The sequence below is a fragment of the Chelon labrosus genome (assembly GCF_963514085.1).
Source record: "Chelon labrosus genome assembly, chromosome: 6".
In the NCBI taxonomy this organism is placed as follows: Eukaryota; Metazoa; Chordata; class Actinopteri; order Mugiliformes; family Mugilidae; genus Chelon; species Chelon labrosus.
Window position 1 is genome coordinate 14,878,581 of NC_140342.1, and position 144,179 is coordinate 15,022,759.

General features: G+C 42.5%; 1 protein-coding gene across 1 annotated transcript; it reads right to left on the minus strand.

The window, feature by feature from the left end:
- Window positions 1-33,072: 33,072 nt before the first annotated feature.
- cdh2 (cadherin 2, type 1, N-cadherin (neuronal)) lies at window positions 33,073-89,337 on the minus strand. Its single transcript, XM_084546046.1, has 17 exons — window positions 89,193-89,337; window positions 88,993-89,081; window positions 87,322-87,430; window positions 54,285-54,496; window positions 50,800-50,967; window positions 49,054-49,209; window positions 47,498-47,642; window positions 47,027-47,199; window positions 45,818-45,955; window positions 45,138-45,323; window positions 44,432-44,685; window positions 43,721-43,863; window positions 42,433-42,666; window positions 41,337-41,570; window positions 40,941-41,080; window positions 37,188-37,352; window positions 33,073-34,539 (listed from the first exon to the last, which is right to left on the minus strand). The coding sequence occupies exons 2-17, from the start codon at window positions 89,053-89,055 to the stop codon at window positions 34,333-34,335; spliced, it is 2,727 nt and encodes a 908-aa protein (XP_084402172.1). The 5' UTR covers window positions 89,056-89,081; window positions 89,193-89,337; the 3' UTR covers window positions 33,073-34,332.
- Between the last annotated feature and the right edge of the window lie 54,842 nt (window positions 89,338-144,179).

Here is a 144,179-nt window from a genome sequence, read left to right on the forward strand (position 1 = left end):
AGTCTCTCAAGGTTGAAATTCTTAAACAGTTAAGGCACAGTACATAAACCGTTGGTTGTGGTCAGTGTACACAGTGGTTGGAGATGAGCTATAGACCCAACATGTACTTCAAAATGCTGGAGAGCAAGAACCAATGCTAGCGTCTCTTACTCAGTGGTACAGGAGTACAACTGGTACTCTGTGAAGCACACACAGGGTGATCCACGCCATCCACATCCTCCTGCAAGAGGACAGCTCCAGCCCCATCAGCCCTGGCATCAACTTCAAGCTTTAAACGCCTAGTGAGGTGTGCATAACATAAGAGTGACTTGACACTTTGAAACGCATTGTGACATTCAGGGCTCTGGGACTGAGGACCTGTTCACACCTTGCATTAAGATCCGATCTGAGCTATCTGATCGCAAGTGACCAGCTTTAGGTGTGTGTGTTCAGACCTTGCATTTACATGCGTCTCCCAAATGTGTCCCCAGATCCCCTCCTGTATGCAAATAAACCCTGACATCATCTGGGATGCAGTAGAATATTTTAACAGCGTCTGTCTCTAATGGATCTCCACCACTGCTCCAGAACTGAGAACAGCACTGTTGCGTGACTTTAGCACACACGTTATTATTTATTGATCTCCCCCATGACGTTAGTTAGACCTGCACAAAACTCAGATTATAACTCCAGTCCTGGAAGTTTCCATATTCGCCGTAATCTCCAGTAATAAGGGTATATCAAAACATGTGTCTCAGATGGGTTTGCATACCAATGCAGTCTTTTCGTATCGGATCGCCCAGATCGGTTGTTGATCTGATCTTGATACAAAGTCTGAACAGGCCCTGAGTAAGCTAGTGAGAGGGTTGGCTAAAGAGCGTGCACAATGCACTCACAAAACTGACAAAGTCTAGAATACTTTTCATCTGAGACTTCTTATCTAATAGGAATTTCTCTTTTAACACTATAAGTGGACCTCGAAGAGTGTTTCCAAACACCAACTCTGCTGGGATAAACCCTAGGGATTCCTGCGTAGCTTCCGGATTGCGAGTGGCAGCACGCATAAGAGTAAGTAAGAGCTGATTACCCCTCTTCCTCTGTACGAGGCAAAGGACCAACACAAATCAATAATCACATGCTCAAAAGGCTTTCCTATGGCAGGACCAGGATGGAGTGGAGCAGGAGGGCCGGGCTGATTAGGTTTACCGGCCACCCGGCATAGTTCAAACATCCATTTTTAATTCAGGCCAAAAGAAGTGCGTAAGGATCAGTTTATATTTGTTCCTTATGCCGAGACCACCACAGATTTTCATGAGCTAGACTTACAATGTGACTGTGATAAACTGAAGGAACTACTGTTACTGGTAAACAGTGCTCCAATCCGAGCTACCTGATGTAACCGATCGCCACCAATCAAACAAACTTCCCTTTTACCTAAGCTCAACATCTGACTGGGACTCTCTTTAAGGCCTCTAAATACCTTTAAATATACTTTACCAACAACTAGATCTCAGCCGCCTATTGCAAAGCCAACACTACGCATTCGAAACCTGCAAAGAGTCTATTTCAGCTTTACGGAAATTTGGTACCAGGGAAATGTGCTTGGTACTACCCTGTCTGTAACAGACTCTGACTGCATCGGCAACACGATCAGCTTCAACTCCAACAACTTACCTGGAACCAAGCATTTTATCTTTGCTGAAGATGTGAGACACCAAAATAGACTGCCTTTTGCAACAACTCATTTTTGCGACACTGATCCGGTTAATCAAAAGAGGAATTGGGCAAAAACTCCTCAAGATCGCACTGTGCCATGTCGGCGAAGAAGAGCAATCAGTTGCAGCTGCACACTCAACTTGCTAATCACCAAATAACCTATCTCAGTTTTTATATTTGCTAAAATATCCTGAACCTGGGTGAAATTATCCCACTCTTATCCTGGATATCTCAGATGAGCACCCATTAATATTACGACCCAGCTCTGCAAGGGGAAGAAGGAAGCGACATGAAACGAGTTTTTAATGGTTTTAGTGAAGGTTTTATTGTTTTTCGGTGATCGAGTGAAATAAACAGAAAGCACAGCGTTACGGTTGGACGAAAGGGGGTTGTTGAATCAATGAAATTAGCAAAACAAAAGCAAACACATAGACAAGATGCACGCAGTTAAATATACAAATACTGGGCAAACTGTGTGGCAGAGTGACAATTAAATAGGGTGCCTGGGCAAGGCGAGGCCTCTACTTGGATGGCACACCAATCAGTCCGAGCCGCAGATAGGACCCAGAGCCAATCACAGGCAACCATCGAAGGGGCGCACCGATGCGTAGCCAATTGCAGATGAGGGACGGCACAGGAACATCTGCATACATGAGAGCTGACACAGAACATCACGTCAAGGGCAGTAACGGCAGGGGCCATGACAGACTCCATAGGGAAAGCCATGAGCTATCGGTGCGGAATCAAACTGCCAAAGTTTAAGAAAATCCCATTTATATGACCTCCTCCCCCCCTTCACTTCTGCGAAGAATTTGACAATTTCTTTGCAGTGCAAGGCCATCAAGCAATCTCTTCCACCGTCTACTCAATCCAAACAACAGCTTGAGTGAATTTATCAGCTTTAATCGGACGCGGCAAGGTCAACACACAATGAGGAACAGCTACTATCTCTGGGAGGATCTGCAGAAATATTTGCCAATGCCAAGAGGCAAAAAAAAAAAAAAAAAAAGACATCACAACTTTAAACAGCGTGTCAAGAGCTTTAAATGCAGCTCACTCTGAAATGGAATTTAAAAAAAATAAATCCGTATATTTTTATTGCGTCTAACATGTTTGTGGCCGTTTAATGTTTAGTGAAGCTGCACCATGTTCTTGTTTTTACCTAGATATTTTTAGCCCTGTGATAAAGTAGTGTAAACCTGAGGGTGCACACTACTCTGTCTCTTGGCCAGGCTATATCCAGCCCTGCTGAGTCTCCACACAGGATAGACTGGTGCAGACTATTGATGACTGGCTGGATGCAATGGAGTCTCCCTGCTATCTGGTATGAGAAATACAGGCTATATGTTCACAGTAGCCACTCCCAAACATAATTTTAATCTATATAACATTGCTCATCTGTGAAAAAGACGATTCTCATACACACATTCTTGAATATTTCTTGCACATTTTGTAACGTGCATGAAATAATCCCCGTCTGAGGTTGTTGGGAGGATTTGCAGAGCTAGATTTTCATTACACTGTGTAACAGACTGTTCCTGTGCGTATGACAATAAACTCCTGTGTTATCAAATGTTTGCTATGAAAGATGTGAAAGTAGACTCACTTTGAGTTGGCTTTTGTGAGAGCGCAGAGTGCTGTAAAAGCAGAAATTAGCAGCCGAGACATCGCCTGGGAACAAATCTACAGTCTATATAGTCTGTTAACCAGTGTCGGCAGCCTTGCAGGTTAATGATTCCACCAAGAGTGCAAACATAGCAACAGCGCCGAGACACGTATTAGCTCCGGGCCGGCACTGGCTTGGTGAAGTGAAGTGTGCTTGGTGAAGAGTAGAGGTGATCCCTGGCATCTCAGGAAAGAACCAACTGGTAGCCGTATTGATCTGAAATTGCCACACCGTGAAGGGTAAAACTCTCTTCTTGCTTGAAGTGCATCTTGAGGAACGATATAAAAAGGCACGAGCGAACCAAGCTGAGGAAGGCCAAAAAATAGCAGTGTCAAGAAAAGTGCAAACACCATCATTCCTCCTCAAAGAACAGCTATTTCTTCCAGAAAGGCGCATCGGAAGTGTCAAGTTTGGACTCTTAGCGGGCGCATTTTCTTATGAAAGACCAACATGAATAGTATCAGCAAGTGCTGGAGAAGTCTTAGCGACTGAATGCAGCGCAACAACCTGTATCCTTAAACAGATTCCCCAGAAACCAGAGCCACTGCTACAGCAAAAGGGTGCTTTGGATGTATATTTCAGTCATGTGGGGAGTGTGCCCCTGCATTTTAAGATGCCTGAGTGAACTGCCTTGCAGGCTTCTCAGCTTATCCAGTGTGGAAAAAAAGCCACCTTTGCTGTTGCTATAGGCGTATTTATTTCCCACGAGTCACTGTTAGTTAGCTTTTTGCAGTTCAATATTCGAATTACACACCTGTAAAGTAAAGCTGTGATCTAGATGATGCTTAATTTATTTAAGATTTAGCCACTTTATCCACAGGAAGCTTGAAATGTTTTTGGTTTATTTCACTTTTATAGTATATTGCACACAGAGCGCAAACATGCTATTAAACGTTCAGGTATTTGGACTTTGGACCATTTATCAAGGACAGATTTGACATCATCAAAGGTTTGTGAAAACAGGAGAATAAAATGCTATAATCAGCACAATTATGTGTCCGGTGCTACAGGAGGCAGCGTTAGAGCGAAGGAGGGAACCAGTACACAACATCCTCATTAAATGCTGTGACTCAGGCTGCAAACAATAAGTCCTTTGATTAGACTAGAGGGGAGGACAAAGGCAATCCAAAAAACCTGCCTCACCACTATGATTAATACTCCAGGAGCTCAGGCTTTTTTATTTATTTTTTTATTTTGATGGTATCAGATAATTCCTGTCATAGCGGATTCCAAAATAAGTAAATCAATGAAGCTGAAGCTAAAATACAAAACCACTGCAGAGTGGCGTTGGGCAACATGGGAGGGAAGAGACTACCCTTGAAGATGAAACAGTTCTCAACAACAATGGACACTTGACTTTGTGGGATGTGCAGGCGGTCTGCTTACAATGTCAAATTCAATGAGCAATCTTGTGTTGTTTCGGCATACGCTACAAGGACCTTCCCACAATTCCTGGCTTTACCCTGTCCGTGTTGGCCGTTCAACCTCTGACCCGCCGTTCTCCACTAGATGGCCCCAGACTTTTGGCGCATTCAATTTGATCTGGAAAGTCCCAGCAGAAAAGATCCAGTCGGAAGGACCTCACCAACCCAGAATTCTCAGTGTTTAAAACTTCTTCTTCCACACCTATTGTCTGCCCACTTGCTAATGCATGCCACACAACTAAATATTATTACATTAATGATGAAATTAAATGATTACTTTCAAAGATCTCAAGTATACGCTGCGAAAGATCTGTTGCAGGCAGGAGAATATAGGAAAAGAAAACTACCAGAGAAGAGACGAGATGATATCAGACCTAGAAGATAAAGTAAAAGTGATGTTTGCTGGTTTGTTTTTCATTCATTCATTCATTCATTCTTTCATTCATCTTCTGTAACCGCTTGTCCTTTGAGAGGGCTGCAGCCTAACCCAGCTGTCATCGGGCGAGAGGTGGTGTACACCCTGGACAGGTCACCAGTCTATCACAGGACTAACACAGAGAGACAGACAACCACTCACACCTACGGCCAATTTAGAATCATCAGTGAACCTAACGAGCATGTCTTTGGACAGTGGGAGGAAGCTGGAGTACCTGGAGAGAACCCACGCAGACACAGTTGGCCTGGATTCGAACCCGGAACCTTCTTGCTGTGAAGCATCAGTGCTAACCAAAGTTGCTACTACTCACATCTCCTCAGCAACCTGCTATTAAAAACTAAACATACCATTGCGAGCTATAAAAGATTTGAGTTATTCCTTAGTATGCTTCTAAGGCTGCTGCTGTGAAGCTTGATAGTCGCGGCTCGTTTTATTATCACCCAACAGAAAGCAAGTGGGACTCAGATTTAGACTCAGAAAACTTTATTTGTCCATATAAGGCACATGTGGGCAGTGAACGAAAAGAAAAATAGAACAATACACAATATATACAAAAACTATGCCAAGGCAGCCTGTTCCAAGAATGCTGAACGCTCCAGTCCAGAGATAACGTTTAATGAAACTCAACGTCAAGTGAACTATCACATGAGGTCCGTCAGAAGATTTTTATCAAATCACAGTAAGTAAGGGTCTGAAATAGAAAATTGGGTTCACCACAAAATTGCAAATATGAATTTAATGTGTAAGTTTGTTTTTACATTGTGAAAGTTGTTCATTCCACGCCAGCAGCTTTTAAGGTCAAGATAAGGGAGGGAAATTACACATGAAAGGCGATTATAAAGTGAAAAGCTTTCTTTAAATACGTTCACTCGGAGGAAAACATCTGTATAGGAACAAAGGAACGAGCTCTTAGACCTGAAAAAAGAAATGGAAAATAAAGAAAACTGCTGACAATAATGATCCCAGATAATGTCCCTTGCACAGATTATTGTGCTAATGGCGAACATACAGAGGTGCAAAGAGCTTTGGTAATCGTCCCTGACGTCAGTTTTTCCTCAATTTCCTTTGGTCTAAAGATAAATTAAGTTTATATTCACACACAAAACAGACCTTATACACAGAAAAAAAAAAAATTCTCTTATAAAAGATTTAGTTCTAAATATTAAAAGTTGTTGATGATGAGCGGGAAGATGTTTTTTTTTAGGTTCTGCTAGCAAACTGTGAAAAAAATGGCCAACATCTGAGACAACTGTTAGAATGTTTTCTTGTTTTGAACTTGATTCATGGGACATTAGCACAAATTAGAGTTGTCCCGGAAATGAATGTTGACAATGTGCATGAATAGAACGTTAATTCTCAGCTTTGTGATTATAAATATATTAAAAATCTGGTATTTAAGTGAAGCCAAATCAGAAAATATTGTATATTTTTGTCCAGGACTGAAAATATTATATCGGAAATACATTCAAGAATTACAGTGCATCCTTGATAACCTGTCAGGGATACAGCAGAATGTCGTTTTGTTAAACTGTGCAGCCATTTCATCATTTTCTCAAATAAAATGGCCTCGGTGCTCACCCAAGTGTAGCAATTGATTATTGCTTTTGTGTCATCCGCCTAGACTATGCTGCATCAATAGCTCCTCTTTCGTCAGTCTATTTGTTTTCATTTAAAGAGAAGCTACACAGTGTATTCCACGTGTTCCATCGCCGACTCGCACTGCAGCGTGCAGACACACAGAGACGGAGAACATGCGACCAGCACAGATATAATTTCTGGCCCCGGAGAGCTGGAATGACTGGAGTGAAAAATTATCTGCGAACATTCTCCTGAAAGCAGACAAACAAAATTAGATCAAGCTGATGGAGAAGGTGTCAAGGCTAACGTTCTGGGTTGTTAGCGCTGCTGATTTCGGTGACCAGACTCTGGCCCTGGTGCACATGTGGCTCTGATTACAAGAGGCCTTGTGGTTTTCAAAAAAGAAATGACCCTAAGTGCTTAAAAGCTGTTCCGAATCAAGGACGGGGAACCATGCTTCCCGGAGTGTTTATTTTGCCTGTCATGTGCATGCCTGTTCTAAAATATCTTAATATGGTCATCAAGTTGCTCTGAAACCCACACGGCATATACCATTACTGAATACATTACAGTGCAACATCTGGAATCATTAAATTTTCACTTTTTTGGATGGTTTGCTGAAAGAGTTGTTAAAGTAACCAGTGCGGTTTAAAATAAAACTTGAAATAATTGGCAGGTGGCAGTGACATGATATGTATGCTAATCACTCTTCCACTGCGAAACATAAGTGAATATGAAATATGAATATGGAGGAGTGTCTGCCGCTTCAGGACACCTGGCTATTACGCTGCTGCTTAGACAAGTTTCTTCACGGCTCCCTCTGTGCCGTACCTGTCCTTGGGTTCTGCACGTCTTCCTTCGGCACTCAGTGTCCCACACAACACGGTGCATCTGGTTTACTCTGAAAGGATCAAATGCGGTGCTGAACGTTGCTTTAATATAAGCGGAGGTACATTATACAGCACGGAAACACGAGCAAGTAGCTGAAAATAAATCAAATGAAAGTGTTTTTTTATACATTTTGTTTGATTCTGAATCATCTCAGGGGATCTGTGCAGTTTCTCTCTAGAGGTAATTATCATAATTCTGCGACTTTTTCCTGCAAGTTTCCACAGTGGAAAGCTCAGACATGACCCACACAAGGGCAGGTTCGCACGCAGGAGATGGTATAGCCGCCTCGATATTTAGTGGCTTCTTGGGTGTCTAAATCAATGCATACTCAGAGAAGGGCTTTTTCACGTCAGTTGATGATTCTGAATGGTTAAATTAAGTGAAAAGCCGCCATTTTGGCTCGGGATTCAGACACCACACAATCCACAGTGCGCTTGCCAGGACAATAAGAGGACAGATGCACACGAACACGCTGAAAACAAATACACAGCAGGCACGGGAAACAAGGACCCTTGTCCAAATACCTTCCGCCCCTAATCCTGGTGGAATACATTACCGGCTCTCGTGTGAGCAAGGATGCAGGAATGCAGCATCCAGTAAGTGGTGCCCCATAGCTGGAACTGGGAGAGCCCCTGCCAGCCTGATGTGTTCTGTTAGCAATCACAGCACACTGAATCACGGGCCAGTGGAAAATGCCAGATAAACATCACACTGGGAATGAGCTTCCTCCCTCTACTGCTCTCTCTCTCTGGCAGTTTAAGTGGTTTAAGAATAGCACTAGAGATGGAGCCGCTTATTTTAAGTGACACCGTGAGAGTCAAAAGGTCAGATGAAACATTCAAGGTTAGAACAGGCAAATAAGGTGCTCAGCGGATCAGATGACTGCGGTGCTTGCCAGGATATGTTGTGGGTTGCGCTCTGATTCAAACGCAATTCGGCATGTTATTCTGTCTCACCAGCATTTCGGCTGTCATCCTCCATTATGCACTCTGCAATAAAGGAGGAAGGTCTGCAAGAAACATAGAGGAACTGAAACCTGAGTCAGTGCTTGGAGTGCTGCTGCAGGAGTACTGCACTAGAACTACTTTGGCTTTCTCTCAGCCATCCAATTCACACCTTCACACAAGCATTCACAGAAGCTTGTCGTAATTTCCTGTGAGACCTTAAAAAACACAGTCAGGTACAGCTAACACTGCAGGCTGGTGTTGTAAATCACACGAGGGCAGCTCTGATATTTCATTTTTGCTGAACATCTCTCGGCTCATCGACCGGTGGGAGAAAGTGGACTGTGAAAGATCTCTTCCAGGTTCATGACGTATTACACAAACTGAGTGCAGCACGGCAAGCTGGACTTACACCGTGTAACATTTTGTCAGAAATAATAGCTGTTTTTGTTAAAGAAGTGGAAAACAATTCCTGTGCTGTTACGCTATTATAGAGTGGCATGGTATCCATCAAGTATTGGAATACAGTCATTCAGGCCCTTCCCAAATGAGTTCACACAGTGCGGAAAGCTAATCAGTTAAATTCCTCCGTGTGTCTCTCATACCACAGTTTTAAATTTGGCGTCTGTAGCAGCATTCTTGGACCGGTGAACTAGTTTGCGATGCATTTTATATCAACAGTTGAAGGGGGGAGCAACCGAAGCAACTGAGAGGGAGTGGGCTAAAGGAACTTGGGCTATTTTAGAAAAAAAAAACAGGGTTATGAATGTAACCAAGGTGCTATGAGTTCCTCAGATAAGGTAATACATGTTGTGCGGAGGAATAAAGTAGAACCCAGGAGGCATACAGGAGTAGTTTCTGAAGCTCCCTATTAAAAATGAAAAAAGAAGAAGAAGAAGAAACTCAGCGTTTAAAGGAAGGATTACCGTCTCAGAAAGAAAGCACTCAGCTGTGAGGACAAACACGGATTACTGCTGGTGTGGTGTTGAAAGAAGAGGAGGGACTGCAGACTGCAGGCATACGTTATGCACAAATAACTGCCACGCTTGTGTAATTACTCTCAGCACCAGCAGGGGGAGACACACATTCTGCACTGTAGCTTTAATAATTCACTAGATGTCAGAGGGAAATCTGCCTTGAACATATGAATCAATTCCTTTGCACACATCAATGCCTCAGTAGTAAAGCTTATATTTCCAATAATACATGCTTTTATTATTGATACTGCAATAGTCCTTTACTCTGCTCACCTTTTGCCCTTATAATAGCTTTATTTTTGGAAGAAAAAGTCATTTCATATTCAACACTGTGTGACTAAACCATGCACTAGATTCTGCACCAGTCTGTTCCAGCTCTTCACTGACGTTTGGCGATGTTTTCGCTCGCTGAAAGACATTTATACGCCTTTCAAACACACCGAATATGTTTGGTATTTTTGGCAGCCGCGTCATGGATTTGAACAATATTCGATGATGCAATATGACTTTAGGGTTGAGGGCTTTAGCTGCAACATTTGAGTGCTAAAAAAGATACCGAATTCATTGAGATGGATGAGGTCAAAATCAATTATCTTTCTGCCTTTAACGATTTTCTTTCCCTCCCAGAATAAAGGATGAAAAAGAAAAGTTCTCAGTCAGTTTCCTCAGGACTACCTTGTCCGTGCTGCCAACACCATATAGCATAGCTGCTGCTCAGGGCAGGGACGACCTACTGTAAGTGCCGTCCAGTTCCTCCTCCTCTTTCTTCCTGGCATTCGCTCGCAATGGCAGCCGGTGATCATGGCAACGGCTAGTCTTTGGCGGGACCGATCAGGTCTAGACTGGTCCAAGCTGCAGCAGTCTGCTGGCTGCAGTGCTAAGGCGCTGTGTTTAATTAGGCCCATCCTGCTGAGCTGCTGCTGTTTATTTCCCCTGTGACACTCTGCTGATCTCTGCTGAGCAGCGAGGGAGAGAGAGGGAGAGACAGAGAATTGTTATGCACACACTTCTGCACCTATAGACTAACCACTATATATATATTTATAGGCACAAAAGGCAACTCACACTTAACGGAAACTCATAGTGCGGCAACATTTTCATTTGATCTTACAATACATTCAGTTCCTGGAAAATTGAATTCTGTGCACACTCTCACTTTGCAGGGAGACACTATAGTGCTCAGTCAGTGATCCTTGGTCTTTGCCTGCACTCCCACATTATCACGCTGCACCAGTGTGCTCGCCACACACATCTCCGAGAACACTGTGAAACTCCTTGAAGTCAAGCTGACAACGTGTGTGTTTAATATCAACCGTGCCGTTTTCTTCTGGACACATAAACAATCATCAGATGAATTAGATGAAGACAGAAAACTACCAACATTTCTGCAGACTCGCTTATTAACTTCTACGTGAAAAGCTGGGTGGGAAGCATCGAAAGCTCTCGTCTCTGTACAGTATATGCAAACGTAGCCGGCAGCCGGTCAACCTGTGAACCCATCTGCTGTTGTCGGATGTCTTGGCCTCTGGGAGGGAGCAACCAACGTTTCGGGGATTCAGATGTAGCCAGCCAAGTAAAACACAGTGGACATCCAGGCTCATACTTCCTCTTGCTTGCGGCACTTATTTTCCAAACAAGCAACTTTACACACAAGTTTGAGTTAGGAGATGACATTTTCAACTGGAGAGTTTGCCCTTATATAACAGTTTAAAACAACTGCGTTCGAGGTGTTTGCCAGACAAACACAGTGTGTTAGCTGCCGTGCCAACAGGGTATGACAGTGTCTTGTGCCCTTTTCTTTCCTTTACTTTAACAGTTTACCTGCTTGCAAGACTGGTCAGGCCACTTCCGCAGCAATATCTGTTTATAGAGATCGATAGCCAGTTTGCACAGATTAGGACAAAGACGGCAAATGAATCCAGCTTGGCTCGATTCAAAGGTAACAATACACTGTCGGAGAGGTTAGGGTTAGGGTTAGGGTTAGGGTTAGAGAGGTACTGACTGCCTTTTAGCTTTTTAGGATTATTTAGTTAGCTATCTCGAGTCATGTTTTCCCTGCTTCCAGTCTTTGTGCTAAGCCGACTAGAAGCTGAAAGTAACATCATACATACTGTACATGCATGGTTGGTATCAATTTTCTCATCCATGTCTCAGCAAGAAAACGTCAAAGTGTACTTCCCGCTGTCAGACTTTGACAACGGGCTACATCACATCACGTCGTCTTGAGGAATATGGGAAACATATGATGCTTCAGACGGCATTTACTGGAGCGCAAATTCATGTTTACAAGCACCTGGTGATGGAAAATATCAGGAATGCTTGTCTCACTCGCGCCACTGAAAATGCAGTACATGTCACATGGGGGAAAGGGCAGTAGCCACGTCTCTCTAGTACAAAAATCAATCCAGCAAAAAAAATAAATAAAAAAAAGCAATGGCCCTGGCAGAAGTTTAGCCGGATCTGTGAGTTTCTCAAGATCCCCGCAGGCAAGAAAACTCCACTGAGTTCTTCTAAACAGTAGCTGCTTAATTTAAGTGTGGGTCCAGTGAACTGGAAGAGAATTACTGTTTATCTCTACTGGGGGGTCTCTGCGGCAGAGAGAAGCATCAGGTCAGCACAAGCTGCAGCCAAATGGAGAGGCAGAGATAGATGGATCGTCAGAATACCTCAGCACCAAACAGCTCATAATGTAGGACACGTTTTCCCAATGTGCAATTTAAGCTGCTTAGCTAAACAAATCTGAGCGAAGCTAAGGTAAGCCGAACACAGTGTGCTGTCCACGCATTATCATTGCGTTTTTACCTTCTTTATTGTGTTTACAGTAGCTGCAAATTGAGAACAATTGGAGCACATGGCATGATAGAAATCAGTTTGACTGTTCTGGCGCTGACTTAACTGTGAAAGTAGGACTGGCAGAGCAACCGTATGCTCCGTGCCAGATCTTTCCTGTTCCACAAACCCAACTCCACAAATACACACAACAATTATTTGGAGGAAATATGATTGATTTCCTGCTTTTTTAATATGAACCTCCGCAGCTTCGTGCCCTCTGCAGCAAACCTGCAGCTTAATGTGGAATGATGATGATATCGTGGCTTCTTTTCTCCCAGTGCTCCATCACAATATCAATATTAAGGCAATTTCAGTGTTTAAGTTCAGATGAGCAGCTCATGAATCTGTATTTTAGCTCTAGGTGCCTAATTGTTATGACATTACAAATTACATTTTTGTTTTCTGCTTTCAGGCAGACACTTCCCAGTTGGCCCGCAAGGCTGAAAGGGGAATATTTTGCTTGGTAAATGGCACAATTTCTCCTCTTTGGGCTAAATCTATGCGAAGAATAATTCATGAGACACACTTTTATAGTATCCGCTTTGGGTTCTAATTCATTGGCCATATGGTGTCATTGTGTCTGGATGATAAAGTGACTAAAAGCAGCAAAAAGGACATCCAGGAATTCTTTTGAAGTGTGCAGCTGCTCAGCTATATATGAAGTATAATGAGGGATCTCCTTGTCACTGTCACCTGTGATAGACTCATCCGACTCCAAATCGCAGGGCTAATGGAGAGATCGCCCGGTGGGATACAAAGGAGAGATATTGTCGTTCGAGGTTAGGGTGGCACCTGAGCATTAAATGGGATGCATAATGGGGGATTTATTTATGGTGCTAATGTATCTGAGAGGAGCTCTTTTGTCTGTCAGCACGTATACTTGACTGGAGAGGACGGAGATTAGCTGTGAAGTCAATGTGACCGCTCTGTCTATCATTTCTTATTCCTTCTTATTCCACTCTGTCTGTAAAAAATTGTATTTTTTTCGGAGCCTGAGTGACCATGAACTTGGGCTGAGGGAGGCCCAAGGCAGTGTTGTTTTCTTGTTTTCTTGGGCTAGAATACTCGAAGCATGCCTCAAAGAAGAAGCGCAGAGCTGATGGTGTTTACCTCATCTGGTGATTGCATAGAAATACGAGAGGAAAACCAATTTCTTGTTTGTCTGCTTTGGCCTGTCATCCATAAATATAGGGCATCCATCCATCCATCCATTTTTATCCACTTATCCGAGGTCATGTCGCCGTGGCAACAAGCATCATGCTCCAGATGTCCCTCCCCATGGTAACGCTTTCTGGTTCCTCATGAAAAAAAATCCCCAACTCAGTCCCGGGCCAGTCGAGATATGCGATCCCTCCAGTGAATTCCGAGGTCAACCCCAGGGTCTCCTCCTCCCAGCCGGCTGTACCCAGTAAACCCCTAAGGGGAGGTGTCCAGGAGGGATTCTCACCAGGGGCCACCTCAACTCTCCCTTTTCAACCTGAAGGAGCAGCGGCTCTACTCAGAACTCCGAGCTCCTTAACTTGTGTCTAAGGTTGAGCCTGGCCACCCTACGGAGGAAACTCATTTTCGGCCGCATCCATCCGTGATGCAATTCTTTCAGTCACTACCCAAAGTTCATGACCATGAGTGAGGGCCGGAACAGACCTTTGATTCACAGCTCCCTCTTCGCCAAAACGGTTTGATACAGCACGTGCACTACTACTGCCCAAAATTGTTTGTCCATCTCTTATACTATTTTACTCTCACTTATGAACCACACTTACATGAACTCCTTCACTAAATATGGAGCTGTTACGGCAAAACTGTCAACATCTCACCCTGTGTTGCTTTAAATAATCAGAAATAAGAACTTATAAATGAGGACAATGGCGCTGTTTTACTACGCCCAATATATTGGTGTCGACATAATGCTTTGATAAGGCAAATATTTGTTTCGTGCCTTGACAGGCATCATAATCCGAAGCCAAATCAGATTCGTGGCACAAAACCGTCTCGCCAAATGTTTGTAAAGATTAGCCACAGCCTAACTGGCAATTTAATTATTTTTGATTGCACGTTATTAGCAGCTCTCTCTCTCTCACTCACTACATATTTCGGTCTCCTGTTTGGCGAGCGGGGCCCCATTGTTGATTTCGTTTTTCTCCGTGTTACCAGGGTTCAGGACAACACTGTTGGCACTGAAATGATTGGAAGGAAAAAAGAGAGCTGTGACAGGCTTGAGCAAACACTCTCAGCATGATCAAAGCTGCTGAGTGGAAGAGAACACTGTGTACGATGATTGGAGAGGGGCGGGAGGAGGGCAGCGTAGTGAAACAGATCACCTCAACACAAAGTTTCTCTGACACTGCAGTTCATGGGATGGAATAGGGCTCCGGTTACAATCCATTAATCATAACTACTACACTAATGCCAGCCAATAGCTTTGTAGCTTATGTGGATGTGGACTCGTAGTGTAAGTTTATGGCAAGTCAACGTGTGATGGCTGCGACTGCTTCATAATTATCATCTGAGGTGTGACGACGGGCGGCGGCAGTAACAACCAAACACATGTCAAGAGTATACGGTCCGGTCATCGCCGTACATTGTAATCAAACTGACAAGCAAACAACCTCCTTTCTGTATCACATTCACAATCCCTACTTGCACATAATTACCACATTGCTCCCCTGCAGTGAGTGTATGCAGCGGGAGCCGCATTCTTGTAGCGGAGGATAGACATGTGACACCAACCACTGTCATTAGACACCGAGCGGAGGCAAAGATCAGCAGACGACTCCTATTTAATGGTTGCACATTGGGATGAGGAGCTGATGGGCAAGCAAAATTGCACGATGGGGTGGTGGAATAAAAAGGGAGGTAGTTAACCGGGTGTGATTAAGAGTTAGCCAAATTGCGCTGGCGACCGCAAAAGCTGTAAATGATGATCACTGGTTTAAATCCTGCCGCATGATGTCATCCATCCTGCACAGGCCACAGATTTTCTTTCAGTGGGGTCGTTTTAATGAGGAATGGCTTAGACTGTTCTGTTGATGACTGGACCGACGCTAATGCGGAGTATACGCAGGAAGAGGTTGGCTGTAATGTAGCAGCGAGAGACAATGGAATGTGGCAGCACAAAGTGGGACGATACCAAATAAAAACTAATATAAACGACTGAGGCGGCAACCAATAGGAGCGATTGATACACTTGGTTGTCATCAAATTAGTTGATGACAACCACAGTTTTGGTCCCTACAGCCAAATTCACCATGCTGATATCGGTCTTGAAAAGCCGCTGTCTATCTGTGAACTAAAAGAGACGCTGGTGTCACTGTTGAACCGTATGCTAGCAGTCCGAAGACTAGCAATGTATTTTGTGTTCTGTTTGTTTCATTCAGCAACATTTGGGGGGGAGAAGTCATCTCTGAGTGGCGTGCGCACCCATGTGTAGCAAATTACAGGTAAACAAGCCAACCATCGCGGGTGCGCACAACGCTCAGAGATGACATCGACCAGGTCAGAAGACATCATCCAGGGTCTGTAGGTCAATCTGCAGGCCCTGGATGATGATGACAGGCAACTCCGGACTCAACAGGGAATAGCAATAGCGTACGATATCAAAATATTGGTGAAATTACCGAGTTTCGTGGCAGACAATGCGTTATTTAGAGGCTGCGTTTCGGTGCCCCATTCACTCCCACTATATGGATATACGCGGATGTAAATATCTCCCGACTGACTACAAATTACACAAAAGTTATATGGGTGAGTAAAAGATCGTATTTTATGCCAGAAATACGATCCAGGTTGTAAAAAAGTAGTTCCCCTTTAATATTAATTACTTCTCCTGTCTGTAGTTTTAATGTTATGGCTGATCTGTGCATATTTCTATTTCTGTGTCAACATTTACACTTTGCAGTTCACCTAGAAACCTATACCAGCTGCCACTGGGTAAGAGGCAGGGCACACTGTGGTGGTCATCTATCCACTCAGGGCTAACACTAACACAAAGAGACAAACAACCATTTACACACACATGCACAGCTACAGACAATTTATTACCCACTTAACCTAACATGCAAGTCTTTTTAAGACTGGAGCACTCAGATATAATCCACCCACGCACCCCACCCGTGTGTACACGTATGGATACACAAAAGCACGCGTTCAGTGGACACTTCTGGGTCAACTTCTAATCTAATCTGCTCCCTCTATGTACAATTAAAGCACTACTAAGGTATACTGTGTCCCAATTATATTTCTCCAAATGTTCCCGGCGACATCGCTGCAGCGTGTGCTCCTCTCCCACTCCTCCCGCTTCTAACTTTGGGTGACAGGCTTCAGAAATTCCTTGTCTGTGGAGCTTTTCACAATGCCCCAGATCCATCATTGCAGGGCCATTGAGGCTCATTGTGCGCATCCATTAACTGTATCTATGGCGGAACCTTACAAAGGGCCAGCTTGAAGAGGGTCACTGGTGCGTGGGCCCCAGCCATCATAAATCTGGTGCGGTCCAGAGCTGAACCTCCCCTGTGCTCAACTAATGGCACTCTAATCACCGGTACCACTTCTTGGGTGGGACGGAGGGGTGTGTGCGTGGGTGTGTGTGATGACGGTTGGGGGCTAACGAGGGGACAGGGTGTGTAAAGCATTATTCATTTGTTTCCAAGCTCAGAGACCAATGAGCCCTAACTAATCACGCGGCTTTTTTTGTGTTTTCTATAAAAAGTGTTTCTGAAGAGCGCAAATTGGCCAAGTGTTTTAGCACCCTTCCTTTGTCAAGATATTGGTATTAATCATTGTCTTTATCCCCATTCCAGCACGGTGTTAATATCCATATGAATAAAATATAGACTGCGCACAAGGGATGGCCAAATCCCTTCCCTTGCTTGCTTTTGAATGGATCTCATTGTTCCTCATTATTGAAGTGGGTCAGCGCCTCTTCACCTCACTGCTCACCTGTAAAAAAAAACATATGGGTGTAGAGAGACGTGCAATATTAATGAACCCCATAAAGCAGAGAGGACATTTTGTGCAGCCCCATCTTGCCATATATATACAGTATATATAGGTATGTTGTGCTGGAAACTATAAATACTATAATTAGTCTCATGTTCCACAAGGATTTACAATTGATGTACAGCACAATATTACACTGAACGTATATGTTGGCAAATCGGGGCTAATTATCACCATGCTAGCTGTGAAATTTCATTAAAAACAATTCCAATATGTCGCAATATCATACTCAGACGTAGTTAATAAAAAACACATTCATATACTAGATAAAAAAACTACAATCTCCACTCTCTTTTTCACTTGTGAGGATGAAAGCTGTGTGAAAGTATGAAAACTGGCGTTTGTACCAAAGTCGTAAATCCCTACCTTGTTATATTTGTGTTCTGAATTCTGAGCAGCTTCCCTGTAAGCATTGCCATGCAGGTACAAGTGTCCCACTAATTTGCCTGCAGGGCCCTGGGAACGGCCAATTCCCTCGTGCCGCAGAACGCGGCCTAAATTGGGTTATTCTGCGAAAGCTAAACGGGGTATGAACGGATTCTCTAACACCCGGCATCCAACAGTTTGTCCTCTGTAGATTGGTTAAAATAATTTGGAGTTTATCCCTTTGTTTTCCCTTTCTGCTCGCCACCTTCCAGCTTTGCAGTGGGCATCTCTGTCAGGAGGAGGTCTCCCACTGGAATCTGTGGGTGTCCTCTTAAGTAAATAATAAAAAAAGAGCTCCTATTGCATCCTACCCACACACATCCAAAGGTTCTCCTCTCTTCGCCAATCGGCTCCTGAAAATCCTGGCAGTCACCGCAGCGTCTGAAACACAAAAGGAACGTGACTCCCTTAATGCTGTCTCAGGGTGCTCGGAGATGCAGAACTCGTATTGGCAAAAAAAAAGAGAAGAGCGCCTCTGCCTAAGCCCCCCCTTAGTCCCCCTCTTTCCTTCATGTGGTGGATGATCAAACCTCAGAGGAAGATTCAAGTCAAGTGCTTGGAAGACAATAGCTTTCTGGTCTGCCAAACACCGCAGGGTTGCTGGGGGAATGTAGCCATGATTATATTCTCATAGCAATTACACCATTTACATAATATGTCCAGAGCTTGATGTCCAACCAGTTATTTTTTTATGAAGCCCCAAAGTGTTCAGTAAAAATAAACATGTCTGAACCAGATAAATATATATCCAAGCACTTGTGAAATCACTTAAGAAATCATTAATTCTTTACTCATTGAAATGTTTTTTTTTTTTTTTTTCTCATAGCTCATGCCTTTGGAGTTGTTTTGACTTCATTATGGAAACTTGCATTTCAAAAGTCTATTTCTATTTCATACGGCAGTATTCCCCAGTGACTGGGGTTTCATTTTATAAACTATGATCAAGCCTGCTGGGTCGTTTAGTTGCGTCTGTGCACTGTGCTTATTCGCGTCAACATAACCTCTGACTGGCTCGTTCAGCGCTACATCGGCGTAGCTATCGCTCCGGCTCGCGGCTAACTGGCTAAATCTGGCAGCAGTTGAGTGGCAGGATTAAACAAGTTCAACCGCGAGATACCAGGCACGCTGCCTCGGAGCTCAGCGGCCTCCCCATACCAGTGTGCCCTCACCCATGTGTTTTAATTACTGAGTGACGCTTATAGCAGCAGTATTTTGTGTGGCACTGTATGTCACCTGACGTTTCACAGTCGATAAAGAAAACTGTCAGTCAAAGTCTGCATATAGTTTCTTGCCGCTACCATGTGCAGCAGTTTTTTTCCCCCTACCTCCAGTTTATTCAGCATAATGGTGAGAAATAAGGGGATACATTTATTTTTGATTCTGTGGTAAAAGCATGGGAGCACTGACAGAAAGGTGGACTGGAATTTAGACTGGATATAGACTACATGGGATATAGGTACACTAGGACTAGGACTGGAGTCTTAAGTGTGGTTTATGACTCTGCGGCACTAGACAACGTAACCTACTTATGTACTTGTGCGCTCTGTAAAATCGCCATCCAAATGCTAGTCGGCGCTGTGTCTTTTTTGTCAACAGGGTTCATTTTTGTTTCTACATCATGCTTCACTTTCCACTTCCTGACGAGTCGTACAAATGCTTGTACCTTCGAACCTCCCCAGTCAATCTATCTTCAGTGTGCTCCATCTTTATTGATTGAAAACAATCAATTTGAAAATTGCGGAGATGGAGAAGCAGTCGGAAATATTAATACGTGCACCTGCGGCGGTCACCTTATTTACCTGTAATTTGCTACTGCTATGGTTCGTCCACAGCCTCAGAATCGGAAAAATATTCAGCAAAAAACTAGCAGTAGCAAATTACAGGTAAACAAGCCGACCATCACGGGTGCATGGAACGCTCAGAGATGACATCATCCAGGTCAGAAGACATAGGTCAATCTACAGACCCCGGATGATGATAACAGCTAACTCCGGACTCAACGGGGAATGGAACTAGTGTACGATAACAAAATATTGGTGAAATGAACGAGTTCAGCGGCAGATAACGCGTTATTTAGAGGCTGCGTTTCGGTGCCCCATTCACTCCCACTATATGGATAAACGCAGATCTAAATATCTCCCGAACGACTGCAAATTACACAAAAGTTATATGGGTGAGTAAACAATTGTATTTTATGCCAGAAATAAGGTCCAGGTTGTAAAAAACAGTAGTTCCCCTTTAACTTGCAGCCTATTATCAACCCTACTACAGCTATTGCAGGGGGTGCGGGAAGGCAGTTGAATGAAGCCTGCTTGAGCACTGCTAGCGTACTGTGGAGAGGTTTGTGAGCACGTTCCCGCTAAACGTACAGCAGAGGACGCGTCCTCACTCACGTCAACTCAAAACACAACTTCCAAAGCAAAGAAATCAAAATACGGTGAGGCATACATCGCATCTCTCAGTTTCACCAGTACAACGGTGGGTAACTAGGAGAGACCACAGTGTGCTGTGTGTCTAAAAATATTAGCTTCTGACGGTTTGAAACCGAACAAGTTGACATCACTTAGAGACAGCACATTCAGAGCATAAGGACAAGCCAGCTGATTTCTTCAGAGAAAAAAAAAACAGAATCGCTTTATAAAAGTTTAATCTGTGTCTTCAAATGCTCATCTTGCCTCATATAAAGTTGCCTATAGAATTGCTGCACACTATAGCAGAGGAATAAATACCTCCCTCTGCTACTGATAAGGCCAAAAATATTCTTATATCTGAAAGCTGGGGTAAAGTCTGTTGTTTCTCCGATAGTCTTACTAGCATGAAAAGTCTCAGCGACCCATCATGATAGCTCACATGACGAGCGAAACTGTGAGGGCGTCTCCATATGGTTTGGAATTAAACATATGGGAAAACCAAAGAATTAACCCTACTGTTTAACCATATAGTGCGGGACATTTCCATAATAAATGAACATTTGCTACATTCAGACCTGTGCCAAACTAGTTCACACTAATGTCTCCGCATTTCGCAGTATATGGGAGTTTTAAATCTGGTGTCTGTGGCGGCGTTCCCGTGCTAACCACGGCAGTGATTGTTTGCCAGGGCTGAAGAGGGGAGCTAGAAAAGAAGGCAGAAAGAAAAGAAAAATAACACAGTTATGCATCTAATTAAGTTGTTTGCGAATTCACTTTTTTCTGGCAGTCAGGAAGAATAACATGGAGTCTAGGAAGCGTCCAAGAAAGGTTTGCGATGATCCAGATGAAGTAGAAATAAGTAAATAAAAAATGAATAAAATAGAAATCTGCATTCAAAAGAAGAACCACAGTCTTAATGTCAAGATGGGTAGCGGGGTAAGGAGGTTAGGACCCAAATGCAGGACTTTGGGGACTGAGGCAGGAGTTGGCTAAAGGTATTTAATTAAACAAAACAAGGCCAAAAACTGAAAGCGTTGCAGACGTGGCAGGATATCCAAAAAACCAAAACACTATGAAAACTTGAACAAGACACGAAAAAACTATGACTGTGAAAGACATAAACTGGGCATAGAACCAGTACGACACAACAAGGAACAAAGGGGAAGGCAGGGCTATATATACACACAGGGGACAGAGGGATGACGAGACACAGGTGACACAAATCAAGACAACACAAGGAGAAACCAATGACCTAATCAAAAGGGGGGAAACACGGAGTAACACAAAACAGGAAATCAAGAACTTAACAAAATAAAGCAGGAAACTGAAAAACAGGAAACTGAAAAACATGAAACGTGAATGAAACTCAAAACATGAACACAGAATCAAAAAACCAGAACCATGACACTTAATACTTAAGTCCAGATATAAAGCGATTTGCTCATCATCCATCTCTTTGCTGACAGTTGGTTTCTAGTGGACGTTCTGCGCACTGGTTGCCGAGGTAACCCTCTTGTATATCTGCCAACCCAAATGTTTCTCAGAAACAAACAGAACACAAAAATGCTGCCAATGGAGCTACGTTCTCTTGTCGAACAGCGACACAGCTCCATTTGGGTTCACCCAACACTCCAAGCCCGCTATCAACATGGTGAATTTGGACAGTGTGTCTTTGCTGTAAATGTGTGGGGATCTCTGTGCTTGTATAATACGTCAATCAGTGGTGTCAGCTTCTCCAATTAGTCGCCACCTCAACGTTGAAACTGGTTCAACTGGATACCTGACCGCATCATGTTGCCAAAGGTTTTTTCACAGCTTGGTCAACATTGACTCTTGTCACCACATCGCTGGTAGTGTCTTCCTGTGTGTACACCCTTTAAAGAATGAGCAATAGACTGCAAGGACAAATGCTGGGGACTGCAATCATACTCCAATCAAGCATAACATTATGACCACCTTCCTAATATTGTGTAGGTCTCCCTTGTCCCTCCGCAACAGTTGTGACTCATCAAAGAATGGACGGGCCTTCTGAGGGTTTCCTGTGGGATCTGGCAACAGAATATTAGTGTTAGTGGGGGCCTTTGGGTCCTATGGGTTAAGGGGAGGGGCCTCTGTGGATCATCCCATAGATACTTGATCGGTTTGGGATCTAGTGAATTTGGAGGCCAGGTCAACACCTTGTGCTGTTTTTCATGTTTTGTTAGTTGTTCCTAAACTATTTTTTTGTGTGTGTCTGTGTCAGGCTGCATCCTCCTGGGGATGGCTGCTGCCATCAAGGAGTGTCATTGCTATGGGCTCAGGGTACTTGGTCTGGTCCGGTCTAGGTGGGTGGTACATGTCAAAGTAACATCTACAGAACCTTGTATTGTCACAAGATGGTGAGTGTCATTTACTTTTCCTGTCAGTGGTTTTAATGTTGTGGCTGATTGGTGTATGTACAACATTGTGTAAGTACTCTCATTGCCAGAAGGGGGCGATAGAAATGTCCGCACTGTAGCTTTAATAAATGTATTTCACTAATGTAGTTAATGGTGTAGATGTAATAGTAGTTTGAAACATGTTTTTCCATGCAGTCATAACCAGTAGCATTGTGTTTTCTCTGATGTAAGCTACAGCAGTAACACTTTATTATCAGTGAAGCGTATGGTTTAACACACCATAAGCCTCATCAGATATTCATCTGAGGTAATTTCCAGTGTGTAAACACGACTGTTGTCCTTGATAAGGTTGCGCCCAATAGTCCAGTTAAAATGATAGATGGGCCACCGATCGCCCAGTGTGCAATTCAACACTCCTCTGGACGTAGCTCATCAGCCGAAGGGATTAACATTCCGCTGAGGTCCCGCTTCCTCTGTGCTGCCAGGACAAAAAGCAGAGGCGACACATTAAGTACATACGCACACAAGGCTGGCAAGCATATAAATAAATAAAGAGAAGAATTCTACCTGTTGAGTGCCGCTCGGTAATGATTTCAGATCACTCACGCATACAGTGTGCTTTATTAAATGGAATTCCTACTGTGGAGTTAAAGGAATCTGACAGTGTGCATTCAGTTGGAGATAAGATTATCCGTGGTGTTGTACAATGGCTCATTTTAGAGCTGGTGGAAATTTTGTCAAAGCAAGATTATATGCGTAATCCCTTTTCAGTCTCTCTTCTCCTGTAAAATACGCTAAATACAACTAATATACAAATCTTTATACTGAAAATATGAAACAACCAGCCATTTTCCTACAAAGGGTACGCCGATCAGCCAAAACATAATGACCACTGACTGGAGAAGTAAATGACATTGACCATCTCGTGACAATACAATGGTCTACTGGGAAACATTTGGGCCTGGCATTCGTCGTGTGGATGCTACTTAGACATGTAACCCCCCACCTAGACCAGACCAGGCACCCCCACCCCATAGCAATGACACCAGCAGGATGCAGCCTGACACACACACAAAAACAGTTTAGGAACAACTAAAAAAAAAAAAACAAACATGACAAACAGCACAAGGTGTTGACCTGGCCTCCAGATTCACTAGATCCCAAACTGATCAAGTATCGTCTGTGGGATGATCCACAGAGGCCCCTCCCCTCAACCCATAGGACCCAAAGGCCCCCACTAACAACATTCTGTTGCCAGACACCACAGGACACCCTCAGAAGGATGCCATGTCTATTCTCTGATGAGTCACAACTGTTTTGGAGGCACAAGGGAGACCTACACAATATTAGGAAGGTGGTCATAATGTTATGCCTGATTGGTGTAAGTGTGTATCTTAATGTCTGAATTAGAATTGTATGACCTATAGCTTATGAAAATACACATCACTGTACGTTTAAAATATATTTTGATGTTAAGTTGGATTTTCTGGACTAGTAGACGCCCCACTAGGTCTAAAGACCCTGTGACAGGTTGATGTCTCAATAACGAAGTAAGGTAATAAATACTGGATCATTGCAAAACTCCTCTCCAGAACAGTGGAATTATGAAAGTAGTTAAGAAGGAGACAGAAAAAACAGAGCAGAGGCACAAGTAAAAGAGGGGTTCAGGTGAGTCACAGAGTCAAGCCTAATCTCTTTCTTATTATAAGGTGTGATTGATCACAGTATCATGCCATTAATGGTGTTGGAGCTCAAATTGAGACGGGGGGGATAACAAGGTCACACTACCACATTATCGTGCCACGCTGGTCCTTGACAAGGTGGCAGTAACCTCTGCTTATGAGCCACTTCAATTCAAACCCCGTCCATTCAGCCCGACATGTGTTATTCCTACAAATTCTTTACTGGAACCTCCCGGAAGGCTATTTTGCATATGAATGTTTAATGACTCTCGTCCTGCCAGCTATAAACCAAGGAATTATTGGCTTTTCATAGCCAATTCATGACTAATGTGTCTTAATGACATCTCCACGGTTCCTATTTAAGACACTAATGGGCAGTAACAGATTTCAAACTGCGGTGTGTTATATTAAATTAATTATTGATCTCGGCCTTGTACGCGATTGATGTCTCAGTCCTCGGATACTACCTCGTTATTGACGTATCGCCGCTGATGTTGTGTCAGAAGCCAAAACTCATCAGACTCTAAAGTCACGTGCAAACACAGGCCAACGTGCACAGGCGTCATCGGCAGTGATTGCAATGTCGTGGACCACGTGGACACGCGGGGGAAATCGATGAAAAAATACACAAAGAGTTGCATTTTCACATCGACTGGCTCGGCCGCCGCATCGATGGCTGGGGATAACGAGCCGGAATTGTTTTGTTGGGTTTTAACGGCCAGCATATTTTACAGTTAATTAGAATGAATTTGTGTTATTGTTACGACGCCGGCTGTCTAATTGAACAAGAGGTTATGCATGTAAAGGGATTCCTGAGGTCATATAACTTCTCCCGACGTCAGACATTTAGATTGCGATTGATTAACAGATTATTAAAGGGCCACTTCTGCTCATTTAATCACACGTTTAAAGCTCTGGCGCCTAGCTCTGCAGCATTGTGCTGCATCTGTACGGCGTTGTTGTGCATCCAAACGCCGCGCACTGGCTCCTCTTGGCTGCCGTGTCGCGCACACTCCTGCCAGAAACAACAACACTGAAAGAGCAATATGAAAAGCCACACAGACTTCGTCGCCTCTTTGTCATGTGCATTGTTTTTGTTTGCGCACTTGACCAGAACCACTTCCAGACGGCTGTACGTACTGATAATAAAGTTGCTTTGGAGCTCTGTGTTCGGGGCTTTAAAGCCATGAAGATGATTTATCCGTTTTGGCAGGCGTGCATTTCTGCTTGTTTATAAAATGAAAAGTTTATGGGCTTCTCAGTTTTGGCGCTGGCGTCTTCATCCGCTCTCCTTCTTCTTCTTCTTCTCTTGCATATGAAAAGGTCTTGACGCTGGAGGAGAAAACAAACCACCCAAATATGTTTTAAAACACGTGTGCACGTGGCTGATGAAACAGGACACTACAGTGTGTAAATATAGATAACATATCAGAATGTAAAGGTTGATTTTTACAATGAGGTGAATAAATATTGTGGTATCCTGAATTTTTCAGAGCTACAATCATTTCCTGCTGCACACCTATACCTCCGCTCCGTGGGGCCGGGCAGCAGCTGCTCTGTCTGTATATTTGTTTGCCCATAATACAGTTCTTCCATTCCATAAACAAGTGGAGCGAGGCAGTCCTCTCGCAGCATCGGTTGAGGATTCTTCTTTGTGCTGCTCATCACTCCTGTGCTTTTGTGTGTGTGTGTGCTGGGAAATATATACTCTAAAAAACTGTGGAGCAGCCGCGGCTTTATTTCAGTGCTGCCGTCAGTGCAGGAGTTATTAAGGCGTTATTATAGCAGTAATAAAAACTGCTAAATTTTCTTTTTTTCTTTTTTTGCGGATGCAACCTAAAAAGCCATTTAGCTCGATAATGAGCAGGCTGTACACGGACATAAATCACCCTCTCTGAAGATTTCATCTAGTGCAGCAATAACTGGGTGTATTATTTCATATATATATATATATGTATGCATATATGTCTTCCATCCACAAGAGACATGCAAATGAGTCAAGGACTCTAGGTTAGCAACGAGGACCAATGTGACACTTCTGAAATATCCCCTGAGAAAAAAAAAAAAAAATCAGTGTTGGACTTCTAAAGGACACCGCTTGTAACAAACTTTCCGAGACAGGAAGCGAAGACGTTCTCGGAAAAAATCCACACTTGCTTTTGAAGCTTAGCTCCACTTCAAATTGAGGGCAAAAGGTCAAATCAAAAGAAGAGAGAGTTTGTTAAAAAGAAAGGGAAAAAAAGAAAAAAGAAAAAGCTAATCTGTTTTACACATAGATTGTATAAAGATGGACACAGCTCTTCAAAAGTGAAGCCAAAGCAAGTAGAGCTCCCCCTGGTGTCTGGCTGCAGTATATGTTATAAGCTCCGCCTCCTCCATGTTAGTGGATGGGACTTGGGACAAACTAAAACACTTAAGGTACACGTTAAAAAAAATAAAAAATAAAAAAAACAATTCAGAGATGGTCATTTTAGGTAGGTAACATAATGCTGATGCATACTCAAGTGTCAAATGTTCTGATAAGTTTTGTTTTAGTGCGTTATTTGGCTATAGAAACAGGATGTGACATCGTGATGACTACAAGTTGCCATGCCAACCGTTCCACTCTCAACTACACTGTGCAGACTCTGGCTACAAACTCCCAAGATGGCACCGCCCTTATGCCAGGGAAGACAACGTCAGTTCAGCCAGTGCAAGGAAGTTGGGGATGCATGGTCCATATTTATATACAGTCTATGGTTTTTATACCTTTTGAGAGAAGCTAAGGCAATGGTGTATTAGCATGAAATTCCAGTTTGAGTTTATTATTATATCAAGGGTATTTTGTCAATTTATAGAAACCAAAGGATTAAAGGGAGTTCATAACTTCTGTTTGTCGCCCACCAGAGCGGCTTCTTTGGCGTACATGTCAATGATTTTCTCATTTCTTCTTCACTGATACGTCATAACCATGCGACATTTTACAGACGTCAAACAAATAATGGGCTGATTATTCGAAATGAGAAACGCGGGCTCTCGTGTCACATCTAGGACTCTCTCTTTTTGACAGTGTGTGAATTGGAACTGGTCTTCTTTAGACCGAGCAGCGCTCTGGGGGTTTTTCGTTCCCGCCTGGCTGACGGCCTGCCACTCTAGCTGTGGGCTATCCTCACCGGCTACAATAGAGTCAGTAGACGGGAAAGACTCGCCTACCCAGTGGCCTCCTTTCCCCCCCCATGTAGACAATAACGTAACGACCCAGTTGTACAATCACATTGATCTCGAGGCCGTCTACCCTTCGGCGAATTTTATTAGCCACCGTTCATGGAAGTCCCTCGCTGGCCGGCAGCAGGGCCGCAGCGACATATTTGCTCTTATTGGACGAAATTATCCAGTTATTATGCCAATATGGCCGAGGGACCTGAAGCCTTAATGACAAGAGGGTGATGGAATGTCAAGCATGTAAAGGAATGAATTAATGTAAATGTTCTCGAAGGATTTGTTGTTTCTCTTCTTTTTTGCCTCGGTCCTCTATTTCTTCCTTCCCTCGGTATTTGCATATTTTCTATGTCGCGTGGGAATAACAATATCAAATAACATCCCTCTGAAGTGAGCAGTCGCTAAATGTAATTGCTTCTTATAGCCATTCTCAGGTTGTGATGAAGAACGTTGGTGCAAGGGTGTGACAGGGAGGGAGGGAGGGAGGGAGGGAGGCAGGGATAGAGAATGAGAAAAAAAGAAAGAAAGAAAGAAAGAAAGAGATGGCCCGGGTGTCTTTTAATGTGCGCGCATGGTTTATGATTGCGTGTCCTTTTGTGGAGCACATCAACCATTCATGCAAGAGAAACCACGGCGAGATGAGAAATGCCTTCCGTGCTCTCGCAGGCAGCAGAAAGTGACATTGAACGTTCATATACAAGCTGAAAATCTCATGCTCAGCCGATATGCATCTTATGAAAGAAACAGCCTTTATCATCTTCGTCTCGGCGCCTCCTCCCCCGTCCCCTTCCCCTTCCCCCCCTTCCCACCACCACTCTTTCTCCCCTCTCCAGATTCCGTGGCCGCGGTGTCAGCGGCAGCGTGTGGACTGAGAATAATGGCGGGACGGGGCCTGATAAATGAGAGCTGATAAATCTGTATCACGAAACAGAGGGCGGAACAATATCTGCTGAAACAGAGGGTGAGCCGTTCGAGGGATATCTGCCTGGAGTCAGTGAGAACACAGGGAGCTATAGATCAAGGCTGCATGTTAGTGCAATCACAAAAAAAATAAATAAAATAAAGACTCGAGATCGGGTCCCCTTTCGCTCTCCACGGGTGAGACAACACAAACAAAACCGATCTAATATTACACTAAGAGGACAACCGCGTAGAAATGAAACTGACTGATTCCACACAAGTGGCCGGGTCTATACGGACATATATTAAAGACTGCATGTGCCCTCTGTGCACTCTCTGTCATCCCGCCTGCTTATTTATTCATTCGAAGGTACCATGCAGAGGCTGGGAAACCATAAGAAATATGCTCCTGCTGCTGTGGGCCAGAAATTTCTATCGATAGCCCGGGCGGCATCCATCTTCCTGAAGTCCACCAAAGGTCAGCAGCAGCATAACTTAGAAGCTGGTTTGCATCGGATTCTAGTCTGTATTCTGCATGTTTACCGACAGTCCCCCCACGGAGGCTGAGTGGCTCTGTGACACTTGCCATCCGCACACACAGACACACACACACAAACTGAGCAGAGCAGCTGAGGATGGCTGTCTTGTAAATCTGCTATGGTGAGGGGGTGTTGGTGAGAGCATTGTTTCACAGTCAATAAAAGTGGCCCTGGGGTGCTTGTAAGAACAGCAATCTGCAGCCATTTCCCCAAGACAACATCTTGGGACCACTCAGGGGGTTATAAGTTTGAGTTCCTCCTCCCTCGGAGTTAGCATTTCGAATAAAAAAAAAAACTAAAATAATAATAATAATCTGCCCGCCACATATTGCGGGTATCTAATGGGAAAAGATACGGAGTCGCTGGAATGCAACGTGCACATGAGAGCCAGATTTCACTCCAGGAGAGATAACAAAGCACACAATGCTAGCCAACAACTGATAGCGCGTTCATTATTTATTTCGCTATTCCTGAGGTGTTTCCTTTTTTTTTTTTTTCATGTGCGTTTTGTACGTCAAAGTTAATTAGCTTTGCAAATAATCCTCTGCATATTGCAGTTCCCTCGCATTACTATTTTTATCCGTTCGTCAGCTACGGCTAAAATGTGCAAATGAGATACTGTTTGGAGCAATTATTTCAGCCACCCTTGCTGGACCATATGGCAAATAAATGATGGAAATATGCTTCTCGCACAATAGTCGGCCTAATTACAGCTCAGTCACTCAATGTCAGTGATTAGAATCGCCCTCAAATACAGGATATTGTGCTTTTATTCGGAATGTAATGTGTTCCTGCAGCACTCTAACCGAAGCGCGCTCTTTTCATTGCATTATTCCGCAGCCTGCAAGACTACAGGTCTATAAATGGTGTATGTTTTGGGTGCGGATAGTGAAGGAGCTGTGTAGCAGCCGCCTTTATGTCCTGGGCTCTCTTAGATTGCCGGCGTACCTTCGGGGATAATCCATGTTGTGAAATTGAAGTGCAGTGCTGGAATATCAATTCTTTTTTTTTTTTTTTTTTTTTTCCCTGCGCTGACGGTTAAAATATGAAACAGGACTCGACTGCTCGGGTGGATATGAACCCGCTGGAGCTATCTGACCATCAAGATGACAATACGGCGGGGTAGCGGATCCTGCAGAGGAGTTTAAGCCGGGGAAGAGGCAGCTCTGAGACCGTACAGCGAAGCTTTGTGATGCAATCATTACGCTTCTCATCTTACAGTATGTGTCGGTTTAAAAGAAGTGTTTGACATTTTGGGGAAATGTGTTCATTTCCTTTGTGGCGGAGAGTTAGACGGTCTGTGCTTTAAACCTCGAAATGGGGCAAGCGGCTAGTCTGGTTGTGTGCAAAAGCTCCAGCGTAGTTAAAGCTTGCTGATTGACATGTTGCATCTTATATGTCAATCCACACAAAGAGTTAAAACTCAGATATACTGCACACAAATCTATATATAACACAGAATTTTTACTACACGCAGTGTTTTGTAACTTAATAAAGGTTTAAATGTGTTAGCCTTAAGGCCCCGACACACAAAACCAACATGAAAGAACTGCCGGCAACGAAGGCCGATGGTGACGCCTCCAGTGTCTGGACCAAAATGTTCTGCTTGTACGCATTGCAAAGACTACAGCCAAAGGCCAGTTAGCATGTAAAGCAGCATAACTCATACCAGCAAGTGGCAGCAGTCTGTATTTGTCATTAAAAAGTGGAAACCGGAAGAGCTAGTATTAGCCAGGAAGCGCTACAAATTGTCGTATGTATCTGGCCTCTCCTGGATTACACTTCAGTTGCACCACAGTCTCTTTATTCAGTAAGAACCTTCCCTTCAGTCTCATTCTCATGCACTGGTTTGTCTTGTTGAACACCCAATCACAGTGATCTGTCTCACGGACGCACAGTTCATTCAGAAGAAAGAAAGCCGTGGACAGATGTCCAACTAGTTGGGGATGCACTGCAAGATGTACGGGCACAGATGCTCACAGATGGCCCAGCACCGGCCCATCAGTCTGGTGTTTCAGGGCCCTTAAGCCACGTTTATGGTTTTGTGCCCGATCTATGCCGTAGGTGTGGCACAGCTCCGCACCCTAGGTCCTGACCTGACACGCACCCCTCAGGTATGTACCTACACGTAGCAGTGACGCAGGCAGCAACAGCCGGGAACGGAAATGCATTTCCTCACCCACGTCTCTCAGCGGCCGACCTCAGGGCGACCTCTCTCTGCCTCTTAAGCACAATCTACTCAAATGTCTTCCCTCCTTGGTGTGATTTCAGCCAAAGTGGCAGTTCAACTCCGACTCGAGCCACTGAGTTCAATCCAATCGCCGAGTGCGCGGAGGAGTTCAACACAGCTGACTAGGGGCAGACTAGCGTTTTTGCTGCGTCATTACAGAACGGTGCCGAGACACCAGCACACAAGCACAGACGCTTACTTTGGCGTAGCACGCTATCGTGTGGGCTCTGCAAAAAAATCCTTTGCTAAGATACACTGTGGAAGTGTCGGGGTGGTAACCTGAGCCAGGTCCCTTTCTTCGTGCTAAATTAACCAGCTGCTTTCCCTTAATGTTGGCACATTTTCTGAAAGTATGTCTTCTTTTGATGCAAAGGTTGGGCGCATCTGAGCCATATAAAAGGATTTTATGAAATTCTTTTAAGGTGCTGAGTCACCAACCACATGTGTGCCCAGACAGGATCAAAGCAAAGGAAGCAGTTAGCCAAGAGTTCAAGTGGCGTAACACTAGTATCAGGAAAACAAAAGGAAACACATTCAAAACAACCGTCTGGTTTGAAATACCTCAAAATTGAAGGAAGTGATTCAAATCTGACTCAGATGAGGTTAACACAACACTCTGAGGTCAGGTAGTTTGTTTAAACATTTAATCTGACGTGGGCACAGCAAAACTTCACGTTGCTTCTGGCACAGGGAGCGCTGAGTTAGGCACACTCAGAGATAAGTGATATGCGTCAGACGAGGTCATAGGAAGTCGGTTAGAATAACTCCTCAGCTCATGCAGGAGTTTTATGACACAATACCGATGTCCTTAAGAAGTACAGGGTGTGGAACTGATTAACACGCACCAGCTACACTGATTACACCAGTCGAAAAACAAAAGGGACGCACGGTTCACTGGTTATTCCCTAATAGACGCTCATCGTGTTTTGTGTGAGGACTACAAAACCGGAATCGCTCCTGTCTAATTTGGTTGAATTAATAAGGCATGTCCGCGCCTATTCAACTCCGCAAACGGTGGCTCAGAGAATTACATGTCCCGGCGTAATAAGAGGAGAGAGGGGAAGGGAAGGGGCTAAACGGCCGATGCTCCGTGACTTTCATCAAGCAAAGACGCCACAGCCGAACAGGTCGTTGCCACCACTACACACGCTGCGTACACACACACACACACACACACGAGAGCAGTCGTTCTCATTTTCATCCTTCCCAATGTCCCAGGAGAGCAGAAACACAGAGTCCCAGGAGACAGTTCTTTGTTTTGAGGTCAAGTCCAATCTGACCTACAGTACTCAACGGTACAAATCCCTGATAGGACACAGGTGCAGGAAGGATTTGGGTTTTCCATGATCCTGACTCGGCTCCAGGCACACATACAGCAGATAACACCACAATAAAAGAGCTTATTGTTTACTTCATTGCCTTCCAGCAACACAACTTATCATCCATGCACTCATACGCCTCAGGCATTTCGATTTTCATACAAACACAAATAAATAAGGGTATAAATGATATATCCTCCCTTCTGGCATAATATTGTACAATGAACTACTTTTTTTTTTTAAGCCATTGTCCTTTGAGAGAGATTATACAGTTCACAGTCTAATTAAAGCCTCCGCTACAACGCTGAGTTTGAAGAAAATAAATAAATAAAGAGGCACTTTTGTTTTTTTAGCTCCAAAATTAGCATTTTATTTCAGATGGTTGGGGTCTGAGATGTATAATGTCGGGTTCCAGTACACATGGTTATTCACAAGGCTTAAGTTCAAAACCTCTTCCAGTCTTAAAGCTGATTCAGTAATTAGTGCCTAGCATGTCATCCCACCCTCCCGCCCCCTCCCTCCCCATCCCCACACCCTTTTTGGTACAAATTCAACAGTTGTGCTGACAAGATCACTACTTTCCAATTTTTTTCTTTTTTTTTTTTAATCAATGTGTTTTTTTTTCTTTTTTTTTTGTACAAAAACTTAACTTCTACACATTTAATGTCACCCAGATTTTTATTTTTTTTGTCACTTTGTAAATAAATTTGGGAAACAACATATTTTTTTCCATTTTTGTCGTCATGAAAAGATAAAAACATGCAAAAAACTTGAATTTTTCAGTCCAAATTAAACATTTACAAGTTTGGAACTTTTTGCACTTCTTCATATACTACATCAAAAGAAAAAAAATAAACAAAAGATAAGGAAAAAGAAAAACATTATGTACACACGTCTTTTTACAGTGAAGTAAAACTTGAAAATATCAGATGATGACTAAGGCAAATGAAGTGTACATAGATTAGACCAAAACAGTTGTGTTTTTTTTTTGTTGTTTTTGTAAAATACTACATCACTTCAAAAAAAGAGAAGGAAAAAAAAAAAAATCTGCTACAAAAGTATGATTCGTAACTCCCTTTATTTGCAACCAGCTGCATAATTTTAATGTTTTAGTGAGAAAGTCTAGAAGTCTAGCGTACTGTACAGTGCTGCTCTTAATTTGTTTTTCTTTCTTTCCATCCAAGCTAACAGACGATCCTTCCTTTCCTCGTCTCTGTGGTTCATTTAAATAATCTTCAACAAACAGGAGCATTGTGTAACGAAAGGAAGAAAAAAAAAATAACAAAAAAAAAACAAAAGCATGTAGAAGCATACCAGAGTGTAACATACTTTGTTTGAAATCACTCCAAAAGTCAGTACCATTAAAGCCTTGAACATAAAACTAATCATTTAGATCCAAAAAAATGTACAAAAAGGCACATTATATCCCAGTGCTTCTGTACTGTGAAATTCAAGTGTAACTGAGCGCATTCAATACCAACAATCCGAGTGGTGACAGTCCACCAGTGTTCCCACCCACATCCTCCATAACTGGACTCCACAGCCTATGCCTAAGCTTTCAACAAGCATATGTATGCGTAGACTACAACAATAAGCCTAGGTTGGTTGTTTTTTTTGTTTTGTTTTTTCAAAAAAATTCTGAATCAATGTTTATTTTTTGTTTCTGTCACAGTTCTATCACTCTCTTGGGGGAATATCAGAAGCTGTCCGTGTCCATCAACAGGAAATCTTTCCTTTTTCTTTGTTGTTTTTTTTTCCTCTCCATCTTTTTTTTTTTCTCTCCTCCTTTCAAGGTGTGGCTGTGTGTCCTAGTCGTCGCTCCCGCCGTACATGTCTGCCAGTTTTCTGAAGCGAGGGCCCCAGTCGTTGAGGTAATCGTAGTCCTGGTCGCCCCCGCTGCTGGAGGAGTTGAGGGAGCTTAGGGAGCCGGCTGTGGAGCCGCTGCCCTCGTAGTCGAACACTAGCAGGGAGTCGTAGGGAGGAGCGGTGGGGTCATTGTCTGCTGCCTTGAGTCCCTGTGCAGGAGGAAATAAAATCGTGTTTAGATGGGAAGATAAAGCTGCAGCAAGGAGTGAGACACGGTCCCTCCCACCTACTGCTACACCTAAACAGTCTAATCTATCCGCAACCAGACAGCACTTCCCCATCCACTTGTTCAGGAAATCCAGCCTCTAATGTTCCTGTGAGTCTCCTCTGTGGTTTAGTTAGGATGCTCCTCTTATTTCTAGGATGTTGGATTATCTAGTGCTTGATCAACTGCCAAGACTGAGCATGACCAGCAGCCTCAGATGACTGGAAGCGTCTCCCCTTCCCCCACTGACCTCTGCACCACCACCCCCATCTCTCTCTCTCGCCCTGCGGAGACGGTAAAACCCTGGCACTGATACTTTGTCATCCATCATCTAGTTGGCAATACCTTCAATATTTCATATTTATCTGACTAAATAGTAGACGGCGCTCAGCTGAGGCAGAGATGAGAGCGCACACGTCTCTATGTGTTATGTTAATTGTCTCGGTGCTGGCGGTAGTGGTGCTATTTTGGAGATTGTGCTCGACATTCCCAGAAATCCTCACAGCGTCACGAGAGGTCCTTACGGATTGTTATTGATTTTCAGCCTCATTCCCTAACGGGGCTCAGGAGACTTGATGTATTGCTAATCTAGGAGTTGAGATGTGCTTTGGCCATGAACTACTTTGGATCCAGGCCTGGTTTCTGCCTCTCATCGCCACAACTGAGGACACCCAACAAATAATAAATGAATTGAAGGATGTGGAGCAACACAACGCGGCGAAACAAGACCTCAGCTCATTGGGAACTTGTCAAAGATTCATAATTTGCTCCGTGCTGCCATTATAGCTCTGAAACGCTCTCAAATAAAAAGATGGATTGAATTAAAGCGCCTGGGCACTTAGCGATTATTTTCCACTTGTTAGCTTTCGTTAAGTATTTGCTCAGGGCTGTGGTGCTGATAATTTTGTGGGAAATATGACAGATGGATCGTTCATTACAATTACAACCTTAATCGCTCGGCTGGTTATAGGCCCCTTCATCTCCAACCAAAACCCCACTGGCACTTTCATAAGGTTGGTCGATCGCAGAACTCGGCCTCCTAATTTCATTATGACTGAGTCATCCACTGTGCCAGAGACAATCACGACTCTTGAAATGGTGAACTGTCCTCACATTTTGGAGTCACTCAGTCCCGCAGATAACAAAGAGATGTGTAATCGAACCCACTGGTATCTCTATTCACAGACAACCTTGCCGAGGCTGAAGCGAATCACTATGCAAAACAATGAATCCAATCACTTCGGCTTTGTCTCCCTTTTGCGGCGCTGTATCCACCTGAGTAACAGAGGTCATGTCAGGTTGGTGGTAATGTATTTAATGTTACCTCCCCCCCCCCCCCCCCTCTGTGAGAACAGACCAGGAGTTGACTAATAGACCTTTGTTTGTGTAACTGTGAGGTTAAAGTCCTTATGCTAAACCTATGGCAAAAAATTTTTTCCCCTCTAATTTAATTAAGAGCCGCAAGCTCCCGGGGCATTTTACAATTCAGGATGGAGATCAGACACACTCCCTCCAACTCTCCCCCTCCCCCACGCCTCTCTGTCTCCCTGCTCCTCTGGCAGCTAGCCCTATCAGTTAGGTCAGATTCCAGCTCCATGCGCACACTGGAGCTACCATGACTGAGCTTAAGAAGCAGTCAAATTTGGGACTAAAAACAGATCAACACTGCCTGGTTGCGGGGAGCGTTTTCTGGGTCAGGACACGTCTCTAATGTCTTATGGGCATATTAAAATAACATGTAGTCTGACGAAGGATGGCGAGCATTGTCGAAGTGTTCTTTATTGGACAGCGGAAAGCATTAAATTTCACTCCATATCAGCTGTGACGACAAGTGTATTAGGTGTATTCATGACTCACGGAGAGAGAAAGAGAGAGAGAGGGAGAATGAGCGGCGCCTGGGCCGAGGGATCTGAGAGATAGATGGTCGGGGGAGCAGAGCTGAAAGAGCGAGTTCTAATCTAAAAACATGGGCGCCATCCAAAAACTAGGGGAGAACTCCATTTGTAATGCTGTGAAACTCTTGTCTGTTGGAGCTTGTGAAAAATATATGACTGCTCTTTTCATTTTACATTCTCCCTTCATGCTGGAGTCAATGATGGCCTCAGGCAAACGAGGGCACTCCGAACACTGCACTCCGATAGAAAGCCAATGTATTGCTTCTCTCATCTCCCATTTCTATGCTGACACATCTATAAGTCTACTTTAGCGGAAAGTGAGGAGAAAAACAATTATATCCAAGTGAGTTAGCATCATGTACTTCTTGGGCTGTATACATGTCTGAGCAGATATATGTGAAATGAGAAAAGTTTCTGCTGGGAGAAGAGGAAAACAATTCTAATAGCAATTGCTTCAATTGAAAGTATTTTTCTCCCGCTACAACGCAGCGCACAACTCCTTGACGCCCAGTCATATGAGCCAAATTGTTTATCTAGATACAAGTTTATTATAAGGGAATCATTCAGCTTGGAAATTAAATTTGAGCATTGCGGTAGCACTGATCCTTTCACTTCGGCTCTTTTACTAGGATTTGATTTCAACGCACAGAAAAACAAAGTCAGCTTTTAATAACTGTTGCTGCCTGCTGTTTCTTACCTCGTTGATGAAGTCTCCGATGTCTCCAGGGTGGGGTGCTGCTGACCTCATGGGGTACTGTGGCTCGGGGTGGAGGGGTCTCTCGTCTAGACGGCGGATTCCCACTGGTTTGATGGCATCAGGCTCTATCGTGTCTGGCTGCTGGAGCTGACTCAGATCATAATCCTGGGGAACACATAGACAGATGGGACTTAGCTCAGTAGCGTGACAACACCCCAATGATTATTTTAAAAAGGTAAATGTGCTGTAAAGGGGAAGAAGAAGTTCAACTGAGTGAGAGGATGATTTAAAAGTTAAAATGCAGTGAGGAGAGTTGAGGGAACACGGGGGAAACTTTAATCTTCTTGTCTGTGAAGCACAAGCCCAGGGACAATTTGACACATAAAAAGAGGCAGCGCAGTGGGGGTCCAAGCCGAGGACCACATCACATGCTCAAGAGAGTCCGTACTGCGCGGTGAGCTGCAGGAAGGATGTGCAGGCGACTGTTTTGCTCTAATCAATGCCCAGACACGGGATGGTGGATATGCATAAGCCATTGCTAATCCTATTAACATTACCAAGGCAACCTGAATGGCTCGCAGTTTGTGCAAAGTCATGGGCAGGGAAGGAGGAGGAGAAAGAGTGGAGAGAGAAAAGGAGTTAGGGGAGAGAGAGACAGAAATAAAGAAAGAGAGAGAGGAAGAATGAGGCTGTGGTGAAGAGCAGAGCTGCTGAGCTGACTGACTGGATGGTATCAGGGTGACGGCAGATATGATAGAGAAAATGCCATTTGAGAATCAGAGGGTGTGCCTAATAAGCGTGCATGATGGATTGTCCCTCTTTAAGAGATTTTTAGTAATCCATCCATCTCTAATATCCCCCTTCAAAATTGTCTTTGCTCAGTTGCACATGTACCTACACAGACAGAGAGACTCCAAGGGAAAGAGATATAAATGCTCCAGACTTGAGAATACACATAAACCCTAGGATGATGGATCAACAAGCCAAGTAGTAATTGGACAAACATTTACTCAACTCCACAGTATGATGGCTATCATTTCTAATCTGAAACAAATTGTTTAATTATTCATTTGATTTCATGGCAAAACACCAAAAGCCCCAAGGCTAGCCAGAGAAGAGTGGCCATCACACATCTTTCAATAACGGCATCCGTCATCTTTGACTCGTTTCAGCCCGACTACCGTTTCACCTTGTCCGAGGTCGCGCAGCAGAGGGGTCAGGAGTTGGCGACGGGAATTGCAATAGAGCCATATAATGGCTGAACTAAGCAGGAAGGTCTAATGACATACCAGCGCCTTCGGGGAATTGACTCCTCACACGTACACTGGCCTTGTGTAATGGCTGCCCCTGGCACTCATGACCCACATTCAAACACGGGAGACTGAACATTGCTCAGCCTTATACACTTTCTCTGTTGTGATACATAGCTGGAGCAATTTAAAATGGAACTGAGCTTTTCACCGTGAAGGACCAAACCATCAGCTCAAATACAAGCTGGAGCCGAGAGGAGCACTTTAGTTTATTTTAGAATATTTGGTCTTGGATTGGTTATTATATGATTGTAAACGAGGGTACATGAGCCGAGATTTGAGAAATCATTTAGCTGCATCTTTTATTACCCAAAGGTAATAGATATTTGGTGAGCTCCGTCACTTTCCAGTGTACAATCAGTCAAAGCATTTTAAGAACATCCTGTTGATTTGTTTACAAAAAGCTTCAAAGAAATAGTACATCATCCTTTCCTACGTGGTTCTGGGAAACAGCTTATTCACTTTCTCGCTGACTGGAAACAGGGCTGCTGGTAGGCACAGTTTGTTACATTTAGACAAAGCCAGGCTACGTATTTACTGCTTTTTCCTGAGGTTTCTACACAAACACACACACACAAGTGCAGTATTTCTTTCCTCATATTGCTCTTGTAAATATTTCCAAATATACTGGATGCTTTCTTAGAAATTAGTTCCTTTAGTAGAGTGTTATTATTATGCAAATAATGACCAAATGTGCAAAAAGCTCCTCTGGCATAATTAGCTTTTTTTTCTTTGTATCTGTGGTGATACATAAGATCTGCATAAACAGGTTTTTGAGCATCCTATGTGAGATTTAATAACGCAGAGCTGTTTTTTTAGGTTATTTTAAGAAGCAGGTGACTCATTTCAACGTTCCTTTATTTCACCTGCAAACCTGTGTGCAAATATTTATCCATTATTTCCGCATTATTATTTTTTTCATGTCTTGAGAGTGCGAGAGTACGTCCTGATCAGCTGCCTGTGTTTGATGAAATGAGTACTTCACAAACCAATACAAAACCAGGGCCCTGGCGGCAGTGACTAAAATCTTATACTCTGAAAGCACCCAATGGTCTGACACTTCAATTTCCTCCCCAGTGGGAGATAGGGAGAATAGAGGTGGGCGTTATAAAGACCACGTCTCTAGGAAAGTCGAGTCCATTTTTTACCTAACACTGACTCCACCAATTCCCCAGACAAGACCATTTTCTCCTGGCGCCCTGCCCTTCTCTGTGCCACTCAAAATGGAAGCTTGTTTTCTCCCCAATAAATCGCTGCACACGCTCCCTTGCCTTTGAGGGGTGTTATATCACGCAACGGTTTCCTTCCCAACATGTTGTGGTCCACAAGTTTGTGCGTTTTGTGTGTGAAACTGAGGATGTGAATACACAAGTGGGCGCGCTCCCTCCTGCCTAATCACTGGCAGATGTGTAATGTCCTTCCAGTCGTATTGTTACCTTAAACAGGGCTTCATTATTGTGCCACAGCAGATGTCTGTCTCTAAATGACATCAGCTTACCAATTACAAGTCTCCGAGGCTAATTCGGCACTGCGCTGGGTCAGACTGGGGTCTCCTGCACAATTCTGCAATACCTGAGCCACTGAAGCACTTCAGCCAACAGCAAGAAAATAGCCCATTTGGTGTATTACTGCCTTTTTTTTTTTTTATGGAATGACTCCGTTCTGCTAACAAGGGGTTATTAGGACAATTGAATTTGTGTCTCTGTGTGCCATATCTGTGCAGCAGGACACAGAGATGTGACTTTATTGATGCCTGTAGCACTGTTATTACCATTATGTGGATATGCGTATTAAGGGTGGCAAAGTGGGAAGCAGTTCCAGTTGAGGAAACCTTCCCAATATTTCCAAAACCGACTGGATCAAAATGTGTTTGGCTTATTGATTCCAGCTTTCGATTCTGAGCTTCCGTCTAGAAAAGGAAAAAAAAATGTACTCTTTCCAATTTGCAATGGAAACGGGGCCACTACTAATTGTACAGCACCTGAGCAGGGCATCTCGGAGCAACATAATGCGAAGGACCGCCCAAAAAAAAGCATTGTGAGTGGATGTAGGCTCGAAGAAAGAATCCACAGGGTCCTCTTTGTCCTTATGTACAGAACCAGCTTCTTAGCTGCATAGATGTGACCTGAATATCCTCCCTGAACAAAAAACACATACTTGTCTTTTGTCACCTTTTCAGGGGGATTATACAGCTTCATAATGTGTATGGTTGTTTTGTTTTTTTCATGTTATACTCTACTACTACAAAGCTGACACCTAAATAGTTCTATAAAACCAATAAGAACAGACAAACAGACATAATCTTTAAGGTGAAATAGCCAAAACAATTTGTAATTTGGAAAAAAAGAAAAGAAAAGCTGAAAGCAGGTTTTTAGAAAATGGGTTTTCAGATCCTTTAGAATAAATGATGAGTTATCAGTAGTGTTTGTCACACAATTGTTACCTGATCTTCCTCTCCACCACCCTCCTCATCATACTTGAGGATGTTGTCTCTCACGTCATCCTCAGGGTCGATAAGCAGCTGCTTGGCCTGCCGTTCCTTATCACGGCGCTTCATCCACACCACAAACATCAGCACGAGAACTGATGGACGAGAGAGAGGAAGCGGGAGAGGGAGAGAGAGAGAGAGATCTCATTATAAAATAATAATAACTTACATATTTTCATTCAAATGTAATCGGATCCGATGTTTTAGGGCTTGGATGTGGGCCTGATCGAGGCTATCTTTCTGGTAATCCTGCAGTAATCTAGTGATATCTCGGATAACGTTTAGCTGTCTTTATAATCCCTGTGTGCATTCGTGTGATGTGCTATTTGAGAGAGGCACTGAGACACTCACTGAGGAGGATGATGATGCACAGGAGGATAGATATGATGGCGCCTGTGCCCAGACCGGCGGCCATGATGTGCTGCTGGTCAGTGCAGTCTCCATTGACGTTGCACTGGCACACTTTAATCCGCAGGTAGGAGGTGTTGGACATGGGCAGGTTGCCTGAGTCTGTGATTATGATGGGGATCTCATAGATACCGCTTTCAAGGAAGCCAATCTTCAGGCTCACCTGAGCATAGTCACCTGAGAGACACACAGAAAGAGTGAGTGAGCTATGATGACTGCTTGTCAGTGGAAATACATTTGGAGAGGTGAGTCTGGAGATTAAGTAACTCAAGAGTGTTTAAATGAATATAGCATCGTGTTTCTATGGCAGAGATATCTTTCAGAGGGGATTAAATCTAAACTCTGAATAGTCGTGTCGTATAGAACGTGTTGACAGCACGATTACATCCCTACCATCGCAAATATGCGGCATAAATTCCCACCTGGAAGTTGCATCAGCATATCTAATCCAAAACATGGTCAGGATTTGGATTTGGAGCTTATAAATCTACTGAATACCTTTTGATAATGCTGCTTAGGCTAAATTCCCAGCTGCGATAATCCAAATTCCATTATCCTATTAAGATATATTCACTGCATTTAGACTCTATCTAACAGCAAACACACAACCACTGAGTTCTTCCACTGACGGTTTTGCTTCAAATTAGCATAAACAATTAAAGGCAAGGTTAAATTTATTATTATATTGTCTGTGCCCGCTTTGCCAAATCTGCAGGGTGTTATTTACAGACATTTCAAGTGTTGTTCAAAAGGATGGCAGATCAAAATCTTCAGCTTTAATTATAAAACTGCTGAACTTTATACATGCTGTTTGATATTTTAGAGTGAATTATTAAATAGCAAGGTATAAATGGTTTTGAATTTTAAAGTAAATACTGAAAACATGGGCGAGCGAAGGCCAAAGAGCTGAATCAGTATCGTTGACGTGTTATCTTGGCAAAAACAAAATTAAGACTAGTTTCACTTCCCTAGCTCAGGGTGTTGATAATGTAGTAATGTCAATCTAACTACAACGATGTAAGTATATTCTGTATCTTACCGCTGATTCTGGTTATAGTCCAGTTTCTCCGAACATCACTGGGCCTGTGGGCTAACTCAAAAGCAAACGGTCCGGCATTTGGGTTCAGGTCTCCATCGAGTGCAGTGATGTTGATGGCGTTTGGCTCTGGCTTTTCGCACATCTCCACCTCCTGAGGGGACACCTTGGGAGCGTTGTCGTTGATATCCAGCAGGAAGATCTGCAGGGTGCCTGTGCCACTTGCCGGTGGCACACCTGTATGGACCATAAAATTGCACATGCACACTCGGTTCATAAATATTTATGAGAAATCTGATTTCTGAAAATTTACAAATGGAAAGGAATATATATAATATTGAAATGCCGTCTCTCATTCTGCGATCAGTATACAGTGGACAGGGAAAAGTAAAAATAAATAATTTGTTTATTCCTTAGGTTCCATGATATAATGAAACACTGGAAACAGATATTTACTCTGGTGGGAGACAGCTCAAACAAACTGCATACTGATCTGAAAATCTATTCTCGAGTGAGTAGGTGGACGGAAAGAAAGAGTTAGATATTAGAACATTTGGAGTGTGTGTGCACGAACGTCTTCCTGATGAAGGACACGGGATGGGAATACTAAAGCAGACAAACAGAGCCCACTGTCGCTCCTCTCAAGCTCCTCTATGTATTCACTCCGCTAAGAGGCTTTTTTACCATTCAGGCCACGCTCAAAGGAGCTAGTCATCCAATCCTGACCCATTAATGCTGAGAAACCTCTTTATTGGTAGAGTTTTTAAGCCTATTGGCCTAAGCTATGCCTCGCGGAACAGGGTAAACCTGAACAGAGGTAAATCCCAGCAGTGCAGAGAAGAGGTGAATACATCCACATGCTGGATGGTTCTGCGATTACTGGCATATTAACCTTCATCTAAGGTGGTCAGCGTTCCAGACACGCCTAGTGTTTGGTACAAGGTTGACCTTCAAGCACAGAGGACGTATCTGTGGCTGCAACTGAGAAAGATTTTTTTAACAGATATTGTGCATTTGTGCACTGGCTTCAGGTGGAAAACATCACAAACGCAGTTGAGAAGTGATGCTAGGTGGAAGATTGACCTTTGAGAGGTAGGCTGCATTAGACATCTGCTGGGCTTCCTTTTGAAAATGGAGCATTATGTCCTCCTGAATGCTCCAACAATAATGGCCTAGAACAGAGTGCTTGTGTAACAGCCTGGCTAAAACACCTCGACCATGTAACCGGTGCATCACCGGAGCTCAATAAGGTATTTTTGGCAACAGCAGTACCACTTGAATGGTTACATACCGCTGTCAGAAGCCAGGAATGTCGCATTGTACAAACTGTTCTTCACAAAGGGCGACTCTCGGTCCAAAATGGCAATTGTGGTGACTCGACCAGTGTTGGGGTCGATCCTTAGCCAGTTGGCTGGGTCTGAGAGTTTGGAGTATCTGTGGCAAGAAGAAGAAGAAGAAAAAAAAAAAAGAGATTTACAATGTGATTCACAATTTCAAGTCAGTATGCTTTCAAGTAAAGAAAGGTTTCATTTTGTTTTCCGCAGTAGAAAATATTTGGCATTACCTCATTCTGTTTTTTTGTTTTGTTTTTCATTTGTTTACACAGAATAAATATTTTAATAACCATACATTTTACATAATCGGTCTAACTTTTGAGAACAGCCTCACTGGGGAGACTAAACTGGCTTGCTGTCATCAGTAGCTCAAACTGATTTGTAGGACAAACCATGGAGTTACAAAGCCAGCTTATTTCTCTAGACTGTTTTGACTTTCAAAGCCAAATACAGTAGCTGTGATGAAAAGGAAAAAAGGAAGGTTTGTTCATGAATGAGGGGGAGACATGCTGCACGCTTAGTAATTTGAACAGGGCTGATGGAGAGGATGGAACTGTCACATGTCACACTATTAGTATTAGAATGAAACACATTATCTTTTCTTCTTTTGAAGATGGGTAACGTTTTCAGTCAGGCAGTTCTTTAACAGATTTTACTGTAATATCTACCTGATGGTTTGCAGCATGTATCGATCAGGATCCTGTGCAGTGAAGGTGGTCAGGGTTGACTCGGGCATCATCCCCTCTTCCAATTTAATGAGTTTGGGGTTGGGCTCGAAGTAGGGACTCTCATTGACATCAATCACTTTGATGGAGACGGTGGCGGTGGACTGTCGGGGAGAGTGGATGCCTCTGGCCAGGGGGACCTCATTCCTTGCTTCCACTGTCAGCACATATGTCCTACTGATTTCATAGTCAATAGGCTGAAACAGTAAAAGAGGATATATAGAGAGAGTGAAACACACATAAAAATCTGTGACAAATCAAATACCATAAACATTTGGGTTTTGTGACACTGATATGAAAGCAACCTGAAGAAGTGAAGCGTTTTCTTCCTCTTGAAAATATTTTACAAGAGAAAGAAAAGGCTTAAAAAAATATTACTGTACAAACTTTCCATAGACTGATAAAGAAACTGAATCCTTTTGTGGTCAATTCAAGGGTGTACAACAGCAGTAGATATTTAGAGTTATTATGAATTTACACAAAGTCCAAGCAGTAAAGTTGCAAGTAGCAGAGCACTTACACCACACTGGCAGTAATGACGTGGTATTTAGGACACGTTCACATCTAAACCTTTCAGTATAGCATACATAAATGCAGGTACTATGCAACTCCAAGGGATTAAAGCTGCAGTTTGAAGAGGAGGCCTTACCTTGACGACAGTTACCAGGCCCTCGTTAGTGGTCGGATCAGTGGGCACAGAGAACCTGCCGGTGGGGTCGCCCCCGGTGATTTTGTAGACAGCATTCCAGGCCGGCGTGTTGGGCTGGTCCTTGTCAGTCACCGTGAGGTTGGCCACAATGACATTCACGCGGTTCTCAGGCACCTCGCCGAAAAACTGCATGAATAAACCATGAATGAACAGAACAGCGAGCTGTTAGTGATACTGCTGTGGCAGCAAAAAAACACACCAAGGTCTGCCTCACACAGCACAGCAGGACCAATCTCGGGTAAATAGACATCTAAGGTAACTTATCATGTCGTCATGGTCATCTCATTCCCTGTGCTCCCCTGACGGCACAACAGCAGCATTACAAATTTCAGTGATTGGCGAGAACAGTAAGTGCATCTTTCACTCGGGCAGGCATCCCTGTAGTTGCATGTGTCAACATTTGGAGGGGGATATAACGCTTTACGCATGGCTGGCAACTTGTATATCTGTATGGTTACAGAAATGCAGGGCAAGCAGAACTAGGTAAGTGAGCAGAACTGACGGTTGAGTGCATATATCCATGTTGGAGGTGAAGTGGGGGTGAAGTGGGGGTTCCTTGTGGCGCTTTTCTTACGCTAAGAACACTGTGTTGACACATCAGATGTGAGCTTGTTTCTTACCGTCTCAGCAGTAAACTCTGGCGGATTGTCATTAATGTCGGTGATTCTGATGACAGCGGTGGCGGTGTTGGAGAGGCCGTACATGGGGTTGCCCTCCATGTCCGTGGCTTGGATGATCAATGTGTACTGAGGCACTTTCTAAAAGGGAAAGAAGGAGAAAGATAAAAAATGATCACAGAGCTGAAGCCACATCACTCCAGCAGCATCAACATAAGCTGAGAATTTAAGGCTTCGTAAAGACAGGATTTATACCCAGGCTGTTGGACTGCAGTACACTTTACAACTGACACTACTGAGATGGTAACACACTGTATATCACTATTAATTTGTTCAGCTAAAGTGAAACAAATCTGAACTGCCTAGCTATTTTAATTATAATGACTAATGGTGGGTTTTTATACCAATCTGATTTATTCCCGATGGGGTGATGTGAGTTTGTGTGAAAAGTCACCTCTGCTATGTACACTATCACAAAGCTAACAAATGACTCTTTTCACATTAAAAACCACTGAGGTGATGGACCAGTTGCTAGGTAATGGGAGCCGGGCAAATTACTTTCATGGTGGCAACTGGTGGACATAAAACGGCGGCCCCAGGGCGGAAGTGATTGAGCAGCCACCTCGCCAGATTGCCCTCGCTAGAATTGCACCAACTGGCTCCAGCTATATATATATATATATATATATATATATATATATATACATACACACACCATTTTATTTATTTTCTCAAACAGCCATGCAATTCCAATTAAATGAAAGAGGGCTGACGTTTACAGCAGAGAAAGAAGATGCCAGTAGAGCTTTAGCTGTAGACACATAAAGAGAATGAGGGAAGGGACACATTTAGCTGTTCAGTGATGCACGCTGCCTCCTTGTAAGAGTAAATAAGTGTGAAACAGCCACAAGAAGTCCACTTCTACTTCTCATTTAGTTGGTAATAAGCAAAATTCAATTTGGCTCATTACTTCGTTATCATATTACCAAACGAACTACTCATTTATGGAAACAAGGGAAAAGACATGCTGCCTGAAATCAAATGCAAGCTGAAGGGATGGCCTTGATAAGGCTGAATATATCTATTCAACCCTGTTAATGACCGAGACTCTTTAGCTGTACTGAGGTCCAAGAAAAATAATCATTATGCACAGGATGATAAATAAGAAAGTGACCATGGAGAAAACCATAAAGAAAGAAAAGAGTCAAATACCTCTCTGTCCAGGCCTGCTGCCACTGTAATGATACCTCCGGTTTTGTTGTTGATGGTGAACATATTGGAGGTCGGACTCTCTGGAGTCTGTGACAAGATCTTGTAACGCAGCATGCCATTAGCTGTTTTGGGGTCGTCTTTATCAACAGATGTTACCGTCATAACATATGTTCCTATGTGATAGAAAGAAAGAGACAGAATATTTTCACATCACCCCTATTTTATTTCTTTCTTTTTTTAATTTGCCATCAAAAGGCTTTAGAAGATAAGTGAACATTGCTCAATTAAATATATCCATTCAGAGTTCATTCCCATGACCATAACATACCACAGATAGCTTTAATGCAACAAAAACAATGTTGGCAACAAAGTGGCAATGACATCAATGCTGCTTCATCCGCTAACACTGTGGCAGCATGTGGAGCTGAATGCTCAGACCACAGCACATACACTTCATGTAGTATATATTACCTGGCTTGGAGCCCTCTGGAACAGTGCCGTTCCAGATCTGATGGGTGAACTCGGGTCTGTTGTCGTTCATGTCGATCACATTGATCACAATATCAATGGGGTTTTCAACTTGGTTGCCGTTGAGGTCTACTGCATGAGCTCTCAGCTGGACGGAAACACAAACATATCTGGACTGTAGGACTGTTCAAACAAGGGCTCCAGTGAAAACAATATATTGGGACACAACACCAACCCTAATCTTCTTTTATCTTCTGTGATAATCAAGCTCTCAATGGGATCTTTTTTATTTTATAAAAAAAAAAAGAGAAGAGAAGAGCTAAATTTCTTTGATTCAGACCAACAAAATGGAGAATAAGTTACTTCCACAACTAACTCAGCATGCACATGGAAAAAGATAAACAATGATTAGATCTAGTCAGATATCCGCTAGAGAGTGAACAAAGCAAGCACTGTAGCTGCATTTATGCTGTCGCCTAACACTGGGTCAGCACAGGACCACTTTGGTTTAACAAGAACAAGTGTGACTCCCTGTATCTTTTGGCACCTCAAGTGCACTGTCCTAGATACACACACAAGAGTAACACAGGATTTCCAATCAGTAATACATCTTTATCATGATCTAGAGCCATTACATTTTCAGTTGATTGATTTATTGATTATTTTTCAGATTAGTCAAGCAATCCTTTGGTTAACCACTAAATAATAAACAGAACTTATCATATAAAATGTTTAGTCAAATGTAATTATGACATATTTTTACATGATCTGTAGAAATGATGAACCTATTTCAAGATTTAAATTTGACCTTAACGATAACAACATTTCAGATTTATTCGCTGTTGACTAATTAGGAAAGTTACTGTCGACTATATGACATGATTAATTAGCTCGCATAGTGTTGAGTATGATTACATTACTAACTGTAATTGGAAAAGCAGCTGAATTATCACAATCTGTTATCTACGAGGGTCAAAATTCACACTCCTACGGCCGATCACTAATGAATGTCTTGGGATGTGACAGGAAACCCACGCAGATGGTGCTCCTGTACTATTCTACAGCTTGAAGTGAACCAGCAGGAACATCTGTGAAGGTTTTGTTGATGGGAAAGTCTTTTGTGACCTTCTAAGATCCCTTGAGCAGACTCCATTAGATGAAGACGTTGAAGTCTGTAATTTCATTTTAACTATAACCTTGCTTGATGTTTTCCAGTTTGTGTTGAAGCACATTATTTAAAGGCCATTTAAATGAAATGGGAAAGCCACTAATGAATAAAGCAGCTACAGCTGGAGGTTATTGCAGTGCATCTAACTCACACTCAATTCACCAAAAATCCTTTAAATTCTCAGACGGATAAGTGAGATTTCCTGGGAGACCACAGTCTTTATAGAGTCTGGGGAGACTGTTTAGGCTACTCATGACCTTTCAGCACATACCAACAGACAGGAATGTACAACACCGCCAGGGAACACATTTCTCTTGATAAAGCAGACAGCAAAAACATTTTTCTAATCACATGGAAAAAATTTTCTTGTAAATTATTGTGTCTGACTTACATGGAAGTTGGAGATATGCTCTCGATCCAGGGGCTTGTTGACAGATAGCTCTCCAGAAATTGGGTCAATGATGAAGATTCCGGTGGGAGGCTGGTCAGCACCGGGACCGGTCACGCTGTATCTTAGGGAGCGGTTTTTGTCATGGTCGGATCGGATCTGTGAGAGTAAAGTTTGGTTATTGATAGATTGAAAACATCGCAAACCATAGCCTCATGTTTAAAAGGAGTTAAATACTTTGATTAAAAACAGTCACTTAATCTATTATTATACATTTGGATAAAGAGGACTTCAAATTGGGGGATTTTATTGTGAAATTTTGTGCTGGTTATTTGCTTAAATACACATGCACCATGGTTTCTAGTCTTAAAGTCTGGTAGCAATGCTCAGAAAAAAGTGATGTGTCTGTGGACAACACTCAGTTGATATGTGTTTTAACATGCAACAGCTTTCTGAGAGACTATTTGTCGACTGACTTGTACCTCTCCTTACTACAGCTGCCCACATCAAAAATACCAACGGAGATTAGAGATGAGAGAATAAAACCTGTTAGCTGGACCACATTTGATGCCTAAACAGACTACAATGAATCTGCTAATAGGCCTGCTAAAGATGAGGTTTTGTTAAACTGTTTCTCTTCGTTTTGGTTCCTGTTGGATTAGTCAGCCTGACTGAGGTCGTTGTTATTGTACTGTCGAAGTACATGTACACTAAATTTGCATTCGTAACATAAACACGTATTAATGTGTGAGGGGTAGGTTGTGGTATCACATTAAGGTGTGCAACCTGAGATTGGTATTCATCTTTCTTTTTAATTATTAATTGTTTAGATTTCTGAGCGTCACCGTTCTCAGGTCATTCAGTCAAACATTAATAATTCTAATAATAAACATGGAAAAGAAAATTAAATTTTTTATTAATACTCCTAAAACTTTAATGTAGGTTGACTTATTTACTGACATGTATCATTTTTAGCATTAATCACAGTGTTGGTTTAAAAATAGCTTCCTCTTACTGTGTGAGTACAAGCAAGTATATAATGTCAACGTGTTATTGAAGTTCTGTCTTGACTGGGCTGTCTATCCTGTTTGCCATGTAAGCTGAGATCTTCTGTGCCTCCACTCTCGATCTATTCAGAGCAAACTGAGTATTTCCTCTTCCCTGATATCTCCCAGTAAAGCCTAGAAACATCCCTTCAAATATGACCAGATTAAAAATAAAACGTACACACTGCATAGCATGAGCAGAACTTAATACGCTGTAAGGATGTAAGCTTTATATGTGGAAAAGGATCTACTTCTTAGCTGTCCTAAGCATTGCTTGTCCCCTGAGAGCCACCCATATATAACTCTGGCCACAGAATTGTTGCAAATGAATTGGACGATGTATGTCCTTGAGCCATGGAAATAGAACTGTGTATAACATCTCACAAGTCACTGGAGGAACAATTATATTTGTGGGCACTTCACATTTCTATCCCCTTCTAAATACTGCCAGGTTGTACTGGTTTAGACTGCGCTCCAAAACAAATGATGAATAATACAACACAAGAAGACCCCTGATCTTTAGCAAAGTGCTGTAAATATGAAGCATTTTGTTCAAATTTAAGTCTGGAGTCTGTGACCCTCTGAGTGGGAGCTAGGGGCAAGGGGGCACCCACAAGGTTATCATATCAGGCATAAAAAGATTTCTTTGAAGTTGAGAGAACAGTGTCTGTGTGCATGCATGTGTTAGGGTGAAGTACATTACCCGGACAAGCTCTTGTGGGAATGGGCCTCGCGAGTTCTCTGGGACATTGATTGGGGGGATGACCCAGTCTCTCTTCATGCGTTTCAGTTGGCTGTCTGCGTTTCGTGATGGAAATGTTATTTCCTTTAAATCCTTGGACACGACTGGAGGGACGGCAGCTTGCTGGACCTGACAAAAGGAAATGATTTGGTGATCACATCTATGCAGTCAAGTATGCATACATACAATTTTAGCCTTGCTGGCGGCGTGTCACACGGTGGACCACCGACAGGAATATCTCAACAACTAGTTCACAGATTGCCATGAAATTTAGAGGAAACACTCGCGCCTTAAATAGACTTTGGAGATTATTTGAACCATCATGAGGTTGACCGCTGTGGTCTGTGGTTTAAACAAATATAAGTTGCCACAAATATTGGTACGAGCAATTCATGCCTCCCACAGGATGAATACTAATTGTTTCAGTGATTCCTTACCTTTGATAAAACCTTGGTCACGGTGTCATGTAATTGATTTAAAGTGCACACTGGCAAATATTAAGTTATTGAATGAATAAACACTGTAAATATACAGTACAGTATGCCTGCTTAACAAGAGCATGTTAACATAATCACTGTGAACATCATAACATGCTCAAATTACCATTTGAATGAAATTGTGATCATCCATAAAAGAATGACATTTGAGACTGACCGGTGGATCTCAACCAAGAGGACACTAACAAAGGAAACTGTAAAATGGCCATAAAAGAACCCCCTGCAATTTTTCACAATACCTAACAAGCTCTTCCGAATGTCACTGAATACCTACTCTAAATGTGTGCTCAATCAAACAAGCCCTTCTGTTTTGACTTGCTTTGTAGCTTAAAATATAAACTGCACAACATGCGATGATACGCTTTGAAATGCCGTGGTATCGCCGCTGCGGCAGCCGCACACCTCCAGTTTTGCTTTGCTTTAAATGACAGACCTCTTCTTATGTCCTGATAAAATGCGCCCACACAGATAGACCAGCTTCCATAATGGATCTGCCATCCTCCCTCGGCTGTAATGAATGAGATTTGAAACAAAGGAGGATGGTACCTGAAAGCCAGACACTAAACACACAGATGGCTCAAATTGCCTATGCTGCTCCAGAGACTGAGGAGACTGAAGTAGTGCCAGAGAAAGTTAAAATAACCTTGAACAAAACAAGGCAGGAAGGAAAACAGAAAAACAATATGTAAACTCTGTCAATGTCAATAAATGATAGCCGGGATTTTAATAGAACTGCCACGTCCTTTGAAGCATTGCCGCTTGTGTTGTCTGTAATTATCTGAATGTTGACCAGTGGTGAGGTAGTCAAGTCCTACAAACTACCACAAAGCATCCTATGCAAGCACAGAAATTAATTACCACTTTCTCACCTTATAACATAACCCATACGCCCCACTCCCATCCCCCCTCTTCTAACATCTGGGGAGCTGCCGCAGAGCTTTTACTAATCATGTTTGAAATCCGATTATGCCGCTTTCACACATTGGAAATGCAGAGAGGCAAGCAGATAGATAGTGAAAGAGCATGCTTCAGAAATATCTATTACCCTATTAAAATGTGTGCGAGTGAGAGCAGTAATTATTTGTAACTTTCGTCTGGAGTGATGAATGGCATGGTGGGTCTGTTCAGCCCAACATGAATCTATCTCGTGGTACACTGGAGGTCTGCTCCTATCCACACTCTGCGAATGCTCTCCATCTTCCGACTAGGAGTCTACTTCAGAGTCCAGGAGAGTGTTAGGCTGACTGATGGTCTGAGTGTTTGTGTGTGGGGGAGGATTACACATGTGTGTGTGTGTGTGTGTGTGTGTGTGTGTATTTGGCCTTTTAGAGATCCCGAATCCTCCTCGTGGAATGCAGAGGAGAGGAGGTTCAAATGGAGGTACAAACAGTGGGCAAGTATGAAGTCATGTTAATAAGGATATTGTTTGGTTGTCATTGATTAAATGTTTCCCCAAGGCCGGTGTGTTCACGGCACTAATAAAAAAAATGTAATCGCTGATGTGATTAAGAGATGCGTGATGATTCATGACAATAATTGTGCTGGGGGAAGATAACTGCACATGACCTCATAAACCTGCAAGATACGGGAAAGTCAATCTCTGATTTCATTATGTACATATCAGAGCAAATCCAGCGGCTCTCTACAGATAACACATCAGACTGATAATAACTTGTTTACACATTTAAGATTCTTACATTTTCTTAAAATGAAATAAAACTGTGGAAGTCTATGTTTACCTGATTGTGATAAGAATAGGTTTACCTTTGACCAACAGACAACAGTGAGTAATGGTATCATTAAAATCACATATACCTGCAGCAGTCCCTATAGTAAATGACTGTCGGTGGCTAACGATGGTGTTTTGAAATCCCATGGAATCATTACCTACTACAAGTTTAATTTTGGCCCAGCGCCTGCAGCTCTGACAGTAACTACACATAACTGTCAGTGTTAACTTTTAATCTGCATCCACATAAAAAGTGGCGCCCACCTTTCCTGAGATTATCTGCTCTGCCACACGTTTAGAAATGGCCACTCACGGCCATTTGTTTAAGTGCATTACAGGGATTAAAAAGAAAAGCACATCAGTCTTTGTAAAACAAACACGGTTATTCCATTTGGGGGTGTTAATTAAGCTACCACATGGCTAATGGTCTCAGGAATGATTACAAAAATGTGCCACATAAAAATTCACTTTCAACCCTAGATAAGGTTTTTTAATAGAGAGCAACACACAGCTGTACATAAAGTGTGTAGCACCACTCCTGTTAGTTTAACACAGCAGATAGTATCTAATTGAGTAGGATAACATAGTCCACTGTCTTTAATTGAAGTTCACACTTCCACAATAACAAAGTCTTTAGAGCTTCTCTTCATTCTCTGTGACAAGGTCGGAAAACACAACACGTGCTCTGCTTTTTTGTCCATTTCCTCTGATCCTCGGCCAGCCCGCGATGTTGACATAAGAGCACGTGGTCATTCTAACTAATTGCAGATGGCTGCGCAACAAAACCAGTTGAACTGTTAGAGCAGCACTCTACAGCCCAGACAGATGCTTCCCATCGTCCAAAGCACCGACAGAGGTGTGTCCCCTTTTGGATGGTAAGGCAATAACCTCACAATCATACGGTATGCTCAGTGAAATCAACTTTATGGGGAGCTGTTCTGCATCTGCTCTTGCTACCCACTGACCGTGTTGAGTATATGTTTGTGCTCCTAGTAAATTGACACATTAAGTTTTAATTAGCAAGCATCCATCCAGTCTCTCGGAACACCTGCTACAATTTAGAGAAGTAGTCATCTGTGAATGTGCAGTGTGCCAAATAATTATAATTTATTTGATGCAAGGGCGGAATTGATCATTCCACCTTTCTTTGGCTTCAACATCAGTCAGACACTAAACAAACAATTCACAAACATGACAGAAGTGGCTGAAGGTGTTTTCACCTGCTGGCTGGATGACGTCATCTGGACTTGAGTCACCCATTGCTGCTGAGTGGTGGTGTCACTAGCCTTAATCAGCAAAGGTGACGCAGGGAGCACAGAGGGCTGAAGAGTCCTGGCAGCATAAACCACTCCGTCGGCCTCTATCCGAAAGTCAGATGGGTTGCTGCATTCAAACCGCACCAGACCACCTCGGCCACAGCTGACAAACCTCACTGCAAGAGACGGAGACAGATAGATTTAAGTTTAAAATTAGCCCAACAGTGAAAAAGAAACTTGGAAGAAACAGGGTTGTAGACAAAGGAAGAGGAAGACAGGCAGCCAGACAGAAGGTCCACAAAGGTTTTCTGATTCTCCTTCTCGCTCATACATTATTCACTTCAAGCTGTGCCCCAAAGGTATTGCTCAAAACAGGTGCAGTGGAGGAGAAAGATGGAGAGAGAAAAAACTAAAGAAAAGAGGGAAATGTGCCCTTTAAGGGTGATTATACAAAACCCAAAAAACAATATAATAAAAAGATGATGTGTAAATTAGACTGGTCTAAATGCTCTGCTGCGTTTGGGTTCGGGAAACTGTACGCATTTATATCCCGGTTTCATTCCGCTGGGTAAGTCCTACTTTATTTTCAGCTAAGATCATTGCATGCTAGCTTTGTCCCCCATGACATACAGGGATGCCTTCTGTGGATGACTAGCATCCTCAGCACCTTGAGAGACAGATGTAAGTGTGTGTGATGTTTATTTCATAAGCGAGCGCGAGCAGAAAACACACCGAAACCCGAGCACAGATAGACAGGGCAGTCAGGTGGCTCATGGGGGCTCGAGTCCCACAGGTGCCTCAGTGGCACTGGTACAACATCGGCTCATGTTACAAGTGAGTGACAGTACAGCGCAGCCTATGTACGCTTGCATGCACACACAAGCGCACGCACATACCTCAACAACTAAGAGCTTCTTTGTGTGATCTTTCTGTGTGGATATGTTTCCCTACTAGCCGCCCCCCAACCCAACATCTCCTTGTGTTTATAGCACACATAAAGGCACAAGAGGAGAGATAAAAATGCCTTCTGGCCACAGCGATCACAATGTTACCATACAGTATATCGTTTGTATGGAGACTCTGCTGATGCTGCTTTGAATTATTAAAGCGGATGGGGAATTACTTAACAAAAAAACCTTGGAGGTGGGCGCCTAATCTTCTTTTGTGTTAGGGACCTTAGGGAGCCACTGATGTCTTCAGAGCATCATCTGCGCTCGCAGCACACAGAGTTCCTTTGGGCTGGAGGAGAGGATGCTACAGACCAGCTTGGGCTTTAAAGGAAACCACCACAAGTACACCTCATCCCACTGGTATTAAGTCTTTTAGCGCAACAGGGGGGAATTTTAACGCTCATTCTGCATATGCTTTCAGGTAGATGCTATTGGTCCCAGCACTGATTTACAAGTAGAGGAAAGCCACAACTCTTCCATAAAAAAAACTATGATTAAAAAGGGAAAAGTGGAAAAAGCAGATGCCAGAGATGGATCTTTTAAAAAAAAAAAAAAACTAGCTTATTTTTGTAGTAGAGGAGAGAGAGAGCGAGAGAGAGAGAGCCAGAGAGAGAGAGGATATGAGGCTGGCTAAGGAAAGTTTAGAAATTGACATGCAGTGTAATCATAATGTATTCATCCAGCCGTGTAAGAAAAATTCAATCGAGCTCCACTTTATCAAAACCCAAACAAGGAAAACAAATCTTCTGCAAGGACCATGTTCTGCATTGACAAAACAAGAAAGCATCGCTGCATTTAGTTATTTATTTATTTACAACTGACATTCATTGAACCACTGCTTAACAGCATACAGGGTGGATCGTCATTTCAAGAGTCAGCAGCTCCAATAAGACAGAAGATGATAACATCTTTCCCCTGTACTGGAATGTACTTTATATTGACCGTCTCCTTTTTAGCTTCTTTTGTTCAATTAACCTTCTTCTCTTTAAACCTGGCAAAGATGACCTTCGCTCTCTGAATGCTTTGCCTGAACGCCAGGTGCGTGTAAACTCAAAGCCTTCAGGCGAGCACCGGGCAGCCCGACACGGCACATACTCAGACAGAGACAGGAAGCAGAGTAAAGGACAGTCAAAATAAGTCACAACAAAGCAGAAGACGGTATTCAAGATGCCTCACAGTGTCCACATTCTCAGCATGACTTATGTGTTCAGATCAATGCTTTACAACTGCTATTCTGCAAAATGTGAAAAGAGGTGATCAAATTAACGGATTAATAACTTAAGGGAATATTAATCAGGATGACAGAAGGATCATTTAGGTCATATTTCAGAAAACCATTTGGTAAGGAAAATTGTCATTATTAATTTATTAAATTTCAAGCAGCTGCTAAAAAAGAGACATACTTGTTTGAGTTCGGTTAGACTGTTAGGTTAAACATGATTTTTTTGTAATCACAATAACAGGACTTCAGTAATTGCAGCATTGTCTTCTTTGACCTTAAAATAATGAATACACCACAAGTATCCATCTGGCTCAGCTAGTCTAATCCAAATATTTTTAAATTAACAGATAATAACTTGCATCTAATTTAAACCGATATCCAATCCCACACGGTCAATTTGCAGATTGTTATTTTTCCTTCTCCATCTCCCAAAGTTACATCCCATGCGTTTCCATTTTCTGCCCTACCGGCACCTACATCTTTGTGAATGTGTGCAGTAGTGCACTTGACAGCAGCATTCCCCGGTGTGTTATTTTAGCCCATGTCTCTTCTTGAGCTAAGCTCCCGCTCTTTAACATTGTCTGAAATTTGGCCATCAGGACACCTCTGAGAGGCCCTTCAACAGTCAGGCCCCACAGCAATTGCTGCACAAACTCCCAGCAGGCACAACCATTTCCAATGATAATGAATGGGAATGTCCTGTGTGTGTCTGTTCATTTATCAGACAGGCTCTGGTGGCTTATAAAACCAAAAGAAATGTGTGGTGTGGCACCAGTGCAACTTATCTATATCTAGATACATTGGCTCCCCAAGGTACCAGGCTAAAAGGCATCTTGGTTGCCACGCCCTAGCGCACGTGTCGTCATGGAGACAACGATAAAGGTTTGAATTGGACAGAAATGCCGATGCAGCACAGAGGGGCTGGGGGGTTGGGGTTAAAAAAAAGGGGGGGGAGCAGGGGAAACAGGCATGTCAGCAGAAAGTCCTGTCCAACTAATGCCCCGCACAGGGGCCCAAAATTACCTCCGACTCAATGATCCTATTCACGACACGGATGCCCCCCCACTCCCGCTCAACAACACAAAAACCCAGACTAACCTCGCCATAGTGCAAGAGTGCCTCTCTATTGTGTGCTCAGTCACGTGATAACTCTAACTCAGACAGACACAAATAGTTAGAGAGAGCAGAGGAGAGGCAGAGAGATACATTTAATTTGGAACATGGAATGTGGACTTCGTGACTCCACGGAGGCAAAGGAAATGTTCCACAATCTCATTTTTTTTATGCCTGCCTGCCAAATACATTGGCTTCAAGTGAGCAGACTGAAAGCCACTCTAATGTGCTGTAAAAGTGACAAGACCGAAACCTCTCATGTGAGATCACCCCCAATATACCATCATTCATTTCTGGGAAGTGAGGTCACTGACAGTTGAGAAATACTCAGCCTAGGTGTTTCATCAGTAGCTGCAGATAAACGCATACCCAGGCAAATCCCCCAGTGGCAAACACCCCCCAACCCAACCCTGGCAAATGGTACAACACCCCTGACAAAATGCATTCCTCACAAATGAATGTGACCAGGTTTTTGTACAGTGGCCTGCACTGGCAATGAGACAATGCAATATGAAGCAGAGGACTGAATGTGCTGCGCGAGACATCCATGCCAGCGCCACTGTTTATAAGATCCTGTTAAGCCCATTGGAACTCACACTCTGGTACCTGAATTCAAACTGCTGTGATATGAAATTCTAATCGCATCCAAAACCGGGGAGAACGTGCTAAATTGAGGTCAGCATTCTCCAACAGTGTGCATACTTGGTGCCCAACCACAAAAAAAAATATCCTTCACAGCATGTTCTGTAATTGTCCAATTATTGCATAAATTGCTAAAAGCACAATGTACTAATGCAACACAAACCAAGGTTGCTGTTTGCTAGGCGTAATTGTTCATGCATAAGTTATTCTTTTTAAGCATAGTTCTTTTTGTTTAATGCCATTATTATAAATGCATATTCTACAGGCTCAAGGCTGGTAAATAAACACCACTGCGCAACGTACTGCATCCTATTCTTCACACTTTTATGTAAATGCTTCACATGTAAAGTTATGATGTTAAGAAAGTATTGTAATAGAAAAATACAGTTTTCTTAATCTCTGCTTCAGAAATATCACAGTTAAATTCATTACCATGACTCCATAGTTATAAAATAACCAAAACTGGTCTCTTATGATACTTAAGACAAAATATGTGTTTATTTAAAGAAGCAGAGATGCAGAGATGAGGACAAGGTATATTTTTGTATTCTGAAAATAGGGTATTCTTCAGAGAAACTAAACTGTTTGTAGCTCAGGCTTGGATCTGGGAATGATGATACTGCCTTTTGCCAGACTAAGCCCTTGAAGGCGTTTTACTAATGCACCGCACTTCAAACGCGCAAAGCATGCCGTTCATTTATAGCTAGGCCTAAAATATGTAAGGGATTTGCATGGAGAAAACAGGCAGTGTTTGTACTCTGTTCTGTGTCTCTAGCAATTAAGAAAACTAAAGAGAAATTGCATCAGAGCATAAACACATTTAACAAGCAGCTGGCTCGTTTTCCTAGCCTGACTGCAGTGACCATTCCCCTAGCACTTGGTTTGGGTATCCTATGCATATTGTTGGGGCTATATTCTCCTCCTGCAACTACTGCCTCAATTAGAGAAATACGGAGAAGCCCTCAAAGAAGCACATTGATACTACCTTCCTCTTATCTCACACGCCCACATCCGTGTAAACACTGAGCAACATAAGAACCATGGACATCTGAGCAGCTACAGCCATACGAGTTTGCTCAGTCTCAAACACGGAGATGTTTAAGCTCCACTGATCTAGCAAACCGGCCCTTAGGAGAGGGAAACAATTTGAATTTGTTTTGATGTATTTCTTCTTTTTTCACACTTGCCTTTATATCACATTTGCACATGTGGTCATTTGTTCTACCAGGGAACAGCAGCGATAGTTGTCAAATGGAGCAAACTCCCCGCCAGGCAAAGAGTTACCTCCATTTCCTTAGGAGTGCCAAATCTTCTCAATCAATTGGTATAAGGAAACCAGCATTAACTCTCTCCACTGGCTGTCCCATGTTTACACACTGGCTGCATGCTTGGCAGATACCTGCAGGGCTCAGACTGAACTAAAAAGATAACCAAATGCAACTATCCACTGTGATATTCCCAAACAGATAGGTGGTAAGCGCCTCTTATTGCAGGAGCAAAAAATGTGTTCACAGAAAAGTAACATTTATGAGACATTTTCATATGAATAACAGTTATTTGGTCTTTGAAAATTAGTAACCTCTCCGGGTTGCGAGTGAAGGGGACAGGCAGGGCTGCATCGCATTTATTCTACGGCTTTTGTTGGGTAAATGAAATGATTCAGTGTTTTCAAGCGCAATGACAGCAGAGCATTGTGTGGATTAACGTGCCACTGGAGCCAAGAACTGATAAGGCTAAGCTACATCCTTCTGCAGTTATCAGCACATAGCTACTGGGATTTTGTCCTGTGAGTTATTGAGACAAGCAGCGTGATACACATGGTTTAGCGGGGCATTAAACTGACCACATTACCAAGATGTCAGGACGCTTTTCAAAGAAGCACTGCGACTCCCTGGTTTACAGGTGAAAGCTCATTATTAAAAGTATATGCTGGTGAAGCACATTACCAAAATGACCGTGACATTTCTTGATTTAATGTTCCAGTGTTCTTTCTTTTCCAAAGCTCGAATGACAATAATACTGTAGATAGTTTTTGACAAAGGAAACGTATTAGCACACACTATAATGGAACTAAACGTTTGGTAAATGACTTGTAAATCAAAGTATGAAATGAGGTGTTGAACTTCATGTCTATAACAGCCAACCTCTGACCTTACTGTCCTCTCATAAAGGTTACAGGGTTTTTATTGGTTTCCATAACCTAATTCACCTCATGACGGCTGACATTGGCCAATTTGTTCAATCTACAATAGCTCTAATGACAGAGAGATTAATAAGAAGAAAGGAACAGAGAAGAAAAGCTGGTGTTGGTGTAAAATAAGCCAATATGCGCGAGGTTAGAAGCTAGACCATTTTTCAGACACTGAGATACTGTTTGAAAAATCAGATTGTGAAATAATAAGCCATTTAAGGTGTTCACATGCGTCAGTTTTATTGTTTCTGTATTACAGGGGTCATTCTCTGGTGACCGTACACCGCAGTTACACACATTTTAGGAAATGCTCCACTGCGCTGTGCATATATCACTGCCGTGCCACGGTGCTGCAACAGCACCACTGCGTCTCCGCCGTTTTCAGCTGGACTGAAAGTTAACTCATCCCAGAGGCTCTGGCTGGGTGAGATATAACCATAAATATTAAACATCAGATATTGATTGCTGCCATTTATTATGCATCCGCCATTAAAAAAAAAACAAGATGCAACTTAAAAGAGCTCAGATATTATGTGCCTTCAGATTCATTCTGAAACCTGAATTAATTTTTAAGTAAGAAAACCATATCCATTGCATCATGTTCACATATGTTCATATATTGGATAATGTCTGTGTTAAAGTGGTAAGTAGAAGATAGAGTAGAGACTTTGACTAAATAACATAAAATGTGGCATGCGGGTTATTTATTAAATTTGTGGGGTTAAGATTTAAAAGATTTAAAAACGTACTCTAGTAAAGCCGCCATTGGCTACGTAAGCTAATTACTATGTTCCCCCATGCCTCTGGTTCCAAGCAGAGCTGATATTCTCTGAAGGTGCTGATCACGAGGGCCAGGCACTAAAACTGCCTCGCTGCAACCTGTAATGTGACATTATTAAGGTCTTTTGATCTCAAAAGCACAGGCTCAAAGCTATTTACTTCTTCCCCTTGATCATTTATGTCAAAATACCACCATAAAAATCAAAGAGACAAAAAAGAAGGCAGTGGCCAGTAATGAGATAACCTCTGCTGACATGTTCACTGGGTCGTAATACTTTTTAATGACACCAGCAGACTTGCTGCTGCTTACAATGAGCTGAAAAATGCTGTATGTCTGTTTGTACTAATCATTGTTCCACAGGGACAAACACTATGCAGTGCTTTTGATGGAAAAACTGAATAAGTGACTCTTGCAATGATGTCAATGCCACTTTCAGAGAGCGGAACACAGTGGAAAACTTAGACTATGCTCAAGGCTTATTTTCTCAAGCCAAGTATATATGTACAGTACATAGACGCTTTGCTGAAAACACAATATTGGCATCTCTGCGGTCAAAGACAGTTGGTGCCAGAAAAGACATGCTCCAATACCACATTGTGTGCAAACATTGCATGATTTAGTGGAGGGTGGAAACCCTTAGTATCAATCAAACCCTGACCACTGACATACTTGTCATGTAAGCAATAAACGTGAGCCGTGTATTTGGCCACATGTGGCATTTCGTGCAAAACACTTGCATCCGATTTAACCATGTACTGCTGAATGACGTGCATTCGTGTTAGGCGGTGCTTCTGCTCGAGTGATGCCCGGGAACAAGCTCACACAAGCATGACACAGAGAGTCCCTGAGATCAGCAGAGCCTGGGATTCACAATATGGACAAAGAAAACAATTTTGCTAATGCAGGAGGTGGGGGAGACGTGCTGTAGATTCTGTGGGCAGCCAGAGTTGGTGAGAAATGGTGAGCTCAGCATGTGGAATGCATCAACGCTGCTTTAGTCATAAAGTTAGCTAATTGGGTGGGACAGACCAAAGTTGTGAAAGAGAACTTAAGAGTTTGGGAACTAAACAACTCCATATCTGCCAGGAGTACTACACAACTCCATTAGCGTGGACAGTTGAAAAATGGATTATGGCTCATGAGTGGTTTGGGATTTTGGAAACGTGTTACCGCAGTTTTTGTGAAACAGACAACCACCTATTAACATTTAGTAGCCACATTTCAAACTGACAGCAGTAGAACATCTGTTATTAATACTTTAGGTAGAGTATAACTATAGGGATAAGTGTCAGTAGACAATATATCCGATTGCATCAGTCTGGAAGATGAAGCACAAAGGCTCACATTTAAACATAAAAAGGTTGACCCCAGAGGAAGCTTTTTGTATGTTAGCAGTTTTGATAACATTAACACAATCACTCCTTAGGACGTCATTAAATTCAGCATCAACTCTCGTGTTATTACTCGCCGTGGAGTTCGTTTAATGCACCCACACATGGGGTGACATGGGTATGTGCCCTCTCTTCAAACACACCGCATGTGCACCTCGCTACATTTAAACACAACTGAATTACACGGAGCTGAATGAGCCACATGGATGACCGGCCAGAACAAACACACGGGCAAGGACATTGTGTGACGTTTGAGGCATTGTGACACAATAATATAAATAATACTCCAATGTACTAGTGCACTACTTCTCGCTGTGTGCTTAGTGAGTCATATCCACATGTTCATAAGAGAGTGGAAGTTACAACAGTCAATCACATCCTGTTTATTAGAACAGTAGTAGAAAAAAGTACAAGGAACAACAGGAAGTCAGTCTTATATTTTTGTGATAAAGTCTGTTTGGGACACCACACACACGAAGGAACTCTCTCTCTTTTTTGGCCGGTACCTCTTCCTTTTATTTCTGTCTGGATGGTTTTATTGTGCGCTTCATTAATACCTCTTTGATCTCCCTGTTTTAAGCTTTGTTGTTCTTGTTAGGGTGGACCCTTTATGAGTTTTTTGGAGTACATTAAGTTTGATGGCCTCCACAAATTAAAAGAAACTGCCCTCTATGTTCAGCCTAAGGTGAGATCTAATCTACCAGTGCTCCAGTACGTGGACCAAGACTGAATAATATGGCTTTATGGGAATTTTAACAATGCTCTTAGAAATGATGACTCAATACTAATCAACGAGAAAGTGATAGCTAATGAAAAAGGCACGGTTTGTGCATTCTCTCTGCCTTCTCTGGGAATAAAACCAGTGCCTGCTTTGCATAGCTCTGTTGTCAATCAAGCCAATGCAAATGAATAGCTCAGGTAAAGACTGCTACAGTCCACTGCATCCAATTACAAACCTAACCACACACACAAACATGCCGTTTCTGTTCACTTTTTCCCCCTTTTTCTTTTTTATTATGCACACATAGATGAATGCACACAAACTCACATATACAGTCTCCCTTTAACCTTGTAAATGCTCACAAAAGCAGAGTACCGCTATTTGAGCCACATTCAAAAACTGGGGGATTTTATATAACGGAGACTAAATTATCACTGAATGTGATTCACTCACATACAGTATAAGATGTAAAATAAAGGCTGCAGAACAATGCAAAATGACTGGCTCTGGGGCCGTAATGTCATGTGTAGTACAGTCACAAGTTCATGCCGAGTTTTTGAGAACAAAGCTAATGGAATTCCTGATTCTCTGGCTTTTCCTTTGGATGAGCCGAGGCACGGGGAGAAACAAGGGGAAGGCATGTGAATCCTCTTTGGCTGGGAAACAAAGGGGAAGACAAGCGGAAGATACGGCTGACAGCCTCTGGAGGAAACTGTTATATTGTAAGATCTGGCTTGTTTCTGCATCTTTCTCCTATTAAAACACATGATTTACAGAGTCATGTGCACACTATGAAAAGAAATAATGTATATATTCAGTATTCTGTTCCACTGCTTACACCAAAGTCTGTAAATTGTATGCGTGCACAAGGTGGTGGTCTGTTAAAACATTCCTCGAGGGCTGGAATAAGAAATTTATTTTCAATTTCAAATCAAAAATATTAATAAAAGAGAAGAGAGGAGAGAAAAAGCTCTCTTTCCCAACGAGTCCATAAAGGACATTGAAATGCTTATTTTTTTCAAGCCAAACAAAGCAAATGAGTCATTGTGATAGACAGCCCATTATAGTCATAGCTACCAACCATTATCCTCATTTTATTCACATGCCCTATGCTGCAAATTGTAAGACACTCTCTCTCCGTCATGAGAGCAAAAAACAACATATGGAGAAAAACAAAAAAAACATCCTATACTGGGTTTAGAAACCCGTCTCTTCTGGAAGGTTTGGGGGGGAAGGGATTTTTTATTTTTTATTTTTTTTTAAATCCATCGTCAACACAATGACAACAAGAAAAAAAGAAGCTTCTTCAAAGAGAGGGATTAGGGCTGCTGCCAGTACACAGAGTGTGTGCGTTTGCCATTGCATATTTGAATCAATACTTGTCAAATTGTGCTTGAAACACAATTAGCCCGTGCTTAAAGAAAGAGACAAAAAACACACAGAAGGAACATTAAAGATAAGTCCAATATTCCTCTAAAAAGCTTTCGCATCGACACATACAGGTTCGCAGACACATGACAGCTTGTTCTGTGCTGCTCCTGTCGAAGAAAGCAAACAGAGAGGAAGGCGTGCATTTGTATGAATTTACAAACGCTGTCTTAATGTGTCAGTCGAGCTTATCCCTTTGTTCTGCGTTAGTTCCTGGAGATATCAAGCTGAGAGGCTGAATGCATCTCGCTGCTAACTCACTCTGACCTGCTTGACCCTCCCCCCCACACATAGTTTGTGTTCAAAAAGATTAACTGAAAGAAATGGAAAAAGAGGAGGAGGGAGGTTATTCGAAGATATAAAATCCAACTGTCAAGCAATTAATGCCCATATATCAAGGTTGAACTGATCATTTTTAAATATGATTTTATGATCGTCGTAAGATCAGCCACAACATTAAAACCACAAATAACACTGTTCATCTTGTGATGATTCAGCAGGATGCAGCCCGACAAAGACACACACGCAAAAACAGTTTATGAAAAACATGAAAAACAGCACAAGGTGTTGACCTGGCCTCCAAATTCTCTAAATCCCAAACTGATCAAGTATCTGTAGGATGCACTGGAACAAGACTGATCCACAGAGGCCCCTCCCCTCAACCCATAGGACCCAAAGGCCCCCACTAACAACATTCTGTTGCCGGACACCCTCAGAAGGTCCATGTCCATTCTCTGATGAGTCAGGACTGTTTTGGCGGCACAAGGGAGACCTACACTATCTTAGACAGGTGGTCATAATGTTATGCCTGATGGGTGTATATAATAGACAGAAGAAAATCACCTAAAAGTTTTTCGATTGGTGTCAGCATAAACACTTCAGCTGAAGAGTTGGGAAGGAAGCTGATATGTTGTGTTACGGGCATTCTGTGTAAAGTTGAGAGTTGGTATTGATTTCAGTTTCTTCTTTTTTGGTCTTTATTACAGAAGTTCAGCCTCTGATGCTCAGTGCAGCATCAATTTGTAAGAGAGACACATCTTTCTATTAGGGCTGCTCACTTTCATATGCATGAGTTCTTTTTTTTTTTGTTTGTTTTTATTTCCGAGAAGAAGCAATTTAACACAGTCCAACAAATTGACAAACTGCGTCGGAGCCTCGTCTTCGCCTAATGCAGAGCGAGTGGCATTGAAACTACAAGAACTACCTTATAATCCAAAAAGTTTTCCATCCTAAAATGGTGCAGTATGTATTTCAACAATCTGCATAGATTAGAACCGAACATGATTTCTCTTCTGTGGGAGAAATCCCAAGTATAAATTGATATGCATGGTCCCTGCATGGTAACAAGTTGCTCAGTACAAATGCACCATCAGGTGTGAACAATCAGTCTTGGCATCAGTCCAGCACAAGAAGCATCTAGTCTAACATGCTTTATCTGTGTTAAGGGAACAGTTGAGCATTACTATGTGGGGGGCATGGCTGTGACACTGGAATCTGTGAAGGGAGAGCCTCCTTCCTCCCATGTAATCAGCTGAACTGAGTGGGTTCAGAGAGGCATCTGTGCAGCTGTGCTTTATTACAGACACAATGACTCCCAGATTAGGGAAACTGGAAGGAAGGAGTGAGGGAGGGAGAAGACGTTCACGGTGGAAAGAGGAAGGGGGGGGACTCCAAACACATCTGTCCTCAGTTTGTCTGCAGCTATAACACCAAACCACAAGCACGGCCATGTACAAATCTGTCTCTGCTTGGAAAGGCCGTCTACGGAAATGTTTCCAGACCTTGGGTTTTTAACACGAGGACTCGTGGGAATACTCTGTCGCCTCTCGGTGATACCAATGCTCGTCAGGGTCACACTAACATCGACAGTGGTGGCACAAACAAGCAGGTGGCTCAGACATGTGAATCACTTTAGACAGCTTCTCGCGCTGCCGTGTAGCAGTCTCTGCATGCGTCTCATTTTCACGGTGAATCTAGTGATTGACATGAGCTGCTTTCCCGTCGTTTTGATTTGTGTGTACATTTTGTTTAGCTTGCTTTAAAATGGGCAATTTTAGCGCGATTATCAAATTCTTTCTTCCTCTTTCTGTACATCTGCACAGCTGTCACGTGGGGTTTCAAACTTCAAAAATGCAAGCGATCATGTTGCCTTAACCTGAGTCACCCTGACCGACCCACGGAAAGACAGCAAGGGAGACAGATGGCAGTGAGGGAAGCGAGGTGCTATGTTTGGTCAATGCCGTCCCGTCTTTCTGCTTCACTGGAACCTCTCAAGCAAACAAAAAAAAAAAAAAAAAAAGGAGGTTCACAGCATGTTATGCCAAAAGAAGCAAGAATAACCAGAAAGATATCCAACTGCCGTTACGGCTTACTGAAAAGCTTTTCAATCCCTCTTCGAACACCTTACGCATAAGGAGTGATTAAACATCACACGGCATTGTTGAATCCAAATCCACCATCCAATTCCTGATATGTCTCCTTGTGTGTCTTGCCGTCTTCGTGTATACATTAAGTAGTATAACAAGCTAATTCTTATCAGAACAAATCCTGCAGAAACATGTGTTGCTAGGCTTTCTGAATAAGTGGAAAGGATTTTCTTTGTTACAGTTCACTTAACAAGAACACTACAACTATCTTAGCTTAACAAAGGAATATAATTGTGTGCTTTATAGACATTGATCTGTTTTCTATTACTGCAGTAAAACCAAAGTTGGATATAATTGGCAGAAACTGGCCAGCGGGCGCATGACACAGGCAAGAATCAGCATTGCTTCTTTGTTGGAAACAGTTGCAAGGATTAAATTGTTCCATGTGGGGTCTTAGTTTCTTTAAAACTCCTCTGCTGCGCCTGCAGGTATAAGAATAGCAATTCTCAAGACTGAAATTCATCCTTTTTTTTTTTTCTTTTCTTTTAAAGCGCATGAACAGACCAGCAGGAATGATGGGGGCTGCATCTTTTGGTCTGTTCGGCTGGTTTTATTACTTTACACTGTCTCTCATTTTAGGCTGTTCTCTTCACTTATCCACATGCTTCTGATTCACTGGAGTGGGCTCGGGATTTTTTTTTTTTTTTTTTTTTACTAGCTTAATCCCATTACTTCCATTGGCTGATAAAAGTCTGTGCTAAAAGTAAGCTTATTATTTATTGTTTTGAACAAAGTGTATCTGCACCAGGTGTGGGACCATGCTCAGATGAATCTAGGGAGTGCGATGCACAGTCCAGGGGTGATAATAATAATCTTTTATTCTGTTGTTCATATCTTCTGTGGTCAGGGCAAGGCACGGCTGCTTATGAACCAATATGATCTCCTACGCTACTCAATTTTCTCTAGGACCACAAAGGACAGATGTGGCAATATACATGGACACACAAGATGTACGGCCTAATAACTCAGATTATATGAATTCAATAACATGTCTATAGCAGTGCACGGTTCTTGATGGGAGCACTAAAACAAACTTTAATATCCCAGTGTGTTAGAACTGTTAATGATCAGTACTGAGGGCAGTTCGGCTGTAACTCACTGTCCATGTCCACCTCACTGCCGATGCAGACGGTAATTCTCATGCTAACACTATATGAGTGTTGTAGAGATGCCCCTCCAAAACACGCAGACACAGCACCCATAAATCACATTCAGCTGACATTTTTACAGGCTTACCAGCTCTGTGGCGTCAGAAGAGAACTCGCAGAGCACTAAAACTCCCCACAATATCTGATTCACCAGCTCTTGCTGTTTAGTTCTGGGGAAAGCATGCCACCGACTACTTTTGAAGGTTATTTGTCAGAATGAGATTTGGCATCTGAGGGCAAATAATTAGTTAGTAGAGGTAGGGCTTTGGCAAGACCGATGAATACAGCAAAATATGGCAAACATGTCATGCTATGAGATCACAGGCTGCCGGCCAGCTGTGTCTGTTGATGCAGTGGAAACCTTTCAAGCCCCCTTCGGCATATGGTTTGAATCAAGCACATCAGAGTCATGCTGAGTTTTAAAAGCAAGCAAAAGTCCCATGTTTTTAGAAACGCTGGTTTAATTAAAACAATGAAAAACATATTTTAAAATGAATCTTGACATGCAGAAATGCTGACACTGTACTTACGCAGCCACATAATTCAAAGAAAAATACTTGGCCAACTTTCAGCGTAACCCAGCATCTGTTTTAGATCATTTGACAGCGAGTGTCACTGTAATCGAATGGTCTGAGCATTTCAAACCAAGGATTTGACTAATGCACCGTTAATAGTATAATAGTCCCATACAATGTTAATGCTATGGCGGTCCGCCGGGGTCTAATTTACTCCGCCATGGTCTCGTAACGAATTGGAAATAATTTTGCATGTCTCAAACAACTTGTGTTGGCGCCGTTTTTTCTACTGCGGCCGAAAGCATCTCTCTTTCCCCTCCCCTAACCCGCCTCCCTCCAGCCCTCCACACACACACCGGTCGCTCACCTGTACTCAATTTGACCTGACAGAGACAACGGCACAGACAACTCATGCAGCATGTGAAGCTATTTTTGTTGTCGTCTGCTGAAATTTTGCAGCAAACACTGTAGCAGTACTAGTAGCTGGATGCATATTACTGCTCCAACAGAAGTGTTCAGGTGAAAACTTGTTGAAATGAAATACAGTGACAGACACGGTCCATCAGCACCGGAAATGACTGACACACTTTAACCAAAAGCTGCCAATCATACAGAAGGATGGCCTTTAAATTATAGTTTAAAGGACATCCTTCCTTTGAAATATTTTATTCCGTTTTAAAGCACATCATTATACTGAGCAGAAATACACATAAAAGTGAAAACGGTATATATATATATATATATATATAAAAAAAAACAATACTGAGCAGTAAGTCATTAAGACCATTAAAGTGTCTAACAGGCTGATAAATTCATTCAACACTGCAAAAGGCAGGAGGCGGCAGGTATTCGGTCTCTGATTAAAGCAAACAGCAAAATGGTAAATATTAATTTGTTTTTCCCGGGAGCATGTTAATAACTAATGAATCATCAACAGGAGAGTACTGGCCCATTCATTCAAACTCAATCGACTATTTAGCAGATACTGAACAAGTCCAATCCATATCACCTATGTGATAATTACGACGTCAGCTCTGACATCACATTACCCCCATACACCAAATACTATATCTAATGCTAAACCTTATTATTCGCATTGACATCATAGACAACCTGTTGTTCCTACGTTATTTCTCTATCGTGATCAGAGCCTGCCAACAGATAAGTTATTGCAACTCAAGATTTACTATAATAACCATATCCATGTTCACCTTATTCGTATCAAAGCAACCCAAAAACAGGTCCCAGATTAGTAATTTCCCTAACTGTGTCTTTGCTGTGAAATGTAAAACCTCTATGTGGTTAGTTGATATACTCTGATACAGTCTGGGAAAGGGCGTTGTCCATGAACCTCAGCGTGTTGCTCCATCTTGCGTTACACATCCCCCCATCCTTTGTGCACAGGGACAATAACAGCGTTTCATAGGGGGGCGCACTGCGGGGCTGATGGGAGGATCTAGTTACCTCCTCTACCCCTGCCTTAACAACATATGGAAGAAGCTCCCTTTCATGACAACAGGTCCATCTTCCCATTTTCTCTCTCGGCGCTGTTTAAATGCTTCAGGACACCGATTGTTAAGCAGTGAACACAAAAACAATCAGGAGAAAAACATCTAATGTCCACTTTCACAGTAGAGCAAGAAACTTTAATCTCTTCACGCAAAGTCACAAAAATCAAAGCACAAATACTCACACTCTGTGTGTGTGTGTGTGTGGAAAAATAATTGTATTATCCCTCTCTTCCATGCTCTCATTTACATAATGTGGGCGTAGAGGGGGTCAAAGATCATCCCCATCACAAATCCCTTTGAGTAAGAGCTCACAATGGGCAGGAGCTGAATGCTTTTAGCCTAGCGGCAAAGGAGAGAGCTGCTCCTCCCTTGGTGCTGCGTTCCTCCATCCATATTCCCGCACCTCTACTACATCCTGTTATTCACAGAGTTTACCGTTTGAAAAGAATCTTACAGCCTGCACTGTAACCTGAAGCGGTCTACTGCATATCAGTTTTCGACTGTGTAAGAGGAGAGCTGTGGAAGAGAGGAACGGGAACAGAGTAAAAGAAAAAAAAAAAGAGCCTGGTGAAACAAAGAGAAAGAGGAGGGGGTGACAGTGGAGCTCTACGTGTAGCTGTTTTATTGTATCCTGGTCCATAGAGGAAACGGTGGGGCTCCTTTTTAGCTGTCACATTAAAGAGACCCATCTGTCAGAAACAGTGCACAGTGTGGCCTCTGCAAACTAATAAAGAAGGTCCACTGTGCTGGTCACATCTCCTCATCCAAGCTAGTGTAAGTAAGATTTCCATTTGGCACTCAATATGACCAGTGTACAAACAAAGCCAACATTCCCCAGGAAGGAAAACAATTAAATTAAAGGCATTGGTCAGAGGGAGGATTCTTGCCCACTAACCAACCAGAAGATTTACTACCTTTTACCCTGAACAACATTCAGGCTATACTAAGCATGTAATGTACAGTTCACATGAAGTTTATTCAGCACTGATAGGAAAGCATGGCATTACAAGGGCATTTAAGTCCTCTTCCTTTCTTGAAAACTACAGTTGTTGTTTACTGGTTAGGACTTAAGCCTCAAAGAGGGCTGTTGTGCCGGAAGCCTAATGATTAACTATGCAGGCTTCTGTCAAAATAACAGCAGACATTTCAAAGTGTCTGCAGTGGGACGCTAGCAGATACTGTGATGCATTTTGAGCTGGGAGTTATTTGCAGGAAGGGGATAACATGACAGCTGTAGCGACCCGGGATACCGGGAAGACCTAGAAGTACAAACATTTGCCTTTCTGCCTCACTGGAATCCACATTAGGAGGTCATCGCCATTGCAGAACCCCCCCCAGACGAGCCTCGGTGGCAGCTGTGCACGGGGGTTTACAGCCCAAACACAAACAAGAGACATGGTGACTACAGATAGATGGCTGTTACCAGTAATGTACAGTATGACACTGACACACAATGCCCCACAAATGTGCCTGGAGTAAATTAAATTACCATTTCATGAAACAAAGTGCACATATACGTTTACTTAGTGCAGAAAGCACAGGGATGAGAAATGAGGTGAGTAATACGAGAAACCCCATTTTCGCATTATAAATCAATTGGGTCATGATCACCAGGATCATGTGATCTTACATCAAATACTTTAATGTTTTGATGTTGTTCTTGCATATGTCCCACTCAATCAGGCAAAGGTCCTCTGCTAAAGTAGACCAGTGGGAGCCCAGCTTCTAAGATCAATGCAACATATGGAACACACAAATCTGAGAGGGAGCGGCGCCCAAGGGTTAGATTTAAACACAGACAGACAGCTGGTGCCGTGAGCTATGACAGCAGAGAATTCGTATGGAATTCAATTCCCCTTTTTTATGACTGTGGAATTGTGGGCAAATTGTGGAGCTTCTCTGGTAAGAACATTAAAGGGTATTTTATGAGCATGCTAGCAGAGAATGGGCCACTTTAATGAGGGGGAATGTCCAGCTCTTGCTCCTCCTCACTTTAACTGCATGCTGCCTCAAAGCACAGGTCGGACCCTCCGCCACATCAGGGACATCTGGCCCCTCCATCTACAAACATGGTCCTTAATGGGCAATTACAAAGCCCAGAGCCGGGGAATATGCTTCGATTTATAGTTCCAATGTATCCAAACCCAGAATCCACTGTCTATCATGGCCACATTAGGTTATATGAGACAGGAGGCCCATCAGACCTAATAAGCCTTATCCTTTCCAGAGGATGGCCATTAAACTCCCCTCTTCTATGCCAACCGAGCCATCAGCTCCCAGTCTAGTAAATTAAACAAATGAATGGCATCGTCAGTGTTACAATTAAAGCATAGAATAACATGAAACTATGAAGCTCATTAAAGCTCTACTCCATCTACACTCCATGCACAGCCTGGGAAAACTCAATTATAAATCATTTATAAGGCAGGCATCCAATGTGTGTATTTTGTTTCACCCTTTCAATGTCAGGCTCATATTCAGTCCCACTACATGCCTGCATCGGCGCTTTCTTGAAGGGAGGGTGAACGGGAGGCAGTTTGCACAGAGCCATTTTAGTTGCCCCTGACAACCTGTGCCTTTTGCCAAGTTGAGCCCTCTTCATTTAAGTCCCCCTCTTCTTCATTTCACTCGTCCTCCCTCTTTTTGCAGTTGGGGGTCTCCTGCTTTTATCAAGTCCCCTCCCCCTTTCGTTACAAACACAACCATGTTATCCATGTCAAATCCATTAGCGACAGATGAAGGAAGTCAATACGGAGCCAATAGATTCTCTGCTTTGTGCAGAGGTAGAAATACTGTGGTTGAACCTATCGCAGAGAGCTTTAAACAAACACCTTGTTAAAGGCAAGAATAAATATTTGAAATGCGTTAGGAAAAACATTATTCACCACTATTTCTTCACACATTCTGCAAAGATTTATTTACATACGACAGAGATGCACTGCGATTTTCCTTCCCATGTGGAAGTTTAATAAAAGAAAAACTACTGAAGCTATCGTGCTGAAATGAGAATCCGGACACGTGAGAATAAAGACTGCAGCAGATTTCAGAGTGCTGATAAAGTCATGAGTCACTTTAAAGAGAATTTATATACAAATATATTATTCTGTGTAGTGCATGAAGAAAGAGAAAATTCAAACAAAGGCAGACAAAGAGAAAAACTCTAAATAATAAAACCCAAATTTATTTTTTTTTTTTTTAATATCAGCTCTGGGGAAAGAAAACGATTCTCCAAAAATATATAGAGCATAACGCCTTGTTTGCTGCATTTGTTTTTTCGTTGTTTTTTTTTTTAAGCAATTAACACCTGCCAACAGCCTTTCACCCTCCTGTCCTGAGCCGCAGGTGTGAGGAGACCAATGTGTGACCTGATGAAAGACACACTGGCAGTGCAGTGCCAACCAGTCATTTCCCCTCACTGATAGGCCATTCTTTATTTAGCGTAGCCTGAGGAGGTATGCTTAGCTATGACACAGACCAACACACACCGGCACCGGCACTAAAAATAAACCCCTTCCACCAGCACAGCCCACTGGTCACACATTAACCACAGCAAACTAGCTATTCCCTGCCTGATATCATAGCGGGTCTTGGAATTAAACATAGACAGGAAACTGGAGGGGCAAAAAAAAAAAAACACTGAACATGGCACCACAGGTGAAAGTATGAATCACCACCTGTACAGTGCCATTTATCCCACTTCTCCCTCTGCTCACACAATGGCTGAAACTCTAGGAGTGACAGTGAATACTAACAATGTGAGCCAGTGTCTCCTGAGCCTCTGTACAGCGAGCACACTGTAGAATCATAAATGAGCGACTTTGACAGAAAACACATAGGTTTGTAGATAAAAAAAGGGGTGAAGGATGAGCAGCCGAGGAGGCAATGAATTTAGAGGTTGGGGGATTTTTGATATGACAGGGGGTAGTTATTTGCTGGCAGCAGCAAGCCCTTTACCAACAAAGGGCCTTTCATATTTCCTGTGAACAGAGACAGAGACTCCCATTAATCCCAAAGGGAGGGCTCATCTCAGGCTTCTCCTCCGCACATAAATTACTCTTCTTATGCCCTTCCTCCCATTAGTACTTAGTGTTTACAGCATTAATAGTAAAGACCTAAAATAGGAGTCAGCCATACATCTTTAATGCGATAGGCCACTCTTTAAAACAGTTATGTCGACACTAACTCATAACACATGTGCCAACATTTGCTTTACTCCAAGCCACAGTCGGGATCCTGCGGCCGCCCCACTCTCTCTCTGACGCTCTTCTCATTCTGTCTGTCAGTGTTTCATTTCTGTCTGTCTTTCTCGTTTGGGAGGAGTGAAAAAGCTCTGCCCAGCTGTCGCATTTTTGAGCAGATGAAACCCGCTCTGACGGGCAGAGAACATGCCAATCCCCACTTATCCCGCACAGAATGGAGTTTAACAGTGGTGCACAGCTGCCCGTGCGCACATGCTTAGACCCCTTGGTGGTCTGGTGGAAGGCACGATAAGCGACCATCGTCTCGCCTGTGTGGCATGCTAAGAATGGATTTGCAAGAAGTGGACGAGAAAGAAAGGGGCATAGGGATGGAAATGGAGAGAGAATGAGAGAGGGGGAAGAGTAAAAAAAATATAATTTATGCATGTGTCCAGAGTCTGGACCGCCTTATTTCAAACGGACACAAATCTATGGTGGTACAATTGCATCTTCCAAGCACACTTCAGACAGACCAGTAAATGAAGGCCAGGATCAGAGGATAGGCTAAGTCTGTGTCTATGTTTCATAGAGTGCTGTTCCAGCTGTCAGGAGTGCCCAACACTTATTTGCTGCAGTCCTGTTCACAGGGTGCTCTGGTTGTTAGTTTCACTACTATTAAAAGCAGCCACTCCGTTCCTGTGAGACAGTACTGATTATAGTCCTAAGTGGCACAAACATTTAGATGAATCATCTACATAATGCAGTGATGTGGTGACCTCATCACTCAGGATATTCATTTACGCTGTTGTGTCTAAGTACTGGCTTCTGTTTCAAGGCTATAAATAGCCTGAAATCATAAAGATGTGCGAGCATTGCATGCTTGCCTGTACTATATGCATGGTCTAAAATCTGAAGAACAGAAGTGGATTTCATTGTACTCCATCTCGTATCATCAAATATCTATTAGTGAAAAGCCACAGATGTCCTCCATACATCAGTTTATAACCTTTCGCAAGTCATGAACCTTTTCTGTTTAGATCGTTTTTATGTCCACGGGGGAAAAAAACAACTCGAAATGTTGATGTCAATATATTGTAATGCAGGAGATGTGCGTGACTATCTTAGTAGTCAAAATAAAATACAGCAGTGCAGCTCATGAATAAATATTCTCTTTCAATCAACTACCTAATCTTTCAACTGATGTATGGAAGAACAATGTGGGCCAGTGTTGCCCACTACAGTCACTTTGCGCAGAATAAGCCTGGTAAATGCACAACAAAGCCCTGTTTGTGTCTTTTGACCCCAGCGCTCCTAGACAACACATTCTTGGTAGGACGGAGGGGAAACATTCAAGCGGGTTCACCACAGTTGTTTTTCCGCTATTTATCCAATAGGATCTTGTTTAAAAGACAGGCTGTGTGTGTATTTGAGTGTGTGTGCACTGGACGGCAGCTTTAAACAAAAACTAAATACGGTAGTCATAATGCCATGTCAACCTGATGGTTTATGTTCTCGGCAAGTCTTCCACAGTGCTCTTTGTTTCGGACTGAGCTGAATAAGTTCTTTGTTCACCACTCACAGGATCATCTATCAGTTGACTGTAAATTAATTCAAAAGGTTATGTTATTGGCCTTGAGAAGAGCGTCATGTTTTCCGTGGATAGCGCAAATAAAATTTCTGTTTTCTATAAAAACAGCCTTTTTCATTCAACTGAAACCCTAATGACTAATGGACTATGGTGGGCAGGCAGAGTGTTCGTGCTGTGTGTTTCTGACTGACAGCTCTATCAGCCCCTGACAGAGATTTTAAATTACATACTACCTCAGAGCAGAGCATGACGAGTAACAGGTTAATGGAATTAATGTCTTTATCCATTACTAACACCCATAACCGCAGCAACATTAGGACGGACCAAAAAATGCTGGTAGCGGTAGGAAATGTTTTTTCAGTCTGCCATGATTGCTCAAACAACCACAGGTGTGATTTTATCCAAGTGACTTTATGTGCTTTTCCTCCTGACAAATTTAGTGCCTTTGAGGGAAGTGCTCAGTGTTAAGTGCAGCATTTGGTCCCAGACCACAAAATGGACCACACGGTGAGCAGTTCCGGTGGAAAAAGCAGCGTCTGGATTGAAAATGTAAGATGTTACATCGCATTGCCATCCCTATAACTGTATCTGTAAGTGGCTTTCTGCTAGGACACAGAAAACTTTAAAATTGTATTGTGTAATTCAAATACATTCACATATTCTGCTGAAAATACCAAGCGTTCGTGTTCCCTTTTTGAGTGTTTTGGTGGCCTTGTTTTAACTGAACTGTGTGTGAACTTTGGATTTTAAGTGACAGCCACATTTACCCACATTGCGATCACACTGCGAGTGCATGTTTTCAGCTGGCAACCACTTGGCCACAGTCACAGCTCGAGTTATAAGCTTTTTGCGATATGGAGCTTTTCAGTCCCCCCCCACTGCCCCCCCCCAAAAAAAACAGAAAAACACACACTCCAATACGCACCCCTGTTGCCCTCAGGCTATGATAATATTTCTTTCAATTTTTGTACATACCGTACAATTTTTGATAAGTAGTCCATTTGAGCACACAAATATCCTAACCCCCGCTCCACACAGACGCACAACCAGCTTCAACAAACAGCATACTCAAGCACATAAAATTCTCTAGCATTAGTCCTTTTAAATCAGCCTCCAGGTAGCTTCCTGCAAATACGCGACAAACCCTTGAAAAATCTAACATGGTCCACTAAATTAATACTACAGAGGATGGCTGAGGTAGCGTGAGTGATTCCGTCTCTTTTCGTCCTCTCTAAATTGGACTAAAACAATGCCCACTTGTAATATTTGAAGTCTGTGTAAGAACGGAACAAATGTACAATATTAAAATTATCCATATGCTGGACCTCACTGGGGACGGTGCCTAATATCTAAACCGCATTTATAGAACAAGTTCTCAATTTCTCATGTATTGCTTATTTCCACAGAGATGTGATTGTGGTCCTATGTACAAACAATGCATCAGGCAGAGACTTCTCCCGAGTCAATAAAAATGGTTGTAGTTGAAACCCCATAAGGGACCGGGTGTGATTATAAACAAAAGTGTAGTGGAGCTGGAAAAATAACATCATAACATGTTGATCCAATATAAATGCATGCCTCCCACCAGGTTTATCAGCTCTGAGGGAGGACAGAGCTGAAATAACATGCGCTCAATCTTCTCTGTCCATTGCTCAGTTTCTCCACAACATTCCTCACATGCTTTATTTTATTCAAATGGTTTTCTGCCTGTTCCGCTTTCCCCCATTGTCTTACAGCCGCAAATAAATCACAAGCAAAGATCCACAAAGACAAATGGACTTTTATTTCAATCACAAATCTTGAGTCTGTCGAGCAGTTCAAATCGCCTTTGCAAAAAACTTTGATTGATTCGGATTACACAAAGAACCTCATCTGATAATAATAACCTCGGTTTTAGAGCCGCTGCTGTAATGTTTTTTTTTTTGTGCTCCATGTGTTAATCCTTCACGCACTTCACACATTACGCCCTGCTCTCTCTCAGACATGGTCGGGGGAGCACTGTGATTTAGTGTGTGCGTCCTCCAATTCTACATCAGCTCAAGACAATTGGTCAAACAGTGTTAAAAAAAAAAAAAAAAAAAAAGAGGTAATGATATAAATGGAAAAGAAAACTGGAGAATCAAGTTGCACCCTAGGTTTGATTCAAAGCCCAGCTCCTTAATAAGCACAATTCATTTTCCTCCTGGGTCTCCCTCCCTCGATCACTAGTGACAGGCGTGAAAGGTCAATAACCTTGGCTCATAGCCCTCATATGGTTAGCAATGCCACGAATTAATGGCTGAGGCCGTTATTTCAAACTCTTCAAGTCAGCCGAAGGAAGCTTATCTTCTACAAAGGTCACAGTGCTTAGATCACTTAGTGTGAGAGCGAAGGGCTCACACAGGGCCTAAGATTGAGTGTACTGTGCTCAGGGGGACATCAGATGAAGGGAAGGTGGCATGTTGTTTGGTACGCATCTGCAAATGTTGGTCATACGTAGTGCGCAGTGTTATAAGATAAAATGCAAACATCAACGGACAGTGTTTTGGTGTTTTTGTTAATAAAATGTTATTCTTTTACATTAAATTGCATCCAACTAAACTGGGTTGGACCCATTTGCTACATAAAGATATATATATACAGAAAAGAACAGGGTACCATGACCCAAGAACAGCAACACTTGGAATGTGCAGTGTGATGCAAGGCAACAGCCCTGCAGTACCTTGAAAGTTTTTGTTGAGACTACTTTTTCTCCTCCAAACCACAAGAGACTAGATCATGGAGACAGCAGAGGTTTCCAACTACTGGAAACTATGGGCTTGATCGTTTCAACAAAGCTGGTGTAACCTTCCAATGCAATAACCATGATTCACTAGCACTGGCTTTTTTCAACATCTTATAATCTATTACTTTACATCATACAGTGAACGCAACCTTAGTTTCAGTATCTTATATTTACGTCAGAATAAATACGATCTGATTTTATTCCTCCTCACTTACACCTGCAGGGTGTGCCTTGTTTTTCAGTGTTTGTCTTCATGCAACCCATGTCCTGGTAATCCAAACACTGAAATCTCATTCCTGCATGACAATGCTTTCCCGGAGTTATGAATGTAAATATTGATTTTAACACAATTATTTGTCCAGTTCTAATGGGAAACTGCTCACAGCCCTGAACCTGACACATGGCAATTCTGCCTGCCCCAGAAAAAAAATATCATAAAGCCTTAAAGAGAACAAAAGAGTTGAGAAGGACTTAAGAAACACACAAACAAATATTTTGCCAAGAAGGGAACTACATTTGACAAGTAGTGAAAAGGTGAACTTTTCTAGGATGGTCATATTGCTCTCACTCTTGCTAGATTGCCAACAATTGTTGGCTAAATTGGCAAAACAAAATTAAAGTATAAATGCTGAGTTTTGTGGTAGATTGAAGTTGTTGAGCTCTCTACATATAATCACTTCTACCAACTTTAAATAAGCCATTACAATATCAGCAACCATTTTCTTTGTGCTACAAACATGAGGCAGAAGGTAATTTACCAGAAAAATGAATTCAAAATCACATTCACACTGTTATGCCATATGCCTTGTTCTTAGCCACCTAACTTGTGCCTGTTTACAGAGTGTTGTTTTATGCAACTCAACATGTTTTCTAACAATTAGCAGATCTTCGGTTGGGGGCTGCAGTTAAACCCTCCGGCTAGAATCTACCCTCCTACAGCCGCTGTCCTGCTGAGGAGGCAGTGTTACAGGAAATAAAGTGGCGACATGCTGCAAGCCCTTTAATGCCTCAGTAAATATCGACAGAGAAAGAGATAATATAAACTCAGACAACGCAGGCCGCAGAGCGATATGTTACCCACTGCCATAGTGTGCGCTCAAATGGAGACTCGAAATTGCCGCAGGTCAATCATAATATCCGTGGTGGTGGCAGGCACTGGTGTCAGCAAGGCCTGGTAACAGTAGATCACTTGAGACAAGCAATATGGAGGGCTACATATGCTTATCTGATGAGCCAACAGTTTGGGAGGAAGAGAATGGAAAGCAATATCCACAATAACCCCTCCAAATCAAGATTAAACTCAAAGATTTGTTTACTATAAAATAAAATTAAGAGAAAAAGAAACGACTGCCAGACAGAGAGCACAAGTCAATGTCCAAAAAAAAAAGTCATAAGACACGAGCACAAAACAACATGCTCAACAAAACCTCAGACCACCATCTATCAAAAAATATTAGCAAAACTAAAATCAAATGAAGCAACCAAGGTCATGCCAAGAAACAAACTCCGCTGTAGAAAAAAAAAAAAACTAAATGCTACAGTAATGTCCTTGCATTACCCAATTAAGATACATCAATCATTCTACAGACCCATGGGAGCTCCTCCATCTCAAAGCTCACACAAAGCAGAGGGGGAAGGGAGTGATGGAGGTGATAGAAGGGCTGGATAAAATGAGGATGCATGGAGAATGTCATGAGATACAACCTAGCAAGCCATCAGAGGCTAGTGTCCACAGAAGCGCTGGTGAGTTGAAATTGAAGCCCGCGCCGGAACACAATAGTTGGCGTGGCCCGCAGGACGTAGACGTCTCTTCCCAGGCAGGATATTGGCCTTTGTGACCATGCTTACAGTATCTGGGTCAATTAACGTGTCCCTGCTTCAAATTTCCCTTTTGTTGTCGGAGGAATAATACAGTGCCAATTCATGTAGCCTCTTGAACACAGCATGAGGTTTGAAAAATGCGAGCTGTGTGTGTCACTTGCATACAGAAAAAGGCCAAACACAGGGCTAGTTGTGTTTCTATTTTCTACATGCGCACAAAATATCTCATTAATATATTCATTTGAGTATTAGCTTCCTAGTTTGACCCTGCGCACAAAGGCAATGTTGTGCCCTGCCTGCTGTCTGTCTGTCTGTCGCTCGTGGTTGGGGCGAGACAGGTAATGCTGTCGAATCTACATGTGGGCAGCAAGTGAATGCGCTCCTGTCTGGTTAAAGGAAAGAAAGAAAAAAAAAAAGCTGAAGCTAAATGTATTGCCTCATGAACAAAAGATTTAACGAGAGAGAGGGTGGGAGAGGGAGAGAAAAGGCAGTGGGGAATGGGAGTGGCTTCCTTTTCACACGCCTGCCAATGTAAAACGTGAGGAAAGGGCTCTCTATGCTCGCATCTAGCTTAACATAATGAGAAAAACAAGCACTGCAAAGAGAGAAACTGTGGGCAAAATCGAACGGGATGGTTGCACAGTAAACAGCTGGAGAAACACTACAAACACAGCTTTCTTTGTAGAGACAGAATCTGTGAAAGAGATATGGAGTTGTTTGCTCTACCAGCCAAAAAAAAAAAAAAAAAGGCCGCCACACAGAAGAAAAATGGCACTGAAATCCACAAATCAGTGCCTAGAAAAGTAAACAATTCTCTCCATAGTGCTGATGTATTGTCTTCTAGGTGCAAGCTGGCATTTTCCTTCCCACACTGGTTCTAGCATTTCACTTGTGAAAAATAACACTAGCCTAGTTACATGGAGGAATATATGCAAAAAGTCAGGTCAATACAGCTATTTATACGCGGCCTCGTTACACAGCGGGGTCGTCTTAATGCACTTCCTGGGTGTTCTTCACGTTAAATAAAACCCATCAGAACCAGTGTGACAGGCGCACCACACCACAATCACCAGGAGTGATTACAGATCCTTTTACACGTCATGACCAACTGCAAACAGGGCAGGATTGATTTAGACGGATAAATAAATCTTTTTTTTTTTTTTTTTTGACAGTCTTTGAGATGAAAGCACGCACACACATCAATTTTAAAACCTTTGCGGTACAGCGTCATGGATGAAAGGCCCCAGGTGTGATCTAGAACCAAATAACCTATAAACCTCCTTAACCTTCACATGGCTGTGCGAAGAAGCAATACTATAAAAAAAAAAAAGGGGTCTGCCTTTCAAATCTGTATTCATTGACAGCGCACCATAATGGACAATGAAATTTTGATTTGGTGAATGTAGTAAGAAATGTCAATGTAAGTTTCACTAGTCACGGTCACATTATAAACCTTGGTCTGACTGTTGCTTTTCAGTCAAATTCTTAACAGACCCAGTCTCTTAAATACCTTTTAAAACCAGCTGGCTACAATCATATGCCAAGGACAAACTCCACAAACACAAGAGAGGCACACCACAACTACTGGCCAATGTCAGAGGCATGCAGTTAGGTGCCAAAAGCCTGTGGCTGATAGGAGCGATATGAGCGGAGGTGATGAAAAGCTACCAAGCCATTGTCTGCTCTACACAATACTTTATCAACACAGGCACTGTAAAAGTACATTTCTGCTTCCAAATATGGAGTGATAATTTTCATCTTGCCTACTGGTTTTCTTACCAAGTTGACGCCTAAAAAGGTCAGACCTTAATAAAATTTGTCCTATCCTGTCATGCCACACAGCAGGCCAAGAAAGCAAACCCACCAACGAGCCACAGATGGGTGCACTTGCTTTAGTAAGCAAACAATATTATTAGTTTTCCGATATAACCTTAGGACTGCAACGGAGCGGTGAGCTGGAAAGTGGCTGTTGTGTTGTTACACATAGCACACAATCATCTTCGCTTCCTTGTTATATTGCAGGGAACCTGCAAAAGGTTCCTGCTTGGAACCACATACCACAAAGATTCAATCTGTCGTCACAATATGCGGTGGTTATCTAGGCCATCTGGGTGCTCGTAATTTGAAAGTGAGATGAAAATAAATGTATGCAGGCTGATAACAATAAAAAATAAAACAAATTCAACCCCATCCTGCCAGCGATGCTTTAGTTGGGAATTGGAGCGCAGCGTTCATTACAACATATTGATTTCAGCAAACAAAGACCCTGAATTCATTGATCCACTCAGGGAAAAAAAAAAGAGAGGGGGCAAGGGCAATAGACTGCTTTTTCACACAAACTTAAGAGTGAAACTGCTGCCTTAGCTGAAATAAATGCAGAAGAGTTTGAACCCCAGAAAGAAGAGAAAAGGCGGTCACGGGGTTGCTCTTGATGTCCCACACTGACAAAGGGAATATATGAAACATGCAGGAGCTGCTGTACCATGAAAGAAAAAATGCTCTGCATTGTCTGCAATTGCTCTTAATTTTTCTCATCTATGCCTCTGTACTAAACTTGAAAAGCTATTGGAATTATAAGAGGGTTATGTATGACAATTGAATTATTCAGCACTGACACAGGGATCACTATATACCTCAAAAACAAATATCTCAACAGCACACACTCCTTTTCAGGCATGGCGAGCTTCAGTAAATATGCTGTTTCAGACTAGTTATCGCTAAATATTTGAACACACACGAATATATAAAATGTTCAAGAGACAGTTCTTCATGGTCCTTGATACATACAGGCAGGGAAATAATAGTTGCTTACTGCCCATCAAGCTGTTGGAGGAACAACTGATATGTAGACTGCCTGAAAGTTTACCGTTGTTTGTTTCTCTAAATGGTGAATGATTGACTGCGTAGGTCAGAATAACACATAGTAGAGGTGCCATGCATTTGTGGCCTCCCTGGTGATGGGTCGAGACCTCTTGAGCTGCTCTTCCATTCAGCTATCCCTCACCAGGAAACCCCCCACCAGCCTCATTCCCAATCTGAGACCAGGAGAGGGGCTGAGTATGTTGCTGAGCACTTGGCCCAGTTTACATGAGAGGGTCGAGCAGGGTCACATCTCACAAAACGCTAGGGGCCCTTAAACACATATGAGCGGGCCCCAGCTGGATTCAAGACCATTGGAATCTTAACAGAGCGCAGAGAACCAGAAAAAACAAAAAAAAATAAATATGGGGTCGAGCCGGGCGCAAAATTTCAGATTTCACAAATACGGTGTTTTTCTTGTCAAGAGGGTGAAATTTGGTTTGTTTAAAAGGTTTGACTTAAACAAACACAGTAAAGAGACGTAATTACTCTTAATGATAGATTAACTGCAAATTCCAAGATATATTTGGGCTGAGCTTTTCCCCATTGATGTTCTCCTTGCTGACGTTGACACTAATTGTTTCAATCACATTATTAAACTGGTCAACTGTAAATCCCTCCCCCAGCTCCGTGCAGCCGGCTCACTGGACCCTCTCGACACAGTCACATTTACAGCACTTGAACCGTGGCCAAGGCCGACTATAAACATACTTCTCTTTCATCGTGGAGCTCGCATAACAGTCAGGAAAATAAGTACAAGTCAGGGCTGAGGGGTGGGGGAAAGAAAAATGAAGGAGGAATAGGAGGTGGGGGTAGGGATGGCAGAACAGCACCATAAGATAGTGTATTAAGCTCAATTAAGCTTTTGGGCTTTTCATTAACCCAGTTTTTAGGGAGGGAAACCTCTGCTGAATAATGCTCCGTCTGACTCACTTTGCAGCCCTGCTATAAAGGCTTCATCTAGAAAAAAAAATAAATAAATGCACAATGTGTGTCAGCTCTCCAAAGCCACCAGAATTTCATTAGACACCCTGGGGCAAAGCCCCCTGCAGCAGCAACCTACCTGAGATTAAATGCAATTTAGTAAAACATGTTACTTTATCAAATACCTGAACAAGATAGGTAAGACGAAACACTGCACACATTTCAAAGGCTTTAGCTGCTCGGCCTGTTAATAAATAACTGCAGTATGTTTGGTTATTCCTCTTCACTCATTATCAGGCAAGTGCAAATATTTCAGCCTTAAAAGCAAGGTCATATAGGCCCAGAGGGTAGACAGTGGTAACCTCCTAAGCCTGGTGTGGTTTTGCATCTGAAAACAATGAGTGTAACCTCCCTTTAATGGATCATTGGAGAGGAGTCTCATAGAAGAATAATTGTCCTTCCTTGCTTTTTTTTTCTGTGCCACTCTCCCAAGCAGCTGAAACAAGAATTTCATTTTAACAAATCTATTGAAAATCAATGAGGCATCACTTGGCCTACTAACGGTTAAAGTCTAGTTGACACAGCCAAGTATGAGATTGAATCTTACTACTAAGTAGCTATGTTAGCTGTCTGGCCTCAAGTACCATTACGAAAGCCACAGGACGTCTCCAATTTAGCGCATACAGTGTCAGCCGTTTACACGTGAATTGCCACCATTTCCAGGTTTTACAGGCCCCGGGATGTTTATTCTCTTAATCAATAACAAAGACAACACGGCAATTAGATGAGACAAAGATATCCAACAGCTCACCCCCCCACTGTGTCTAATGTATGTCTTTGTGACCAAATGTGGTATAATATGAGCATGGAGCTCATATTACTGACACCATACACGATCTACTGATAGTATTACACTCAAGCAGATCCTCTTTCAAACAAGCGAGCTAACCCAACAGATAACTGGTGAACACTCACCAATAAGGAGAAATTTATGCATACAGCAATTTGCTGACTGGGTAATTTATTATGTCTTCCGCTGTAATATGTTCAGACTATTAAGTACGTTTAATAAGATACTCCAAGACTGATGCACTGCCTTGTCATTCATTATTTAAGGCCTGTCAGGGAACAATTGGTAAAGTTAATGACATGCAAGGAAATGTAAAGAATTAGCCAACTACATGTGGTTAGGCAAGTGATCAATTTGAAAAAAAACCTCAGCTAATGGACAAAAACAATATTCTCTAACAGCATGGTGGAAGCAAAGTTGAAAAACTTTGAGAATACTCTCCACGCTGTGGGGGCTTTGTCTTTCAAAACATGCCACAGGAGATTTTCATTAGAGAATGCAGTTTCATTAACATCATCCCACGCTGCTGAGCCCTGCCGCATTACAATGACACAGGAGTGAGTGCCCCTCTCTGTCAAGGAAATCTCCACAGAGCAACAACTCGCTGGGGGAAGGGAAGGCAGTGAAAAGATGAGAGGGAGGGGTAGTGCGGGGGCAAACAAAAGAGAACCTGATTACCCCCGGTCACGGCTCATCCACAAGCCAACAGAGGGAAATCCATCACCTGCAGGATCAAACAGAAACTTGTGCACAAGGTAAAGCTCAGTGAAAGCTGTACCCACCCATCTAAGCACCCTCTTCCCTCTCCCCTTTCTTCTCGTCATCGCCACCTCCCCCTCCACCGCTGTGACTCACACCAACGACGGCATGCAAGTTTTAAGCACACACTGTGAAATCCAACACAAGTGAGAATGTTTTCTGGTACAAATGACCTCAAGGCTCTAACCGTCTAATGGCACACTGGTGATATATTCCAGGTTTTATTACTGTCTGTAGAGTGCGTACCATTTCACGGTAGCTGCATCCTCATTTTGCCAATATTAAACTCCAAAGAAGTAGTATTGGTCATGCCTGCTGCAATGTAATGGACTGCTGCAAAAAAATGTTGTTGTTTTTCCACTTTCTTCTTTGCACCAGGTTATACGATAGGAAAAATCCTACCGCTGGGCTTCCAAAGCAAATACTATTTCTGTGAAAATATTTTGAAAGATATTTAAATTGCTGTTATTACTGCCATTGAGTTGGCTTAGCAGTGCAACACTGCCACTGGGCATATAACCCTATGATTCCAGCATGAACCCTGAGGCATTAAAGTAACTGGCAGAAATTTTTCAAGCATACGATTTGGATCTGTACAGAGATGAAAGAGTGATCTGCACAAGACAAGACAAATGCAAAACAATGGCACACGACAATGGAAATAGTTCAGTGCGCCAGCACAAGAATGTTTAATAGCCAGATTATTTGCTTATTTGCTTGATTAAAGTTTCATAAGTATTCAAATCTGTGAGTAATTTATTTTTATTTGTTGCAACCAGATGCACACCCCTCAGTGCAATCAACCGAGTTTCCCTACTTTTACACAGCCACCCAGACGTTAATGTTTGTCTAAAAATCCAAATAAAAAAATAACGTAGCCTCAATGTGTATCTAGCAATCTGCCTTCAGCTTGCATTTTCTTTTTTCAAAAAAAAAAAAAAAAGGAAAGCCCAGATCAACAGGAGCCGTGTAAAGTTGAACCACATTTGAGCTCGTTTACAAGGCGAACTACATGACTTGCAATACCACACAACTACACCGAAGCTAAGTGTTTAAATATGTCTGGCTTGTTCTGATCCTCCCTGAAATGTAACACATGGAGGCCGAGCACACTCAACTGACATGCATGCCAACACACTTACATACACGCAAACTCAATCAAACGCAGACGTAACGGGCATGCGGCACAAAGCATGGGTAGGAATATTTAACAACTCACCGTTGAAAAGGGGCTGTCCTTTTTCTGTGATATCTGGCACCACAACCTTGTATACATCTTCAGAGAAGCCTGGTCGACATGGTGGGGCACCCCTGCCCTCTGCTGCAATCTGTGACAGGGGAATGGAGGAGGGGGGGCAACAATTGAGTCATAAATCAACCTTCAAAAAATGCACTCTGCTGCCTCCAGAACCTCTTGGTCACGTTCTGGAGCCCCCACAGTTGTACAAAAGCATCTGTTGTTTTTATAGCGGGGGGACCAATTAGGATAATGAGGCCAAAAGGGTTAAGCATTAGCCAAAAAGCATGGCTAGGCAAGAACAAGCTCCATTTGTCCCAGTGTAGGGGCCCAGGCAGAATGTGATGACCAATGTTCTCGGTCAGCCCCTCTGATCAGCACACTACTCTGGACAAACAGTCTTCACTTTGAAGTCCAGGAACAAGGGAATAAAAGGCAACTGCAACAACCCACTGTTGTTGGGAATAAACATTCATGTGTGAAAGTCTGACTAAACAGACTGCAGAGGATTAACATATATTCTTCTTTAGTCTGCATTTCAAAAGTTTTACTTTGTGTTTAAGTCACCGGCCCAACTAAAATAACATGTGAGACACATATGTGAATCACCGAGGCTGGGGTTTCCGTGAAGCACGGATATAGCACACAGAAAGGAAACTCTATAAACCACACACAGAGCATATTTCTCAGGAAAATGCTCTGCCGTCCAGTCATGTCCAAAATGTACCCCCCCCCCATCACACAGCCTCAGCATTGATTCAGCTCTTAGGAACAGAGCTGCGGCCCTGTTTCTTTGCATGCGCTCTCTCCAAAGAATGTAAAACGAGAGGAGTGCTGCTGAAAAAGAGCATTGTTGAGTATCAGTGCCACTTGCCATTCTTAATCAGAGGAATTTAAATGGAAAATGCATGCAGAGAGGAGAAGTAGAGAGGAGGAGGAGGAGGGGGAGCAGAGCTGGAATTCACGTTTGCGTAAATGTACATTTCTTCATTTAAATGTTAACACAAATGCCACTCGTCGGGGTCTATTTCAGCTGACATTCTCCACCGGGGGGGTGTCTTCTGTTCTCCGTTGCTCTGGGGACTGCTTTAACACAGTGGAGGAAATAAATTCAAAAAAAAAAAAAAAACTCAAATACATCGGGTGTCGAACAACAAACATCACTATCCCATTAAGAGACACGAAGCAAAGCTGGCTATACAAGCAGGGGTGTTAGCATAAAAAAGAGAACTACTCACTTTTACCAGAAAGGCAATTAACTAACCAGGGAGGGAGTGGGACACGCTGCAGCAATCTACATAGATATTAAACTACATATATATTGGTTAACGTGGGCCTGTGTGTGAGAGCAACTTCGGGTAACTTAACATGAAGGCATAAATGTAAATGCGGACGTTTTAAAAGCGTCCGGTGCGCACCCAGAAAGAGCCGTTAGCTAGCAATTAGTGCAAGCTAGCTACTTTAATTTACAGCACTGTTTTCCAAACTGTGTGTAGTATTTAAATTGGGTACGGGGAGGCTAGCGGCTCGTTAACAGCGGCAAACAGGATCGCTAACGGAGCAGAAGAAGCAGCCAAAGTGTCCGGCGTTAACTCCACTCGAAGCCGCTTTTCTTTTCTTTTTGTTTTTTATTTTTTTTGGAAAAAATTTTACCTGCAGTCCTGCCAAGACCACCAGCAGAAGAAGCAGACCGCTGCCCGCGTGTAACGAGTACATTGGTACACCCAGGTAATTTCCCCTCGCTTCGGAATCCGTGAAAAAGATAAGAAGAAGAGGGGAAGAAGAAAAAAAAGGAGAAATTAAAAATTCAAAAAAAAAAAAAAAAAAGAATATCCCACTGGTTTAAGTGTGACCTCGATGGAGGAGACGAAGAAAGAAAAAAAAAGATCCCTCTACGACAAAGGCAGGACCAGCAGTAGCAGCAGCAGGAGCGGTGGCGGCAGCATGTAGCAGCCTCCTCCTCTATCTATCTCTCTCCAGTCCGTACTAAGGGAGAGCACTGCCTGGTACTGAGGCTGCTGCTGCTCCCTCCCATCCAGTCTGACTCAAAAACAAAAAAAAAAAAAAGCCCCGGCCACTAGTCTATAAACCGCCCATCTCACTGTCTCACCCTGCTGGTGACACAGCCTATTTCAGTGCTGGGACAGTGCAAGGTTCACTCGCTGTTAACCCCAATTTAATACGGATTATTTGTTTTTTTTCCCCCCATATTTTATCTGTTTAAGAGTATACAATGTATTCATTCATTTATTCGTGTGCAAAAACTGCTGTTGGTGCTTTATTATGACCTGGCCCATTCGTGATTGTTTTGCCATAACGACAGACCTGATTGGAATTAGTCTCTCTCTCTCATATAATGCTATAAAACACATATAAAACTGATAATGTGCACTGCAATCCCACAAAATAATCCTAAAAACGCAAAATAATGGGTGGAATAAAATCCAATACATAACAACGTCGCATGTAAAACAAGGCAGCAGCTTCAAACTGTTACGTTTACGTGTTATATTTAGTTAAAATTGTGCATTATTCTATTACGGTCAAAGAAAATGCTTTAGTGCTTCAGATCCTAACAACCAAACAGTAATCTTTAGTATTTTAAATCCAGTTTGAGATCACAGTGTGTATGCTAATTGCCCATTATATTTAAATGAGGGTCTCACCTCTCTGGCCATTGACGCCCATAAAATGCAAAACAAAAATCACTGAATATGAATTTTAGAGCTAGTGTGATGTTTTGAAGTTTGAAATCACGATATACTGGTTTGTATACAACCTACAGTCACTTGCCAGTTCATTAGATACACTACTGGAGACAAATGCATTTGTAATATAATATAACAATCCTACACACACACAATAAACGTATGGTTATGGCATTCAGTTTATGTTGAAACCTTACAAGAAAGATGGTAACCCACAGAGGCCCCTCCCCTCAACCCATAGGACCCAAAGGCCCCCACTATCTGTTGCCAGACACTACAGGACACCCTCAGAAGACCCATGTCCATTCTCTGATGAGTCACAACTGTTTTGGAAGCACAAGGTAGACCTACACAATATTAGGTCATAATGTTATGCCTTATTAGTGTATTTTGACAATCCCATATTAGTCAGTGGGCTATGCTAAACAACAGAAACACAACAGCACCACAACAACCATACTCCAAAATGAGCAGCTCAGAAGGAATGCATTCATTTCACTGGGGTACCTAATAAACTGGCAAGCGTATATCCATATAGTTTTTCATCTAAATTCCATCACCTCCAGGTCCTCACTCCTCTGAGAAAGCTTGGTTTTTGGATGTCACGGTTAGCAGTGAATCAACATTCAGACTGTCAGCCTTCATTAGGAGTAGCCCAGACTCTATTGATCATTAGGTGTGGAATTCTGATCACGCTGGCCCTTAGATAATTGCTGTTTACTGCATATTTGATCTTAAGGATTATTAATTTGTCAATAATTTGGTGCTTAATCTGTTTGTGTTGCCCTTTCTTTCTCTTTCACAGACATGCATGCCATTCCTCAAAGCTGCCTAATAGGCCCGCTGTTTCAAAAATGACTCAATCTCTTTGGAATTTCTATTCATTCGTCTTCTCTTAAATGTAAAATGCTTTTCTTTTTCCATGTTCCACCAAAAGATGCAATGAATAATTCCCCTGTATTATCTTCTAGAGCCCATTGAAGGTTAAATTACTCGGGTTCTGCTGCTGACACCTAATTAATTGTCATGAGATGGCTCTATGGAATAGATTGCATCTGTGACACGGAGATATTTCAGTCTGGTAGACGAGAGAAATACTTATTTCATCTTCAAACAATAAACAAGGGTTGACTTTTGGTTCACCTCCTCCTGGGTAATCTGTTGTTTTTCAGAATTATTGGCGTTTTGAGGTGGAGGCCAGTGTGTGATGGGACCGATGGCGCTTCCCTCCTCCTACAAATCAAACCGTCCACTCCTGAGAGGCTGTTGTAATCCTAACCAAACAGTAAGCACAATCACATCCCACTTACAGTCAACATACACACACAAACACACGCACACACACACACACACACACACACACAGGAAGACAGGGCTCAATAGTTTCTGAAAGTGCTTTCTTCTTCTTGTAAAAAGTGACCCATTTCACACTCTCCTCATTGATTAGCACGCCTGATCATTCCGTGTTTTAAAATAATTAGACTCTTTTGCAGAAAATTAACGCAATCAATAGAAGAAAGGACGCGCAATAAAATAAATTAAGATTAAGCAAGACTATTGTGGTCGTGGTTTTCCGCAGCTATTAAGAAACATGACAGAATCCCGCTTTTACCAAAGGCAGTCACATTTAATGTGCTCTTCTCTTGTTTGCTGCGGCAGGACTGGGCAAGAGATCAAAGTGAATGACCTGTTGATAATTGATATCACATTTTGTACAAATTTATGTAATCTAATCTAATTGAGAGTGGGATCAAAATGCTCCATCTCTTTGATTAATGTAGAGGCGGTTATCTTTCATCTGTACTTGTCTAGGCAGGGAGGAGAGGGAGGCGTTAGGGGGAATCCAATTTGGACTTGGTGCATTCAATCAAACTATATCATGTTGCATGATTCATAATACCAATCCGAGACCCCCCGAGAGCCCTGTGTGCAGCACATACCTGAATTCAGTAAGAGGAGAAATTTACCATCAAGGTCGCTGTGCGGTCTGTGGATAATATATTCTGAGGCCTGAGCTGTCTGCGTGGACAGATAGTGTTGTTTTGCAGGCATGTGTGAGGCAGCTATGTGATGCATGTTGGTCGCAGTGCTGACACCGCAGTTGACTCTCATAAGCACAGGTGTCCAAGGGCTGGTGGCCTCTAGGAGCCCTCAATTCCACACCTTTAACTCTGCACAAACGGACATAGTGTGGAGCACTGCAGCACGGTGGCCTTGACGGCACTGGAAGAAAAATGGACGAGGTCAGCAGCACTTTCACATCCGCGGCACTTCTTCATGCTGACTTCGTGTTGATACAGGAATATGACACAGTTCGCCCTCCGTTTCCACAGTCTGCAGCGCAGAGCTTTGTCATTTCTCTCCAAAGCCAAATATATACCACTGATACATACCTCTGAATTTATCAGATGACGCGTTTTGGAAGTGACACAGAGCCTCAGCCTTCCATCACTAAAGGAGCATGATATTCTCGTTTGCTGTAAACACACATATTTTGACCCCTTCCAACAGTTGGCAAATTGCCTTGTCATTGGCAATCCCATGCATGTCAAAGGTTGCTTTGGAACAAATTAGTCAGTGGAAAGGAGCAACCTAGTCCTCAAAGCCATTATCAATTTCAATCAAGCTTCATTGTTATGCATTCAATAAAGGATCTCTAAGGACCACAGCATTGCTCTGATTATTCTCCTCTCATGCCAAATCGGCTCATTCAGTCTTTTATACCACTTGAACAATGGAGCCAAATAGAGCTGTGATGAGGGAAGATGCAAATGTGTGCATAGTGTGTTTCTATATTTCTCATTTATGCGTGCTGTTGATTCTGCCTTTCACAAACACATATAGCAAGGGGAATCCCATATCATCTGCCATGTACAGCGCATGCCACGTTTCACAAAAACACTGCAAGACTGCCTTACTGAAATTCTGTAACCTTAAAGGGATCCAATTATAATCTATTGTACGCGAAGACAAATAGTGACAGAGACATGCAAGAACATTTCGGCAGAACAATTTCTCTGTAATTCTTGTGAAACAACATGTCAGTGAAGCAGCTTGGTGCCACCCCCTTGCCGACATATAAAGGGAAAATGCTGCTTTGCAAGCAGCTCTGGCAACGTCTACAGGGCTTTTACAAGTGTGCGTCTGCCCCAATTTATGGATTGTGTTTTTTTGCTGGGGGCAACATCTGCCTGCTGCGTGCTGGTGTGGCACACAGATCTAATAGTGATTGATTGCCTGATTAAGGCAAATTGTGTTGAACTCCTTAGCAACCCAAGGAGAGAAGAAAACCTCTTTAATTAGTGATGCCATAAAAGTCTGGCTATTGATTTGTAATGGCACATGTGTGCAAAAAGATAGCTATCTCAATCATTTATTGTTCACTTGCTCAGATATTTCCTTGGAAACCACAGCAGATGGGCTACTGTGCATGTTTAGTATTCAAGTATAGCTCAAAAACAAAAAGGAAATTATACTTAAAACAGTCAGACCAATTATATTTATACTCACGATACTCAAATACAATTGAGCAGAAATACAAATGAGTCCACAGACATGCCAAGCAGATTTGTGAATCTTTGATTCACAGTGATGTTTTCAGATAAATGCTAATACTTGCATGCTAAGCGACGCAGTGATGTTTAGCAGGTTAGCTTGGTGTGCATGTTTACTTAACGTGTTAGCAAATATAAGCACGGTTTATACTGCAACCGACTACGTAGAACCTAGGTTGTGGGCTATGGAACTGGCATGCACTGCTGTAAGTTTTTATTCTTGATGTTTCGGCATAGTTCTTTAAAACAGCAGAAGGCAGCTAACCAGCCGTGTTGAAATTCTCAGTGAACTTCAAACAATGGCAATTGGAAATGAGCGTCTCATGGTGGACCTAATAAATGTTGAATAGCATGTACTTTGACTGAAATCGCTGCGAGGCACAAAAGATGAGGAAGTGCAGAGTGTGTAGGAGGCGGACGGAGGGTGAATTTCCCTTGCTCGTGGAAATACATTTTTGACCCGACCGACCACTGCTGTTGAAGTCTGCGTTGCTGCAGTGTGCTGCGGAAGGGACACGAGAAACCTACATCAAAGAACCACCGGCAACCGAGGCTGACTGTGACGTCATCTCACTTAGGATGTTTCTGGGACAAGAAAGTTTCTCTTGAACACACTGCAAAGACTGTGACCAAGTACGGGCACTGAACATCTTAAAGTTTTTTCTTGTGCACTGTTTCATCTGAACAGCAAAACAGAAAGATTCATCTCGCTGACCGATTCCGCTGCGATCCATCATGCTGAATTGGGTGGAAAGTTGGCAACAAGGGTCTGAGTTAAGGGACAACACATAGATATTCTTCAATGGCCCGACACCAGAAAACGACAAACCATTGGCTTGGTGGGTCACAGCCCTTACATTTCTGGGGAGGGGCACTTCAAGCTAAGGGAATCGACAGTGTGGAACCAGTGGAAGAGCATAAATCTAGCTTAACGTTAGCTTAACACACAAAGAACAAAGCATAGCAACTGATGGGAATGTCCCACTTGCCATTAACTGTTGAGATATTTCACCCTGGAAATATGGTGGGCTGACTGATCAACAGGCCAGCATGGCTATAAATAGAACCCGTCACTGGCATGCCTAAATATACTTGTGATTCAGACTGCGATGACACTAAATTCATAATAATAACTTAAGAAACCGAACAAGTTTCTGTTCCTCTTGTCATTTCTGACTGAGAAAAGTGACACATGGCTGTGATGGTGTTGTCTTCACTGTCAAAGCCAAACAGCTCGAGTCAGCATGTATCCTATTGTCAGTCACATGTTTCGAGGCAGTCGACAGACATGTTCCACATCACAGCCTCAAGTAAGCACCGTGCTTTAGAATGTGCAAAGTCAAACGACATGCACCTCGATGACAAGCTCCTCCAGGGAGACCAGCATTTTCAAATGGATGCATCAGAGTATTTTTAAGCATTGTTTCCTTCCGCTAAGAATGTTCCACACCACAACTTTAAGCGTGGAATATCCCGGCTGCAGTATTCAAACATCAGCAAATCTGCATGCCTCTTCCGTGTTTTCAGTATTTGCCCCTTGAAATTTGCTTCCTCTTATCACTATTGATCTGCAAGAAGACAAGGTCTGTGGTCATGACAGCCCAGCCTGTCTGATTTAGGAGTGGACTCGCGGCCTGTCAGAGCACGGGGGCATGGATGGATTTATACGAGGGCTGCTGCTGCTGCCGCTGCTGCCGATCCGCCCATGCGTCTTCCTCTGCCTCACGCTGGGCTTCCTTATCAGGAGCTTAATTTTGGAGCCAGTCAGGGAATGAGACAGTTATTTTTGTAATCACGGCGTTAATGAGATTAGAGGTTACTTCAATAAATACTAGGATTCTTTTGTTTATCTTAATGTTTTCGACTGGGAGGGTTGAGTTTTCGCTTTTAGCTGATTGCTTTCATGCAAATGGCGATGGAGCCCGGTTACAGAAATGTGGGCTTAAGAGGGTGGCAAGGGGCTGGCTTGCACTCCAGCTTTGTCAGATTGCTTAAAGATGAGCAGTGTGTTCATTAAATTGATTGAAATCACGATGAAAAGTATGATAAAGGGATAGCTATACTATCAATACCACAATAAATGAGCGTATTTGGGTGCTATATATATTAATAACTTTGTAGAAAAAGCCTTCGTACAACAACTAAATTAAGATCATTATGAATTTTACAGCAGACAGTATGGTTGGTTTGACACATTCTGCCGGTTTTAATGAGATTAAAATATGATCCTAATTTGCGGTAATTGCCGTAGTACCTATTCCAACACACTTGCCTGTGGGTATTAGTATATTTCTTTTTGCCGTCAGTGCGAACAGGATTATTATCTGGTGCATTATGCTATCTCTGCAGCTCATTAACAGTGGGTTATCAGACGATGCTGTTTTTCTTTCATTAACTCGGTAAATAATGCGGCGTTTTTCATCTGAATCGCGTCGTTTCTGGAAAATAAAACACCTGAACGCAATGCATACAAAGGCACCGCGGTGTTTTGCCGCTGCTTATGCTCGTATTGTCTGCGGCGCCCTCGGTGATAGACTACTGCCATCTCGATTTTTTAATAAAGCAAGTTCCCTGCGTTCAAAAAAAAAAAAAAAAAGAGTCACAGAAATGGAGAGGAGAGGGATTATTTGAAAGTAGCTTTTTATTTCTTTTTAGTTTTCTTATCATAGACAATGGTTGAAACCAATGAGCAGACAGGATTCAAACAACAAGGGCATTTACGGCCAAAGCAGCAGATGTTAGTGACAGGTTGCTCAGAGCGAAGGGTGCCTCATTTGGCTCACTCAGGAGGTGATCATGAGACATATTGCCTTTGCTTTTGCCCTCCACGCAGGCACATGACTGCTCTCTTCACCCGCTGGGGAATTTGGCATTAAGGGTCAGCAGGATGCCGCAAAGAGTTTGAAGTGGATGTTTTTGTTTTTTTAGATGCGGCATTTCGTGTTTGTTAATGAAAAATGTGAAAGCCTTTCCTAGTCATAGCCGAGCTTTGTTTGCGGGATGATTCATCGACGTGACTCACAGGATCCGCTCTGCTTCGACACACAAAGCGCATCCGTCAAAATACTTTTAAAAGTTCCAAGAATCACAGTTTGTTTCCATATCTGTCTTTCCTAATAACTGGTTTAAAAAAATATGACAAGAGCACTTAAGTGAGCCGAAGATGTTGGATTTACTTTCAAGTATTTTCACAAAAACTCTCGAGGATGTTTTTTATTTATTTATTTTTTTTGGCTGCTCAATTCCTCTTTCACCTTTCTTGGTATCTAATTGGGTTTCATTGATTTACTCCTCCATGATGCTGGCTTGGCCAAGTTCTCTGCTGACCCTGCAGAAAAATATCAGCCAGGCTGTCTAACAGGCACCGTTCCGGCTGCGCACGCATGCCCAGCACACCCAATACGAGCGGTGAATGATTGTGTCAGTGAGCTGGAAGTGAGTCAACCTGCCGTTCCTGTGGCCCTCACAGCAGAGCCGCAGATTGACGTCGCACTGAAACAACAAAAGGCTCCGGGGGTGGGGTGTCGGTACCCACTTCTAGTAAAAAGGGGAAAAGTGAGGGGGGGGGGCCAACTGGCGGTTGTCAAGTGGCCCAGGGACACAGCCGCTCATCTGTGCCTGAGCAACCATGTGTCACCTTGAGCTCTCCGGAGGAGGTGTCCGGACACAGACCTGCTGTGCCAGACGGGGTGCGAAGAAGCAGGAAGGAGGAAGGCGTCCAGCTTTCCAAATGTCGCAACTGTGACTGAGCGGTTGAGAGATACCTGAGCAACAACTTGAAGAAATTAAAATTAAATAAAGAGGCTTGCCTAGCCTTTTCAAACCTGCATGCAGCAATGGAGAGGATAAGAAGAAAAGGATATAATACAGACAGAGCTTTGATACCAACTGTGTCCTCGTTTCCTCCTCTCGACTCCTGCCCCCCTTCTGCCATGCATTATAAACGGCTGATTATGACAGTGACAGCTCCTCAGGTGTGCAGTATGCTAGATTTGTTATTCAGCTCACAGGCATTTCTGTCCCTCCCTCTTACCACCTGCACAGGCACACGCAGACACACACACACAGGCAGTGGTGTGCACACACACACGCACACACAATTGCACACAAGTGCGACGTATTGCTCACAGCTGCTGTGTCAGCGGGATTCTGGAGCCGGAGAGAGGGGGGGATATTACATGAATCAGCCTCACACAACTCTTGTATTTGCAGAGCTGTGATCCAAGCCCACGATTTAAATTGAGCTTTTATTGTTTGAGTTAGATTCGAGATGGCCCACTGGTGTTTTCATGAACTTGGATTTGTTTAATTCTGGGGATATTACTGGGCAAATTTGCATTCCCGGGGCTCATTGCAAAGACGACCTTACAAGACCTTACAGCAACATATTGTCTGTCTGAAAGAGCACCATATGGCCACGAGGGACATATAAAAATGTCGATCAGTATATTCTACTGCTAAGATGATTCATGAATGGAGGCTCTTATGGGTGTCATACAAAATGGTGAATGCATCACAATCGGAACATATTCTACTTTCAAAATTGCACTGATCATTAATTTAAAATGAAAAGCTAGCTGACTGATGGCTATGTGTAATGTTAAAACAGTCACAACAACTCCTAACTCGGCACTAGGCAGTTTATACTTCTGCGTTAATTTGATGCAGAGGCTACGGTGACGATGCAGACCCTAGCGACGTAGCTTACGTGCACAGACCCCAGAAATGTAACTATGCACTGCAGCAACGCAGAGCGCAAGAGCTGTGATTGGTCCGCCTGGTAGTAGCGTGTTTCCGCTTTAGTATTTACGGCCGCTTCTCCATCTCCTCAATTTATGAATTGATTGTTTAGGATCAATAAAGATGGAACACATAGAGGAAAGGTTCACTGAGGTGGTTCGGAGACACAAACATTTGTAAGACTCGTCTTCAGTGAAATTTCAGTGGAATTTCGGCAAAAGTTTCAGTCACCATTGTTGAAAGTGAAGCAGGAAGTAGAAAGGAAAATGAACCCGACTGTGAAAAAAGAAACAGCGCCAACTAGTGTTTGGGTGGCGTTTTTACAGAGTGATCCAGACTGATGAGCACGCAAGCAGAAATGGCTCGCACCGACGTAGGCTACGTGCATAGGTTATGGCGTCTATGTCCTGCAGCTGTATAAACTCCGCTTTAGTGTGTTGACTTGCTTCTTAGATGGTTTCAGTCAAATGGGAAGTGATTTTTCTGACTTCCTTTTGCATAAATTGAATTAAAAAACAAAATATTTTGTTGCTGTTTCAACTTGTGGTGCCGTTTGCATGAATTTCCTCTGTTGGTAACTAATTTCTCCCACATCACATGAACGCTTTCCAGAATATTTTAGCAGTTTTCAGCTCACTGTTTTGCATTTACTCCCCACAATTTAGCTTTTAAATCATTTAACAGTTAAGTTGTCATTTAGGGTTTAACTTAAGCCATAGCACTTCCAACTTAATAAGCTGATTAGCGAAACCTTTCCAGCGATACATCACATGAACACCCCAAGTTTACTTACTTTACTCTTCTGCAGAACATTTTAGCACCTTTCAGCTCATTGTTTTGGTTTGTACTACCCACAGCTTAAATTATGATTGAAGGTTCAATGCAAACCTTATTACCAAGCATATCAGAAAGATATCTTTATAAAAAGCTTTATCTTAAAAACCTCGTACTACCTGCCTAACACCAAACAGTGACCATCTGGTGGTGAACAGCATGGAGCATTTTGCAGTGCCAGATTTGTCCAGGAACTGGGATCCAAAACTAAAAGGAGAACTGATATTGGACTTAGATCCTTGGCCAAGTGGCCAGAAACACAAAACCAAATGAACGCCGAATCCAGTTTTTCTGCTGGATCTGTGAATAGGCGGCTGTTTGCCATAACGTTAGCCTTAACAGCCATGATTCATCAATGATTTATAACGCCCGCTCTTTACCCCCAAAAATTAATAGTTAATGAGCTGTACCATTCCACGCTGCAAGGAAAAAATCTGCCATCATTGGTAACGTAAAATACATTTTAAGGCTTGTTTCTTGGTGATGTATTATTCCGAAGCGCTTCACAACTATAAACTCTGTGAGGTGGGGTCACCTTGAGAATTTTCTAAAGCTGCCATTAATGGAAATCCATTACAGTGTTTCATTGAAAACATCAGCCGGTAAACATTTTGTCGTCAGCCCTCCTAAATCTGAAAGCAAGGACACGATGAAAGCCTGGCGGTGCCGCGCAAGTTGTAATTGGCTGGCTTGTCATCTGACTGAAAGCAACAAGCCTTCCAGAGGTTGTCGATTCTGAAAAACAAAAGTACTTTTAATAGGCATACTTATCCTTTTGGTAAAGTGGGTAAAAGAAAAATATAAATCACAAGCCATAGCTGTGCAAAACAATAATCGAGTGTTTATTTCTTTCTGTTTTCCACGGAAGGTTCAGGTGGTGATACTGACCATCTGCTGCTTGAGTTATCGTCATGCTGTTGTCTTCTACTCTTACAGTATTTTTTTTTTTTTAAGACGTGCAATCTTCTGCGTACGATAAACAAACACGGTGAATAATTTCGAAAGTTATTTCACTCCTGAAGTGTCACATTTCTGCCTGCGTTTCCAGCAGAGCCCATGGCAGAGCTTTTGCCTTCACTCTACCATGTAAATGCAGTCAAGCTGCTGACAAAGTGTTTTTCTCTTGGCAGATCAGCAGTCTGCAATTTACATTAAAAAAAAAGAAAAAGAAAAAGAAGAAAGTAAATAAGTGAGATCCAAAAATAGTAACCACTTTTACGATCAACGGCGTGAGAAGCCGTGACTTACAAAAGGCTACCCCTTCACCTCTTAAAGTCGCATCGATTTCACAGAGTCAGTTATACTTGTGTTTCTGCCGCAAGTATTTTCAACCTAATCTAACTCGACAAGGTTAATTTTGCGAGGACCGGGGTACAGTAATTCACTCTGCTGACCTTTTGTCATACAGATTCACAGTCCACTCTTAATTAGGTTCCTTGTTTACTTCATTACTTTTCCTTTCCTAACGCGGGCGGAGTGCAAACAGCAGATATATTAGACGTGATGTAACCTGAGCAGGGTAACAGAGCGCTGCAACCCCTGCATTAAGACTGATTGCGCTAACCTTATGCGTGAAAAGGTTACGTCAACCTTCGGTTTCTTCACATTTCTCGCGTTATACCACGAGCGAGTTATGTAAATGTTAGCGGAACGGGGGGCCGGGTCAAGAGGCGAAATGTTAATGTCTGGGTGGCTAATTTACTTTGTTTCCTCGAGGGTCAGAAATGACGTCTCATAAACGGATCATTACGCCTGTACTTCAGTTCTGACTTTAGGGCTGAATTAGACAAGCATCACCTTGATTAGAGGCTGCTGCTGCAAAGTTTCTGCTTCATAGTTCAGTAATCAATGCAGCAGGAATCAATGTGCGATTATAATTGCATGTGTGGGTGCATATAAATAATTCCACGCAACACTCTCGTCATTTGTTTGTCTTAAAGTTTTAATTAGGTACTACCTAAACACGCAGAGGAAACACAGATATTATGTTATGGTAATGCTCAGCTGTTATTCAGAGCTATGAGCACTCTTGGCGTACAACGCCGATGAACCTCCGGGACAGCGTTTGAGCATCTGTTAGCGAGAATGCCAGGGCTCAGACCCCTTAAAGTGAGACTGAAATTGATGCTGACAGAGAAGCTCCTATGAATGTCACGGGCTCCTGTGTGCGATGACAAATTGTATTGTGGGCATAGTTTAGGATTCTGGTGACAAAGTGTCATCTTGCATTAGCGTGCCGGAGACTGGCAGATCAGGCTAAACAAGGTGGCAGTGAGGTGGAGGAAGGCAGGCAGCAGATGAGTCGGTTCACTCCTGACAAGCTTACGCTCTCTCCGTGCACTGAGTGGAGGAGCCAGTGTAGCCGAGCAGTTTCTGTTTTTTTTTTTTTTTTAACACTTCAAATTGTGAGCTACATGACTCCACTGTGCCATTTTTACTTCTTCTTCTTTTCTATGTTTGTGTGTGGATTGACCAAAACACACAGTAGACATACAACTCGGATAAAAGTTAAAGCTCTAGTGCTAGCTTCAGTATGAACTTAGAACAAGTTTCCACGGAATCTGGATAAAATTCCAAAATATGGTGATGGAATAAAGATATTTACCACTTCCCATTGCTTCCATTTAATTTTCAGCAATTCATTGAGCATTGTGGTTGCGTAAAGTACAAGCTTTCTTTCATACTCTTCCCTCCAAACCGCAACCTCTTCTGTTTGTTCTACTCTGTGACTACTAATCTTGAAACCGAAACAGTGGCATATGCTTTTGAAACCAAAGAAATATAATTCACTAAATAATTGGACATTGGTTTATTAGACCTTCCCTATAAAGTTGCAGTTTAAAGACCTAATATTCAATCTCTCCACAGGACTGCAAAATGGATGTTCGACTCCCAAGCCCCAAAATGTGGTGGCATATGCTTAAATTAGGTCTCTTCACTCTATGTAAGGCAAAAAAAAAAAAAAAAAAAAAAATTAGATAACAGCTAACAGCTCTAGTTCTTATCAGACCCCCCCATATACATACACACGGAACAAGTCTATCATCCGATCTCTTCACGGCGCCAATACATCCCAAAATATGGGATAGAATCAACAGATTCTATCTTCCCGTAACCTGCGTCTGATTTCTTTAGAAATTCTTTGAGCAATTCTGGATGGGTGAGCTACTGGAGGCAGCTGCACCTTCTCTCATCCGTTTGTCTCCAAACTGCAACTTCTTTCATTCGTTCTGCTCCGTTTGCTTTTTGGGAAAGACTGAAACACATTAAAAAAAAGTTCCAAAACGTCAGAGAAACAATGAGATAACCTGCGTTTTATTTTTAGCAATTCCTTGAGGAATTCTGGATCTCAGAAAGTAACTGAAGTTGGTTTCCATTCTCACCTTTGCTGGTGACACACTTTTTTTTTCACATGTCATTTTATGGGACAGAAATATGCAAGTGGCACATGTTTTTGAAATCTAAAATACAGTATTTGAGCTTCGATCTTTCACTGTACGTCACAGATTTACCACTAAAAGCTCTAGTGTTTATCAAACCTTACTATGAACTTGGAACAACATCCAGTCTCTCCGCGGCATCGTGATAGAACCCCGAAATACGGTGATGGAATAAACCTGTTTTATTTTTATCCACTCTTTGAGCAATTCTGCACCTGGGAAAGAAACTGAAAGATTTTTTCTTTCATTCGTTTGCCTCCAAACTTTCATTAGTTTTACTCGGTTGCAACTAATCTTTTTGGGTGAAGACAAAAACATATAAGTGACGCCGACTTTTGAAATCTAAAAATGTATTTTCACTCAGAGTGCCTTCTCTATGTCAGAGTTTGAGCAATTTTGGATCTAGGAAAGTAACTGAAAGTCATTCCTTTGCCTTCAAACTTTCATTTGTCCTAATCAGTCACCACTGAAAAGATTAGTAGTTAATAATCTTTTTTCTTTTTTTTTTTCTTTTTTTAGAAAGACTAGCTCATATAAGTGCCATAGGCTTTTAAATCCTAAAAATGTATTTTAACTCAGAGTGCCTACTCTATGTCAGAGGAACAATCAGATATAAGCCAACAGCTCTAGTGCTTATCAAACCTCCCTATCCATAATATTAAACTGGAACCGGTCTAACATCCAATCTCTCCACGATGGTCATGGAATAACTAGATTTACCACTTCCCATAGCCTCCGTTTTATTTTTAGCGGTTCACTGGGCAATTCTGGATCTAGGAATGTAACCGAAGTTGGCTTTCTCTCTTACGTTTGCCAATATTTTCTGTTGTACTGCCGTTGATACTTCAAATCTTTTTTTTGGGAAGACTGAAACATGTAAATGGCATACGTTTTTGAAATCTAAAGCGTATTTTAACTCAGAATTCCTGAGATAGTCTACGTCAGAGAAATAATCAAGTTATGAATCCTGAATGCTTTAATGCTTATCAACCTTCCATGTAAACTTGGACCAGGTCTAACATCCAATCTCTCCGCGGCATTATGATGGAATCTGAAAATACGCTGATAGAATAAAGAGATCTGTCACTTCCCATAACCTGCATTTTATTTTTATCTACTCTTTGAGCAATTCTGCATCTAGGTAAGTAAATGAAAGTAGTTTTCTTTCATTCGTTTGCTTCCAAACCTCCATTTGTTTTACTCAGTTACTATTCTATCCGAGTGGCACTAGCTTTTGAAATATAAAAGAAAAGAAAAGACACACAAACAAAAATAGGTCTTGTCAGACATTCCCTTTGTACATGGAACAGGTCTAACATCCAGACTCTTCACAGAATCACAAAAGAAGAAGAAGAAATATGGTGCCATATGTGCCATACTGTATATACATATACACAGATTGTGTAGGTCTCCTTTGTGTCTCCAAAACAGTTGTGACTAATCAGAGAATGGACATGGGCCTCCTGAGGGTGTCCTGTGGTGTCTGGCAACAGGATGTTTTTAGTGGGGGCCTTTGGGTCCTATGGGTTGAGGGGCAGAGCCTCTGTGGATCATCCCACAGATACTTGATCAGTTTGGGATATAGTGGATTTGGAAGTCAGGTCAACACCTTGTGCTGTTTTTCATGTTCTGTGAGTTGTTCCTAAAGTGTTTTTGTGTGTGTGCCTGTGTCAACCTGCATCCTGCTGGGGATGGCTGCTGACATCAAGGAGTGTCATTGCTATGGGGTGGGGGTGTTTTGTCTGCTTTAGGTGGGTGGTACATGTCTGAGTAACATCCACACAAATGTCAGGTCCAAAAGTTTCCCAGCAGAACACTGCACTGGCACAAGATGGTCAATGTTCTTCACTCCTCCTGTCAGTGGTCATAATGTTGTGCCAGATTGATGTACATTTTTAAGCTACCTCCACTTGAGTACCTCCCCTACAAATCTGAACAAGTCTATCATCGGATCTCTCCATGGCGCCATCGTGGAATCTCAAAATATAATGATGGGAATTTCCCACTTCCCAAAACCTGCACTTTCTCTTTTAGCGATTCCTTGCGCAATTCTGGGAAGAAAAGTTACCAAGGTGGCTTTCGTTCTTACGTTTGCCTCCTCACCTAAGCTTCTTTCATTTGTCACGGCAGAGTAGAACAATCAGATAAAAGCCGAAGCTCTAATGCTTCTAGCATAACCTGGAACACGTCTAGCATCCGATGTCTCCATGGCGCCATCCTGGTATCTTCAAATATAATGATGGGAATTCCCAACTTCACAAAATCTGCACTTTCTCTTTTAGCGAATGGATTCCCAGAATTCGGTGGTAGAATGAAGAGATTCATCACTTTCCATAACATAACAGCAGTTCTTTAAGCAATTCTGAATCCCGTAATGTAACGGAAGACAGCTGTACATACATACATTTGCTCTACTCTCTTTAGTTCCGGCTTTAAAGGGGAACTACTGTTTTTTACAATCTGGACCTTATTTTTGGCATAAAATACGATTGTTTACTCACCCATATAACTTTTGTGTGATTTGTAGTCAATCAGGAGATATTTAGATCTGCGTGTATCCATATAGTGGGAGTGACTGGGGCACCGAAACGCAGCCTCTAAATAACGCATTATCTGCCGCGAAACTCGTTCATTACACATTAATATTTTGTTATCGTTATGGTTATGCTATGGTTCGTCCACAACCTCAGAATCAGAAAAATATTCAGCTATGTTGCAAAAAACTAGCAGTAGCAAATTACAGGTAAACAAGCTGACCGTCGTGGGCGCGTGTGGCACTCAGAGATGACATCATCCAGGTCAGAAGACATCATCTGGGGTCTTTAGGTCAATCTACAGACCTCGAATAACAAAATATTGGTGAAATGAACGAGTTTCACGGCAGATAATGCATTATTTAGAGGCTGCATTTCGGTGCCCCAGTCACTCTCACTATATGGATATACGCAGATCTAAATATCTCCCGACTGACTACAAATCACACAAAAGTCATATGGGTGAGTAAACAATCGTATTTTATGCCAGAAATAAGGTCCAGGTTGTAAAAAAACAGTAGTTCCCCTTTAACTTAAAATCCTTGCAGGTTCTCTTACTCTGCCCGACAAATTTGATTATTTTTAAAAGCATGTGCTCTTAAACTGCCATTTATCTTCTAAACCGAATTAGGCGCAATTAATCAAAGGTTAGTTTTAGCACGTTTTTATGCTACTTGGTTTTATTCTATTAAATTTCAGATCTATATTCAGCAAATCACCTTGTTATAACCTGCGTTATCACTTACAGGATTAAAACCAGTGATTTCAAAGGCATGTTATTTCGCGTGCTTAATCCCTTTAAAATATTTTGAAAACTGTCTTGTTGTGATGCACTGCAATGAGATGAGGCCTCTCAGTCTTAAACTGGCAGAGAAGCCTCATCTGGCTCCTGCCAACTCTCTGAGCTGAAAAGCTGGACATCTTTGTTGTTCCTCCCCAGCCCTCGCCGCGAGTTTAGAAAAATAGGCCAAAAACGTGGTGGAAGATTTGCAAACACCGCGCTGCGAAAACCCACTTTTACTCTGCTGTGCATTACTACTGCCTGTGCTGCTCCTCGAACACCCCATACATCGCAGATGGGCTCGGCACTGCTGCGGGATAAAAATAACAAACGGCTATGAATAGCGCGGCGAAGATTGTCCTTGCAATATTAGGATGTTAATTGAATTTGTATTCGCAATTTACACTTTGAAAGGACATTGTGACATCTCTCTGCATGCAAAGTAGGAAAAAATGTGTTATCTTATATTAGCTAATTACATTTCTTCTACGAATACTGACACGTTAAACAGGCTTCTCCTACCAGTGTCCTTCATGGGCCACACTCATGTTTATGATTACCATTAATCCTGCCAACAGACTGGAAACATCTCGCTGTCTGTGAATTGGCACAGAGCTCCTCAATCATATCAAATATAATTAGTCGTGCTGATCCACTGACGTTTTGGCTGATTTTATTTACCAGTGAGGACACGTTTTCTCTTCTTAGTTTCACAATCAGTCAGGCTTAACAGAAGTATTTATAAGAATCCGTAAACATGCGCAGCGGCTGTATGATATAGGCAAGTGACTGTTTTTTTCTTAGATTTTCCTTAACCGGCTACTGTCACACGTCTGAGGCATCTCAGCGTGATAGGACATATAAGGCAAATTGACGAATTAGCTGTCAGCAGTATTGATTCGTCAACAGCTCTGGAATAATCATCGACCCACTCCCAAGTCCGGGCTCTTCCTCTTACTGTGATTTATAAATGGGAAAGTTTTTTTTTTGTTGTTGTTTTTTAACAGCAGGCGCGCCAAGGCATCCACGTTTTTTTTTCATACAAATGAAGGGGTCCTTGTTAATAAAAAATGCGGCCGGGATGCCGTCACCACCACGTTGATCTGTTGATGAGTGCTGTCCAGTCGGGGCGTTGTTTTGCCCCCCCCCCCCCCCGCCGATCTGTTAAATGGGACGTCTCTAAAACTGGCACAATAACAAACTACCAGGTGAATTTGCATGCTGTTGCTGCAGACATTACTGCTTCAAATAATCAACCCTCAGACCTCTGTACTACACCGGGTAGGCATAACATCATGACCACCTTTCTAATATTGTGCAGGTCTCCTTTTTTGCCTCCAAAACAGTTGTGACTCATCAGAGAATGGACAGAATAAACTGTTTTTGTGTCTGCTGGGGATGGCTGCTGCCATTAAGGCACAGGTGTCAAACTGATACGTGAAAGGGCCGCTGTGGCTGCAGGTTTTCATTCTAACCATGCAGCAGCACACCTGACTTGGCTCAATCAATCAACTGAGCTGCCTTCACGCAGTCATTTCAGGTGTCGTCTTGCTTGATTGGAACAAAAACTTGCCGGCCACACCCACTGCATGGGTGCTGCATGGTTGGAATGAAAACCTGCAGCCACAGCGGCCCTTTCACGTATCAGTTTGACACCCCTGCATTAAGGAGTGTCATTGCTATGGGAGGGGGGGGGGGTCTAGTCTGGCCTAAGTGGATGCTACATGACTAAGTAGCACCCGCATGAATGCCAGGTCCAAAGGTTTCTCAGCAGAACATTGCTTTGTCACAAGATGATCAATGTAATTTACTTCTCCTATCAGTGGTTTTAATGTTACCGCTGATCGGTGTAGCTTCTCTCCACATTTTTTTCAATTCTGTGTGGAGGCGTCATGAAGCTACATTCATGAAAGGGTTTCTCTTTCGATGAAACTGAGCCGGCAAAGGAGTTTCATCAGAAAGGGAGATATGAAGCAAACATTTACTCTTCATTAGCTGCGTTTAAATTTTACTCGGCGAAACTGGCCGTCTTCCTGTAGGATCAGTTGGTGAAACTGGACACAAATAGCCTGCTTTAGCCTCTATTACTGCTGTAAGATGAAGCACTGCTATTAACCGCACAGCAAACGTCCTGGCGATTATTTCCCAGATGGAGAATAATAAGAGTTGAACTCAGACTTCAGGCCTATTAGAAATCTAACAACTCAGCACTGAATCAATACAGTGGCTTTTTCCATTCAGCTCTGAGTGGACAGAAAGTTGCTCTTGCACTGCAGCGGAGTGGAAATGGAGCGAATTTATACTGAAACCGCAAGCACATTCCTCTGTGGCGCTTATTTACTAATCTGCAGTTCTCACATGCACGCAATGCGAGCGTTAAATGTTGACAGTTGGTATCTCTCTTTGCCCTTTCTTTCCCAGAAATGAAAGTATTTTAAGTACATGTAATAAAACAAACATGTCTGAAGGAGTCTAAGATTAGGCTGAATAAACATGCTGCTTAACACTTTCGCAACCTTGCGAGGTTTCGTTGGAGTTGTCGCCACGGCGCTGGCAGCGGTTCAGTTTCACTCGGAGATATCGCTGAATGCCTGGCCTGAGCGCCTTTGTCGGAAATGTCTAAGGGCCGGCGGTGACACGTCCACCCTGACCTCGCGCTACCCCGGCTAACAGTCACATGTGTTTAAGCTCAGTGTTGTGAGTGTAACTAAGATGAACAAGCGCTCAAAAGGATCGGAAGACGAGCCAGAGCGCATTCTTCAGAAGAGGGGGAGTCTCATTTATCTGTTAGTGTTGCAATAAGTGATGTTCTTCTGAGAAAATAAACAGAAAGTGACAGTTTATTTAGATACATGTTTCACAAAGAATTGGCAGGCCTGGATTCCTCAACGTTTTGTCACTCCGGACCAAAGACTAAAGCCAAAAACGAATCTAATCTCAGGATTAAGTAAACTGTTTTTTTTTTTTGTGTGAAATATTTATGCATAATTATTGAGCTGATTGTCCCATTGCATTCTTTGGACATTTTTCCGGTGCTCCAGGCCAGACGTCTGCTGATTCGACGTCTGATTGTCTATTATGATATATGGCTATAATGATTTTATAAATCTTGATTCAGCTTTATTCAACTTCTGCTTTGCGTCGAGCCATCAACAGCATCTGTCAGTCTACATCGTTACATACACGCTAATCCTTCTTAGAAATCACCCTGGTTTTAACCATCATTGTCATTTGTCATTGATGACTGGATGATTGGATGTCATTTCCGCGCTATGGGAGCACCAGTCATAAGACTTTTCTGTAAAGCTGTCTTTTGCTTGATTACCTTTGTGATGCAGTTTTATTTGTAGCTTTACTATAAACCAAGATGTGAGTGCGAATGTTTTGCAGCAGGAGGATCTGGACAGGATTTAGACTCCTATCAACCTCCACATTAACAAAAACGGCAAACCACACACGTACTCCCTTCAGTGTTTTGGAGCCCACTGGGGTGATCTTGACGGCAGTCATTCCAGGACTAAATATTTGGATTTAGCTGAGAGGTTACCAGATTCCCGGATTTGCTCCCTCACGACATGTAACATGATTACAGTTTCTGGGCACTGATCACTGCTAGTCTTGATAAGCTTTCTTTGTTAAACCTAGAAATTCACAGACACCTGTTTTGCTATTGATATATTGATTGTGATTTATCCCGCTGTGAATCATATCATAGTGTCTGATCCTTTCACAGCGGTCTAAGAAGAGAAGTGTAAAAATGACAGGGTGTGTGAAAGTCAGTAATCAGCAGTGTTTTTCGTTCGTGACAAACTATTGAAAGCAGATCAGGAGCAATTACAAAATAAGTGTCCTCTTTGTCACTCTAGTTGGTACCGTCAGCTGGCCACTGATCAGGCATAACATTATGACCACCTGATATTGTGTAAGTCTCCCTTGTGCCTCATTCTGACTCATGGACATGGGCCTTCTGAGGGTGTCCTGTGGATCAGGCTTGATCAGTTTGGCATCTAGTGAATTTGGAGGCCAGGTCAACACCTCGTGCTGTTTTTCATGTTTGTTTGAGTTCTGTGTGCCTGTGTCAGGCTGCATTCTGCTGGGGATGGCTGCTGCCATCAAGGAGTGTCATTGCTATGCAAGGAGTATAGAACAGTGCATGTTACACGTGATCATCTGTAATGAACAAACTGTAGACCAACTAATCTGCATTATGCAGGAGATGCCTACTTATAGGTCTTTCTAGGTTCCTAACCGCTCAGCTAATGGTGGCTATTTTGGTTCCCCCTTTTAATATGAAGAGTTATTTCCTTTCACGCAGAATGTACAGTATGTGCCAGCTGGCCGTCTTCTGCAGTCTTTGCAGTGTGTTCAAGTCTTTTGTACAGACAATGCGAGGCAACGTCACAGTCGGCCCTCACTGCCGGTAGGACTTGGATATTGATTTGGCGTGCTCAGGCCTAAGCTGCCAGTGTTAACAAATGGATTGCCAAAGCAACTGTGAATTGTAGATTACTATTGCCCTTAAATAGTAGGGCACTCTTAGACTATGGATTTATTTTATTATTATTATTTTACCCCATTTCATTCAGCTACTTGTATTGTTGCAGTTAATAAAATAGCAAAGCATAAACCTAGACCAGTGGATTTGTTGCAGTTAATAAAATAGCAAAGCATAAACCTAGACCAGTGGATAAGAAGCAACTCAGCCACAGGAACAGGACCATAGATATGCTATAACCAAGCGCACAGGTTTTGAGGAAACCTTATAGCCCGCTGCAGCAGCTGACGAACAGGTTGTGACCAAATCATGCGTAACAAGCAAGGGAATTCAGCCAAGTTCAGAAACAGACAGCTGTGCCCAGAGCTATACCTTCCCGGGATGGTGTTGGTCAGGTGCATCCATTCCTCCTCCAAGCCCCTGACTTCCTCAGCTTATGTGCCAGGATAGCTCCCTGTCTCTGCAGGCACAGTATGTTTTTGGCATCGAAAAACCACCAAAACCAAGTGTGCAGTGTGCAGATCCATCATACAAAGTTAAAAAATGTGCTAACTTGTGCAAGAAGATAAACATTTTATACGGTTTTAAGCTCAATTTTATGGCATTGTCACTAATACTTTGGTCTCAGTGTCTTTCACTGCACAGCGATGTACAAGTCTTGTCCAATGATCACTCCTCCATCTAATTATTTGTCAACCAGACACTGAATATATTTATATATCTCAGTCCTTGACACGTTCTGCCTTTGCATGTCACCCGCACTGGACTATTCAAATAAAGTGGCCACATCCGTAAGATAACACAGATGGATGAGAATCAAACGTGACGTGACGCGTAATATGTCAAAACCCAACAGCTGATACACACAGAGGGAGAAGCGGTATTTTATTTTCCACTTAAGGATCACTTGAAAACGCCTTTCTTCTGTTCTCACACCGGCCTTCATTACATTCAAAAGACAACAAAACAGCCAGAAGAAGCTAATTAACAAATCAGTCAGCTTTGCATTTGATCCCCGGTTTTAATTTTCACGCTGCAGTGGGAATTATGACCCTTTATCTCTCGGAGTAAAGATTATGTTTAAAGCGCAGTTTTCGAAAAAGAGTTTTGAGAGTAGGGTCAAAGAAATGTCACAGTACTTGGAATGGATTTGGCTTAAAATGATTAGACTGGCCGGCCTTGGATGTGGGAGATATAACACACCTCGGCTGATTGTTGCGGGCCTGTGTAGCTTATTGAAAGGACCTGCAGAGAGGAACATTTTGATGCCTAAATTTAGTCAAGCAAGATTATCATAAAAGGGATTCTTGTATTTTGAAACACAGACAAAAGGCTTTCTTTTTGAGGAGGGAAAAACAAAGCATCTTTTGGTGTCAAACTGTCACTGAACGTAATGATTAAGGTGTTGCAAAAAAAATTAGGTTTTCAGACTAAAATTACGGTACTTCTGCTGTTGTCACATGCAATGACAGCCAGGATCTAGAGAAAGCTATTGAGAAAAAGAACATTCACCCGACATGGGAAATCTACTCACCTAATAAACGGCATGACAAAATTTCCTTCAATTCTTGAAGGTAAAGATTCCCACCTCTCCAAAACAATGAATAATAAAGCAGTTTTCTGTCTCATCTAAAGCTGCATTTTGTGAGGTATTAAACATTTAGCAGACAGCGGATGCGAGGGGGATTAGTCGGCACATCTTTATTTTTCTGCAAAATCTGTGATAACTGGAAGTATGGCAGGCATTTCGCTTTTTGTTTCCCACCCAGGAACAGAACGGCACGCGAGAGCAGAAACGCTGCTATTGTTTTTTTTTGCGCCGATGATTGATTTAGATAAATCTACCCTGAAATGTAACATAATTAACCCACGAGGGCTTTTGCAAATTCATTGCACCAGTCGGGGCTCTCCCCTCCGTAAGGCAGACTAACTCCGAATCATTTACCACTTATTGTACCTGCGCGTTAAGACCAGTGAAATCAGATATTATAATGGTGCCACTGTACTGGAGGCCAAAGAGGTTTTTCAGACTGCTGCTGCAGAATTAAAGTGGTAATTACAGAGACAAATCACTTGTGCTTATCCCGACTGTGGGAAAAGTGGAAAACCAATCTCAGAACACATTAAAGGAGTTTTAGTACACACTTTGCATGTAGATAAGTCACCCAGATAAGATGCAGTTTGAAGATACTTCAGTACTGTACCATTGCCGGGACACTGCAGACATTTAATAATCTCCCTTGCAGCTGTATGACTATGATACTAAAATATACTATTAAATATCATATGATATTTTGAGATCAGTTGTTACATTTGGTGTTAATACTCACCCCCTTATCGCGTTCATTAGGCCCATAACAACTTTTCTCATGCTCAAATTCAAAGTACAGCTGTGAGCTCGTTCATCAGCAGGAGCTCATGGACCGAAAAGAAGCACTGAATCATTCTCATCGGCATCCAAGACCGCAGCCAGCAAAAGGTTTTGAGCCCCAAATATTTTAGACTGTTTGATTAAATCTTTCACGCCAAATTAACTGCAAAAACACCAAAATCAAGGGTTAATCAGAAAGCGGGTCGGCGTAAACCACAGATACTTACAAGGCCGCAGGAATCCCCCCCCTCCCCTCTTGAAATAGCATTAGCCTAAATTATGCTACTCAATCATTACTCACGGTCTGCTGGTACTCCATGGCATTTTCTGCATCTGCAAAAGACACATTGTTCCTATACGCTTTCCATTTCTTTAAAAAAAAAATCCTAATTCCGCCACCAAGGCCGTGATGTTTTCAGAAATCTAAAAAACTTTTTTAAACATCTTTTTAAGCGCGTTTAGAATGTTCCATTATTAAAATACATTTTGTACATGAATGCGTAGCCTTGAGCACCTATGCAGTCTCTGAGAGCTTTTTGTCGCCATTGTTGTTATTTCTGAACATTTAGGACATATTTGAAGTCAGCAGGAATCTGCAGCGCTCGTCAATGCCACAGCTTGTGAAAGCACAATTCTCTGAAATAACAGCCGATCCAAGGAAAAAGAAAATACATTTTTTTTCATGTTTTTCTTAAGCTTTCATGTTCAGAGCTTCTCTCATTTACGTTAAAACATATATCATAAACGTACCATATTTTACTCAAAAGACTAGCCAGCCTTTGTGCTTTCTCCTTACACGCTTTTCTCAACTGAAAGAAAATAACAACAATTTACATATCAACTCTCAAGTTGAGGGCAGAACACACTAAGCTCTCAGTGACCTTTGACCAGCAAATTCTCACCACTTCATCCTTGAGACCAACTGAACGATAATTTGTGCCAAATATAAACAAATCCTCACTTAGTGTTGTTGAAACGTTGTATTCAAAGAATGCAAAGTATGAGCGAATGGACAGAAAACAAATAGGGTTCAATTCTCTGGCCATGGCTGTTGACGGCGGGGAAAGCTAAACATATACACCGAACAGCCACAACATTAAAACCACTGACCAGAGAAGTGAATAACATTGACCATCTTGTGACAATACAATGTTCTGCTGGCAAACTTTTAGACCTGGCATTCTTGCGGATGTTACTTAGACATGTAGCACCCACCTAGACCAGACCAGGCACTCCCACCTCATAGCAATGACACTCCTTGACGGCAGCAGCCATCCCCAGCAGGATGCAGCCTGACACAGACACACACACAAAAATGGTTTAGGAACAACTAAAAAAAAAACGTGAAAAACAGCACAAGGTGTTGACCTGGCCTCCAAATTCACTAGATCCCAAAAATCTAATTTAACATTTCTTTTTAATCTTCACCTTTAATATTCACTTATTCACTTATCTTATAATCTTGTTAATATTGTGTATACTTATTTTATTTTTATTGTTGATTTTAGCTTTTGTTATATTTATGTATGGTTGAATGCCTGTACATTGCTGCTGCAACAGAGAAATTTCCCAGTTTGGGATTAATAAAGAAACTATCTATCTATCTATCTATCTATCTATCTATATCTATGGGAAGTTCCACAGAGGCCCCTCAACCCATAAGACCCAAAGACCCCCCACTAACAACATCCTGTTGCCAGACACCACAGGACACCCCCAGAAGACCCATGTCCATTCTCTGATGAGTCACAACTGTTTTGGAGACACAAGGGAGACCTACACAATATTAAGTCATAATGTTAAGCCTGATCGTTGTACAAACAGGAATATGTGAATATGTGAAATGTTTGGGGCCCTGTAGAAAGAAAAAAGTAGAAAGTACTTTGCAATGACAACTGTAAACCTATGAAGCTCCCACAGTGCATTGACAATACCGCACAACACACCCTTAGGGCTCCCTTCTATCTACCCTATGACAGATTTTGCCAGTTTAGTTTGGGGGATAGCACACTGCATCTCTGCCTGGGACACCCCCAGGCCACTGTGTGCCATAGCATAACAAGGTGATTGAGCATAAGATGATGCATTTCTTGGAAGTTTGTGCTCTGGTGATAGTTCAGTTAAAATCCCAAAATACCACGGAGCATCTGTTCCACATTCTGTCCGCTGAGTCACTCACACCGAACAGAGCAACAGCAACAGAGGAGGCTTTTACCTGTGTCTGTCTCCGAAGTATTTCAGCTGACTTCGTTTCCATCAGCTATCTCTGTTTGCTTTTTTTTTTTTTTCGTGCTAAAGTATTACTGACAAAAGGTGTGATTTGTAAAGGTTTACACGCCGCCACAGTTATCCAGCTGTCCCTTTCACTTATTGTTTGGCATTCTTAGATGTGTTACCACAGGCGCATGAATGCCACTGACAAACACACCGTGTCTTCCAAGAAAGAGCATGCGGCGTCATCCATGCTGCAGTTCTATTCACGGGCAAAACGCTTGTGGAGCCGGGTGTTTGGTATGTCATCACGCAAATAACCTGCCCGCCTAACATGGTGGTACATGCCGCCTATGTTTACGCTCTAACGGTGGTAAGGAGGAAATGATAACTGTGCAGCAGCGTGAATTGTATCTGCGATTGCATATGCAGTGAAACTCCATTTGCCCTGATACAGAATATGCAAAATATGGCTGTCAGTTAGCTGGCAGTTCATTCCAAAAGGAAAGTAATTTCCAGGGATCTTAATAGACGTATAGGCACTTGTCGTGTTTCCATGGACACTAACATTCTACCAGTGTTTGAAATAATATCCCAGTGATATTTAAAATACTTCCTGTAATCGCCTCAGTTTAAATAGACTGGCCTGATCAGAAGGAATTTTCAATCAGATGAGAATTGTGGTGTTAAAAGAAAAGAAAATATTTGCTCCTAATAACCGTGTCAATGCTTAATTAGATAATTGGAACAAATACATTCTCTCTGCTCGTGTTTTCTTCATGCGTGATAAACAGATGACCTGACGACTTTCCTGACAGAAAGACGATGGAAAGCAGATTTGCAGCTGACGCAACCTCGTTGGATACTTTAAAATAGTTCAAACCTGGTCGATGCCTTGATGACCTGAAGGCTTTTTGTCTTTTCAAACAAAGCTGAAATAGAAGTCGGCAGCACAGTTGGCAAATTCGACGCTCCAGCGGGCAGCAACACTTTGCTCATCTCAAAAAAGCTATATTCCGGTTGATCTCTCGGGACACACAGACCTTTTATTTAGTGCACAGGTAAACGGTTGTATCGGAATCTCTGATCATTATTTCAATCTGACGGGAGAAGCGAATAACACTGACCATCTTGTGACAATTCAATGTTCTGCTGGGAAACTTTTGGACCTGCTGGTATTCATGTGGATGTTACTTAGTTTCGCCCACCTAGACCAGACCAGACACCCCCCCACCCGATAGCAATGAGGATGCAGGATGCAGCCTGACACAGGCACTTTAAGAACAACTACAAAAATAATGAAAAATAGCACAAGGTGTTGACCTGGCCTCCAAATTCACTAGATCCCAAACTAATCAAGTATCTGTGGGATGATCCACAGAGCCCCCTTCCCTCGACCCATAGGACCCATAGACCCCCCCACTAACTGTTGCCAGACACCACAGGACACCCTCAGAAGGCCCATTTCCATTCTCTGATTAGTCACAACTGTTTTGGAGGGAGACCTACACAATATCAGGAAGGAGGTCATAATCTTAAGCCTGATCGGCGTATTGTCTATGAAAATGACCTTTTCTGTAAGCAGTCTCCCTCAAATGTTTGCTATAGAAATCTATTATCTAAGGTATCAGAAAAGGTCATTATATCAGTTCATAAAATTGAATACCCGGCCCTCTGACTTATGCCTTATTGAGAGTTAAACTCCACATAATTTAGCCGAAACAACAGCATCCTATATTAATAAAATGTAACGCGACGACCGTAGCAATCGCTGATATGTTATTCTTTCAGACCGCGGTCCTTGTTGATCCTGGCTCGGCACCGCGCACTCAGAAAGTTTACTGCGCGCGATCAAAGTTGCTGATGAAATTTTTACACACAGCACAGAGAGCGCCGTCAATAAGTCAATGTTTTCAAGAGCCTCAGTTTAATGTTTGAAGTGTGGCGCCCCATCTGCAAATACCTCTCTGAAATTCAAATGCGGCGAAAATGCAGTTATCTTTTTATGGGGGATTTAGATGGAGCTGTTTGGACTTGGGGGTTTTCCATTCATTTATTCCGTCGCCGCCGAGCCGCTCAGCCGTGCCCCTCAATTGATGTCCTGTGACAGTCTTAAGCTATTTTTATCTCCTTTCTCCATCGCATTGAGAAATTACAGCTTATATACTGTAGAAAAGTCTGACACAGAACCGAACTTGATATACCTCATAACACCACCTAAGCTCGCGTATTGAGTTTTGTTCCTCTGTGACCTGTAGATCAAAGTAATGGACTATTGGAGGCTGTTGCACTCCAAACTAAAGAGGTCTGAGCTACTGAGCAGTTTAATGGTTTTGGGCAAGTTCTTAATTACAGGACACTTTCCCCTTGAGTGATTCCTCTCTTATGGCGCGGCAAGGCAGTAGCACATTTTCACTTGATCAATACAATGAGGATGTTTAATAAAAAGATACACGAAGAGGCTCATTCAAATCAATTAAGACATAATTACTCACACAAGCAATGCAATATATTAACCGAATGTGATATCATAGTGTCCAGTGTGCACAGTCCCCTTTGAGGGTGTTGCATTTATTATTTATTTTTTTAAAGCAATATCTGAAACGATGCCGTGCCGTCAGTGTTCTTCAGGAAGTGCAGTCTGCGTGTCCGCAACAAGCTGCCCTTGTTCTCTTTGCTGTTGTGGGCGTCTCGCAAGAACGCTCTGATAATGGCCTGATGACTTTTTGTTCCAACAAGTTCAGCAGGTCAGACACGTCATCCATTTCACTTTGGTCCGAGCCGGTATTGATCTCCCCTAAGTGTGGCTTCTTTCTTTTTTCTTTTTTATCTTTTTTTTCTCTCTCTCTCTTAGCAGGGATTTCTGAGGCGGTGAGAGAAAATACTCCTCTCCCCACTTATCTGGGCCTCGCTCGCCACACATCTTAAATCCAGACAAGCTGTAAACATTGGTGTGGGGGGGAACGGTGGAAAGCTGATGCGGTGCGAGTCATTTTATTTATTTATTTATTTTTTTCTTGCAGCGCGGTGAAATAACATTAACCGTCACAGGTAAACTGCTGCAATGCACTGTGATTCAAATTCTGGTTGCGTTCCACCGATCGCGAGAGTAAACAGTTTGAAATTATAAAGGAGTTATCCGGTATTGCTAAAATCTGTTCAGCTGTGTGAAGAATAATTGTCTTTCGAAAAACAAAATCAAAACATTAAATTTGTAAATGGCTACAGCAACTGCTGTTTTAAAAAAAACAAAAAAAACATGAGAGCTGTGTGTAGTGATGCTGTATATTGCCTGCCAAGAACAAACAATAATACCAGTCATAGTCGTTTTAATTTGTTTTAAATCATGATTTAAGACGTGAATTGTGAAGACATCATACACTGCTTCCTTCACCTCTCAGATTAACAGGGACATTTCACAATGCTCAGCCACAACATTAAAACTACTGACAGGAGAAGTAAATAACATTGACCAAATTGTGACAATTCAATGTTCTGCTGGGAAACTTTTGGACCTGGCATTCATTGGTGTGGATGTTACTTAGACATATAGCACCCACCTAGACCAGACCAGGCCCCCCACCACCCCATAACAATGACACTCCTTGATGGCAGCAGCCATTTCCAGCAGGATGCACACAAAAACGGTTTAGGAACAACTAAAAAAAAAAACATGAAGAACAGCACAAGGTGTTGACCTGGCCTCCAAATTCACTAGATCCCAAACTGATCAAGTGTCTGTGGGATGCACTGGAACAAGCCTGATCCACAGGACACCCTCAGAAGGCCCATGTCCATTCTCTGATGATTTAGAGCTGTTTTGGAGGCACAAGAGACACCTACACAACATTAGGCGAGTGGTCATAATGTTATGGCTGATCAGCATATGTGCAGCTGAAATATAGTGCAATCTGAAAGAGTTTAAAAAAAAAAAAAAAAAAAGACAAGCATACACAACTGCCACACAAGGAAATTACACTAATAAATTCTTTCAGTGGAGCTCATGATATAATAATTCTCAGCAACCAGATGATTGTTCATTGGATCACAGGCGATACCAGTGATCAGCTGCTTGCTCTGTGCACCACATGTTTGAAACTACACTCTCAGCACGGCACGCGGGACAACGAGAGGCGAGCGTTTTGTTGTTTTTTTTTCTTCCGTCAAGTGGTCCGTCTTCATTAATCGTTATCTACACCGTGTTCTGTTGTACTTTTTGAATGCCCGCTCCTGTCTCGCACACGAAGCTCTCCCTCTCTCTCTTTTTTTTTTCCTCCAAAACAGACTGAATTATTTAGTTTCTAAGTGGGATTGCCCTGAAAATCAAAGAGCGAGCTTGTCTGAAGTGCCTTCTGTATGACCATGTTAGAGCAGCTTTCTGTCAACTCAGTGTAGTGTGCTTAAAAGTCATTTTTTCCAACGTTTCATCACTCGAGCATAATTTGTCTTTGATGCACATGGCCGACGACAGTGAGTCACGTTTGCCTGATTTTAATGCGGAATCGCTGAGTGAGTGACGAGGTTTTTCTCCGCCTGCAGCCTCTCAGGTAGATAGCCTTTAAAAATCGCCATGCTCTTTTTTTTTTCCTACCATGTCCTCCAGTTTATCCGATCGTATTTTCGGCAGGTGAATGAGAATAAACATGAATAAGATAAATCCACCGACTAAGGTCAGAGATATGTCTTCCTGTGTAAATGCCACATTGCTTAAATCCACTTTTTTCCCCCTCCTAAATGTGTTTGATATGTAAAATGCAAGCATAACATTATGTTAAGCTAGAACTTCAAACATTTGCCGTGGCATCGCAGGAAGAGATATGATGCTGTCATCCAGCTCAGAGGTGAGCTAGCTGAGACACTCGGCTCACTCTGTGACTTTGAGAAGTTCTACAAGACCTCATCCAGTCACGCTCCGGACTAAGCTGGATGTGAATGATTCGAGGCAGACAGAGATATCATCCATCAGCCACTTCACCTGGGTCTAATGGCTCGCCGCAGACAGGCATGTTTGACTGTGCGTTTGATGTGCGCATACCACGCACCCACCTCCTCTTTTTATGTCAGAATATCAGCAGGCAGCACAGTGTCAGGGCTCACAAATGGATTTTCTAATCCACTTGTTTGCTGGAAGTTCTTTCAACCCCCGGTTTTGAAGCCCAAGCCAAAAATGTACTTAAACACGAGCATTTCCCTTTGACTCCCCGTCTGCCTCGCCCCTGCCGCTGTCATTGTGTGTTGTGACTGGCAGGAGCATATTCACGGCAGAGCGGAAGAGATGCGCGCAGGAAGAGGCGAAGGACGTCAGGAAGGCTCAAATAATGAGACGTCAAGCGGGGCAGCCCATAATTGTTAATTACATTTATTCCAGTGCTTTTTGGAACGCAGCCACGATGCTTTCAGGAATATAAAGTGGTGTCCTCAACATGTTCCAGGTTCGGGCTTTTAAATGGGTCTGAGTGATCAGTCCTGAAGTCCAATAAGTAGCGCCCTGTTCCAATCTACAGATAGTCCACATGTGAGCACGTAAAAACTAAAACAGATGTTTAAATGCAAGATAGATAAAGTCTCTGAAGGAAACACTGACTTCAAATGGGTACCAGTGTGCTATCAGTGAACTCTGAAAAATCACCTTCCTCTGTTCAAGAAGAATGTAAGCCGCACAGGTCACCAGGACAGGGTGTAATAGACTGACATGAGCCAAACCAGACAGTATTGAGGTCTGAGGGTAACTACCCATTTGGAAGCTCCCTTGACAACTATATTCCTTCAAGGGCTTTCTTAATGTGTCCATTCGTACCACTAATAGGAACCCTGATTTATGTGAGAGCCAGATTGGTCTGGCAGGGTCCCTTACAACAACATGTAACGGTGTTCATAAAATAGTGATATTCACAAGTTAGTCACTGGAAAGTTTTGATACGAGTTCAGAAATGACCGAGTTGGATGGTAATTTAATTTATTGTAATTTTGTTGGGGGCACAGTGGCGAGGTGGTTAGCACTGATGCCTCACAGCGACAAGGTCCCGGATTGGAATCCATGGACCGACTGGGCACTTCATGTTCTCCCTGTGTCTGCGTGGGTTCTCTCCGGGTACTCCGGCTTCCTCCCACCGTCCAAAGACATGCTGGTTAGGTTAATTGGTGATTCTAAATTGGCCGTAGGTGTGAATGTGAATGGTTGTCTGTCTCTGTGTTAGCCCTGCGATAGACTGACGACCTGTCCAGGGTGTACCCCGCCCCAAGTGGTTACAGAAGATGAATGAATGAATGTAATTTTGTTGTACAGAGTTTTTTTTTGTAATTTTATAATTGGTCGGACAGAAATGGTGAGATCCCCTGCTGCCTAAGCCTTTGCATCTCCACCAAGCCGGCCTCAGCTGGGTACCCTTAGCTGGGTTCTGCTCAAGTTTTCTTCCTGTCGCCTTGGTGCTTACTCTAGAGGCCACAGGCTTTGGGGTACTCGGTACTCTGAAGAATCTCGAGACACTATATGATTCAAAATTACTTACGGCTGATCTTACCCCTTGGACCGCAAGCATTTGGTCTTCAAACAGTTAGAACAATCCCAAGTCGTAACCACAAGCTCACGAGTTCCATTTAAAGGCAGCAATATGCTCGGATAAAGCCGGGATTTCATCTTTTAAGGCTGACTTCAAGTGCTGGCTTTCTCAGGCCCCAGATGTGACGTCTGAGGGGTCTCTGGTGTTGAGCTTCGGCCAAATCCACTTACACGGAACAGGGTAAGCGCTCACATTCGACAACGCGCATTAACCTGATGTAATCGCCGCTTCAAAACGCTGAACTTAGACAGAGATAACTGACTTCACATGGTATTGACAAATGGATTTAAAAAGCTAAAAAGCACTTCCATGAGCTGGTTTCACTCTCAGTTCCAGCAGCGTCCAAACAGAAGAGGGGGGAGTACTTCCTCAACATTTATAGTAACTATGAAAACATTTCTGCTGTGCAAAGGCACCTATAGTGTACTCATCAAACATCGGACTGTTTTATGTCAACTGGAAAACACTCCCGGGATGTTTGCTTCGACTCAGTTTGCTTGTTCTCCTCTTTAACTGACACATTCGGTGACCTTTTCAACTTTTTACCTCCACTCGTGTCGCTGGCAGCGGATGTCACTTTGCGCAGCGTCTGAAAGCAATTAAAAAATGCGCCGGACAAGGCCAACTTTCAAAGTCTAAAGTACACAAGTGTCCCGCCATGTCCGTGATTCTATCTGCTATCCAAATAACAGAACAGGATTTCTTGTTAGAGCTGTCTGAAGCTTCCGCCAACTGCTGCTTTAATTGAATTCCATAAAGCAAGTGTCAGTCATTTCACTTTTCCGTCACACCAAACACTTTGCCGTTGCAGTAAAGTCACAGGCACAGAGAACTACAAATAAGGCTCTGTTTGGAATCAACAACTCGTCTTTCTGCGCACACACGCTCGGGCACATCCTCTGATGTGCGTCTACCTTCCCAATTTTTCTTGCCACCCCCAAACCATCTGCTGTCAGACATTGGTAATTAGTTTTATGGTGTTCTTGGCAGCCAGAGTATGGCTACGCGATAATTACCCTTTTATTGTTTTGTATTCTATTGTTAATGTTGTTGTTGTTTTGTGGCTTGTCCTAATTAAAAGTTTGGAGCTCTGTGGAATTAACACAGGCCGCCCTTTTTGTCCTTCTAAATTGCTTATCCTGCAAAGCCAACATTAAAGGATATGATGGATGGAGTGAGTGACTGGAGCAGAAATGCTGGGGGACAGTAAAGCATCTCAGTAATGGAACAGACTAAATCCTCCAGGCTACAATGCACAAGAGTTTCTGTTCCCGCAAGCCGCAACGACTGTGAGGTTCCCAGGTTTAAGGCGCTTTTCTCTCTATAATCACTATTTTTCTCCAAAAGTCTCACCCAGAGGTGCTGGAAACAACCTGCCGCCTCAGATTTCTTTGACATTTCTCCATTTCCTTCTGCTCTGCCATCTCCCGGGTAAAGCACGAGTCAATATTCTCCCTGCATCTCTCACCGTGCTGTTGGTTTTAATGGGTTTTGAGTTGACAGGCGGTCAGGGCCGGCTTTCTCGGGCCTCCGATGTGATGTCTGAGAGGTCTCTGGTGTTGAGCTTTGGTCATCGTCGCAGCCAAATCCACTTACACAGAAAACCGAGTAAGCCCTCACATTCAACAACACGCATTAACCTGAGGTAAAAGCTCTCTGAAAGTCTGAACTTAGAAAAGAGATAACTGGCTTCGTGTGGTATCGACTAACACGGACCCGTCCGGACCCAATTCGCTCATTGATCACACGCGCTCGATAGGCGGTGAAATATAAAATATTAATATTTGACATTTTGCTTCAGTAGGTCATTTTGTATTGTACAGTACAAGAATGCCACGGGAAATAATTTGTCAGCTCTGTAGTTTTTCTTGATTATTAAATCAAAGAATTCAGGGCAAATGTTATTTCCTTTTTTCTTTCAGCCTTTCTTCTCGCACAATTGCACGCTATCGGCAGTACGCTGCGAAGCGGCGAGGGGTATGTGTGATACAGCCTGAATGGCTGATTACCACATCTTTAAATCCAAGTTTTACCAGAAAGTTTAGGAAAGCAATCAAAACATTTTTATTTTTTTTTTCATTTTTATCAGTCTTTCGCTGACTGCCTCTCTCTCTCTCTCTCTCTCTCTCTCTGCTCTGCAAACCCGTCTGCCGGAAAAAAACATTTTCCCTCAAGTAAAACTAACACAATGATTTATGCGGTGCGCGGAAAATATGAGAAGCTGCATTTTCATGACACAGCCGCCTCTACCCTAAACGCTAAGAGCCATTAGTGTTTTTTTTTTTCCTTCATGAAATGCTGCTTTTTATATAGTATACAATATAGATGGTCAGCTGTCACTTGTGCTTATATCTGAATCCTGTTGTTAATAAAATATTTATCTCCTTAAAATAGTGCCCCTCTAAAATATTGAAATGAGCATTAGCCTACATACTGTCTATACGAACGTATTACTAGCAACCATGCAAAAATACCTCTTCTTTCCTAATGCATGGCCATCAGTTATGATAATTAAACTGCAGCAAAGTGTGCGACAAATTACGAAAAACATGGACTACATTCTAATAAATGACTACTGGCCCATTACACGGTGTATATCCTATCTGACCTTATGTGAGTTTGATTATACACTCCAGACCCCTAACACGAATTTATTATTGCTAAAGGTTAGCACTAAATGAGGTTCTTCTCCCTCTGTTGAACAGAAAAACATGAATTTATTTGATCGTTTTCATTTAATTTTTCCCCACGTTTCTCTTTTCCCCTAATTGCCCAAGTTTGCTTTTACAGTACGCCCTTTCCCTGAGCCTAAATGTCAGAGCATTACATATTTACACTGGCTAATGACCTATGCTGACAAGAGAGAGAGATACACGGAGAGTAATGATTCGCACTCAGAGGGGGCTCTGGTGAGGGCCGGACATCTCAGTCTGTGTCCTCTAATAGGACCTGTCTCCAGTGATTAGGGATTGTTGACAGGGGAAGTTGTAGTGCCTTGCACCAGATGGAACGCTCCATTTCTTTTTTTTTTCCGGTTTATTACCGCCACCCCAATCTATGCTTACTAGTAAGTACCGGCCCCAACTTGCACATGCACAAATGAACGCACCCACACAAACATACTTTTCCTCATTATGTCAAATATTAGATGGTGAAGCAAACATTGTTAAGTCACGGAGGAGCGCCTGGCTGTCTTTCCTCCCACGCCTTCCGAAAAACTTCTTGGTCTCAGGGCCACACTGGCAATCACACTGCAGCTCTCTCATCATTACACCCTGGTTCACAGCACAGCATCAGTGCTTTTCTATCCTGAACCAGGCTGCAACCGAGCTAATTACGCTGTCATCTCTATTCTCTTGTCTTTGAGGCTGCCGGATTTTCTCTGATTAGTTTTTTTCCATGTCACTTCTAAAATGGTTCATAGGCCGCAAACTCTTTTCTGTCTAAATTAATCAACGGTGTCCTCACTTCTTCTGATTTAAAAAAAAAAAAAGGGCCAGACCCAGAGCTAATTGTAAAGGGTTGGCTCTGTCTCAAAGACTTTTTCCTTCCAAAAGACAAAGAGGCCTAATTCTCTTTTTCTGATCACGACCCTGACTGTGACAGTCAGTTCCTGTCTTGCCTCTGAAGATCACACTCTGCAGGTTCCCTCAGGGCATATAATGCTTGGCCACTGAAGGCTGCAATTGACCTGCACCTTTGACCCGTGCTTGCTCACAAACTCTACAATCATAACGTAACATGGACGGCATACTTAATATCTTCCTCTCGGTGCTGAGGGCTAGATTCATTGAAAGTCAAGAATAACTAATGGGCAGCTTGGACAAATAATACAATAAAAGTCCTTGTATTCTAAAGTATTTCAAACCCACAAGGCTTGTTTGATTATATATTCCTGCCAAATGCATGCTCAACCACATGTGCAAAGGGGAACCTAATGGCATACTAATGCGCAGTGTTTGCCATTATGCATGTAGTGTTTGGACCTAAGCTACCATGAAAGCCAATCAAACCATAGCCTTCCAAATTCCACAGCGTGCCTTATTTTTCAGAGGAGTTTATTCACTTGAAATCAGCAATTAATTGCGCAGACTTAATTGCGGGCTGAACTGCAGATGACCTCTGCTGCTCGCTCTGCTGCTGTCAGTGTGCAAAGCCTGAGAGAACAGCGTAATAGATGCACCGCAGACAAAGGACACGTTCAGAGGATTAGTCCTGGTTCTCTTGTTGCAGCTAAAGCAGGGATGGGATCCTTGAAGATAACACCGGACCAAAATAAAGACCTAAACATATTTTAAAGCCGCATCTGCGTAGACAGAAGTTAAGACCACAAAACGGTCACTTTTCAAAGGCACTTTACGCTCTGGAAATTTGACCCAGCTTTGTCGCCATCCATCATATGTGGTCATTAACCTTGGACACACATCAACCATCTACCAATCGTCTCTCATTGTAAATCACTCTGTCTGATGAAACAATGCCTACACCGTACAATGCAGGCCCACATGGTGTAAAAAAAAAAGGCACACGTCGTGCAGTGAAAGCGACCAAAGAGCTGCTGCTCGTCACGTGCGGAGATGGCTGAATAGCTCCAGTGCACGAGCGCGTGTCGTTGATATGAGCTGGCCGACGTGCATGCTAGCCCCGGCCTTAATCGGCTATGATTATGACTAATGGCTATATTGATGTACATTTTCTCCCCAGCAGGATGGTGCAATTAGGATCAAGCGAATTCAGTGTCTCCTCAGGCAGTCCCCGAGCCCTCTTTCTCTCGCAGTGTGCATAGCCAGGCATTTGTGCACATGTACATTGTGGCGTTTGAGTGCGAGAGACAGCGAGAAAGAGTGTCTGCATTACAGTCTATTTAACAGAACATGCATTTTATTCAGTCATCTGGCCTTCGACTGATGAAGTTTCACAAGTCAGCTACACTAATTCGAACACACGATTTCCACAAGCAACACTAATTACCCTCTTTTCTCTCAAAACCAATAACATTTCAACGAATCCTCTCGTGTCATCTTTGAGGTTGTTGGATGTGCCGTATTGGATTGGTATAGTATTTTGTTTCTCCATGTGTGAAAATATTGGTCGACAACATTTTACACACACTTGACCTAGCTCGTACAGCTCTGGCATATTAACAGCACGTCTGGAAAAACATGTGCTCTGAAGATTTCGGCAATTTTGTTGATCGAACGTGACTGCATTATTCATCAAACAAGACTCGCCTCTGGTAAAATTATCCAGCCTCCAGTTTCCCAACATGTTTTTTTATTGTTCTTTCTTTCTTTCTTTCTTTCTTTCTATCTGTCTTTGTAAAATAGCTCTAAAAACAAACCTCTTTCACTTATAACCACATCTTCCCAATCACTGTACAGTACATTGCTTTTGGCCAATTACATTGTGTGTCTGATTCGAATTGTGTTTAGCTTCAATCAGTTTCAATGGTTTTTGTTAAGAGTTGAGCGAGCCTACCTGGTATTTTTTAGTCAACACGCTGCATTCAGTGTTAAAACTGTATGGATTTGGCTCTTATAGCTGTCTGGTTGCCATGGATACTGCTAAAGTCTGTAATAAATTCAGAGAGCAAAGAAAGGAATATAGGAATATGAAAGCCTAAAGTTCACCGCTCCATATGAGGAAACAAATGTTTGAATAGATGCAGACTATTAAAGATGTCTGAGCCGCAGGTATCTGTTTAGTCCAGCTAGCCAGCTTGTAAATCATCTCTCCCTTTATCTTCTACCGACTTTGAAAACTTACTGTCTTTAGTTGTTGTCGAGATCAAGGCCTAATTTTCCAGTTTTTCCATTCTGCTATCCTACTTTATTGTCTGAATTTGAACACTGTAGCTCATCTGAATTCCTCCTACAGTCCTTGTGATATAGTTCCCACAAACCTCTTAAAATCTGTCTTCCGTGTCTCCAGCCTTGGGCCACTCTCTATGATCATCTACTGGGAAAAAAAAAAAATCTTTGTTTAATTTCTATCTGGCTTCATAAGCACAGTACTGAAATAGCATTACTAAGAGTGGCCGATAACATGCATGCGGACCAAAGTGAACTATCCACGTCATACCAATACCATTTACTTGGCTACATAACTGGTACAGCCTTGAACATGTTTTATTCTTATTTTAATAATAGTTTTTTAATGTCATTATCAATAATTATATGTCCTCCTTAACTCTCCCTGGTGTGTGGAGTCCCACAGGGTTTGATACTAGATCTTCTTCATTTTCCATGGGTCATTTGTTCAACCACTTTCAAGACGGAAGTGTCGTAGCACTGTGACACCAGTAATATGCAGCTATCTTTCTCTGCTAAACCCACTAATCTGAATCAAATGCCAGCAACGACCGGACTGGATGTCTCCTAATTTCCTCCACTTAAAGCCTGATAAAAACAGAAATTCTTTGTGTGGACCTGATAACTTTGCCGACTGGCCCTTTCTGTGTGGAGTTTGCATGTTCTCCCTGTGTCTGCGTGGGTTCTCTCCTGGTAGTCCAGTTCCTCCCACTGTCCAAAGACATGCTCATTAGGTTAACTGGTGATTCTAAATTGGCCGTAGGTGTGAATGTGAGTGTGAATGGTTGTCTGTCTCTCTGTGTTAACCCTGTGATAGACTGGCGACCTCTCCAGGGTGTACCCCGTCTCTCGCCCGATGACAGCTGGGATAGGCTCCAGCAGACCCCGCGATCCTTAATAGGAATAAGCGGTTACAGAAGATGAATGAATGAACTTTGGCGCTGCCTATAGATTGGCAGCCTGTCCAGGGTGTATCTAGCCTCTCATCCAATGTCAGCTGGGATGGGCTCCAGCCTATGAGAAGATAAGCAGCTACAGATGATGAATGAATGAATGAATGCTGCCACTACTGCTGATAAGTATATTTGTCCACTTATTTCCAATATCAAACTTAATGCTAAGATCCATGGTATCATCTTTGATCGGAATATGATCAGCTAAGAAATATCATTGAAACCAGATTCACCTCGCCTTCCAGATATCTCACACAGTCTCCATCTATGTATCCTTCCACTGGCTTCCAATAATATTCAGCATATAGACCCTGTTGATTGTATACAAGGCACAGCATGGGCCTGCCTTTAGTTACATTTCTGTTCTCCTCGTTTCTTAGTCCACTACTCAGCCAATCCAATCCTCAAACCTGGCCTTTTTATCCATTTCCCATTCCAACAGAAAGACACTTGGTGGTCCTGTCTTTGCTGTTCACATCCCAGGACTCTGTCTTCAACTTCCCGAGTCTATCAATCTTTGGACATTAAGATGCTTTTGAAAACCCACCCTTACAGACTATCCTTTTCATGGATTTTCTTCCTTTCTTATGTTTGGGTTTGTTTTAATTTTGCTCACATTGTGTGAAGTCCTTTGAAACTTTGTGGAAAAAAAAGGATCCATATAAGCAAAGCTTTACAGGATGTGCATTTTACCCTGAGAAAAGGATTTGGGCTTTACTGTCAACGGTATCTCTTTCCTTCTGGCATGAATTCACACAAACATATTCTCGTGTACACACACACACAGTCACACATATACACATTGTGCTCATCAAATCAAGCCACGTTTCCATGGAAACTAGAGTCGAACAAAGAGATCGCCTTAATCACTTGATAAGTAGTCCAAACCCTCGTTTGGTCAAAGCCTTTCGCTTTCCGATGTGATTTCAAATTCACTACGTGAAATATGTGAAGCCATTTCATTCTATTACCAGGAGTTATACATGGTGACATCTGGGACAGCTCTCCAATATGTTGTACTTGGGGTTAATTAAAAATGTAATGGTCAAGTCTGTATTTCTAATAGAGCTGACAGAAGCTCATAATTCATTCAGATTGATTAGATATTAAACCACTGGTCTGTATAACCAGTTGTCGCCGATGACTATATATGTGGAACAATTATCCTTGAATCAGTGCTGATGATGCCCAGTGCTCTGACTTGGACGTGGATGGAAATCTTAGAGCTTCTTCTCTTTTTCGTGTCTACAGATTGTCTTTACTTTTGACCAATGCAATGCTGCATGTTTGTTTTTGTTTTTTACCTTCAGGTACAACTCCTATATAACATAATTCTTACTGCCTCTGACCTCTCAACAAGAATGTGGACATTTCTGTTTAAAAACCCAAAGAAGCTGTCAGCTGTTTCTTGTTAAATGTAATATTTAGGCTGAAAGGATTAAGGTAAATATCTAATGCAAATATGAATTGGACTACTTTTTGAGATTGAGGTGGTGGTCTATGCTGCTCTACTGAACAAGGTACTTTTGTATCAAGAAAACTCACAAGCTCGTCTTGTGTCTACATGAGTAAGATAACGGGCCTCAGTCTTTTGCACAACAGGAGGTGCCTTGTACTCATCTCGCCCATTGCATGTACTGTTGTCCTAACATTGGTGAGCCGCTCTAAACGGATAATCACAAAAAATGTTCTGGAAAATGCTGTGGATTCAACAATGAGATGGACTATTGATGGAAAAATAAACCTCTACAATTAGGGTTAGGGTTAACCTAGGGTTAGGGTTAGGGCTAAGCTTCATTCTCATTGGTTTACACTCCCAGTGTTCACATAAACACTAGACTTCTGCTAGTATTCAAAATATTCAGCCCGGTCAGGACAAAAATTCTTCATGTTACCACGGCGGGAACAGGCTGTCCCAATCGGAAGGAAGTATCAATCGAAACTGAGCTGGACTAACCAATTGATAATCCATTCAATAGGAAAATATTAGAGCCTAATAACCATGTAAATGGTTGTTCCAATCATTTAAATACATTCTTTCTGCACAAGTTTGCCTCGTGTGGTAAACATTAGGCAAATGAATCATTTTCTGGAAGGGACAGAAACATAGCGTTAGCAGAGAGCTGTTCAAACAAGCGCTGAAAAAAACGAATGTAGCTGGAATCGATGAGGACAACACCTTTGAAAACACGGGCCCGTCTTCGTTTATTGACTTGGTCATCCTCTTCTATTGAAAGAATTCAGTGTTGCCAATAAAGCGTTGAAAATACCTTCTTCTTCAGCTTCAATCGGGTTGACATGACACGTATGTTCATGTCAAAAAATGGCACATTCTGATTGATGTTGTGAGGCATGTGGGTGCATGCAGTATCTCAATGGATAATTTTATTCAGAATCTATACAAAGAGGAAGTGGAAGGTTATGTTCGTCTAAATGTGTACGTCACGTCTTATATTTATAGTCTAGAAAAACATACACTGTTAGATATAAAAACTAACTTTACTGCTTTACTCAGTTCATGTTGTTCTGTTGTAAAATTCGGAACTATCAGAATTTATTTAGTATTATAAATGTGATTTATAGCTCCCGTCCTGTACTTTTGCTATCACTGTTAGCACATACTACAAGTCTGCCTTATGGGACGGTTACAAATGTAACTTCTTTACGCTGGCACACAAAAACAAGCCATGATTGATGTGTGAGTTTCAGGTTCTCTCTACCCATCACTAAAAGAACTACACAGGCTCTATCTGTGTTACACATCCCCGTCCCCTGAGGCAGTGCACTGATGTGGATGGAGTGAAGAATTATCACTCTGGGAAAAGATGGGCACTTGTCTCCTCTGCCTGGATTTCAGTGCCTGTTTTCATTCTGGTGGTATGTATTACCATTAAATGAAGAAGAAGAAGAGGAGAGAACACATAAAAAAACAAGGGAGGATTGAATTTCTTTCTATTTCAGAGCCTTTTTCTAAATGGATATATGGGTCGGCGTGAACCTCGCACCAGTCTAACAGATTCAGAACAGGCAGACACCTTGAAACTGGAATGCAAATTTGGAGAATATAGTATTTTCATTTTATTTTTGTGCTAGTTTCGTGAATAATTCATCCCACAACACTACTTTTGATGGTTTCTCGTGAATGCAGGCTTTCATTTTGAAAAAACTGATTTACCATGATGAACCTTGATAAACCAGGGGATCCATATGGAAGTTTGGAGGCTGATATTCATTTCTCTCCTGCAGCACATGCATGTGTGTCGCTTGTGTGTCACTCTTAAGTGACTGTGACCTCTGAGCTTAGATTTTACCTACAATTCCCAGTTGGGCAAAGTCTGCACCAGTCTGCAGTGGTTGGGGACAGTTGGCATGTGTAGTTGGCGCAAAAATCTTTAAGTGTTTGATGGGAACAGACCTGATCTCAGTCACAGTAAGTCACACATGTTTGAATTTTTTTAGGCTAAACTGGACACAGTCGGGTAGTGTGAACCGATTACATAGCCAACTGCAAACATGTGTCGCCAACAGCCAATGAAAAAGAAACACATCAGAAGACGACGTAGGTTGCAGTGCATACCACAACCGTCGCCCTCGCGAGAGTTTGCACGAGAGTTTGAGGCGTTCAGTTGGCTTTAGTTGGTTTTAAAAATCATGTAGTCTGTAGTTGTTAAGTGTGTGATCCCCAGTCTTTCAGTTGTCACACAAAAATCTGCTGAAGACAGTCTGTAAGTGTGTACTCCTGGTCTTTTCAAAATCTGTAAAGACTTTCACGGTTGTCTAGTGTGTCCTAGCTTTAATTTGATAAAAGCTGTCATATTCATTTGTCCTGTCCCTACATTCAAATACAAAAAATATCAGGGCAAAAAAAAAGGAAAACATCTGAACAATGTGGCCAAGGTTTAGAATCATAGGAAATCTAAAACCCATATTTTGCAGGAATAATATGTCAGATAAATTAAAAACAGACTGCAATTCAGTCAATAAGTGAAACACATCTGCAGCACTTGAGCCGTAAGTGCTAATATCATGGGGGGGGGGGGGGGGGGGGGGGACACTGCATAACAAATAAATTAAAATGGGAGATAAAATATGCAAATTAATACAGCTGTCTTCCATTAGAGTGAGATTAAAGCATCAAACCTGATGTTCAGCTGAAAATCTTCAAGATGTAAAGTATTTATGTGGTGAATTAATGAGCAGAGCCTATATCCTTTTCTTTGTGTGTCTTTCTCGACAATGTGCTTCTGCAGCAGCTGTATTGTGTGCAGCATTTTAATACCTCTGCTGCACTGACAGCTGAGGCCAGAAAGAAAAGGACCATTACATTTGAGTTCTACTGCCGTCGCTAATACAAAGTCTAGCAAATTTCTCCCTAACAGTCTTGGACTTAATTAGGCTAAAACTTTAACAATCCCTGCAGCTAATGTGTTACATAAAGCGAGCTAAATACTTAAATACATTTGTAGGGTGACTAAGACAACAGTTTAAAGTGCAATCAAATAACAAAGTTTGTTTTTAATAGTTATTGGTTGTTTTAAAATAGAGAGATAATTAACATTCTGAAAAAAAAAAAAATAGATTAAGAGTCCAAGCAGGTTCTAATATCAACTAAATTTAATAGACATGTTCTGATACAGAGCTTGATTTTGAAATGCGAATAAATTAATTTGATTTTTTTGTTGTTGTGACTCAGTTAATAGCTTTCTTAATTGCATTTTAAGTTGACGGAAGCCTTTTTTCATGCCACCCTGATTAATATTATTTATGAGGGCTAGTGTCAAGAAAACAAAATACTCTTCAGCAGTTGTTTTTGCTTCAATCTGCTGTTAGTGTGGAAGAAAACACCTCACAGCAGGCCATAAAATAACACTTGAACAACACAAAAGACACATGGCGGCGAAACACCTGGACAGACACCGGGAAAGAAAGAACTAGTGCTGGCCACTACGAGAGCTGCACCTTCGGAAAAATACACGAGTCAGCCCTTTCAGTTTTTGCTTTTGAGATCATTTACCTTCGTAGACTTCCCCCAAGAGAGACAGCACATTTCATATTACTAAAAATATAATCCATTTACAGCTGCTTTTTAAGCTCTGAATGATAGTCTGAAGATTTTTTGGGAAAGTTTTGGGGCTTTTTGTATTCGTCTAAAAATACATGCAAATGCAGTGAACTGACTGATGCTTTCCACTACAAATCCGGCAAAACAACTTGTGCAGGTCACCAAGCATCGGCATGTTATATATATTTCATATACTTGTTCAATTATTCATTGTGTCAAAAGTTTTCTAAAATTTGTACAGTTTTGTTCCAAGAATAATTCCTCTAAGCTTTCCTTTCGTAAAATAGGAATACATAATACCTACAGTTTGCTACTCAAGAGCTGTAGTAGAAAAAAAGCTGTATAAACTTGTCTGTAGGTGGTGTGATGTGTTCATATGGTCAGGTTCTTACATGCATACCCAGCGTTTTGTCTCATCTGTCGCCTCCGTGCGCTCGGCAGAAGATAATGGCTATAAAACACAATTAAGAGGGTATTTTAAAAGAGATGGATATTATGCAAGCCTCAAGGCACACGCACAAGGAATTTAATACCTCACTTGTTTCACCGCTGCATGTTTTCATACACTCCGTGTCAAGATAATTTCAATAAATACATGGAAATGGAATACATTACACTGGTATTTGTGCAGTGTGTGCGTTATGATAATGGCTGACATCATCACAATGAATAGCACTGCATATTATGCACATAATAGTTGGGCCAATTATGCTCTCTGAACAAATAAAACATGCTGTTTTACATCTTCATACGTCCTATAATAACTGTATTTTTTTTTTTATGATTGCTAGCTTTTATCTGTATGCAATTTTGAGATAAGATAACTAAGTATGCGCCGTAGAATGATAAGACACGAAGATTTGTGACATTTGTATAGAAAGTAAATACCAATATGTGAATTTTCCACAGTAAAAATAGTAAAAAATATAAAAAAATAAACTGTGTATACACATGTGCCACCAGCCAGCTGTAAATCTATATGTAAAATGAAGCCAACACCAAAGTGCCAAAAGCTGCAGTTTCTCAAATGTCCACACGAGTCTGGCTCTAAAAACGAGTCAGTCCAAATGTTAAAACGTCCAACTTTACAGCAGAAATAAACATGTTTACAACCTGGTTTTTGGTTGCTAATGCTAATTTTCCCATTCATGACAAGGGTAGAGCGGTGAATATTTATATATTGTTTAAGTGGGTTTGGCTTCTTTGAGGGACGGCTGTGTGTCTTTACAGTTTGCCAGCTGTCTTCCTCTGTGTTACTTGCTCGTCTCAGCTGTCACGCTCCACCTCTTCGATCATTTTTGAGTTAGCCAGTACGCAACGCCAATATGGCGATGGCCAGAGCCACCACACTGAGCTTCAAAACTGCTCTTCAGGAAAGAAAATTTGATTACTTAAGCTGGACAAATTCAACTAGACTCGGACTCTTCAATTGGATTTGAGCCTTTTAAATTTAAATTACTTAATACCTTCAACAAAGCACAGTGTCTGCCATTGATGCATCACATCATGCATGGCATCAACTGCAGGAAGCTAAAGTTTGCATTTGCTAACGTTTGCTGCCAGCCATGTATGTATCTCGTATGCACTGACAGCAAGTTGGACTGCCAATATGGCAACAACCGTAGCCACCACACTGAGCTTCAAAACTGCTCTTTTGGAAACCTATAGTTAGAATCATGGATGGTTAGTCCATCTTTATAACAGTATACAATCAATGTATATTACACATATATCATACTGTATATCTATACGTGAACCTGTGTAAAATCTGTGGAACAAATAAGGTGAAGTTTCCTTTAGCTTGTTTAAGAGACAGAAGAAAGACAAAAGAAAGTAATATGACATACATTTCTTTGAACTTGTTTGTCATTACGACCCTCTCACTTCACAGCCCAGCACCAGCTATCACCATAAAACACGCTACTGAGGTGAAGCGACGGAAAAATATTTTATTAACCTCCATGACAAATGCAATCATATAAACCGGGCTACTGTTAACCTGCACTCCTCGGCAGAAGTGTCTCAGTAGCTTTATTCTGTGAAAATTCTGTCAAATCGAGTCTCCTCAGCAGGCAAAGGCTCCGCCTGGGAGACTAGGGCTATCTGTCGACTCAACAATCGTCTGTTTTGATTGGTATTAGGCCAACAGCGCTGTCAAGACTCAAGGATATAAAAGAGAATCAGAAATCCCACTTTTACAAGATTTTAAGTTGCTGAAAGTCCTGATGATTCTATAAACTTTGCGTATGTACAGGCACCTCAGTGTATGCAGACTATGCTGGGACTCTGGAGTGCTCTCCACAGGGCCTTAAGAGCCTGAGCTTTGATGTGTGGTTAGATGTGCGGAGAGAGGGAGCGAAGGCAGAGAGGGGGGGGCAAGAATGCATTGAGTTCAAGGCCGAGTTAGCTCGAATACACTTTCAAGCTTGAGATCAACCTTTCAATGTTATGTACAACACTGGAGAAAAAGTCACCAGAGATCGTATCGGTATTAAGAAAGACTAGTCTCACCAAAGGTCATTTTCAAACCTTTAATTACTGATGCTCAGCAACCAACGCTGAACACAATGAAAACAAGAGCAGCATTCTCACTGATGCAAATGTAAAGCCCACAGGGAAGCGTCAGACATAAACCAACTGCTTCTTGTTTGTGCCTTATTCAGAGGTTTGGACAGCGATTCACAGACAGCGCATACATACTGTATGGTGTTTCATATTGTTGATATATTGCAATTTTTATTTTATAGAGTCATCTGGAGTGTTAATATCGCTTTTGTGAATTGTTTAAAAAATGCATGGATAGAAAAGGTGTGGCGCTCGAGTCAGTCGTGAATCAAGATTTGATCACTTAAACCGGACAAACTTAAAAGAGACTTACAACTAGACTCGAATTCTTCACCTGGATTTGAGCCTTTTCGATTTAAATTACTTAATACCTTCAACCAATCTCTCTGTCATCTGTCATTGGTGCACTGCGTCATGCATAGCATCAATAATAGATACCGCAGGGAGCTAAAGTTTGCATGTGTTAACGTTTGCATCCAGCCATGTATCAGTCTCGGGTGTACTGACAGCATCTTGGGCTCAGGCTCAAAAAGCATATGTGGCAATGATCTGTATAAGCAGACGAGAATGTTGCAGGTTTCCTCCCCGCTCCTACTTTGATGTTCCGTCAAAACAGAATTAGATGGATACATACTGCAATCTGCAAATGTCACTGAATCAGAAGTTACTCTCTTCTTCGAACATGAATGATTGTATGTGATCTGTTTCTGGTTTGAGCCTGAACCCTGGACATAGTCGATGCATCCGAGCATCCAAGACAGACATACAGCTGGCTAGGCTGTATAGTAGGTAGTGACACCATGCACATTTTAACATATGCAAATTCCAGCTTTGAGAAGGATGTGTCTTAAAGGGGAACAACCTGGACCTTATTTCTGGCATAAAATACGATCGTTTACTCACCCATATAACTTTGGTGTTATTTGGAGTCCTTCGGAAGATATTTAGCTTCAGTGACTGGGGCACCAAAACGCAGCCTCTAAATCTGCCGCAAAACTCGTTCATTTCACCAATATTTTGTTATGATACAGTAATGCTATTCCCCGTTGAGTCTGGAGTTACCTGTTATGTATTCGTGGACGTGCAGCGGTTTGTTGTTCTTTGGCCAGCCGTTCCTCTCTCTGCCTACGCATCCTCCTTCCAACGAGCTCCTCATCCGTATACTCTGGCTCAAAACGGTAAGGACGTCCATCATAAACAAAGTCATCGTCCACAAACTCAGAATCGGAAAAATATTCAGCCATGTTGCAAAAAACTAGCAGTAGCAAATTACAGGTAAACAAGCTGACCGCCACGGGTGCGCATGGCACTCAGAGAAGACATCGTCCAGGTCAGAGGTTAGTAGGTAAATCTACAGACCCCGGATGATGATAACAGCTCACTCCAGACTCAACAGGAAATAGCACTAGTGTATCATAAGAAGATATCGGTGAAATGAATGAGTTTCGCGGCAGATAATGCGTTATTTAGAGGCTATGGATATACACGGCACTCCGCTGGAGTTAAATATCTTCTGAAGGACTCAAAATAACACCAAAGTTGTATGAGTGATTAAGTTATCGTATTTTATGCCAGAAATAAGGTCCAGGTTGTAAAAAACGGTAGTTCCCCTTTAAGGAACAACTCAAAAAACAAGAAGAACAGCACAAGGTGTTGACCTGGCCTCCAAATTCCCTAGATCCCAAACTGATCAAGTATCTGTGGGATGCACTGGAACAAGCCTGATCCACAGAGGCCCCTCCCCTCAACCCATAGGACCCAAAGGCCCCCGCTAAGAACACTCTGTTGCCAGACACCACAGGACACCATCAGAAGGCCCATGTCCATTCTCTGATGAGTCAGAACTGTTATGGAGGCACAAGAGCTTCTTGACTTAGGACTGTATGTGCCTTGCCAAACAACAAATTCCCCTTCCAGATGTGTATCAAATAGTATTATCTAACAAAATGTCTATCTAAAAAAATGTATCTATCCTCTTGGTAAAACTGTGGCTCGCAACAGAATTAATTTTTCCCACATGTAATGCACGGATAATAGGAGGTAATGCATGAGCGGCAGTCTCAATGAGCTATGCCCTCCCTACTTTGCAAAAAGTGAGACATATGCTCTGCTCACTCACATTTGTAGCAATATGTCACTGCTAGTAGGACAGGTCTCGCCAAGCCTCCCAGATATATGAGGAGGGTGATTTTATTTAACAGCTCATTTAGCATTCATGTATAGTACCTTTAGCCCAGGTTCCTAATGGCCTGTATCCCCCAGGATTTGTCAGAAGATGTATGAAAATGCAAATATATCAGCAGGAAGTGCACCCAGCTCACTTGGCACGGAGAAAGATTTGATAGAAACGCATTAAAAACTTAGATGGGGAGCCTTTAACTGCGTTTAAGCATAGAACTGTTGACAACACTTCATTTGAATGGTGCACGATGTCAGGAAAACTGACAAGAATATAAATAAAACCTGCGGTTGTTTGGTAATTGCCAAAACACACGGGCCCTTTAGAGATGGGAATTTCACAATTTCTGCAGACACCTGCAGCACCCCTCACTCGTACACAAATAGATCAGCGGTTGCTGGGATCAGCTCATGACAGATTGCTTCGTCTTCTGCCATTGCTACGTTGGTCACATTTGTGCGACTCGTTTGCTGATTTAGTTACACTTGGCGAGAAGCACCTGGAAGCCTTGGAAGGATCCATTAACAGATTTCGTGTCCTGAGGTTTTTCATTGCACGCACCTTTTAGCTATTATTAGTGGTAAAATATGCTGTGCATGAACAGATTTCTCCTGTTTTTATCACAAACTATCAATGTTTCTGACAGCTACTGTGGCTACGGGGTATTTAAAATTGTCACAGTGGAGATTTTTTGTGGGTTAAAGGAATTAGTATGGCCAAATACACACAGCACGACCAAATACAAAGAAACGGTGGACATGAGGTGATAAACCCAACTGAAACAAGCTACTTTGTGAAATGTCACGTTTTATGTCGGCTACACACCTAGCCTAAGGTTAATTATGTTATCACAATTAATTATGTGTATTTGATTAGATTCTTTGAACTGAAAGGCTAATAGAGAGCCATAGGCTAACCCTAGGCAAGCACCACATGTCTACAACGATATCTGGATTCAAATAAACCAAAACACATTTTCCAAGCCACTGAAGAGTGGCCAGATTATTACTTCAAAACTCACAAAGCATAGAACAACAGTAGCATCACAGCCAGGCTCATCACTTTTTTGTGTCTCCTTGGTATACTTATGTTGCTGTCTGTGCTACTTTAAGTACACTTCTCTATTTGGTCACGCGGTGTGAATTCACTGCGCCAGACTGTTGAAGTTATTTCTTTCTTTGTTTGAGTTTTGCATATTTGCATGTATTTTCTTGCGCTCTCTTGGCCAACACACTTCTGAGCATGAACATCGATCACCAGCCACAACTTTAAAACCATTGACAGGAGAAGCAAATGACATGGATCATCTTGTGACAATTCATGTTCTGCTGGGAAACTTTTGGATCTGGCGTTCGTGTGGATGTTACTTAGACATGTACCATCCACCTAGACCAGACCGGGCACCCCCACCCCATAGCAATGACACTCCCTGATGGCAGCAGCCATCCTCAGCAGGATGCAGCCTGACACAGACACACACACAAAAACAGTTTAGGGAACAACTCAAAAAAACATGAAGAACAGCACAAGGTGTTGACCTGGCCTCCAAATTCACTAGATCCCAAACTGATCAAGTATCTGTGGGATGATCCACTGAGGCCCCTCCCCTCAACCCATAGGACCCAAAGACCCCACACTAACAACATTCTGTTGCCAGACACTACAGGACACCCTCAGAAGGCCCATGTCCATTCTCTGATGAGTCACAACTGTTTTGGAGCTTGTACAATATTAGGAAGGTGGTCATAATGTTAGGCCTGATCGGTGTAGATGCTTAGTCAAAGTGAACATGTTTTTCATATGCGGAACATTGACACATTAACCACAGACCAGCGTCCACACTCATATTACTCCTTTCAGGGGCAACAGTTTCTCACACATGTGCATGGAAACACGCACACACACCCACACACACACAAATGAAGACATACACAAACAATGTGGGAGCCAATAAATCAATAAACCTGAACATAGGTTGTTCCTTCACTTTTACGCACAAAGAAATCCACTTAAGTGAAGGTTTACGGTTGTGCTTTGCCTAGCTACAAAGCACACATACAAGTGGAGTACAGGCAAACAGACAGTCCCATTAGGAGTAAGCTCCTCAAGGACATTTCCACATCAAACAATTAGTACCAGTGGCTCCTTATGGATTCGGCATCGTCCTCGAACTGTAGTTACCCGCTCTCACCAGAACAAGCCACTGCTCAAACTGAAGGGGACAAAAACACTCCTGGGCTTTTATCAAGAGCTGTAAAATGTAATCAGTGTTAGTGCTGGTGTGTTAACGTGTAGAAGTCCGGTGACAGCTCCGGTCTCCTTGTCAGCAGATGTCAGCTGGATCCCTGCCAAGCAGGCCTCCAACAAGTGTTTTTCCATTTCACTGCAACTTCAATCTACATCAGAGAAGCATAGCTGGAGGTGTGCTCACGCCTGGTCCCACGTCTCACGGTTGAACCCATGTAAACTTAGCGTATCACCACAATGAATTAGTTTTCCATTGTTTTCCCATAAAACCAATCACCCGAGGAGATTATTTCAATATAAATGAACTCTCGGCATCGAGACAAAGCAGCAAGAAATGCCAGTGGAATCTTATTGAGGAAGTTACAGTGTGACTCACTAAGTCACATTTAATGACTTCTTTAGAGTGGACGTAAGGTTAAGTTAGCACAGTGGAAGTGAAAATGAACTGGTAAGAGCCAAACATTTTCCTGAATCACTGAGGTTCCCACGGTTCTCACTAGCAGTCTGATAAATGAGCCCCCCACCGTGGGAGGTATATTAATCGCTGCAGCTCAACACTGAGTCACAAAATCCTCTTTTGTTTTTACACTCAGCCCACCTGGCTAGTTTTTTTTTTCCGAGGGTCAGTCTTTAGCAACACAAAGCTGAGGGTTTTTATTTGCAGTGCTCGAAGGATGAGGCGCTCGCATCCGTGCAAAGTTCAGCCCCCAGGTTTCTGAGTTCAAACCTTTTTTTTTTCTCTTTCCTCTTGTTCACATACTGACAAAATCTCAAAGATAGACGACTTCCTTCCTGACACCTATACTGCGCATTTTGTATCGCACCCTCAGCTCTCAAAATAAGAGACGAACAGCGCTGCGATGTCTAACAGCTCATTTAGCGTTCGTGCGTGGACAGTTTCCTCTGTAGTTTAGCCGCTTCAAAGACAGAACTGAAATAATTAATGCAGGGCGGTATTTTTTATTTATTTATTTTTTTTAATTTGAACAAAATCCTGCTGGAGATACAGTGATTTTAACAGCACGGTTGAACTTTTCGCCACGGAAGCTAATCTGTGCACAGCTTCACAGTGTATGATGATGTGGTTATGAGTTCTCAGAAGTTGAGTCCGGCACAGTGAACTCATTTGGCGGTGCTATGGCACGTTCGCAGCTTTCAAGTCTCGTCTAAAAATAGCCTTTCGGTTCCTTTTTCTTTCTTTTTCTTTTTTTCTTACTCCTTTTCCTCCACATGTTTTGTGAAGTGGGAGGACATTTGCTTTCTTCAATTCCTGAGCATGGCCTCTGAGTCGGGAGCTTGCTCAACTTGATCCCTCTTTTTTCATCCCCTCTGCTTGCCAATTTTCCTGACAACTGAAGCAGAATGCAGACAGGGGAGGAGGGGGAGAGAGCGAGAGAGAGAGAGAGAGAGAGAGAAAAGGGAGTCGGAGGCTGACGCAAAAGCATGACAGTCCGTCTCTGCCCTTTGTGATGGCTGCGCTCGCCCTTTAAGCAACACCCCGCCGCCCTCCCCTCATGTGTTCCTCCCTCTTGCCTTACCAGAGCAGGCTTTATCATCTGTGATGAAGCAGCCGCGGTCTGGGAGGAATCAGGCCGGGATGTTTATTGCATTAGGTCAGCGTGTACTAATGGAGAAACTCCTACAGACCATGTCATCACCTCAGGGCAACAGGGCAGCGGATACTAAACAGCATTACTGCTTCCTCCTCTCTCTCGCTTCTCTGTTCTTCTTCAGACAAACAAAGCACAAACACAGGAAAGGTCACAGTCGATTAGAAAGTTTATTAGAGTCTTTAACATGTGTAATTTATTTGGCTGTTGTAATAGGATAATAAATTAGCAATTATATATCTCCTCCCCTGCTAGCATGCGCACCTCTGTCAGAATCCCCTAATTTGGTCTGTGCTGTGTTTGTATGCCCGCGTGAACTTCTACTCCAGCACTCCTGTGATGACTTTACTCTGACTCGTGTTGTTCAGGTGCCTGAGAAAGAATCAGCTGCCAACTCACCTGAGGCCCACAATTAGCGTTGAGCAGCTGCTGAGCTCTCTGTGCCATAACAGTTCACACTCCGTGGACACAGACTGTCAGCCGTGCAACGTCGGCCGCACAAAGCAATAGGCCTGTCTTCTTGCCTTTTTCCAATTTCACTTCTTTTGTCGCCGACTTGTGAATGCGCGCAAACAGGCGTCGCACCTCCGTCTTTCATGCCGTACGCTAAGTGCCAGCCTTCCCTCCTGGTGCAAGCCGCACATTAAAGTGACTTTCTTTCATTTTCATCATTGCGCCTTTCACTGGAAACGGCCCTTCAATTTAGACTCTCTTGTTGAACCCCCGCGGAAAGCGCTGGCCAATAGGTAACCCCTCCTGGTGCAGCATCAATAGGCTCTGTGGCACCATTAATGAGAGACACTAGCTGTGTGTGATGTGAATCATAGACAGGGCTGTGGGGTTCTTGTGCTGTGCTAGGCGCGCAGTGTTTTAATGAATATTAGGACAGTCAGACACGGCCTGGACAGATGGTTTCTCTAGAGGCATTCTCTGCCAGGAGCAACTGTCACAAGACGAGCTAGTTACCTTAAATCATCCCCTTCGACTATATCTGCACTGAAATGACATTCGCTGTAAAAACGCACAGAAAGGCAAATAGGTAGATCAATGTTCCTTTTGCTGAATTCAGCGCTTATAATATCTGATATTCTTTTAAGTTGATCAGTCCAGTGCTGTGGCTGAGCTCAGCTGTCTAGGGTTACTGCTGCTCTGATGATGCCTCATCCACACTAGAGGTAGAACAATAATCTTAAATGGAAGCTGGTGATGTGTAGTAAATGAAAGTGTAGAAAGTAAGTGAATAACATTGACCATCTTGTGACAATTCAATGTTCTGCTGGGAAACTTTTGGACCTGGCATTCATGTGGATGTTACTTAGACATGTAGCACCCACCTAGACCAATATCAGACACCCCCACCCCATAGCAACGACCATTTTCTAAAGAGTCACAACTGTTTTGGAGGCACAAGGGAGACCTGCATTATATTAGGAAGGTGGTCATAATGTTATGCCTGATCAGTGTAAGACTCAATTCTTAAACAAAAAGAACATTTATTGTGTCCAAGGCTGAGCGATGCCGTGCCATCCCCGTCTGATAGTGCTCAAAGTAGCTGGTACACTGAGCTGCATGATTCTTGTTCTCCCCTGCAATGATCTAACCACACTGTCGGCTTCTTCATCAAACCTCCACAATATGTGACGCTCAGTAATCAGTAACATTATTTTAATTACCTGTCATCGCTGGAGAAGGAAAGAAACTCAGCATTCTGCTGAAATCCAGTGTGAACGTGTGAATTAACACAAGGGCGGAAAAAGCACCGACACAGACGATCGGTGGCATGCATGAGCAGTGTATCCTGTCTCACCTCGCATGCACGTGTGAATACCCTTCACACACCAGGCTCACACTCTCGCGCCGTAATAACCTCCAGCACCGAGGCTCAACCTGAGATCACGGCGCTTGAGATGCAGCAGCATTTTGTTCCTGCACCGCCAGGTGTTACTGTATAAACCAATGTTTACATAACTAAAGGTGTAGAGATGCCTTCAAAGCAGAGCAGATAAAAGAACACCAAATGTGTTATGTACTGTATCTGCCAGGGAAAAATCCTTGCTGGAAGCAGTGCAGGTACCCGCCTCAGCACCTCACTTGGAAAATGTTATTTTTTTCCCCCCTTCAGAGGAGTGAAGGTGCATATCTGCTCAGAGAGAGAAACATGTTGCTACTGTACCAAAACAAACAGG

Coding starts and splice junctions, on each gene's coding strand:
- cdh2 (XM_084546046.1), bottom strand. CDS start 89,055: ATGTACTCGTTACACGCGGGCAGCGGTCTGCTTCTTCTGCTGGTGGTC. Junction 42,667..43,720: donor ATTCCTGGCTTCTGACAGCG/GTATGTAACCAT, acceptor TGGTCCATACAG/GTGTGCCACCGGCAAGTGGC. Junction 34,540..37,187: donor TCGGAGACTTCATCAACGAG/GTAAGAAACAGC, acceptor CCTCCTGCACAG/GGACTCAAGGCAGCAGACAA.